The sequence below is a fragment of the Sciurus carolinensis genome, chromosome 5 (genome assembly GCF_902686445.1).
Source record: "Sciurus carolinensis chromosome 5, mSciCar1.2, whole genome shotgun sequence".
NCBI classification, from domain to species: Eukaryota; Metazoa; Chordata; class Mammalia; order Rodentia; family Sciuridae; genus Sciurus; species Sciurus carolinensis.
The window spans coordinates 57,182,596-57,326,774 of NC_062217.1; positions in this window are offsets into that span (position 1 = coordinate 57,182,596).

The window sequence follows — 144,179 nt, forward strand, 5'->3', positions numbered from 1 at the left end:
TATGAATGTAATAATATCAATTCACACAGAAAAGTGCACATTACAACACAAAATATTTACAGTACTAGAAATTATATAGTCAAATGCATTAAATTATTATGTTATATGCCAATTACAATGAAACTAATTTTCATTTTAATTTGACATAGGTGCAATATTTTGCTTTATCTTTTTTGTGTATGTAATTATCATATCTTGGCTATTATATTATTTGTACTTATTTTTATACAATAAAGTGTTTTATATTTTTATACGTATAAATTATCTAGGATATTTTTAAGATTGTGATTAAAATTCTAGACTAAAAAGTGCAGATATAAAAGAAGAATTGTTTTACTCAGCAAATTTTGCTTTCATGTAAAGGCTTATTGAATACTTAGTGAAGTAAAGACTAAGCTAAATAACTCACTGTCAGGTAACAGATGTTAAAAAAGATTAGGCACAGTAGCTGAATACACATGTACCAAAAACAGATGCATAAAACTCTTAATGAATCAACATTCATGTTCTTCTTGGTTAGATATTTAAATACCTCTTATCAAACTAGTATTAAATAGAAAGGGAAAAAATGAATCATTTGGGAAAGAAAAGAAAAAATTTTAATTCACAAAGAATAACTCATGCATTTTCTTTTCTAGAGTATAAATAACTAAATTATTCTGTTGACTCTTGTAACATGGTGGCTATTCCATGTGATGGGCCAAGGAACTCAATTTTCTAAAGCTAATAATATCATTGCTGCACTTAATCTCAAATTTAAATTCCCTATGTTTAGATTCCTTAACTCCTAACCTTTTACTGGGACCAAAAACCACGAAAGTTCAGTGCAGTCTGTTAATACCACTCTAATTGTATAGCACAAATTGATTTAATACATGTAAAAGAGTGAGATTTAAGAAATACTTGAGAATACATAGAACTTGGGATCACAGTGATTGGGATCTGAATGCTGTTTGAGATATTTAAGTTTTCTTGTAGATTCATGGCTTTGGTTTTCAATAAGAAACTGAACAAAGGGACAGAAAAATACCCTTTCTTGTATTTCTATCTTCTAAATCTTTCCAAATGTATTTAATTGACAACCAAATTCATTCTTAATACCCAAATAATGGGTTTAATATATACATGTTTAAAAATAAAAAAGTGTTAGGCTGGGGTTGTAGCTCAGTGATAGAGTGTTTGCCTAGCACGTGTGAGGCATTGGGTTGGATCCTCAGCACCACATAAAAATAAGTAAATAAAATAAAGATATTGTGTCCATTGACAACTAAAAAATATTTTTAAAATTATGGAAGTGTCAAGCATATTCTTAGGTACACAATTAGTAAACTGTCATCCATGTATATTACTTGGTTTTAGCAATAGTATAAATATTCTATTCATCTGGAAAAATAAAACACTAAAAATTCAGTGACTTAAATCAGCATTACTTTTTTTGCTCATGATTCAGCTATTTGAATTAGGGTCTCATGGGCTGTTTTTTCTGCTGGTCTTACCTAGAGTGACTCAGGTAAACGTAGTGATCTCTGGGCTAGACTGGAACTGGATTCAGTTAGGTAATTCATACAAAATGGTTTATGTCTATAGTTAACTTTAACGTTTTCTCTTCTTTTATCTCTTTATTTCCTGAATGTGTTAACTAGATCTAACATGGTTCAATTTAGTTTAAATATATTCAACAGGAAAATTTCAATAATGAAGATGTTTAATTCTGATTACTTCATACCAGGAGGCAAACAATGATTGATTATCCCACTTTTAAGTTAATAGACTTGATCAATCAATTCAAGTGTGAGTCTGATTTCTCTGCTGTAATTGTCTTCATCAAAATGGTGTTAAATAGAAATTTCCAATTGTCTTCAGGAGTGATTTCTTTGATAGGTTTCATTACTTCTGGAAACAAACACAAACACAAGGTATACATTACAGTAATTTATCCTAAAATAAATTCAAACACCCTATCTTTGGTTCAGAGTTTTACTATTACAGTTAGCTCAAACTAAGAGTAAATTTGCTAATATCCACTGCATTGCCTAACAGATATTAAAGTATATTTTGTAATTAATTGTTATACTTTATCTGAAAATTTAATGTTTAACTTAAATAAAGAACTATCTAGACCTAAAATAGAACAGAGTGAACATATTGCTATGACTTCTTTGATTTCTTACTGGTAGTCATTATCAACATATATGATGCTAGTTTGAATGGTTCTAAATGATTTTGCACCCCAATTCTTTCATGAGGTGTTTTTCTCTGATGTATTAACATGTTAGGGAAATTGGTTTTATTTTAATCAATTTAGTTTAAATACTCTTTGTTTTATATTCTAAATGGCACATTAGCGTATTGAAAGAATAAGACTATAATGATTCAAAAGGTAAACATCTGAATCTTCATCTGGAAGAATAAAAAACCTAGAATAGCTAAAGCAATCCTCAGTAGCAAGAGCAAAGCAGGGGGTATTGCAATACCAGATCTTCAACTCTACTACAAAGCAATAGTAACAAAAACGGCATGGTATTGGTACCAAAATAGACAGGTAGATCAATGGTACAGAATAGAGGACATGGACACAAACCCAAATAAATACAATTTTCTCATACTAGACAAAGGTTCCAACAATATGCAATGGAGAAAAGATAGCCTCTTCAACAAATGGTGCTGGGAAAACTGGAAAACCATATGCAATAGAATGAAATTAAACCCCTATCTCTCACCCTGCACAAAACTCAACTCAAAATGGATCAAGGACCTCGGAATCAGACCAGAGACCCTGCATCTTATAGAAGAAAAAGTAGGTCCAAATCTTCAACTTGTTGGCTCAGGATCAGATTTCCTTAACAGGACTCCCATAGCACAAGAAATAAAAGCAAGAATCAACAACTGGGATAGATTCAAACTTAAAAGCTTTCTCTCAGCAAAGGAAACTATCAGAAATGTGAAGAGAGAGCCTACAGAGTGGGAGAATATCTTTGCCAACCATACCTCAGATAGAGCGCTAATTTCCAGAATCTATAAAGAACTCAAAAAACTCTACACCAAGAATACAAATAATCCAATCAACAAATGGGCTATGGAAATGAACAGACACTTCACAGAAGAAGATGTACAAGTAATCAACAGATATATGAAAAAATGTTCAACATCCCTAGTAATAAGGGAAATGCAAATCAAAACTACCCTAAGATTTCATCTCACCCCAATTAGAATGGCGATTATCAAGAATACAAGCAACAATAGGTGTTGGCGAGGATGTGGTGAAAAAGGAACACTCATACATTGCTGGTGGGGTTGCAAATTAGTGCAGCCACTCTGGAAAGCAGTGTGGAGATTCCTCAGAAAGCTTGGAATGGAAACACCATTTGACCCAGCTATCCCACTCCTTGGCCTATACCCAAAGGACTTAAAATCAGCACACTACAGAGATACAGCCACATCAATGTTCATTGCTGCTGAATTCACCATAGCCAGATTGTGGAACCAACCTAGATGGCCTTCAGTTGATGAATGGATAAAGAAACTGTGGCATATTTATACAATGGAATATTACTCCGCAATGAAGAATGATAAAATTATGGCATTTGTAGGCAAATGGTCGAAATTGGAGAATATCATGCTAAGTGAGATAAGCCAATCTCAAAAAACTAAAGGACGAATGATCTCGCTGATAAGCGGATGAGGACATATAATGGGGGGTGGGAGGGGCTAGCATTAGGTTTAGGGTTAGGTTTAGAGTTAGGCTAAGGAGAGCGGTAAGAATGAAGGAAAGAAGGACTGTGTAGAGGGAAAAGAGGGGTGGGAGGGGTGGGGGGAGGGGAAAAATAAAATAAACATCATTACCCTTTGTAAACGTAAAAAAAAAAAAAATCTAGAAAATGTCTAACTCAGATCATTATAATTGAAGACAAAATAAAAGAACATATATGAAAGTACCTCCTTTATAGCCTAAAACTAAGTGTAAATTGAAATATTAACCTTCATTATTTTGGATCTATAATAAAGTGGGACAATAATGTACTTTATTTATGAGAACTATAACTTCTCTTATACAGAGTGTGTTGTTTTAAGAAGACTTGATTATTCCATGATTTAGAACACACAATTTATATTTATTTATGATTACATGAACACACATTTGTATAACATATACTCTATATATTCACATATGCATACATATGTGTATAATATAGAGTAGCTAATGCTGCTTTAATAATTCTCAACTCTAAAATCAGCAATCAAGTTAAAGATTAGTATATCCTTTTTCTTTATGATCTTTTTTACAGAAATACAATTCTAGACCCAGCCTTATGATTAAATTGAACACATTGTGTCCATTTTAATGGTTCTCAACAAAAGGATGGGTCATTGTTGCCATTCATAGTTATGCATTTTCTGTTTTTTTTATTCCAAGCCTCTGGGATTACACGCATGTGCCACCGTGACCAACTATATAATTTCACTTATATTTTCCCTTCTTATGCATTCTTTATAGATTGAAATGTTTAGAAGGAGGTTTTTTACAAGTTAAATAATTACTGTTTATTACATGGTATGTATATTATATATGTATGTCTTTATATTGTCCATATATTTATAATTCATTACATATAATATATAATCACTGTTTATTTTATGTATTTCAGCTTTATCTGAAAAAATTGAGGTTTTCTACTAGTAAAATTGGTATATTTATTTATGTTTAGAATGGTTAAGGAGGTATATAATCCTTTTGTAAGTTCATCAGTTACAGAACAGAATTTGGGCTGTTTGTGCTTTTAGATGCCTAAGAATGTATTAAGTGAAAATAAATGAAAGTGAGTTTTGATGAAATTAGGAAAAAAATAAAATGTGTGTGTTATGAGTATTTTTGGAATTGCTGCTTTACTATTGCATTGGTGTATTTATGAGCTAACTTCTTTAGTAAAATGGTTCCAAGTTGAAGTCTTATATGTACCCAATGTTCATCTGTATTTCACAATTTAATATGTTTTTCTGGAAAGTCTTCAGTTAATATTTTGTTTAAAATGGAAATGCCAAATTAAAATCTTAAATATAAATATCAAATATTTTTGTAGACATTGCAAAGATAAATTTGTGTTTGTAATCCACTCTGAATTGATGGAGAGTAAATTAAATATTATTGTAAAATTTATTAACTAGCAAAATAAATCTTTGTCTCTGAAGTACAATATGAATTCCTACTTATACAGGATAACTATGAGATCGAATGATCATAATGAAATGTTCATTGAATTTTTGTAACAGCTGGGGATAAATTTGAATTTTTAACTCCAAAAATCTATTTCTGTAAGAGATGACATACCACTTCCTGAGAGGTTGACAAACTGCTACCTATTCTTGCCACCCGGAGCACTGTGCTTGTGGAATAGACTGTGGCAGACAGGTCCCTGATTTCACAATTAATAGAAATTATAAAATTCAGAATGTTAGTTAAACCTTGTGGAGCATATCATTGAAATGAGAGCTAATGATTTGATTGACAACCAGGTAAAGTAATGAAGTTAATATTTCACTAAAAAATGCAAAGAACTGCCTTATAGCCTTGCCTGAATTATGGGTAGAGATAATTGCATGATATCAAATAACTTCTAAGAGACAATTTTTTTCAGATAAAATTCAAATACATAAAATATATGGCAATTATATATTATATGTAATGAATTATAAATATATATACAATATAATGACATAGGTGATACATACCATAGGTGATATACTTATATAGTATCATACCATGTAATGAACGAACGTTAACTACATGGTTCAATAAGTAATTTCACAGTTCAAATAAGTACTTTAGTACATATTTGAGTAATCACCAATCAAGTCTAGACATAAAATTATCCTATTTTTCCAGAAGGTCTTCTCTTGTCATTTTGAGATGTATCCTTTCCTTTTTCCCTATGTCCTGTACAACTTAGGTAAACAATGGTTGGTTTTATATAGTTGTGAAAATAAAGTTGTATTAATACATGTTATTTTGTGTTTAGATTCTTCTCAATAAATGACTTTTAAGTTCATTCATGCCATTTCAATTAGCTCTAATTTTTAATGGCTGAGCAGTATTCTATGGTGTGCATCTATGAGTTTGTATATTCATTTATCTGTTGTTTGATTACTAGGCTGACTCAGGTATTTACTATTATAAATAAAGCCATATAACAATATTTGTAAAAGTTTATTTTGCATTTTTGTCATTTTTTTCTACAGATATATGTTTTCATTTCCTTTGATGAGTACAAGAGTGATCAAATTTTTGGATCATATGAGAACTTTACATTTAATTTTTAAAAAGTGCCAATTATTTTCCAATATTGTATTAACTTTAAAGTTCTGTAAGCAATATATTTAAGGTCCATTGTTCAATTATCTAATGGCTATTTGCTATTTTGACTTTGAAAAATATTAATTTTATTCATATTAATAGGTATGTAACATCTCATTGAGCTTTAAATTTTCCATTGCTAGTGAAACTGACATTAAGTACTTTCATTGTAATTATTGACCTTCTAATCCTGTTTGAAATTTTTGAAAATATTACTACATTTGATTTGTTAATACTTTTGCTAATATTTGTTATTTGCTTAGTATTTGTTGTCTATGCTCATAAATAATATTATTCTTTTCTCATGTGATATCTGTCAGCTTTCGGTGTCAAGGTGATAATCTCTTCATTAAATGAGTTAAGACTCCCATTTATTTCCCAAAGACTTCATATGGTGTTAATGTAATTTTTCTCAAAAATGTTTGTAGACATCTCCACCAAGACTAGTAAATGAATGTTAAAATTTCTTTATATAAGAATATTTGATTTAATCTAATCATTAGCTATAGAGATATTCAAATTTTATCTTTCTTCTTCATTAAATTTTATTAAGTTGTGGTTTTATTAAGTTACTTATTTCATTTACGTACATTGGCAACACTCTTAGCACAATTTGGAACATAATATTTTCTTTTTGTTTTTCAACGTCTGTATGAGTTTTGGTGGTATTATCTTTCATTTCTCATATTGTTACTATATGGGTGTATGCACATGTGTGTGCTTCCATTTTTTATTTTGCTCATCTTTACACTATTGTTAGGTATTTTATTATTTTTTCCAAGAACTAAATTTTCAATTTTGAAAACTTCCTTTCTTTCTACTTATTTTGGTTTTAATTAGCTTTTCTTTCTCTTGTTTTTTAAGGTGGCCATTTGGAGTATAGATTTCATAGTTTTCATTTTTCTAGAAAAATGACATTATAATTTCCCCATTGATCACTAATTTAATAATTTCTTACTTACGTTTTGCCAGGGTACATGATGGGATAGGGTGTGATGGGGTCAATCTCTGCCCATAAACCACAAGAAAGGTAGAGTTTGGACTCTTGGTTCTGCCAAGTTAGAGAAAAGAGAGATATACCTTGACCAACTCACAGATTCTCCCTAACACAACCTAAATTTAAACAGTCATTGTCTATTCTCAACTCTGTAACTGTCACTTTTGGGTAAATTTTGTGTGGTGCCACTTTTCCAGTATATCGAGCATCCCTCCACCAAGAATCCACAGGAACTCATCTTACAGGCTTCTTGAACCTCCTCCCAGTTTTCATAGCTACCTGTGCTCTGGTTCCTATCCCAAAGATTACAGACACATTTCTGTTCTGTGCCTCTTTCGCTCAGTGTAATTCCCTTGTTCAGCTGGAATTCAGCACCCTTCATTCAATGACTTGAAATATGCCTGTTAGTGAGTTGGGGTAATATTGGGATTCATTTTTTGGACTTTTCACTCATATTAATCACAAATTCATACTGTTGCCTCAAAATAGTTGTATATTTTTCTGGGTATAGTTGTTTGCCATAAGGTAACTAACCCAATACGACTTACTCCATCATACCTGGAGGTAGATATTCCTTTGGATGGTTTCTAATTATGTAATTTAAAAGACTTTCAAAAAAATGTAAGCAAGTGGAATTAATTGATTAATTAGTAAAAATATTATCTCAATTATTAAGTAGATAATTAATTTCACTGCAATTTATGTCTTCTAATATCTAAATCTTACATCATTCTTCTGTATGAACAAATAAAATAACACATGAATGAATTTCTGAATCCTGTTTCACTATATAATATTATTGAGGAAAAATACTTTCAAGGGATAAAAATATTCATATACTTTAGAGATTCACTAGTAGGGAATGTTACAGCTTGTATGAATAGTGATTTTAATTTATACGTAGTAATTTGATTCACCTACCAAGGCACTAAAATCTTTAATAGAAGTTGCTCTGTCATTATTATTCATTATTCATAAAGTGATGTAAATGGAATTAGTGTCTTAGAAAGGTTAGAATACAGATAAATCCAAGCCCTAAAGAACTTATAATTCTAAAATCCTTTCAACAAGCTCCCCACCACCCTACCCCTGGGCATTTATTAGAAAAAGACAGTCTGTGATCACTATTCCATTTGGCATTAACAGTATAAAGTGTAAGTCCAACTAAATAAAAGTCATAATTCAAAATGTACTTTAAAATTTGAAAACAAAACTTATAATACTTTCATGTATCTACATTATCTTCTTATGTTAAAAGCATGTTATAAGTATTAACTCAATGATTTATGGTACAGTAGAGAGTAATATTTTATCTCATATTTATTGTTACGCTAGTTGTTTTAAATACGGCAACTAGAACAGAGAGTAGAAACAAAACATTCCTCTATTACCTGAACAACTGGACTGAAGTAAATAAGTTTTATTTTTGCCTTCATTTTATACCTTAATGAGGATCATTCTGAATGTGGTCACTGAGCACATGTCTATTGCAGTCCACAGTCTTTTTTAGTCAGCTATTTTGCTGCTCTGACCAAAAACTCTTACAAGAACAATTAGAAGAGGAAAAATTTATTTGAGGGGGCTCACATTTTCAGAGGTCTCAGTCCATAGATGGCCAACTCCACTCCCTGGGGCTCCAGGTGAGGTAAGACATCATGGCAGAAGGGTGTGGTAGAGGAAAGTGACTCAAGACATCACACCAGGAAGCAGAGACGAGAAAGAGATTAATCTCAGCTCATCAAATATATGCTCCAAAGGCATGCCCCCTAAGAAGCACCTCCTCCAGCCACACCCTACTGGCCTGGAGTGCCCCCTGTCAGGGGATCAATTCACTCACTCTATCAAGGGTCTCATAGCCCAATCAGTTCACCTCTAAACTTTCTTTGCATTGTCTTGCATATGAGCTTTTGGGGGACACCCAATGCCTAAACCATAACAGAGTCTATTGCTCCCTCAGTTATCACCATATTTCTAATTACTACTATCTTCAAAAGCACATGCGACAAATCAGAATAGATCTCAATTCCATATTTTCAGTAATAAAGAAGTATAAACCTATTTTCTTTGCAGGAAAGTGAATGGAACCAAAGAGCATCATGTTAATCAAAATAAACCAGACTCGAACAGACAAGAGGTTTATATTTTCTCTCATATGTGGAAGCTAGAGGGAAAAAAGGACCTCCTGAAAATAGAAGTTAGACTGTTAAGGTAAAGGAAGGAAGGGGATTGAGGAAGGGAGAAGTATAGGGCAAGTGGAGGTACTGGGAAGTAAAAATGTATCAAATTATGTTATGCACTTGTACAAATATGACACAATGCAATCCAATATTCTGTATAATTAATATGCACCAATTGAAATTTTTCAAAAATCTTAATAAGTATTGCAATCATTTCAGTAACTTTATTTAAAATTCTTCTTTCCAAGTAGGTTAGAATGTACAAATGTCTTATCTGTCAGTTAAGAATGTGGAAAATCCTTTGCTCAGTTTAATTCTATTCAATGGATGATCTGAGAAATCCTATTTAATACTTTATCTTTCGAGAATAATATATTTTCCCTTTAAAACTGTGTATGTGGACAGAAGTTTTTCTTATATCTACATGTGAAAAAAATCTTTCAGGAAAGTGCTAAGAATTTTTTAACAGTTACAGAAAGAGAACTTAGTTCGTTCTGTGGAGTTTGAGTTCCCTGGTCCAATGCCTGAAAGGAAGAAAAATCCTGCATCCCAATCAACAAAGGGAGAAAGTAGAACAGCTAGGAGTCATTAGAGGGGAATGAACAGGCACACAATGATTCTTGATTGTGAGAAGAATGAGCCACCCTTGTACTTAGGTGTTCCAGGATTTCATCCTCTTTACTCCATCCCTAGGAGGCATGTTTGGAGTTGAAGATGCTAGACTGACAATTGCTGAAGTTTAAATCTTATGCTTCTGTATTATATTCTGTAATTTGTGATTTCATGAAACATATAAAACCATCTTGATTTTATACTTCTTTTGGAATTTTCTTCCCATCCCACTAGTATGGAAAATCTGCCTCTAACTCAGACTAAACCTTCAACTATTCAGGAATAACCTCCCACCTGAAAGTGGAGAGTTGAGGTCAACTCTCTGCTGTTCGGGGGAGAGAAAAGGTTTATCTTTCTCTTTTCTTCCTAAGGTCTCCAACTTTTTCTGATCATGAAGTTGCAGAAATCCATAGTCCAAGAATAAGATATGGACCTAACAGGATGTTGGGATGGCAAGATCAGTTTCAGAATTTATTACACTTAGAATTTCCATTTCAGGCTTAGGGTAAAATTAGTTTAATAATTGTGTTTCAGTCTAGAAGATCTCTTATGCTATTGAGTTCTTCGATCACTAATGGATGGAGGTAAGTAGAAAATTTAGAGCATCCAAAACCCTGATTTCACTAAAATTCTTTATTACAAAAGGACTAACAAAAGGAGTAATTAACTTGCACATTAACAGTTAGTTTTTCAGATATGGACATTGTTCTTTTCCTATATTGCCTAAAAGAAATATAAAGTTGAATCTGCAGCCAGATAATAGTGTAAATTGTGAATCATTTACCAGGGTTTTAAGAAAGGTCTGTAATGGTATCTTACAACGGCAAAAATACTTAAAAGACTGCTTTATTAACTTTAATGTACTAAAGTGCATTATCAAAAATATAAAGGGTACCATATGTGACATAATGTTAATAATGTCATATTAAGTAAAATCACAAAACAATTCATGTAATGTGGTTTTTAAAGAAAACATTAAGTTCAAACTCATGTGGGATGCCTATGTTTCTAGGTCTTTTAATGTTTTCAAATATTGAATATCCTGGATTTTATAGATTTTTGAGTTCTAAATTTTCTTAATTTTTCCATTTTAAATATGTGTTTCATAATAGGTAGTGTCTTGGTTTACTGAGTCGAAGTGTTTATTTTTTAACTCAATGGTACATTTTAATAAAACTTATGTTCAATATCTAAGAGAAGGCTATTCTAAATCAGACTTTTTTCCATTTTTACCTGATAGAAAAACACAGTCTGATCACTTTTTCTTATTCTAATACATTTTTTTCTTATTTTGGCATGGCATGAGGGATTGAACCCAGGGATGCTTAACCAATGAACCACATCCCCAGTTCTTTTAATATATTTATTTTATTTTGAGACAGTCTTGCTAAGGTTGCTTAGGGCCTCACTAATTTGGTGACACTGACTTTGTAATTGCCATCCTCCTGCCTTGGTCTCCTGAGCTGCTGGGATTACAGGTGCACACCACCACACCTGGCCATCACGGTAATTTCTTGTCAGTTTCTCTTAGTTTCTTGTGATAGATATTTACTTCTAGGAATCTATGCTAAATGGTTCTCATACCTGAAGTGATTCCACACTCCCCCAGAGTACAAGTGTCAGAGTCTAGAGATATTTTTGATTGCCAAACAGGTATCCAAAATTATCAAGACTAACATGTCATTAGAACCAAGATTGAGAAATCATAGCAAGGAAATATTCTGTCCTAGGAAGCAAATTAGCTCCCATGAAATTATTCAGACACTGAGGCATGCATTTACTATTTCCAATAAAAATAAAATTAAATAAAAAATGCAAATCTCACAACTGTATATTAATAGTTGTGAGAACATACAGACTATAGAATAATTTCCAATGCAATACAGGATTTCATCTTTTCTTAATAGAATCACCCAGAAAGTGTTAAAAGTGCTAATACTTCATTTCTACCTACTAGAATTCTGAAGTAATTGGACTATGGGTGGTAGTTGTACTGGACAATTTTTTCACTTCTGTGTTTTTAAGGTCCCCTAGAGTTAAGAGAGCAAAGCCAAGAAGAGGAAAACATTCTCTGGTGTCTCTCTTTCAATAAGTAGGTGGAAAAATGTCTTTTTCCCTCCTTTCTTCATAGTTTTTTAACCAAAAGAATCAACTTATTTTGAAATATTTAATAGGATGATTATTGCTTTGGAATCCATGAGTTATTTTGTTTCTTCTTTTTTAAAATCACATTTTCTTCATTGATTTTCTAAAAACTTTCCTTTGGAAAAATGATTATACCAATTAGCTAGGGATAAAAACCTCCAGAAAAAAAAAATCCTGGGTAGTCGGTGTTATATATATTATAGTTTTGTTATGATTTGGATATGAGGTGTCCCCTGAAAAGCTCATGTATTAGACAATGTAACAATGTTAAGAGGTGAAATGACTAGATTATGAGAGATGTAACCTCATCAGTGAATTAATCCACTTAATAGATTAATAATTTGAATGGATTTGGAAACTGAAACAATAATCAGGTGGCATGCAGCTGAAAGGCCCTTGGGGATTATATTTGGTTCTTGGCTTCTCACACATTTTCTTTTTCTCTCCCTCCCTCTCTCTCCTTACTCCTGGCTGTCGTGAGCTGAGAAGTTTTCCTCTACCACATCCTTTCACTATGATGTTCCGCCTCACCTAGGACTTAATAGTTGACCAAGGGCAGAGACCTCTGCAATCTTTAACACGAAATAAATGTTTTCTCCTTTAAGTTGTTCTTGTCAAGTATTTTGGTCACAGAGATAAAAGGTAACACAAGCCCTCAATATCTGGGAGAAGGAAAATGTTATGAGAGGGGCTGGGGAGATAGCTCAGTCGGTAGAGTGCTTGCCTTGCAAGCACAAGGCCCTGGGTTCGATACCCAGCACCCAAAAAAAAAAAAAAAAAAATGTTATGAGATGTGATTTGGAGGAATAAAAGCACTTGTGTAGCAATAGGTAGAAGAGGACAGATAAATGAAGGAACAGTCAAAAGACAAAGAGTAGAACGAGTTGTCACCTGCTACAGAAAAGAATACAGGAGATGATTTTAAGATGGAAGGAGATTATAAATTGTTTAAATGCCAAAAAGAAATCTAAAATGAAGACAAAATAAGATGGTTATGACATTAGTATATAGGAAGTTATCCATGACTTTTAAGATAATAATTCCATAAAGAGATGAATAAAACTGAAATAACAAGAGGAATGAGTCAATAAGTGGAGGATCTGGGTACACATTATAGTTCTCATGTGCTGAACAATAGCATAAGATAAAAAAAAAATGAAAGGAAAGTGGTTTGAGGTGGTAACTGTATATAGAAAAAGGTATATATTTGCTTGATTTAAAAAATTTAATGCTTTTTGAACACTTTTTTAGAATAATGGAGACATCATAATTATGAGAAAAAGAAGGCAGGGGCTAGTAAAAAACTAAAAAATATGAAAGAAACTTAAAGGGGTAAGAAGGATGGGAGGGAAAGGGAAAGTGCTAGGGACAGAAATGAAGTAAATTATATTCTATACCAGTATAAGTTGGTCAAAATGAACCCTAATAATATAACTCTACTGCACTAATTAAAAAAAAAAAAGAATTGATATATTAAGTTGCTATTGCATATTAATGCCTTGGTGATCACCTAGCTTTGGCTAAAAGTAAAGTCAACTATATTGAAGGACAAAAATAATAAAGATGCTCTTTGAAATGTTGTAATAGAAGTAACATAATTTACTAAGTGTGAACAATCTGGGTATCTTTTGGTGGAATTAGGTTTAATTTGACATGCATTAAATATCAACCAAAATCTATACAGAGTACTAATACTCAAGATACAATATAATGCATAGTGTATGCTCAAAATATCACATAATCTAGAGCAAGATGTCAAGAAATTTCTTTCTTTTTAAGGTAGGATTTTGGTCTGTTAACTGTTATAATGATTGTGGGTAAAATCATCTACTGCACTTCCAAAGTAAAATAGAAGGGTTGAGCTCTGAGTCAATAAATACTAAAAAAAAAAAAAAAAAATTGGCAGTAAATTTAAAGTGACTCAGATTTAATTCTGTTCATTTAAAATTCTTTTCTCAGAATTACTGTAGTTACTGTTTTCTTATATTTAGGGATCAAGAAGCTAAACTAATTTGGAAAAACAGCCTAGATGTTTACCTTGCTGCATTTTAACTTACCAAGTGCCTACATTATAAAAACTACAAACCAAATGATAAATCAAATTGAGTTTATCTCATTGGAAGCAATGACAAGTACAGTTCTGGAAGGTTTCTGCTGTGTGAAGGAAAGGCTTTCTTCCCTGGAATGGCAATTGAGATTTACAAAAATGCATAATAAACTCAAAGTACTTTTATCAGAAAGTCAAATAATTTAGGATAGAATTGATCATGATATTTTCCTTTTGTTTCTCCTTTCTCTGTCATCTCAATATAGTTACCATTTTCTTGTTTGACTATGGGAAATAATATTAATCTCTTGACCAAGATAAAACTTAACATTTCTGGTGATATTTTATGTGTCTATACAATAGAACTAGAGAAGGCAATTAATATTACAAAAATTAAGATCTCCACAATATGTAAAAATATACAAAGTGGGCAAATCTACCATGTTATTGCTTGAGTTTAATACCTAATTGACTTATATGTTGTTTTGTTTTTGTTTTTTAAAACTTTTTTAGAACAATCACTATTTAAGAATGTATGTATTCTCTGGAGATAAAAAACAATGTATGCTACTGAAAACAACCTCTTCATGGCTAATACAAGATAAACAGGAGACTAAAAGCAGATCTTTCTTTTCCTGTAGATATCATTGATGAGAAAGCAGTGACACTCAGAAAGCACAGAAATGTTAGTGAATAGAATTTGAACATTTTCTTTCTTCATTGTTGGTTGCACTTGCTCAATAATTTACATAGATAACTTGATGTTTAAATTTTTTCATAAAAATATATAGGATATAATATAGATAGTGTTGATTAAAAACAAATTTTGTAGTGTTCAAGAAAGGAGTATTACAAATACCCTATATGTGTACAAATATTAGGGTATGAATACCCTAATATCTGTAATTAATACTTATAAAAATCAATAATAGCAATAATAATGTAGACAGCAATAAAAAGGGGGCTTGTTTTACTAGTAATGTGAAGCTAAATTGTGCAGAACAATTTTGGGGGTTATTGAGAAGTAATTGTCGATAATCTTGATCATTATATGCTTTTGAAATTAGTTTTTGAAATTGTCATACAATTTGACTTAGTTTCCTAATTGACGAATTAACCATTAACACCCTCAATACTTCAACAAAACTGCTGAATCTCCTCTTATTTGGACTATCAATGGAGAAAAATAAGTACATTCCATTGTAGAGTAATATAATCAATTAAACGTGAATATAGTTTTTATGTTTTACTTGTGACTGACTTATGAAGAAGATGGTTGATGATATCACGCAATTTGAATTAGATATCACCATGAGTAACGCGTTCTCAGATGTAGATATCCTACTGCCTCTAATTGAAGGCAGTTCTAAGTATAGGTAGAGTAGATAATTATAGAGGTTTTGAACTCTGAAGGAAAGTAATTGTTTTGGGGGGTAGTTAGTCATTGTCAACCTGGAACATTTTTTAATCATTTGTAAAGCTGTGGTTCATTACTATCCAATAATCAGAGCAGTTTATCTTCAATATTCTACGAACTTCTTCTTAACTGTATTATTTATTACTCATAGTGTATTGTATGATTTTAATAATTTTCTTTCACAACTATTAAAGATTTATAATGTCTTTTTATATATTCAATGATAACAAATCATTCCTCAATGACTTTTTAATGAATTTGTGACAAATTCTCAGTATCTTACAATTTTTACTATATTTCAAATTGAGTAAACTGAATTTGAAAGAGTGAGAGAGAAAGAGAGGGAAGAAATTGCCTTCAGGAAGAATCTTTAATGATATTCAGTAAAACAACACTTTCATGATCTGCATTACTATTTTTTAATGATGTACAAAATGCAAAGTGTACTAATACTTATTTTGGATTTTCTAAAATTTTCATATACACCCAAATATCAAGTTAGATTGAAAATCAAAAAATAAATCATCATGATAGAATTGAGAATTTAGTTGAATACTTATTAACCATGCCTATCATATTATTGACAGATTTGAAGTCCAAGTACAAAATAGAGATTATCATAAAATCAATAATTCTGTATTTTCTGTGCAATACAACCAATATTTCTCCATGACTTGGGATTATAACAAAGCAAGACACAGTAGATAACTGGGAAGATAAATTAGGAAGGATTGGAAAAAAATTTGAAAGCAGAGAGAACATTGAAGTGCCAGATTTGGATCAAAATTATGAGAGTTTGGTGTGAAAAACAGAAGGCTACTACAAACTGAGTACTAAATTTTTATTTGGTACTATGGGATTTTGTAGGTGCTCACAAAAAAGGGATCCAACTCAGAGCTTTAGAAATGCTACTGAGTTTGTTGGCATCATATTATTCCACTGAGAAGACAAGGACATGAACTCTTCCCTCTAATATAACATCCTCCTTGCTTGCTGTAAACTTGCTGGGTATAAATATACCTCACTTATATGTTATTCCAGTCAAACAAAATGCAAAAATTTTCAACTGCCAGTCTCAGATGAATTGTGTCACCCCTGGGGCATCCTTCCCTACAGCTGAACCTTCATTTTCTTAGTCTGTTTAAAAGTAAATCAAATTATATTTATCCTTATTTTAAGACATAAATTTACCATTTTATACACATTGAGTTACATGATATAGAAGTCGTTAATTTTCTGTACTAAAATCTAAATGAAGTTAAGTGAGAAGAAACTCAATTAGTAAAAAATTGTAAGTCACTATGGAGGGTTGACTTTTAAAAAAAATCACGTTTATTCAATTTTAATTATTATAAGTCACATACTGTAAATTTTACCTTTTGGGGGCTTTTCTTTGATGCATTTTAAAAAACACACATTCTTGAGTATTCATCATGGCAAACTAAATACCATTTATTCCCACCAGCTTTCACAGTTTCCTAATAAACTTGACAGTTGCCCAACAGTTCTTTACTCCCTGTTGAAGTCTCTATTTTCCCATTTTCTTTCACGTACGTTTATATGTCTTATTATGAAGTTTGCAGAATTCTTCACAATTTCTTTATATTTTTAAACATTTAATATTTAGATGTCTATTATTATTGGTTATATACACATATTTCTTTTAAGTATACATATTTTGTTAAATATGTTTGTATGTGTATGCTTTATATATTTTTTTCTTCATTCATAATTTGTTTTCATAATTTTGGCAATGTCTTTCAATAGAGAAAATATAATTCCATCCAATGTTTTGTGTTTTTTTTTGTCCTAAGCTATCTTTGTCTAACCCCAAATCATAAAGTATATCTTCTGTTTTCTTGTAGAAATTCATAACTTTAAGGTTTTTATACTTAGCCTATGATCAGGTTAATTTTTTATGTGGTAAAAATGTCATATTTATTTTCTTCTTTTCCTTCTTCCTTTTTTTTTCAGTTTTGTACATAGGATTCTGATATAATGTATCGTTTGTTAAAAATATTGTTCTTTCTAAATTCAGTTGCTTCAACATGTTTACAAAAAAAATCAGTTGGCTATATGTATGTCTACTTCAAAAATCTCTATTTTCTTCCATTGAATAATATGTCTATCATTGTAAGAATAACACTATATTTAACACTGCAGAATAATAGTCTCCCAATTTTTTTCTCTTTTCAAAATTGTTTAGGGGCTTCTACTTGATTTAGCACATTCATTCTGTAATTAACTCATCAATACCTACAAAAAATCCTTCAGGGAATTTGACTGCCAATATTCTGCAGCACACCAGTACTGTTAGCGAAGGAGAATTTCTTTGGTTTGATGTACTGCCCACATTCTGTACATCCAGCAGCAAAAGAGAATTGAGGAAAATAGCACGTGAGTGAATGTGAACTTTCCTTGATGAGATTCCAGAATTGTTACAGTATTCCAGTACCCCACAATTGGCATTTTGATGTACAGAAATATCACTTCATTTCTTTATAGCTTTTTTCCTGAAAGTCTGTTCCTTTATCTCACACTAAGCTACAGGTGATGTAGCCATGGATTTCTGTCTTCCCTTGACTGAGACTGTCTTCCAGGATTGCTGCTATATTGCCCTTCTCTCTCTGATGCGATAGACATAAGGTTAGATTTAGTTGTTCAGTCAGCTTTATCTCATCTTTCTACATTATAATTGGAAACAAAACTGAGCCTACTTTTATTATTTTTTTGAGGGATTCTATCTGTTAAATTGTAACATTAAGCTTTTTTCAAAAATTATTTTAGAAACAAGTTTGTTGGTGAGAAAGAGTTGGGTATCAACATTGAAAACCTGCTAATTGTACATTCAAAAGTAATACTGTCATTGAATGTTACTATTTTCATAAGAGTCTCATCTAGTGAAGTGATATAATTAACAATACAAGTATGAGAAGGAGATCAATATATTAGGAAGCAGCAATGAGGAGTCAATTTTAGAGGGACTGTATTTACACATTTCTACCAGACATAAACATTCCATTTAATCCTTCCTTTTCCTTTTTTCTTCCCTTTCTCCTTCTTGATTCCTTCTTATTTCTTTCATTCCTTCCTCTTCCCTCCCCTCCTCCCTCACTCTTTCCTTCCATCCTTTCTTTCATCTTTTCTTCCTTCTTATATTCATTAGCCTTTTCTTCTTTTCCATAAGTCTCCTTTTCATCTTGTTTTCTTCCCATTTTTTAAAACCATTTCTGAAAAATCCATGTTTCAAGCACTCTCTTAAAGGGTACATATACAAAGATGTTGGTAATGTTTTCAGTTTCAACTCATAGGTTAAAGAATTAAAACAATTAATATAACAAATTTAAGAACAGATATGAAGGAAATGTTTAGAAACAGCATATTACAGAATAACTATGGAGTTGGATGCAGACTGACAAAAGTTTGTATCTTGAAGGAATTTCAGGATGTGGTACATGTGATAATGGACAGTCAAATTTAGGAAGTCATCAACAAAGATCTCAAAGAATAAAACATGAGTTGTGTGGTTACCAGAGTGCTTAACTAGAAATTCTTGATAATTCTCACTAAAACATTCCAGAAGATATACGAAAATACAGGAATTGACTAGAATTCATTAGCCAAAAAAATCTAAGATGTATATAAGGCTATGGACTCTGAAAAAAATATACGAATTCTGTTTCTCTTTATAAACAGTAATGTCAAAATCAGGCAAAATGCAGCAGAATGTTTCCATAACCTTAAGGTGCTCTTCATGTGAGAATTAAGAATAAACAATTTTTCTTGAAGTACAGAAATGGTTTCACAGCATGTAATGATTAAATTTGAATTATCAACTTGATTGGCTTAAGAGGCTTCTGGGTGTGTCAATGAGGACATGTCTAGGAATGATTGAAATGTGGAATAGTGAACTGAAGTGGAAACCCTCCCTAAGCATGGGCAACACTGCCCAATAGGTTGGTGGCTTGGATGGAATAAAAGTTGGAAGAACAAGGAAACAGATGCAGATGTAAACCCGACTCTTCTTGAATGGGTTCTTGATTAGTATTTCGATTGTCTGAGGATATCAGACTCTCGCCTCTTCACTCTTCCAAAGTGGACTCTACCAGTGATTCTCCAAGTGGTTTCTAGAAGCCCTTGTCTCACACTAATGTAGCACTATGGATCCCTCTTGTTTTATGGCTTCCTCCTCTTGAACTGCGCAGTTACTGGTTCTTCCAGCTCTCCAGTTTCAGATAACCATTGTGAACTATTCAGCTTCTGGTTGTGTAAGCCAATCTAAAATCCAATTTTAATAATCATACTTCCTGTTGATTCTGTTCCTCTAGAGAACCCTAATACACAATAGTTCCCTCTTAAAAATTGCTAAATATGTATTTATTTATTAATAATCAGATATTGTAACTTTAATTGTTCATAAGATTTGGAATGAATTTGAGGACAAATATATTTTCTAAAGCAATAAACATTTTATTACTACTTTTCTTGAAATAAATTGTTATTGATTAAATGCATGTATATTTCAATTTATTTAAAAAATAGTGCAAATACTATTATTTTAAAAATAGAGTAAATAAACTTGCCTAGAACTAGTAATATAGTTTATTTAGTATCAAATTCATCATTTATTAATCCAAAATTATTTAACAAAATAGGTCATATAAACAGTTTATTCCAAAGTCTTCATGATATCAAATGCATATCATTCTATCAATTTGATTTTTGCATTTTTTAAAGAAATGAAATAATTACTTAAGATCCTTCAACTTGTTAATGTCAAACATAACTTTAGGAATAGTAATACAAGGACTGCAAATATAAGCTTAATGTGCTGCAAATATTCAAAGGTAAATAAGCAAGGAAATTTGAGCCAGACGAGTCTAGGATGAGGTAAGTTTAAATGTAATAGCTGAGAATCTATGTTGTTTTTGAATACCCCATTATAATCAAATGTACTCATAGTTTGTTCTTCGATAGATATCTATGCTAGGTTAATTATGTAAGAATATTTTAAATAAGAAAGACATACAAATTAAAATAAAAATCACTTTAATTTGTATAAAGTATTAATCTGACTCTCATTATAAGCATGTAACCTTTAGTTCCCCATAAACATCAAATATTCTTGGTGTGTAGACTCATATATGAAAAGCCATGCCTCTTTGTTTATTTAATTCATAGTTTAAATTTTCAATTTAATTTTGTACACAATGAACACAGATGGTTCCAAATTTGGTTGACTGCTTCTAAGTTATTTTTATGTGAATATAATTTTTTTAAATGGTATCCATCACAGTAGTGAATAATTTAGAAGTGAATGTTGTAGACATGTACATACTTATGCCTATGTATGCACCTCTATGTAGCTATCATGGTTCTATTCATCTGGATAGAGCCTCACTCATGATAATAGTAGTTTGGTGATATTTTAAAAATCAGTGAGCAATTCCATATTATATTTTGTTATTCTTTAAAGTTTTAATATCAGTGAGGATGAACATCTTGGAAAATATCTTCAACATTAACTATGAGTCATGCTGCAATGAGGAACAGGGACGTATGCTTGTACCAGGAGGATTCCAAATTGGAATTGGAACAGTGCCCCAGCATTGATACTAGCTGTGATCGTCTATGTTATGTTATGTAGGCTATTTGCAATTGTTTCCTTAAGAAGAAAAGGTGGATTTTTATACTAGGTTGTTTTTGGAATACACTATGGGTGATTGAGCTAGGTCTTCTTTCTTCTAGTCAAAAATACTTTAATGTCATTACAAATACAAGGAAAATTACTTCAGGTTTGGCTGGCTATATCACTTGGCAGTATTGTTTTCAAATATGAATTTTTCAAGCAGTAATAAGATTTATGTACATAACTATATGCATGCTTACTTCCAATTATTTAGAAAAATTATACATAATAAGAGAAAAATCTGTATTTATGCAGAGTATATATATTCAGTTTTATTGGACTACTGAAAATTATTTCAAAATGAAGAAAGTATATCAATGTATCTTTTTAGATAAAACATTGATCATGTCTATGATTTAAAATATTTAGGACATCACTTCTGCTTAGTAAAGCAGATTGTAAAATTGTGTCTTGAACATAAAATATTATAATTTAATTTTTAAACTTTATCACATATTTACATTGAAAGAACTTGTTAATTTTGAAGATGAAAATAATGCAATGGCAATGCTGTGAAAGCACAACTTTCACTGCATTCATCTCTAAGGAAAAAAAAGTGAAGCCCATAATTGTTGTTAATGTAACACATGTACTAACATTGTATTTTTGCTCTTAGTTTCTAAGCTATAATAAAGATAAATAGGCAGCTGACACAGCTTTGAACATCCCATTCCAAATGTCTGGCTTGTAAAAAATTAATCATTCTGTCTAATACTTACCAATGAAAGTAATTCAAGGACAGCTCACTTTGTACTCGCACTTCATCATTTCAAAAAGCTTGCAGCCAAAGGATAGTTTTTAATTGTTTATGTGATATATGACTTGATTGTCTCCTTTTCACTTCACCTAGGAAGAACAGAGTAAATTAATAATAAACTCAAGCACCACTGCAAATAAGTTGCTACAGAATTCAAGTAATTTATACCATGGTGATGATGCTTGGACATTAGACGAACAAATAGGGAATATAAATTTTCTTCTATATCTTAAATCAGAATGTAATTTTCTCAGATTTTAGTTAAAACAAATATCTTCGAACTATGGAGGTTAGCAGGAATACATTTGTGCATTAACATTGATGGGAAAATAGCAGATGAAATTTGAATGACTTTTTGGACTGCGTTCTTCAGCTTTGTCACACATTTATATGGAGCAGCAGGTACTGAATTGCTACAAGGAGGCAATAATGAAAAGTAATGCAGACAGAAATAGCTTGCCTCCAGCTAGACTAATGGCAAGGTCAGATTGCATCAATTAAATCAGAAAGTCTTCAAGATAAAGTTCACTAACACACTCAGGGATATTATTTTTCCCCAAATAAATGTCTGCTTTTATAAGTGGATAGATTTCACTGTAGCTTAATAAAGCCTTCAAAGTAAGATGAAGGACAGTAAAAAAAAGAACAGATATCGCATTTATGTATATTTAATTACATAAATTATATGTATCATAATTATATAATATATAAAATAGTATTTGCAGGAATTTTAAATGCAGGATAGTTCAAACTTAAGTTTTATAAATATATCATTACATTCATTAATACAGTGACATACATTATAATACTTGGTTTTATTTTTAACTCAAAAACACACATTAACTTGAGTACTGTAGCCCAGCTATCTAAAAAAATTTTTTTGCTTATTTGATATTAATTTGAAATGACATTAATATTTTTGGACATACCATAAAAATGTAAAGAATAGAATAGGCACCAGGAGTATGTTTACATTAAAAATATTTTGCAATAAATGCTATATTTTTATTTCATTACTATTTTCTTAAATGATTAAAAACAATATGCCATTTTTTAAAATATAGAACATAAGATGGTTTCTAACAAATATTTTTTATTAATGAACTTTTACTAATTGTCAAATATCTGGAAAGCTTTGTGGTAAGCAATACAAGAGAAAATAAAAAAACAGTGAGGATAACCTACTATGGCAGTTTATAAATTAGTGACCAAAAGAGAAAAGCACACAAATAGCTCTTCTACAAACTAGAGTGGAAGACTAAAGGTGAAAGAATTGATTTCAGTCAAATCATATTGGAACAGACAAATCAAATTAAATAGCATTTTCTAAGCATTTGGAAACTAAAATATGAATCCTGTTGCATCATTATCATACTGCAGTTTAGAGAGAGAACCTATGAAATCTTCCACGTACAACAATAGAAAAATAGTTACTGAGAATTTTAAACATTAAAAATTAGTTTATCTTTATAAAATGGAACTGAAGTTATAGAGATGTGTAGCGATCTAAAAAATATATTAGAAAACTACAGATAATACATTTGGTCATTAAAAAGCTTTAATTCTCATTTTTTATTTCTTCATGACTTTCTGTGCTTATATATATGTGTTTATATGGATTTTGAATATTAATCATTTTTAACCTGAGAAGTTTTTACTTTCTTAGACATGGGAGTTTTAAGAGTTTTCAAAAATTAGTATTATCTTCAACAATGAAATTGCTAAAGTACATCAGTTTTGCTTTCAATTATCTTCAAGTCAATTAAAAAATATAGTCATGAGCTGCATAGCAATGTTTCAGTAAGTAAAAAACCATGTTATGATGATGGTGGTGTTATAAGATTATAATAGAGGTGAACAAGTGCTATTGCATACAATGTTTGTGTTGTAAACTGTTACTACATAAGAATCAAAACAATAAAAAAGTTTAGAAAGTAGAAATATTACAGTAAGCAGAGATTAATTTAACATTGAAGGAAGAAAAAATGTTATAGATTTAGCATAGTCTAAGCACACAGTGTTTATAATCTACTGAAGTATATGGTGATGTCATTGGCCTCCATACTAACATTAATTTACTAACTGACTTGCCCAAAGCAACTTCTGGCCCTGCCAGCTCCATTTATGACAAGTGCTCTATTCAGGTATTCCATTTCTATCTTTTATGTTTAGATATATAAAATCACTGTGTTACAAATGCCTACAGTATTCAGTAGAGTACCGTGTTGTACAAATGTGTAACCTATGAGCAGTAGCCTTTGACATACAGCTTAGCGGTGTAAGGGATATACTGTTTAGTTTATGTAAATACATGCTATGATATTCACACAATGAAATTGCCTAACAATTCACTTCTCAGAATCTAGCTCTGAGTAGAAGTGATACATGACTATATAATATTTTTAGATTGAATTTATTTGAAATATATAATAATTTGGAAATGGCAATACTTATGATAAACTTGCATTATCAGTAGATTTGGTAAGGGTTACATAGCTTCCATTAAGTCATATCTGCATATATGTATATATGTATGTATGCACAAATACACATATGTGCATATACATCATATAATATATAGACAAAAACATACACAATTACTTATTTACTTATAATTTATATTCTTTCTGTTTTATTCTCTTTTTACATCTTATTACTGCTACTTCCATATATTTTTCTCTATGCAATTTTCTTTAGAGAAGTAACTTCCCTTTACATTTTCACAACTTCAAAAGTAATTATATAAAATTTTCTGGACAATTCCCTTAATTCTATTAATGACAAATATTCTCTCAGTTTAACCTGAGTCTCACATTTCACATTCTAGCAATGCTTTGAAGTTATTGCTATGAATTCCTGGAATAACTTTATTCCTGTTCCATTTAGTCAGAGTTAATGTTACTCTGTTCCCAGCTTGGCTGTTATCTCCTCTGCAGGTTATTGCTTGAGTTCCCATGGTGTTAGATATGCACCTGTAGTCCACCAGCACATATCACTCACTAGTTAACTCCCTCTGCTTGCATAACTCTCCTGGACCACAGGCTGAGGGAGAGAAGAGCAGAACAGAAGATTCTTTGCCCTATCCTGCATTTTAGCTTCAGGCTTACCATAGTGCTAGAAAGTTGGTAGGTGTTAATTATTTATTAAAAAACTGAAGATATTAGTATATTAATAATATGCACTGTTTTTAATTCTGTGCTTTTTATGTAGACTCTTTTACCAATGCTTCTTTTATGATATACTTCTTCTTCTTGAATCACGCTAATATTAATTTAAAATAGATTCTCATTCTCATATGCTTATATTACTCTATTTAATTTTCTATTGTTCCCTTTATCAAGATTGCTTTTTGCAATATATTATACACACACACACACACACACACACACACACACACATATATATATACACATTCCTATATGTATATATATAGTTTCTTGTGAACACTAAATGTTTGTGCCATTTAAAGACTTGGCTTTGTCTCTCAGTGAAGTACGAAACTAATAATCAGTTAATCAGTAATCATCTCCTTAATTTTAAGCTACATTTAAACTTCAGAATTGTAGGCCATAGCATGGCTTAAGTGTGTTAGTAAAGAGTACTATCCAGATAAATTTTAATAATCCAGGTGAAATATTATGCTTTGATAGACACAATATAAACCTAATTCTCAGTGAGAACTGATGTTATGGGGCACAACTTAAAAACAGACTGATCACCACTGAGAAGTCCAAATTTGAGAATCTTTATTAAGCCGGCCGGCTGACTGTCTCACACAATGCCCCAAAAAAATGGCTATTGGGAGTACAGCCCCAACCACAGGTTTGTAAGGGTTCTTATACCAAAAATCACATTAATCATAAGTGTCTGTTGCTATGATTTGAAATTACACATTAACATCATGAGATCATCGACAGAGGGGGAAGTGGGTCAAAATGATCCTTACCTAGGTACAAACTAAAGAGTGGTTACTAACATCCACACAATCACTGTTCACATGGTACATTGTTTAGGAGCAATAGGAATCAAAAGAGAGCAAATCTTTACTACATAGGAGTTGCCATTGTATATTATTGAACATGTCACACCAAGTAACTGATGATGGGCACAGAGGCGGGGTGTTCCGATGGGAGAAGCTTATTTCCTACATAACATGGAGTCCCAGAGCAAATGGAGTCTGTTCAGTCATTTCCCTTAGAGTCTGGTCTATAACATTCTCATGGAGCCAGATCTGTCAGCCCTCACACTGAGAAAGTCTTAAGAAATGGTTATATTTTTCACATACTTAAAAAGTATCTCTAGCCATAGAACTGAGAAGCAAAATAATAATAAGTCTGTATTATTGTTTGGGAAATAACTAACTAATAAATAGCCCATAATTTAATTTACTCTTTTTATTAATAGAAAATTGGTTTTACATAGAGTCATCATCTTTAAAAATTCCAGTTTTCTCTTGAATATAATGGTGATTAATGCTAATATCACTACTCTTTTGGGAAAGAAAAATTAAAATCACTATGTCACTGGACATTGATGGAATTGCAAGAAAATAAATTAATGCATAACCAGATCAAGTACCAGTGAGGATCCAGAACAACTGGAACTATATTACTTAGAAAACAGTGAGATGGTTTCTTTAAATTTGAATATATACTTATTACATGACCCACCAATATAACTTATAAGTGTTTCCTAAGTGAAATAAATTTTATGCTCACATAAAAATGTACATGGATTTTATATGGTTTTATTCATAATTACCAGAAAATGGAATAACACAATGCCCTTTAGCTGGTGAATGGTAAACAATAGGAAATGAAATCATTAGACCATAAGTAACACTAATAAGAAAATAACTACCAATACAAGCTTGGGTAAGCCTCAAGTGTAGTATGTTGATTGAAAGAATTTGAAAACAAAGGTTTTGTACAGTATCATGCCATTTATTTGAAAATTTCCCCAAAGTCAAAGTAAGAAAGAGACACCAGATCAGTAATTATCATGAGCTGGGGATGAGGGAATTGTTGATCATAGGAGGGCACAAGGAAACTATGTGCTGTAATGGGAATGCCTTATGTTTTGACTTTGGTGGTCGTCACATGACTGAATGCATTCATCAAAACTCATAGAACTATGCATTACAGAAGGAAAATGTTTTAGAATGTGAAATACACCTTAACAAATATGACTTGAAAACCCTAATCAAGTCTGAGGCTGAACTTTTCACACTCTTCTAATTTTTTAATCCACACATTAAATCATAAGAACTCAGTTCTGATTTTTGCTTAAGGGACATTATCCCAGTGGATGGAATATGTTGATGATAATGCACTAATCATTATCTACATGGCATATGATTGAAAAAAACCGTTATATAGTACTGAAGTAATCAAACTTCAATTAAGAACCTTATGACTTTAATCTTCTAAAATTTGAAATACTCTACCAAATATGTTTCCTATTTTTTATTATGTCTTAAATATTAAGGAGAAACATAATGTACAGTCACAATTACATAAGAATTCTCTTAAACTTTGGGTAACTATTTCAGGATATAATTAATGAAGACATTTTACCTTTCTGAAATTTCTTCATCTTAGAGAAATGTTATGAGACTACTGTCCCTATTGACAAAAAATGTTTTCTTTACTGTAGTTCTAAAATCACTGGTTGAGTATACTATCTGCTAGTACTCCTTTAGAATAAGGGTTCTCTTTTCTGTGTCTTTCTTAAGGTCCTCTTCCATAAACCCTCAATGCCTTTATACTTTACATGGGTCAAATTCAAGACTACTAAGATTAGAATTTTTGACGTAGAAACTATTTCTGTTGTTGCACAGAACACACGTTTATGTTTACTTGATATTTTTTATGTATTTAAAGCACAGATATGATGCTCTTTTATTTTGAATAATGTTAAGTATACAAAGACTATTTTTATCCTATTCTGTGGTCTTCAAAATCATTGCCCTTGAGTTGGCAGCATCTTTGAATATCAACTCATGTGAAACATGGTGCTTATTAAAGATTTCATATTATTTATTATTTCTCTCTAAATTGAAACTTTTCAAAATTATATTGTAGGATATTTTATTTCACTGTGTTTTGAATCCTAGTTTTTTGTCACTGATTTTGCATTTCTTCCTTTTCTATATTTACATAAAAAATTTGGAGATGATACATGTAGTTTGATCTTTAGTCTCTAAAGCAGCTTCAAATAGATGATTTTTTAATATAGTTGAATTAATGTACTAGTCCTATTTTGGCATCATATACACTATTTTGTTTAAAGAATTATTTTACTAGAATTCAAGAATCGATATCCAAAAAGACTCAGAATAAAGTCAGAGTATCTGTCTCTACTTCTGAAATAATTAATTTCATCATCTTGATCCTAAAGTCTAAGATTGCAATTTTATTTCTCTTCAAATATTGGACATTCAAGTCTGTAATTTTACTTCACTAAACTGTATCTTAGACAACTAATAAAACAAAAATTGGGGAAAGCATTTCAGTAATCATGAATTTTTATTAATTAACATTTATGATTATTTTATCTTATTTTCTTTCAAAAACACCACGTTAAGATAATATTTTCAGTATAGAAAATAAAATAACTGCCACTATGTCTTATAAAACATTTCATAGATCTGCATTAGGTTATAATTCAGTCAGATATTATTCAAATACTTGATGAATTTTAGATAATGCCTCTGGCATCAATGCTGCATTTAAAACTAATGTTCAGAAAAGAGTATTTGTAGGAAGTGGTTTGTGCTAGATAGAAAGATACAGTATTACATGCATTATTTTCTGAGATAATTACTAAGGTTTTTTTTTTTTTTTCTTTCTGGGAATTTATAGCCATATAATTTATCGAAAAAAATAAAATAATGGAAAAGATAACAAGTGTTGTACACTATGTTGTTGTATGCAAATGGAATATTCAGTTTCACAAAAATTGTTTTCATTATTTAATATGTTAATCAAATTTAGTATTCTAGAAAAATAAGTTGATATTTTATCTGCTCTTTAAAGATGGAAGTAACTATGTCCACAATAATTTTCAAAGTCTGTGAAAAATTTCATGAAAGAGTCCTATGCTTAGCCTTCATAAACCAAGAAGGGTCATTCTTATTTAACAGAAATATCAGCATTTTATAAATTGCAATTTAACAAGAAAATGTTGTTCACTCTGTTGACATATCAGCCATAAATAATATTAATTCATAGAAATTAAGTTAGTTAATATAAAAATATTAATAGGCCTCTCTTGTTCTTAATTATATTTGTAGTCTTAAATGTATAGAAGCTGCAGAGAACTTGAAATATTGAATATTTCTAAATTTTAAAACATACAACTAAGTAAATTTAATTTTTGAGCATGCAATTATCATTACTAATAATTCAAATGTTATAAAGAATAAATCTACCTTCCTTAAAATTACCTTAGTTTTGAGAAAACATTCTTAAAATTTGTGTTTTGTCTCTGGATATTTTACTAAGTTTTTCTATTATGTAGTATTATGGTGAAATTGTGTGATGTTGACAAGTTAAAGTAAAGGGAAAAAATGAAATACTCTTCTATATAAATGACATACTTTTGTGGCACACAATTTTCATTAAAAAATCAGTCACAATTTAAATAAAATGTAAGATAAGTAAGTGGAAGAAAATTCAAGGTGTCATATGTGTTTTGAAAACAGATGAATAATGATAAATGGCTAATAATAACAGGGAGAGATGATCTGAGAACATTTTTCTACAGTCTCCCAAGTTATAATTTTTGTTTTATTTGTGTTGCTCAGTTCTCTATATCACATTAAGTGTACATCATTTATCTTTAGAAAATATTAATGGTTTCCTAGGAGAATAAATTTCCAGCTTTCAATCATTTTCATGATGTCCTTGACCATATCAAGTAGTCATTGATGCCAAGAGGTGTAGCTGAACTCATACTGGGAATTTGAAATGAACTGAATGTTGAATTTAAATAGAAATAGCAATACTTGTTAACGTATTTGAAAAAAAAAACAATAACGATCCCCCCAACACAGCCTCAAGAGAATGTTTGCAATTCTATCCGAACTTGTTTTTCAATTTGTCTGAGAATAAATTGATATTAATATTTGTCTTTTAAAAGGAAAGGGACCCAAAGCTTAGCTTTTCATCTCACTGTCTCTTTGTGCAGTTTATGCTTCTAGGATATTCTGTATTGCTTTTAAATATAATAATTATATTGCTTCTGGCTTGCAAAAGTAATATGGTAAAGATGGTAGGTTGCATATTTGTAGTCCTAAACACTCATTGTGTGTGAATATTTTTATTTCTAATGTAGAACTTCAGTGCTTTTTAAATACTAATCAAAATATTTTCTGTGATATGTGGTAAATGTTTTATAACTCCAGATATTTAATCTTTCTAATATAATATTACTTTCTTTTTATCTGCAGAATTGCATCTTTTTCTTTTAAATGTGTCTTAAATTCATTTAAATTCACAAAATATTCCCATGATACTGGAACTGTATGCAAGATATGTTAGCAACTTACATTCTAAATAGGTAGGTTAAGCAGGTTAATTGGGTTTTCACTTTGCCAATTACATTCCTGCTTATTTTAATGAATATTGTTAAAGTATATTGATATTATATTAGCATCAGCTATATACTTTTCTCTCATTCAGGTACAATTTATAATGTTTGCCCTTTACTTTGGAGAAGCCATTCTTTCAAGAAAAATTATATTTTACAACTATGAATGCCTTTTTTCTTCACTCTTCTTTTAAAAATATGTATTTCAGATCTAATTAAATATCTAAGTACGTTGGGTCTTCTGTTTAAACACAACATTCATGTTCCTACCCCACTGATATATTCCCCATAATTTCCACAGTTTATTCATCCATTTTATTTTACTAACCTTGAGGAAATTCAAGATAGTGAATATGGGACCAATTTCAGAAGTCATCACTTAAAACAAAAACCAAATCAAAGACATTGATTTAAGTAGGTCTTTGTGTCTATGCTTTATATTCAGTATAAAGCAATTTTATTTATACTATTGATAAATTGTTCTATAGCATATGCAAACTGTTAACATAAAACAACTAATAGATGTATATTGGTTTTCATTTTCAGAAATATTTTTTTTTAGAAGTATTGGTAAAATATTGTATTTTAGAAAGTGAAAAATTCCTAGTGTATTGGCATGTAAGAATTAATTCCTTCAAGTAGGAATTGAGCTCCCACTCTTGCTAGGCACTATTCTAGGCTCAGGGGATACACTACTGAACACAACAAAGACACTCCCTCTCAAAGAGGCTAAACCAGGAATGTGGAGGGTGTTTTTACAAACAGATATTAATCAACCAAATAAACATTAAACTAGGTAGTTTTTCAGTTGCAGATGGTGATGAACTGTTTAAACCTAGGTGAACTATGAAATTTCTGAATAGTAAAATCAGTTTTATATAGGGAAATTCTGAAATCATTAGCTTTTTTTTAAAGCAGGTATCTTTATAAATGTAAAAGAACATAATTCTGATGTAAATATTTTTTTTTTTTTTTTTTTTTTCAGAGTGAAAGGAACTGTAATTTGGAACTGATTGTTCTGACCGCATGTGGTTTTGAGAAATGCACTTTGGCCAAAGTGAGGGTGGCCATGGCTCTTTGTGCTCATTCTTTTTTTTTTTTTTTTTCTTTTTTTACATTTACATAGGGTAATGATGTTTATTTTATTTTTCCCCTCCCCCCACCCCTCCCACCCCTCCCACCCCTCTTTTCCCTCTACACAGTCCTTCTTTCCTTCATTCTTACCGCTCTCCTTAGCCTAACTCTAAACCTAACCCTAAACCTAATGCTAGCCCCTCCCACCCCCCATTATATGTCCTCATCCGCTTATCAGCGAGATCATTCGACCTTTAGTTTTTTGAGATTGGCTTATCTCACTTAGCATGATATTCTCCAATTTCGACCATTTGCCTACAAATGCCATAATTTTATCATTCTTCATTGCGGAGTAATATTCCATTGTATAAATATGCCACAGTTTCTTTATCCATTCATCAACTGAAGGGCATCTAGGTTGGTTCCACAATCTGGCTATGGTGAATTGAGCAGCAATGAACATTGATGTGGCTGTATCTCTGTAGTATGCTGATTTTAAGTCCTTTGGGTATAGGCCAAGGAGTGGGATAGCTGGGTCAAATGGTGTTTCCATCCCAAGCTTTCTGAGGAATCTCCACACTGCTTTCCAGAGTGGCTGCACTAATTTGCAACCCCACCAGCAATGTATGAGTGTTCCTTTTTCACCACATCCTCGCCAACACCTATTGTTGCTTGTATTCTTGATAATCGCCATTCTAATTGGGGTGAAATGAAATCTTAGGGTAGTTTTGATTTGCATTTCCCTTATTACTAGGGATGTTGAACATTTTTTCATATATCTGGTGATTACTTGTACATCTTCTTCTGTGAAGTGTCTGTTCATTTCCATAGCCCATTTGTTGATTGGATTATTTGTATTCTTCGTGTAGAGTTTTTTGAGTTCTTTATAGATTCTGGAAATTAGCGCTCTATCTGAGGTATGGTTGGCAAAGATATTCTCCCACTCTGTAGGCTCTCTCTTCACATTTCTGATAGTTTCCTTTGCTGAGAGAAAGCTTTTTAGTTTGAATCTATCCCAGTTGTTGATTCTTGCTTTTATTTCTTGTGCTATGGGAGTCCTGTTAAGGAAATCTGATCCTGAGCCAACAAGTTGAAGATTTGGACCTACTTTTTCTTCTATAAGATGCATGGTCTCTGGTCTGATTCCGAGGTCCTTGATCCATTTTGAGTTGAGTTTTGTGCAGGGTGAGAGATAGGGGTTTAATTTCATTCTATTGCATATGGTTTTCCAGTTTTCCCAGCACCATTTGTTGAAGAGGCTATCTTTTCTCCATTGCATATTGTTGGAACCTTTGTCTAGTATGAGAAAATTGTATTTATTTGGGTTTGTGTCCATGTCCTCTATTCTGTACCATTGATCTACCTGTCTATTTTGGTACCAATACCATGCCGTTTTTGTTACTATCGCTTTGTAGTAGAGTTGAAGATCTGGTATTGCAATACCCCCTGCTTTGCTCTTGCTACTGAGGATTGCTTTAGCTATTCTAGGTTTTTTATTCTTCCAGATGAATTTCATAATTGCTTGCTCTATTTCTGCAAGGTACATCATTGGGATTTTAATTGGAATTGCATTGAATCTGTATAGCACTTTAGGTAGTATAGCCATTTTGACGATATAAATTCTGCCTATCCAGGAACATGGGAGATCTTTCCATCTTCTAAGGTTTTCTTTAATTTCTTTCTTTAGTGTTCTGTAGTTCTCATTGTAAAGGTCTTTCACCTCTTTTGTGAGATTGATTCCCAAGTATTTTATTTTTTTCGATGCTATTGTGAATGGGGTAGTTTTCCTAATTTCTCTTTCTGAAGATTCATCACTTATGTATAAAAATGCATTGGATTTATGAGCACTGATCTTGTAACCTGCTACTTTACTGAATTCACTTATGAGTTCTAAAAGTTTTCTGGTGGAATTTCCAGGTTCCTCTAAATATATAATCATGTCATCAGCGAAAAGGGATAGTTTGAGTTCTTCTTTTCCTATTCGTATCCCTTTAATTTTTTTGGTTTGTCTGATTGCTCTGGCTAGAGTCTCAAGGACGATGTTGAATAGAAGTGGTGAAAGAGGGCATCCCTGCCTTGTTCCAGTGTTTAGGGGGAATGCTTTCAGTTTTTCACCATTTAGAATGATATTAGCCATGGGCTTAGTGTCGATGGCCTTTATAATGTTTAGGAATGTTCCCACTACCCCAATTTTTTCTAGTGTTTTGAGCATGAAGGGATGCTGTATTTTATCAAATGCTTTTTCTGCATCTATTGAAATAATCATGTGATTCTTAACTTTAAGTCTGTTGATATGGTGAATGACATTTATTGATTTCCGAATGTTGAACCAACCTTGCATCCCTGGGATAAAACCCAGTTGATCGTGGTGCACTATCTTTTTAATATATATTTGTATGCGATTTGCTAAAATTTTATTGAGAATTTTTGCATCGATATTCATTAAGGATATTGGTCTGAAATTTTCTTTCCTCGATGTGTCTCTGTCTGGTTTAGGTATCAGGGTGATATTGGCTTCATACAACAAGTTTGGTAGGGTTCCCTCCTCTTCTATTTCATGGAATAGTTTGAGAAGTATTGGAATGAGCTCTTCTTTAAAGGTTTTGTAGAACTCGACTGAGAACCCATCTGGTCCTGGACTTTTCTTTGTTGGTAGGCTTTTGATGACCTCTTCTATTTCATTGCTTGAAATTGGTTTATTTAAGTTGTGTATGTCCTCCTCGTTCAGTTTAGGTAGTTCATATGTCTCTAGAAATTTGTTGATGTCTTCGAGGTTTTCTGTTTTGTTGGAGTATAGATTTTCGAAATAGCTTCTAATTATGTTTTGTATTTCACTCGTGTCTGTTGTGATGTTTCCTTGTTCATTCCGAATTTTAGTAATTTGAGTTTTCTCCCTCTTTCTCTTTGTTAGTGTGGCTAAGGGTTTATCAATTTTATTTATTTTTTCAAAGAACCAACTATTTATTTTGTTAATTTTTCCAATTGTTTCTTTTGTTTCGATTTCGTTGATTTCGGCTCTGATTTTAACTATTTCCTGTCTTCTACTACTTTTGGTATTGGTCTGCTCTTCTTTTTCTAGTGCTTTGAGCTGTAGTGTTAAGTCGTTTATTTGTTGATTTCTACTTCTTTTTTTGAATGCACCCCATGAAATAAATCTTCCTCTAAGTACTGCTTTCATAGTGTCCCAGAGATTTTGATATGATGTGTCTTTGTTCTCGTTTACTTCTAAGAATTTTTTTATTTCCCTCCTGATGTCTTCTGTTATCCATTCATCATATAATAGTGTATTCTTTAGTCTCCAGGTATTGGAGAAGTTTCTGTTTTTTATTCTGTCATTTATTTCTAATTTCAATCCATTATGATCTGATAGAGTACAAGGTAGTATCTCTATCTTCTTGTATTTGCTAACAGTAGCTTTGTGGCATAAAATATGGTCTATTTTAGAGAAGAATCCATGTGCTGCTGAGAAGAAAGTGTATTTGTTCTTTGTTGGATGGTATATTCTATATATGTCCGTTAAGTCTAAATTGCTGATTGTGTTGTTGAGATCTATAGTTTCTTTATTCAATTTTTGTTTGGAGGATCTGTCCCGTGATGAGAGACGTGTGTTAAAATCATGTAGTATTGTTGTGTTGTTGTCTATTTTATTTCTTGAATTGAGAAGGATTTGTTTGACTTACATGAATGAGCCAATGTTTGAGGCATAGATATTTATGATTGTTATGTCTTGCTGATTTATGCTTCCCTTAAGCAGTATGAAATGTCCTTCTTTATCCCTTCTGACTAGTTTTGACTTGAAGTCCACATTATCTGAAATGAGGATGGATACTCCAGCTTTTTTGCTGTGTCCGTGTGCATGGTATGTTTTTCCCCATCCTTTCACCTTTAGCCTATGGGTGTCTCTTTCTATGAGGTGAGTCTCTTGCAGGCAGCATATTGTTGGATTTTTCTTTTTAATCCAATCTGCCAGTCTGTGTCTTTTGATTGATGAATTCAGGCCATTAACATTCAGGGTTATTATTGTGATATGATTTGTATTCCCAGTCAATTGACTCATATTTGTTTTTGACATGATTTGGTTTCTCCTTTATTTGGCTATTCCTTTAGGCTAGCGCCTCCTGTTGCTTATTTGCATCATTGTTTTTCATCTCTTCCTCATGGAATATTTTGCTGAGAATGTTCTGTAATGCTGGCTTTCTTTTTGTAAATTCCTTTAGCTTTTGTTTATCATGGAAGGATCTTATTTCATCGTCAAATTTGAAGGTAAGTTTTGCTGGGTATAAGATTCTTGGTTGGCATCCGTTTTCTTTCAGGGCTTGGTAAATGTTGTTCCAGGCCCTTCTAGCTTTTAGTGTCTGGATTGAAAAATCTGCTGATATTCTTATTGGCTTCCCTCTGAATGTAATTTGATTCTTTTCTCTCGCGGCCTTTAAAATTCTGTCTTTATTTTGTATGTTAGGTATTTTCATAATAATGTGCCTTGGTGTGGGTCTGTTGTAATTTTGTATGTTTGGAGTCCTATAAACCTCTTGTACTTGGTTTTCCATTTCATTCTTCAGATTTGGGAAATTTTCTGTTATTATTTCATTGAATAGATTGTTCATTCCTTTGGTTTGTTTCTCTAAGCCTTCCTCAATCCCAATAATTCTTAAATTTGGCCTTTTCATGATATCCCATAATTCTTGTAGATTCTGTTCATGATTTCTTACCATCTTTTCTGTTTGGCCAACTTTGCTTTCAAGATTAAATAATTTGTCTTCAATGTCTGAGGTTCTGTTTTCCAGGTGTTCTATCCTATTGGTTATGCTTTCTATGGAGTTGTTAACTTGGTTTATTGTTTCCTTCATTTCAAGTATTTCAGTTTGTTTTTTGTTCAGTATCTCTAACTCTTTATTGAAATGATCTCTTGCTTCCCGTATTTGGTCTTTTAACTGTTGATTGGTGCGATCATTTAATGCCTGCATTTGCTCTTTCATCTCCTCCTTCAATGCCTGCATTTGCTCTTTCATCTCCTCATTAGCTTCCCTGATCGTTTTAATTACGTACATTCTGAACTCCCTTTCTGACATTTCTTCTGCTGTGCTGTCATTGGGTTTTATTGATGTAGTATCTAGGTTTGTTTGGGACATTTTCTTCCCTTGTTTTCTCATATTGGTCAGTTGTCAGTGGGACCCTGAGATATTGCAGTTTTCCGCTATTGGCTTATAGTGTTCCGGTTGATTTCCAGTGTATCACCTCCCAGCCTTCAATAGCCTGATGTCTTGGAGGAATCTGATAAAGCAGCTCATCTGAAGAAAACTGCCCCTAGCCCCCTACTGGTTCCACGGTTTGGAACTGGCTCTGTGCGGAAATGCTCTCACTGTGGGCCTGCGCCGTGCAGCTGGCCGTGTGGGAGGAGCCCACTGTCGGAGTGTGGAAGGCTACCTTGGGAAGGCTACCACTGTCGGAGTGTGGAAGGCTACCTGCCCGGCTCCAATAAGCCACCTCTATCTGGGCCTGCCACCCGGGCCGAGCTTTACCCAGTGGGCAGACTCACCCGTGGCTCTATTTTAGTCCGAGTCTCTCAATGCCTCCCCTTCTTAACTCCAGGGTTCTGGAGCGACTGGGGGTGCAGTCTCCCTCTAGGCCGCCATCTTGGATCGCCCCGTGAAGAGAGCCTGCAGCCGGAGTGGGCAGAGCCGCCTGAAGAGGTCTCTGGCTGCCCTGCCCTAATCCCAGAGGCTGTTTGCGGATCGCGGCTCTCCGCTGCGCTGCAGGGGCTCCGGGACTCGGAGCTTGTTCTGGTCAGAAAGGCTCTCACTAGCGGGCCAGCTCCGTTCCGAGAAACTGGAGAAGCTGGCTGTGTGGGCGGGGCCCACCGCCGGAGGGCGCAGGGCTGCCTGTGGATGACTCTAGCTGCCCTGCCCGGCTCCGATAAGCCACCTCTATCTGGGCCTGCCACCCGGACCGAGCTTTACCCAGTGGGCAGACTCACCCATGGCTCTATTTCAGTCCGAGTCTCTCAATGCCTCCCCTTCTTAACTCCAGGGTTCTGGAGCGACTGGGGGTGCAGTCTCCCTCTAGGCCGCCATCTTGGATCGCCCTGTCCATTTTCAGAAATATTTTATTAAAATGTATAAGATACCTGCTTATTCTGCTCACTTTCCTCCAGATCCCTCATTTCTACCCTACTGTTCATTCATTGGTCACCCAAAGTTTTTAATTAAATTTTAGCTCAATTAGTTAATTGCTATTATTTATGATGTTTAAAAAAGGTGTCAATTACACACACAACCCCCAAACATTATAATGCTGAATTAGAGTTTTACAATAACCAAGTAAATATAAAGATGACACACTACAGTTGTTTAAAAATTATACTCTCAATAACTAGGGACATAGGGTTCAAATCCTGACTCCATTTTTTGAACTTGTTGGATGATTTTAAACAAATTACTTGAGTTTCCTCTGTCATAATTTGCCCTTCTTAGCATCATAGCAATACTTTGTGCCCATGGGATACTATTTCAATTGAATGGTTGCTTTTTTGGGGGGGAGAGGTACCAGGGATTGAACAATAGCTCTATTTCATACTTTATTTAGAGACAGAGACTGAGGCTGGCTTTGAATTCATGATCCTCCTGCCTTAGTGCCCCAAGTTGCTGGAATTCTAGGTGTGCACCACCTCATGTGGAAATGATTGCTTTCAATGAGTTACCACAACTTAAGCTGCCAGGAGATCCAGCATTAAGTGCTAAGTAAGTGTTAACTTCCATTTATTATAAAATTTTAGTGTAAGTACAGATATCTAATATGTGTGATATGCTAGTTTTTTGTCTCTGTGACCAAAATACCTGGCAGAAATAATTTAGAGGAGAAAATATTTATTTTAGCTCATGGTTTTGAAGATTTCAGTTCATGTTCATCTGTCTTCATTTCTTTGTGCCTGAGATGAGGCAAAACATCATAGCAGATTGGCATGGTGGAGGAAAACAGCTCAGTTTATGGCAGCTAGAAAGCAGAAGATAGAGATAATAAGATAAACTTTACCAGAGGAATCCCCAATGACCTACTTCTGCCAACTAGGTCCCACCTCCCAGTAGTCCTTTGATCCCACAATGGAGTAATCCACTGATGAGGTCATGGTACTCACTTCCCAAAAGTCCCACCTAGAAACACATGAGACTTTTGGGGACACTTGAAATCAAAATCATAAAGTTCTGCCTCTGTCCCCAAAACATCATACCCACCTCACAGTTAAAATTTCATTGAGTCCATTTCTAATATTTCTCCAAAATCTTAAAATATTCAGCATTGCTCAGCAGTACAATTCAATGTCCATCTGAGACGCAAGGCAAAAATTTAACTGTGAACTCCTGTCAAAATATAATAGTAAGTTCCATGCTTCCATTGAATAATGGTACAAAATAAACATTCACATTCCAAAAGGGAGGAATGGGGGAATAGAAAGAAGGGATATTACCAAAAATAAAATGGAAAATTGGTTATCCATTGCAGTTTCAGTTTCACTCTCTTAGCTTCACATATTACATTCTTGGAGGTTTCCTGCAGGGATTCTGATTCTTACACATTGCCTGTCCTCTCTGGCTTTCCTTTGAAATGTCTGTGGAAGCATCTGTGACCCCCAGACTCTAGCACTTTTATTTATGCAAAAAAAATCACTATGTGGACAATGCCAAGATCTGCCAACAACTTCAGCAGTAACTGAGCCCCTTTGACCATGACTACAACAGCTTCTAAATTCCTGGGTGACTGAGCATGGCAAAATAAATTCTGGGGATGCAACTGCTTCTGTGAAAGCAGTTTGTTTCAGGTTGTTACTGTAACCAAAATCACTAACTAGGACAACTTAGAGGAGGAAAAGTGTATTTGGGCTCATTACTTTAGAAGTTCAGTCTATGATCAGCTGACTCCATTGCTGTGAGCCCAAGGTCAGACAGAACATCATGACAGAAATAGCACTTCATGTAAACATGAGTTTACATGTTTACACCTTTCACTCTTCCATGGATGTGACCTTCCTGTTCCTTACTGTGTTCAAGACACTCATACCCATTGTCTGTGCAAATAAGTTGGTTTCTCTTTACTGGTGATTATCTCTTCAGCAACCACACTTTTACGCCCCTAATTTTATTTATTTGTTTTTTTTAACCACATTGCAAGTTTTTCAAATCTTTCAGCTCCAATTTTTGTTTCTGAATAACAGAGTAAACCTAACTAGAATCTGCCAGTAATATGTCACTAGCTGAGTGTTGAGTTATCTTGAACTTTCCTCTACTAAATTAATTATTCCAGACTCACAGAAATTCTTAGGACATGAATGAAACATAACAAGTTCTTTGCCATAATATAACACAAATGACCTGTGGCTCAATTACAAATAACCTCATTTTCATCTGACACCTCAGGAACATAATAGTTAATGTCTGCATTCCTTTTGGCATTGTTATACTTTGAATGTGCATCCCCAAAACTCCAGTGCTAATATTCAGAGGTGAAATTACTATTTATGGAGAGTAGTAACCTAATCAGTGGATTGATCTATTTGATGGATTTGATGGATTAATAGTTTGAAAGAACTACTTTTTTATGTGGTAATGAGGCAGGTGGAATGTAGTTGGAAGAAGTAGGTCTCTGAAGAGGATGTACCCTTGTGACATACAACTTTTTCTCCTGTCTCTTCTCATTTCTCTATTCCTCCTCCTCTTCCTCCTAATCATCATCATCATCATCCTCCTCCTCCTTCTTCTTCTTCTTCTTCTTCTTCTTCTCTCTCTTCTCTCTCTCTCTCTCTCTCTCTCTCTCTCTCTCTCTCTCTCTCTCTCTCTCTCCCCCTTCCTCCCTCCCTCCCTCCTTCCTGAGTAACATAAGAGGAGCAGTTTTCCTTCAGAAATGCTATTCTGCTATGATGTTCTGTCTGACCTTGGGCTCACAGCAATGTATTCACCTGATCATAGACTGAACTTCTAAAGCAATGAGCCCAAATAAACTCTTCCTTCTCTAAGTTTTCCTGGTTAGTTATTTTGGTTACAGTAACAAAAGCCCAACATAGTCATGCTGGTCTGAGATCCCAGCAGAATCACTCACTAAGCCACAATTACAACATCATAAGACTTCTCTACTTACGTTTCTAAACTTTTCCAAATTCCTCCTGCAAACCAAGTTCCAAGGGCTTTCAAAACAAAACCAAATTGTCAGCTATACTCCTAGCAATAATCTCACTTCTTGGAATAATTTTGTGTTAGTCTACTTTTTATTGCTGTGACCAAAATGTAACTGGAGAAGAGGTATCTCTGAAGAAACATCAAAGAGTTCCTGGAGAGAAGTGGGGGACTTGGCTCAGGACCAGCATTTTACCTGGTTTATGTGATGGAAAATAATTTCAGCATGTTCCAGTCAGAGTCATGGACATAGGTTTATTTAATAAATTAGATACATATTCATGGGAGAATATGGGTAATCTCAAGACTGAGTTGCCTTTTGGAGTGAATCATGGGGACCATCTCAAGAGTGGGACATGGTTTGGGTCTTCCAAGCTTTCTTTATTAAAAAAAATTGATGGGGGGGGGGTGAATGTGGAAATGTATGTGAGGATGTAAGGATGATATCAGTATGGTGATCTTAAGAAGGTTTATGGGGTTCTCATAATTCTCCAGATTCTAGGTTGATGTGGGCTTCATTAACTGACCAGAATATAGCACTGGAAGGTACCCTAAGTTATACCTCTTTCAAACTATGATATCTCTCTTTACTTAATCTATTTATTAAGAGGTTAGTTAATAGTACACAGGCAGATTTACAGATTTTTCAAGAATTTTGGGAGACTGCCTTAGAGAGTAACAATCTGAGGCCTAGAAACGTATTCAAAACTTTTAATATAATATTATTTCCTTGTAATTCCTTTACTTCTCCTTTCTATGTATTTCTTATTTATTCTATCCTACTTTGAAAATACCTGACAAAAATGACTCAGAGGGAGAAACATTTTTAAGGCTCAATTTCAGAGTTTTCAGTTTGTGTTTAGCTGTGTCCATTTGGGGCTGAGGTTTTAATGTTCTGAGTCAGAATATCATAGAAGAAGGCCATAGGGGAGTAAATCTGCTCAGCTCATGACATTTCAGAAGCAGAGTGAGAGTGTATGAGAAAGAATAAAGAGTTGGAGAGAAGATAAATCTTTCCAGGGCATGGCCTCAGTGGACTACATCCTCTAACTAGTTCCTACTTTCTTGTAGTCCAAATGATCATTAATCAATTAATTCATTATGATGTCTGAACCTTTGTGTTAGTCATCTTTTCATAACTTTCACCAAAATACCTGACAAAAACAACTTAGCAAAGGAAAAGTTTGTTTGGGCTCATGGCTTCAGAGTCTCAGTTCATGTTTAAGCAACTCTGTAGTTCTGGGACTGAGAGAAAGAAGGTGGGGAGAGAAAGTGTGCCAAGAGCAAAATATAAACCTCTAAGTCACGCCCCCAGTGCCCAGTTACTTACTTCTACCAGCCACATCTTACCTGCCTGTAGTTATCACCCAGTATAGTAGTCCTTTCAAATTATTAATTCATAAAGTGTATTAACCTGCTGATCAAGTTACAGCTCTCATTATTTAATCATGAGTTTTCAGAGGACACTTTGTATCTAAACCTTAACATTCCTCCTCTATCCCCAAAAACTCATATCTCTTTCACAATGCAAAATAAATTTAGTTTATTTTCAAAAGTTCTCATTGTACTTATAGTTCTAGAATTGTCCTAAAACTCAAGTCTAAAAATCTCTGTTACTCAAGGCAAACTCTTGGTTGTGAGTCAGTATAAAAAGCAAAAGCAAATTAAATGCATCCAATATATAAAGGCAAAGAGTAAACATTTCCATTATGAATGTGAGAAATTAGGGCACAGAAAGAAAGGTCAGGGCCAAAATAAGACAGAAACTCAGTTGTGTAAGCAAGTCTGTACCTCCACATCCAGTAACTGGAGCAAATGGTAGTAAGATAAAGACTTCAAAGAGCTTTTGAAGTCCCTCTCCTTTTGCCTTGCCAGTGGCAGCCCATATGGACTGTCAATTAAACTCTCTCTGTCCGCAGCCAGCAGTGTTCCTCAGGAGACAATGGTGTTACTGTCATCTCTTAACCTTGGAGGTCTCCAATGCAATTTCAATTTCCTTCTTACAACTTCACACATTGACCACTCAGGAAATGCCTATAGGGATTCTGATCCTCTTACACTTTTCCTGATCTCACAGGTCTTCTTTGAAATCTTGATGGAAGCCTTGATGACAACTTAACTCCAGTATCCTGCATTCCTATAGAATAAAACACCATATAAACTATGCCATGGACTGCTGCCAGCTCAAGCAATAGCCAGGCCTCTTTAGAACAGCAGTAGCCTTTGAAGGCCTGCACAGATAATCACAGTGAAATAAATCCTGGGGAAGCTGCTTACTAGGAAGCTCAGTGTATCAAGGTTTTTCTCAAATGAATTTTGATTTTTACACCCTTAAGTTTACAATGTGTGTGTTCTTACAAATTGTTGAGATTCCCTGAAGACATCTTTCCTAGTGTCTTTGTAAAAAGTACTTAGAGTCTCTTTAGTGGCTATAATAGCTTCAAAAATCACACTTTTCTTGGCAGGTTTACATGTTCTTTTTTGACCAAATGTCAAGATTTTAAATTCTTCATCCGCTGCTTTCTACTCTTCTTTCTCACAGTACCCATGCCATCACCTGATTTCTGTGTTGTTTTGAAATTTTCTCTGCCAGATTACTTAGTCCTTCACTTTTAAATTCAGCCTCATGGAAAATCGTAGAATATAAAACTTGTACAAAAGTTTTCTGCCAGAATATGACATGAATGGAATCTGTCCAGTTCTGAACACAGTACCCATTCCCCTCTGAAACCTCATGAGAACAGATTTTATGTCTACTTTTTGGTTTTCTGAACTCCCACCAGAATGGTGCATTAATCTCTGCTTACAACATTCTAAGGTTTCTCTAGCTTGCATTACCAGACATTTCTAATTTCCTCCGAAAATCTGTTCCAATGGGTTCTGAACCACATTGTCAGTTCAGTCACAGCACTGATGATACTTGTTTTTGTCAATTTAGGAGTGAGTCACTTTTTTTGTTACTGAAAACAATACCTGATAAGAACAACTTAGCAGGGGAAAAGTTTATTTTGGTTCATGGTTTCAGAGTCTTAGTCTTTGGCTGGCAGACTCTCTAGCTCTAAACCAGATGTGAGGCAGAACATTATGGCAGAAGTGTGTGGCAAAAGAAAGATGCTTAGTTCATGAGATATAGAAGAACAGAGAGGGAAAATTGCCACGAATAAAATAGAAACCCCAGAGGTATTTCCCCAGTGACCTATTTCCATCAGTCACACCCTACCTTCCTATAATTATCACCCACTATAGTAAGCCTTTCTAATTATTAATTCTTTTAATAGAGTTTACTTCTCTTGTAATCTAATTATGAGTTTTCAGAAGACCCTCATATCCAATCTGCAACAACCCTTGTGATGGAGTCACTTCCCCCAAACCTCACCTCAAACATATGAAACTTTGTGGGACATTCCAGATTCAAATTATAACATACAGTATTAGATAATTTGTTATTTGGTGGACCAACAATCTTATTTTAATTTAAAACTTTGGTCTTTGTATAGTAGCACATTCATATGATAATAATTCAGTGGTACATTTTCTTCTTCGAAATATAAATTATAGGATCTCCCTTTTGGAACTCTATTTCTTCCACATAGGATATGTTATTACCTTGTTCCCATATTTCTCCAGTAATGCTCATCTGAACAAAGTCTTTATGGACTTCCTTTATACTAGAAACAGATGGTATTTTTAGGTTAATATCTTTATTGAATATTATGTAGTATATAACACTGATGGCCTTCCTCATTTTAAAAGTAACTTTCTCTTTCAGGTTATTTTTGCTCAATCATTCATGATTTTTCTCATGTTTTATTTTTTCTCATCCTGTAAATTATACCTTAGGTATTAGGCTGGTGGACTTTGTCCTATTGCCTACAGCTCAGGTTCATTTGTTAATCTAAAAACCCAAATACTACAATGTTTATTTAGGTATCACACACAAAATTAGTCAAAAATTTTATATAGTCCTTTACCAGATTTTTCTCCTGTATTATCCACCACAATATTTCATACCATCATTTACTCAATTCCTGACCTCATAGCTATGGAAAATATTTTTGATTTTCCTCTTCCTTCTTGAAACCAGATAGGAAATCATTTTCCTTTGTAATACAGTGTTATGTCATCTATTTTTTTTTCTTTTATTATATTAGGTGACTATACATTCTTTCCAGAATTAATGTGGCTTTTAAATTTGCCTCACAGTCTCTAATATTGCCCTTCACATGACACATTCTTACACATTACTGCAAGATTTATATTTCCAAGTTTCAATTTTTTTTCTCTGTTTTAGGCTATTTTACTAGACTTATATTGATTTCAGAATTCAATCAAAATGACTTAGGTAACTTAGAAGACTTTTTGTCTCTTCTCTAAGTTGACCCTTAGCTTTTATCTCATTGATAAATTTGGTCTGTCATAATTGTGGAAAAATACATATTTTGGGGTTAATTATTCCCATTTAAGTCTGCAATTGAATTCAAAGTAAATGTTTTCTCTCATACCTATTTTCCATCTTGTCCTTACTTTAAAATTTAATTTTTTTTTTTACTTCTCTCTTAAACTATCACTTTCTCTACATGCATCTGACACAGATGCACGTTTTTAACATTGGGGCACACTGGAACTAGTCACATCTATGATCTTTTATTTAGTCAGGAGCAATCATAGACAACCAAAAGTGTATAGTTCTAAAAATATACTTACCTAAATAATTATAAGTGATTCTTCAGGTTTTTTTTATTTTACATTATGTGTTACTTAATCTTGGACATCGACTGACTGCATAGAGAGATGCCTAGAAATATGGTCAACACATTCTGGGAGCATCTAGGATTGTGCTTCCAGAAAATTGCCATGTGGGTCAGTGAACTGACCAGAGAAAACTTTCCCTGAATGTTGGCAGCACTATCCAATAGTCCAGGGGTCCCAGTGGAACAAAAAGCAAAGAAGGATGAAGGACACTGGTGTCCTCAAACTCTATTCTTATGTGGTTGCATTTATTTTATTCTGTCACTGCCTGCAGACACCAGACTCCAGATTCCTCAGTCTTAGAAAGCAGACTTGTACCAGCGACTCTCCACAGAAATCCCAGGTCTTCAACCTCATAATGAGATGTATCCTTGATCTCTCTTGTTCTGATCCTTTCAGTTTCTTAGAGCAGTTTTGGTTTCTCAAGCTCTCCAGCCTACAGCCAGCTGTTGTGAGACTACCCAGACCCTTATTTTGTAAGCCAATCTAATAAATCCCCTCTTGGAATTTTATATACATTATATTGTTTTGTTTCTATAGAGTACCCTAATACACATTGCTTAATGCCCTGTGGTAAATAATGCTAGGATTTCTAGCAAACATTAGTCTGCAGGTCTATGTTATTATACACACCAATGCGATTCTTTAAAAGATGGCACATCAGCACTTGGTAATGACAGCTTGAATTGAATGAGTAATTTCCAGAGGAGGTACTTTTCATAAAAATGTACTGAAATGTATCCCATATGTCATCAGCAGATGCATTTTGTTGATTTATTTCACTACAGTCACATTTAATAGAGTATAAGAGTATTTTTCAAACATCAGTTAATTGGAATTTCATATTATAAAAATTCAATTTCTTGAAAAGTTTCCTGTTTATAAATTTCCCTAAGGTGTTGAGTAAATAATAAAACAATATAAATAATCATCAATGTACCTTTACATCTACTGTATTCAGAAAGTATATCAAAGAGTTATGTGCTTGTTCCTTTTAAAATTAATAAACTCTCATCTAACTTTTTCATTTTATTATGATCTTTGTAACTCCCATAAATATCACTTTACATAAATATTTTTCCTAGTAAAAATGAATTATGTGCCTCAGTAGATAAATCACCATAATAATAAGTGATTTTCAATAATTTTGATTTTTAATTGGAGTAAGAATTATAGGCAATTATAGAAAATGCTAGCCTGAATTCATTATGGATTAATTCGCTTAGCAGAAACTGTATTTAAAAAGTCTATTTTGATCACCAACAAAATTCTTTTGATACCTATACCTTATGTTCCTCAATGATTTTGGAGAATTTTTCAATTTGTATTTAATTTGACTATGTATACATAGATTACATTGCAGAATCAAAGTTGTTATTCATTGACATGATTATAGAACAAAGAATGAAAAGAAAGGAAGGAAGGGAGAAAGAATGGAAGAAAGGAAGGAAGGAAGGAAGGAAGACAAGAAGGATGGATGGAAGGACAAACTGAAACAAATAACATACATCAAGAGGCAAGGACAATTAGACACCCAATCTCAGAAAGAAATATCTTTGGATAAGAATGCCATAGAATTAGCCCAGTGCTTTGGCACACACATGTAATCCCATTGGTTTGGGAGAATGAGATAGGAGGATTGCAAGCTCAAAGTCAGCCTCAGCAAAAGTGAGGAGGCATTGAGCAACTCAGTGAGACCCTGTCTCTAAATAAAATACAAAATTGAGGTGGCTGAGTGGCCAGGTGCCCCCAAGTTCAATCTTGGGTACCCAACCCCCAAAAAAAGAATGCCATAGAATTAGAATTCTAGCTACTTACACATGAATATTTATGTCTATTTTCATACTTCTCAAATGACTCAGTATTTTTGGAAATCATTAGCTAATATAAAATTAAAAATGCTCTTCAGAAGCAAATTTAATGTTTAACATCACATAATTGATGATATGAACTCCTGGTAATTCTAATAGTTTACCCCTTTTTAAAAAGAATATATAGTTGCTTTTCATATATTTTTACATATTAGCTCTGCCATTTCACTAGAATATGCTTTTATAGACTTATTTTATTTGTTAGCAAAATATATTCAGAGGAATATAAAATCTGTTTTGATATGTAGAGGATGTTAAATAAAACAATAAGGTAAATCAAACTTTATGAAGAGCCATTGACTAAGCAAAAGGAAAAACAACAGTAAAAAACAAGTCATTACTTATCCTGTCAAAAATGAGAGACTTTTCCTTTCTCTTGGATTAGCGTATTTTAGGTATATTTTATTATAACATTTATATACTTCACAATGGTCAAAACAGGACGATAAACATCATAGGCTTTTGTTGCTTGTAGCTTTCTTCCTCATTGTCAATGGGGATACTTGAAACTTTGGCCTTTAAAATAAGCCCAGTAGATATGAAAAGTCCTTCTCAAGGTGTTCTCTTGTCTTTGTAAGTAACATACTATTGTTTGGAAATTTCTAAGTCCTCAAATTTTTTTCTTCTATGAGGCTAAAATTATGATGTTACCATCAATTTAGGCATGTTTGTATCTTACATGTTGATCTTGTTTTTATTAAGTACTTTATTTACCTTACAAATTAGATTTTCTCCCTATATCTCACTGTTCCTATTCCCATTATTTTATACCTAAAGTCTTCAACCCAATATTATAAAAGATAAATGTTGTTATAAGCTCCAAAACACTGAAAATCAATTATAATGATTTAACTGTTACTATTAGACTGAACTGTCCTCTGAGTAAAAACAAATGAAGACTTTTTTAAATGCTACATTTTTTCAATAATTGATATTCAGAGGTTGCTAGCTGTGTGTCAGTAGCTCTACAGCAAGTAGTTTATAAGATAAATATAATATACACATCTTTAGTTCTTGCATTTTCAAGTTGTGATTAACAAAACAGTCAACCCAACTTAACATGGAACAGGTATATGAAGCATAACAGCCGCAACAGTATTTGTACTGTTGTAAAATCATTACACTGAGCATCGTAAATTTGGGATGATGATATACAGATAGACACGTACGTACACAGATACACAGAGATAGATAATAAGCACACACATAATTATAGTTTGCAGATGAATATTCATGATCTTAGTGATGTGAAAGATGATTGATGCTACTTTATCTAAATAGAGTGTGCCTGGAGCCAGCCCCAGCGACTCGTGGGTTCCCCAAAGGATGGGTGGAGTCAGTGCAGAGGAATGACCCAAACCCCCGGAGCAACTTGAAGCAAGTGCTGCTCAGATTTATTTTAGCTCCTTTTTTATAGTATTAAGTAAAGCAGGATTAAACAAGATACAAGTTATAGAGAAACTACCACAAAATTTGTCATTAACCACACTTTCCAGCAGGTGTCTAACACATAGCGGGTGCATTAAGGTCAACTTTCTATATTTACTTAAAGTTACTCACATAAGCATATTACAGTGAAAGATATTTTCCTCTTTTCATCCTACTGACCTATATTTACCCTTTGGTGTCAGATCTATAGTTAGCATAATGACTCTATTTTATTTTAAGCTAAATTTATGGAACCACTAAGGAAAGCATGCACTTAGTCTTTAGTTCATATTATTATGTTTTTGATTTAACCTTAAAGGTCTACTCTATTACCTAAACAAGCTTAGTTAAGACTAAGTTAGGTTATTTATTGCCAAACAATCAGTGTACCTAATTTTGTCTTATTATTTTTTATGTCATTGATTTATCCTCTACCTATTACAATATACGTGTGAAACCTAAGCCAGCATAAACTACTCATAACCAGTTAACATGTAATGAGGGCATTTGATATTAAGATAATATTTTTCTAGTTGTTTGCATAAGCTTTTTCTTTGTTCTTTAGTCCTACATTTCCAAACCTTTGAAGGAGGGACAAAATATTGGACATGTGCCCATTTACCATTAATATTAATTATTTATTCATCATTTTCATTGTACACTGCTGCATAGGGAAGAGGTGGATCTGTGGGAGGTGGGTCCTTATATTTATTTGCTTGTTTCCCTGTAGGTGAATAACATAAATGTTCCCCAATCTTGTAAGCTAAGTAGGGTGGTCCTAGTACTGTGGGGACAATAAGTCTCCTGTTCCATTTGTTAGGCTATTTACTGATAAAGCATTAACTGGGGCAGGTGTGGTTAGCATAGGAGCAAGCAATTTCTGTAACTGTAGTTTTCTGAAGAACTCCTCTCTGTACTTTCAAACTTATGTGTGATATTGGTACATTTTTTTAAAGCATTCCTCATCCTCCCCCAAGCTCCGCAGACTTGTTAAGGTTAAATTCTTATCACAACGATCCAGGGAATATGATTTGCAGTTGCATAGTTATAGGTATGATAATTACAAGAAAACACCCAATTCCTAGGAGAGATGACAGTGGCAATTTCCTGGAATGGTATCCTTGCCAAGCCCTTCCCCATGCTCGGACCTTGTCAAGCAGCATGGCAGAAATGGTCCCCGTCAAGAGTGCTTGTCAGATGTAGTTAAAATTAAAAGGAGATTTGCAGTAGCAGAGTCGGGAAAGCATGATCTATATCAGCAGGAGTTTTGTAGTTTTAAAACATTAGTCATAGTTAAGGGACAATGTGAGGAAAATCAGGTAATAGATTACATGTTGCAACATAAAATAATATCTTTATAGATTGATACAATCTGTGTTTAAATAAAAGTGTAATAAATCCATAAAAATGTCATTCAATAAATATTATTGAATGTACCAAGTACAGCAAACTATAGGTCAAGTGTCATTATAAGAACTTGGGGATGACGTAGTTAGCAAAACCTCAAGGCCTGTGGACAGAGAGAGACAACTCTGTATTGTGGAGAGACAGAGAATTAACTAAAATATACTTAGATTATATTGGGTGGTGCCAGGGGTGGAAGACAGATTACTTACAGAGGTTCATCAGATCAGATCACTGTTATAAGGGGAATTTGAGCAATAACATATAAATGTGAAGTAACAAACATGCAGATAACTCTCAGGAATAGAAAGACAAAGCTTTGATTCAAGAACATGGTTTTTAGTCTTTTAAGGACAGATAGGAAATCATTAATATTTCATCTTAATGGTGCTGAGAAGGTGGAAAGCATTCAAGAGCTCAAGCTCTGTGGACTTGTTCATTTAGTGCCTTGTAGCAGAAGAATTTTGATTTCAATTCTGAGATACAAAGATGTTTTTGGTTTTAAGCACAGAAGTGCCCTGATTCTATGATTTTTTGAGAATAGTCTATCATGGGTACAGCTTTGACTTAAGTATATCTCTAAGGAAAGCATTGCAGTAAACTACATGAGAGATAAGTCTGCTTGAATTTGAGAGGAGGGACATAGCTAGTGAGACATGATCAGATTCTGGATATGCTTTGAACCGAAGGTACAGTTTTGCTAATGAATTGAGTGTATGTGAGCATACATGAGCACACATTTTAGAAAAGTTCAAGAAAATATAGAAGATGAAGTGATGATTTAGAGATCATCACATATGAATAATTGAAGACTGCATTGGATAAGTAACATTTATAGAGTTCAGAACCTAGAAACACTCTGTAGACATTTATGTTAGCAATCCTGCTAGATTCTAAGAGTGCATGGAAAATTATTACTAAACTCCTAGGTACTTTGTCTTTACATCCATTTACATAACTGTGAATTAATTGGATCAGAGCAGAAAAAAAGCATTACACTGGACTAGAGTGAATACTTATGTATGCTACTTAATTATCTGATACCCTGGTTACCTAGTCTCTTGCTTCAGTTTTATTATTAGAAATTGGACAGACATTAATATATGACTCACGCAGGCTATCAGAAATTTAAATAACATATATATATATATACAAATATATAAAATAAAATGAAATCTAGTTAAAAGAGGCATTCCATTTTTTTCAGTTGTTAAAATAACAAGAAAAATATAAAAATCTGGGTATGGTAGATGACTATCATAGGCATTAAAAGATTCCTTTCTGCTAAGGAAGAGGAGGCTTAACTGAAGCAAATGAAGTTGAAATTTGCCTGAAATTATAAGAAAAAAAATTAAACTTGTACTGAAAGAAAAGCACAAGTCTTGGTGCAATAAAAACATTATGTCATTTCCTTGTCTCTCCATTACTAGTGCAGCTAGCTACTTCAGATTTTCTCATTCTCACTCAAAAGTCAAAAGATAAATTAATCTGAGAGGTTAAATTAATATTTTAATAGGAAATTGATATTAAGATTTTAGAGAAAAATTTTAACTGTGGATTTTTGAAGAAAATCTTCAAATTTATTGCCTACTACAATATAACTTAAATAGTGAAAATGTAATATTTCTGATTTACATGAATGTTAGGTGTCAATAACTAGAGATCATTTTTTATAAATTGGTACAATGCTACTTAATATGTCAATTCAGGCATAAGCATGTGTCAGGTTTAAGTAGGTACTATAGGTGCCTAGAAAAATAGTTTCCAACAAAAATGCAAACAAAGAATTTCCCTAGGAAACAAGTATTGGTTATTGAATGTTTATACTTTACTGACATCATAAAATCTACTTGTACAGCAAGAATGAGAGATAGTCATTATGATATCCACTTAGAAAAATGAAATTGACTGAAAGATATTAACTTGTCCCAGGACATGTACTTTGTAGTTCCTTGCCACAAACTGAAATCATTTATTTTTCAGATTTTTTAGTTTAATAAGTTTATATTTATTTATATGAATAAATACAAATACATATATACATAAACATATTACTTATTAAAACACACACACATAAGTATGTAGATATTCTACAATTTTATAGGAAACATCAGCCTGCAGTAAATGCAACTTTACTGTAATTAAAAAGTGACTTATATTTATACTTATATAAATATAAAGGAAATGAATTATGCAATTATGTAGTTATGATGTAATTCTTATGAATTATGTAATTATTATATTTTACATAATATATATTGTATATATACATATTCATTCTTGATCTCATTACCTTTGAAAAAATCTGAATATGCTCATTTAAAATACTTTCACAATAGCCTAACCCTCTGTGTCCATTTTTATCTCAGTGACGCAAGCCACAGAAGCCATGATCCTTCCTAAGGATCTGTGCTTATGTTTTCTATCACTTTTGACACATTGACTAACTTAATGGCCCTATTCTTCACACTTCCCAGAATCCACATCCTTGATATAACCCATGTGACTTGCTTTGGCTAGAGGCATGTACACATAAGAGACAATGACCCTACTACTCCTACAGCTTGAGAGATTGTCTATTTCTAATTGTCTTCTTGTCCTTTGCCATTGTTATGAGAATAACATGTCTCAACAAATTTTTTGGTACATCCCAGAGTGATATGTGAAGCAAAGAAGTCTCAGTCAGCTCACTGAACTGCAGGGGAAAGCTAAGTCAGCCTGGTTATTACAGCTTGATGCAGATTCACCCAAACAAGCCACACAAACCCTACCCAACATGCAGATGCTGAGCGATACTTATTGTTATAGTCACTATGGTTGAGTTAGGGAACAGTGTTTTTATAATAGCTAACATGTAAAGTCATATATGTTGTTATTCTTTGGTCCTTTCTCCTTTTCTTTTCATCTGTAAAGCAAAAATTTGGCTTCCAATTACAGTTGAGTCATTGCAATTTTAAGGGAAGTCATGGAGACCTTACTGATAAAGTTTACACTTATACTGCATATACATTTTAATTACCTCCCTCAGACTTCTTTCAAGAATTTAGTCAGACTTTTACACGCACTCAAGAGAAAACTCTGAGATAAATTATACACAATATTCTTCCTTCTTTTTCTGACCTCAGCTTTTGTTGTCATATGTCAATTTTTTTAGATTTAACTTGTATCTGAAAGTAAGTTCTACATATTTCTCCAGTTTTGAGGATTTGCATTTTTGTCACTAGAAGTTAAAGTTTTTAATTCTGAGTGAAATGCAAGGGAGGTATTGTTCTTTCCAGGTAGTTTCTCACAATCTTTTTTGGAGGACCTTCCAGTTTCAACCATAATCATAACCCTTAATTTGAGATCCCAGCTACTTAAGATTTCTAATCTATATAAAACCTTGCTTTCCAAAATTAAAAATGATGAATAACGGCATTTACAATTATATAGGGAAAATTAGTGAAAGTCTTGTCACTGGATTTTGCATAGACAAAAACCACAGGGATAATAAAAACTAGTAGTAGCCGGTACAATGGTGCACGCCTGTAATCCCAGTGGTTTGGGAGGCTGAGGCAGGAGGATTTCAAGCTCAAAACCAGCCTCAGCAACTGAGAGGCACTAAGCAACTCAGTGAGACTCTGTCTCTAAATAAAATACAAAATAAGGCTGGGGATGTGGCTCAGAGTTCAATTCTCTGGTATCTTGCCCACAAAAAAAAAAACCAAAAAAACAAACAAACAAAAAAAATAGTAGTAGTAAAGGTTTGGAAGTAAATGATATTTCTAACATGTCTGCTTGAAATAAACTTCTTGTAAAAGGAAGAAAATGGATTTCCTAAACAAATGATAGAAAGAGGGAAAATGAGAAATGGAAATCACACAAGTCTTAAAGGATATGGCAGAAATTAGAAGAAATTTTCCTGTGCATGTGAAACTGCACAGCATACATACCTTGCAGGAACATTTACGTAGGTGAATTCATAAGCCTTGGAAAGGCTATGCATGTGTTAATATGTTAAATCAAGCATATGATACTTTGTGTTTTAAATGGTAATGGTTTATTGGGACTATAAAGGTAATGATTTATAGATTTTAGTAAGAAATTACAAGTGACACTTTCTTGGTAAAAGTGTATGGAAGTTGTATTGTAAATGCTACAATAAAATAAATTTATATTCAAACTGTATCTACCTCCGCCTTCTTTGTACTCCAGATATTTGAGAATAAGTTAGATATCACGTTCTTCAAAAAACCCTGACAATTGGGAGAGAAAAAGGTGAAAACAAAAGTAACCTCTCAGTCCCCTTGATACTTTTCCAAAAAGATCTCACTATAAAAATAAAAGCAGAACTTACTCCTATAAAAATACTTTTCAAGCTACCTTTAACTGACTGCCTCATAAGTGCAGTAGTTATTATGCACTGAGCACTTTCCTGATAGTGGAAGAATGCTTCACATTTCACACATAGTTTATTTCACTGCAGCACCATAATGTAGGTCCTGTGTAATAGGAGTTAAAAAATTAGGTCTGAGAACACTTAAATAACTTGCCTAAAGTCCCACAGCTAGTACAAGACAGAATAGCTACTTGAATCTATATCTTACAGCCTTCAGATTTCATGCTCTTAGCCATTTAAATGTGTCCAAGATACAAATATACATGGAACTACTTTCAGTGGTTTGGTAGATGAATTCACAGTAGGTGTAATAAATCAATGTAACTGTTACTAAAAATCTCCCAGAGAAAGAAGAAGTGATCAAAAATGATGATGCCTGTTAAATAGACACTTAATACTATTTCTTTGCTGATATCTTAGTCCATCACCAAACAGTAGGTAAGTGCACCTATTAAATATTTATTATTAATTTAAATATTCATCTATTATGTGCTTAAGATTTACTTGTCAAATAAGTAATTGAAAAATTGAAACTATTCTAGCTATGAAAATATAATTCAGAACTATCCCCTAGCAGATCTTAGAACTCAGTAAACTATATCCTCAATGAGTCAAATTTGGTATCGCCTATTTTTATGATAAATAGAACACAGCCACACTAATTCCTTTATATGTTATCTATAGCTGATTTGTGCTCCAGTGGCAGAGATAGGTAGTCAAAACACATATTTAAAGGTCACAATGACTAAAATATTTACTACTTTGTACTTTTTAAGACAAGTTTATCTTTCACAATATCTTTCAAAAGTAAAACTTTTTCCAGTTATTATGAGGTAGTAAGTTAAGGAAATCTTTGATCTCAGTGGATTTCTTTTCTATTATATCTATAATTCATGCTATTACAACATAATCTACCAGCTCCCACTTTTGTGGCAAGCTTACTTTTTACATATTAGCTAATCGTGATTACATTAGCTAATTATATATTACACTATATATATATATAAGCTATATATGTATACACATATACATATATTGACGAAGGATCACTTCTTTTTAAAAAAATTCCTAAGTACTATTTCATTTTTGTTGTTTTCTACTTTTTTTTCTATACATGAAATTATTCTTAATGAGCAACATTAAAATATCAAGCATCCTTTCATTTATTCATTTATCTGAATATCATGCACTAAGCAATATTATACTATAGATGTGTCATATCCATCTTATATATTTATCTACCATCTCACTATATCTCCAAGAAAACTATTAAGGACTCAGATGACCTTACACTAGTGGTTGACCAAATTGTTTTTAGGAGAAATTGAAAATTTTTCCATTGTTAAATGCTTTTCACTTATGGTTGAAGATACTATTTTAGAAACATAAATATCTCAGTGTTCTACAGGAAGTAAAAAGGGGCAGATAAGAAGGAATCTCTTCTAATTCTTTCATTGGGCTCATTTAATCTTCCTGAACAAATAGTAAACAAATTCATTACCTCATTTCATGAATAAATAATCTTGAAATAGGAACAAGAAATTTTGAGAGATCTTTAACACATGTGCACTTTTTCTCCTTCACGTGAAGCTGTATCAATGACAGAACTTTTTGAAAATCCATGTAATCCTTTAACATGCATGTAAATATACACATTTTTGGTGCAACTAAATTTAAGAAAATTTTCTTTAGAGATAAAGAAAATACTCCTCATATAGTATGTAATTATGAGTGTATTTCACAAAAAATATACAATAAACTGATTTCCCTTAATTATATCGTAATATATGTATGTATCATATATATAATTGATCATATATATGTGTATGTGTGTGTATATGTGTATGTGTGTGTGTGTGTGTGGTGTGTGTGTGTGTGTGTGTGTGTGTGTATATATATATATATATATATATACCTATTTCTAAATCTCTATGCTACTTGAAAGAATCAAGTCTGGTCTGTCTTGGTTTATGTTCTGAGTATAAACATATTTAAATCCAAGCTCCCAAAAATATTTTGCCAGTTTTTTGATGGTCCATCATCTCCCAAAACTTCTAGAAGTCTAAATGCCTGGAATATGTGTATCATCTCCATGATGTAAGCTAAGATGCTGTATCTTTTACCACCTACCAGTAAACTAGAGACATTCTGGTTCAACAATGTTCATTGAATTTAGGGGCAATATACTGTTTTTTTCATGTGTGCTAGTATGGATTAATTATCAAGTGAGTCTAACGTTAGTGAGATTTGAGTAGGAGAGAAAACAAGAAACTCTCTGAAGGAAGTCAAGTGTGTAGTGCAAACTGCTCTTCCTCCTTGGTCTTCTGTTATAATAACACTTGAAGTGTCTGTGACAAATCAAGCTTCTGAAAAAGTACATACAATAAGATAATTGTAGTGTAGTTTCTTAAATTTTTGGAGAAAAATCTTTGCTGCTTTCTGCAACAACTATTCTTTTGTAAACAGTTCCTGGTTTTTCACTAGATCCTCGTAGACAGGAATAACTAAAAATGTCCTATTATTTGAACATGAGGCCCACGTGGATTCACTTGTCAGAGTGAACACAGGGTACAAAGATACTTGAGTTCCATGTGAATGCTTACATAAGGATATCTGAGAAAAGTCTTTAAACAAGCATTGGACAAAGTGACATGTTCATGGGATGGCAGACATCGAAGTTGATTAAATGGACAATAGTGGCAAGTCATGAGTGTACAATGAATTAACAATTTGGACTTTCCTTCACCAAGGCCTTATTTGTGATAAGTGCCAAGTTGGTCAACAGTAAGGGGCAATGCTGAACTCCTTAAATATACTTTTCTCCAGGGTAATTGTAGGGAGCAGGTATTTATTGCCCTCATTGGAATAATAATGCAATCTAGAGATAAGTTGATCCTCTCTACTTGTAATGCTTTTGTCAGAACTATCACGAATGGACTTCGGAGCACTGTATTTATTGCCATGACACTCAATGTCAGTTTAGATTAAGGAACTCATGCTGAAGCAAATGAATTGCATAAACAGGATCACGCCAATTGTAGTCACTCATTTTACTTATATTCTATCACTAAAAAGCAGGGATCCTAACAGATTGGTAGCCTGAATTACTCAAATTCAGTTATGTTTAAATTGTTCATGACTGATTGAAGAAAGTTCAATCTAAAGTGAATATCCTGAATTGCAAGTCAATACACACTGTGTTTCTTGTAGTCAAACAGGCAACCAAAGCAAAGGCGAACACGCCTTCTCTTAACTATTATAGCCAATAACATACTGAGAAAATGTTTGTTTTCTATTCCTCCACTTTAGGCACAATGTGAAGGTTTTAGTTCCCAATAGGGAATATTTCCACCTATAGAATAGATTATAATTTCATTTAATTGGAAGTTAAATTGCCACCTGTTCATTTTTTGTTCCTTGTGTCTTTGAGTCAAAAGGTTAAAAAAATCTTTGTGTTTGTTTTCATATTTTGGATATTTGATCCAAAGTACACAGTGGATGTTAATTAGTTTCCTGCCACATAGTAGGGGTAGAGAGGACCAATTTGGAAATTAGGAGTGTTCTCTGACTCTTTTTAATACATTCACATTCAAGAGCATAGGATAATGGAATATCAAAACAATGCACAGTAATTCAAGGACATATAGAATACTGACCATTAGGAAATGAAGGTTTGGAATATCCTACTCATGAACCATGAATACTTGCAGATCTGGTCAATAACAAGGAACAAAACGAGTAGCAGAAGTAGAAAATTATAGCTGTAACTGGGCCATACAATGTGACAAAATTTAGAACCATGGTAACAGCACATCTCTCTTTAATTTCTGGTTTTGTGTGTAGTTAAATCCATGTTTATATAGTAACTTGTTTTCCTCTTTATTTATTTTCCCTTTACTCAATAAGCATTTTGTTAGAGGGCTGCTTTACAATTTAATGTTCACTAAGAGAAATTCAGATAGGACTATGAACAAAATGAGAAATGAATAACAATCCAGAAATTAATAGAGGAATTTATGACAACTGCTTCCTATCAATGAAATTTGATGAGTATTGAGCAATTGTTTATTATCGATTTGGTGTGAGAGTAAAAGCACTTTTTATTGTACAAAGGTTGGACTAGTAAATCACAACATGGGCCACATTCACACTTTAGCCTCGGTCATAGCATATATAAACTAATTATTTATTTTTTAACTTTGAAGAGGTTTCAATAAACAGACTAGCAAAGAGTAATGAACACAAACGGAGAATATGCAAGAGGGTATTTGCATCCAACAGGACCTAAATATTTACTGTCAGATCCTTTACAGAAAAATATTTATTATATCATAATAAACATTATAATATTTATAATATATATTTATATCATTAATATAAAGGATTGTTGTACATCTTATTAGTGCAAGAATTGATTTTTTCTTGTTGTTGTCATAAGGACATTAAAATATATGTAAAAGTGTGCACAGTGGTCCTTAGTAACCAAAGGAGTTATCTTTGTCTCTCATCATAAAACCACCCCTCTAAACACTGGTTTGTGATGCTAGAGTTGAAACACTGCAGTCCACATTTCTGCTGAGATATCTGTTGTCTTTTAAAATTCAACCAATGGTACGTGTTAGAGGGAAACTGGAAGGCTGAAGGAGGAATGATTTATTTTTTTCATATCTTTCTTATTCATATTTATCCATGTCCTGCTTCTGTGAACATCACCATGGTACATCTTCCTTCTGACAGAGGCAGTATGTTCTAATAACAATGCTTGAAAACACTTTTTAACTTTTTCCCTAATAAGTAATGAAGGAACTCATTTTGCCTTTGAGGCAAAATTAGCCCCAGCAGGTCCTCAGGAGTCCAGACATTACAGTGTGCTCTTTGAATTCAAAGGTAAAATCTCCAGCTACAAACCATTGGGATGTCTGTCTGCTTGTACTCCTAGTCAGGGGAGGAGTAGAAGCTTCCTTCAGTTGATATCTGTATGCATAGTGGGTTCCTTCCTTTAGATATCTTCAGAATCTAAGAACCCCATGTTTTAGTCAGTTTTTTTGCTGCTGTGAGTAAAGGACCCTGCAAGAACAATTGTAGAGTAGGAAAAGTTTATTTGAGGGCTATGGGTTTCAGAGAGCTTAGTTCAGAGAAGACCAACTCCATTCCTTGGGGCTCAAGGTGAGGTAGGACATCATGGTGGTGCTGTATTACAGAGGGAAGCAGCTCATATGATGATCAAGAAGCAGAGAGATTCCATTCTTCAGATACAAAATATACACTCCAGAGCTACACCCCACCTGCCTCCACTTACCACTCAGTTAACCCCATTAATTCATTGACTATGTTAAGGCTATGACCAAATCAATTCTCCTCCAAACTTTCTTGCATTGTCGCACACATGAGTTTTGGGGAACACCACATCTAAACCATATTTCCCATATATTAAAATTTCTTTATTAGTAATTTTTGTGGATTCTGTCTCCTAAATGGAGAGTGAATTAGGCTGAAATTCACTCCAGATGGAATGATGTCCACTTAAATTTCTTTCTGAATTATTTCACATAAAAGTTGCCTTTTGGGACTGGGGAGATAACTCAGTTGGTAGAGTGCTCGCCTCGCACGCACTAAGGCTGTGAGTTCAATCCCCAGCACCGCAAAAATAAATAAATAAATAAATTAAATAAAATAAAAAGTTGCCTTTTCACGTTTACTATAGTTATTGTTAAACAATTGTCCCAAAGACAGATGTTTTACACATTTATAAAATTGAAATGTTTTTCCCTTGGATTGGTTTTAATAAATTGTTTCTATAAGTGAAATAAATAATTTAAAGAAAATTTTATAAATTGTGCAATCAAAAAGAAAAGACAAATTATTAAATAATTTTGGAAAGCAATAAAATTATTTATTCCTTATGGAAATATTAATGTCATAAACATATCTACAAATGTTATTCATCTTATGAGAAAGCTTATCTCATCAATAGTTCCACTTAAAGAATTTAAAACAGGTGGGTATCATAAAACCTCTGCAGTAATTATTGATAAATAAAAGTTAAAATGGCAGCAAAATTTTACCAAAAATGAGGTAAATTTCTTTCCTGAACTTTAGAGATTCCCTGATTGAAGGAAGACCACCATACCTACTGGAACTAAATATGTTAGAGGGTAAGAGTGTCCTAGAATCTAAACATAACTTGCAAGGTTTGAGAAATTTGGGAGTGAGCAGTTTTGCTTCTTAACATGGACATTCCCATTCCCATGGGACTATAAATTTACAATCACCCTTATTTCCATCAGGGTAAAAGTCCAAACCTATCTACATTTTGGTTTGGTATACCTGAGCCTGTTTTCAGATTTACAGATCTATTTTGATAAAAGTCCAAACCTATCTACATTTTGGTTTGGTATACCTGAGCCTGTTTTCAGATTTACAGATCTTTTTTGCACACAAAGATAAAAATATTTTTGTTTTAGTTTATGATTTCCCTTCATGATTTTTTGGTTTGCATTTTTAAGTACAATGGATTTTTAAATGGAGAACTTGCAATATGTGTGTGTGTGTGTGTGTGTGTGCGCACAAATAGAGAAGTTTTCCTTACTGTATAATCTGGATATTATCATTATGTCATTAATTTTAGCCTTATTGGACTGAGTATTTATTTTCATTAATGAATTATTTGTTATCCATAATCAGTTTGTTTATTAGTATAGTTATGATAGAATCCTATTGAATTGCATATGTATTTTTGATAGAATTTTCACAAAAGGAAATGTTTTTTTTCTCACAATATTTTTTTCAGAATATTGAAATAAAATTAGCATGGGTTCTTTTCATCTTGAACTATGATATTATTTTATTGTACTAAAAATTCAACATGATTGAATTTTTATAACTGCTATAAATATGTAACAAGAAAAACATGATAGAAACCAGAATAAAACAAGCAAACCACAAGTAAACAGCTATTCATGTGTGAAAGACACTTCCTAAAGCTATTGCTTAGAATTTTGTACACTGCACTTTCATAATCACAAGAACTATCAAATCCTAAACAATTTTTCATAGCATAAAAGGAAGCAAGCATTTGCTATCTGAATAGGGGATTTGTTTATGTGTTCTCATTTCAAATAGTTTTGCTAATTACTTTTTAAGAAGATGCAAATAATTATCATATCAGGTAGTACATATATCAATTTTGAATGTGTTCAATCACTTATACGTTTTTTCAGTAAACAATCTACTTCCAAAATAAAACATGAACATTAGAGGAAAATATAGTTATGTGTTTTAAAATTTCTGTAAAATTTTGAATAACAGACAAAAGAATTTTGAGCATGTTACATAAAGTATATGTATCATTTTGGTGTAAATATTTGTGAATTCCACACCAAATCTTGAGAATAATGGGCTTGATTAGCAGTTATTTGTCTTTAATTATTTTTTGGCACTTAGAAATAATTTTGATAACAATAAAATATACCCTCACTAAAAATGGAATAGTACATTCTGTATAAAAGATAATCCATCATTCTGTTTGCCACTGAAATATTAGTTTCTAATAAAAACTTAAATTTATATGCATTCACATGTGATATAGCCTATCAACTGCTTAATATCATATTCTGATTCATCCACCTCATCTACCCAAACATGACTTTTTTGGAGAATTATAGTTGTGAACACCTATATTAGTAACTTCTTTCACGTCTGAAATAAAATATATCTAAATTGTGAAGAAAGAGCAAACTAGTGGCACGAATTGATGGTGGATGGTGAAAGACACTTCTCACTATTGGAGTGGATGCATACAGAAGAACAGGGAGGAGGCAAGAACGACTCAATTGGTAGTTCTTGGAAAAGTTGATGATTGTAGGACTGGTAAGGGAAAAATACATGATGTGCATAGAGTATCTCAAAGTGACAAAAAGCAATTGTCCACCCACAAATTTATGTGTGTGCATGTGTGTGTGTGTGTGTGTGTGTGTGTGTATGTATATATCTCCGAGTTTTAAATGTCATAGCATTATAGAATATAGCTGAAAGAGTATCATATTTCCAAAGATGGGTCAATCTGAGTATAAAATAAAGTAGTATTTGGTTGTAACCCCCAAAATGAAATAAATATCTGTGATTCTAGACTTTTATAAATAAATGAGAGGGCAAATGAAAAATATGGGGAAAATCTCAGAATTCCAAAAAAAATTATGTAGATTCTCTGATATCAAGAAAGTGAAACATAATTGCTCTATCCTTTAGTGTGAGCCGAACATAATGCCCACTGGTGAAGGATAGAGTTGAAAAGGTAAGGAAAAGGTACTTTATAGTGGAGAAACCTGACAAACACAACTTCAGCTAAGTGATCAGTGTCAACACTGACAATAATAAATCATATTGATAGGGCACTTGCTGTGGTGTGCTGAAATGTTACTGTGCCTGCATTGTCTTCCACTCACAAACTCATAACCTGACTCTAATGATGAGAAAGAAAGAAAAATACACACACATCAGAAAAATCTCAAGGGAGTGACAATGTTCCTGAGGAGCATTCTGCAACTTGTCAAGGTCATCAAAAACAAGGGAAGTACAACAAACTGTTACAGACAGGTAGAGCCTAAGAAGTGAGGTCTATATGAAATGAAAGTGTAAAGTAGCATCCTAGGTAAGATTCTGAAAATGGATGTTAGGTAAGAACTAAGGAATTTTAAATAAGTCACAAATTTTAGTTTAAAATAAAGCACAGATTTCAACTTATCATAATGTATTAATATTGGTTCAGTAATTATATGAAATATATTGTACTATTCTAAAACATTAATAGAGGAAATGGAACATAGAGACATGGAAGATTTCTGTACTATTTTTCAATTTTTCTGTGGCTCTAAGACAGTTTTACAAAAAAAGAAATAAAGAACAGTTCTGAGAAATTCCTGGATGATGTTGCCCTAATGGAGTAAACAACTTCTTAAAAATATTCTATTTTCCCTTATGTTGAACAGATATAACACCTTTCTTTTGGGTGGTAACGATCCTATAGAAATAACTTTTAAGTGTCAAATGATTTAAAATATTATTTAAACTGATATAAGGGATTCAATTAATCAATTTTCTAAGGCCAAACTACATTGATTTATTTTTCTCATCCAGGCAAGGCACTACATCTTTATGAACATTAAATTTCTCATGGGTAAAATTAAGATATTAATTGCTTTACCCTTAGGTGGTTGTGAAATCTAATGATACAATGGATATTAAAAGACTAGAAAATTACAATGTGTTATACAATCTGTATATATAATTTCTCCCTTCAGATTCTTAACACTGATATATTAGACTTACTATTTATTACTATGGTGGATATTACTAAATGTTTCTTTATGAATCTACTAAAATAATTTAATATTTACTTAATGCAGAAAGCCTAATTATCATAATATCCATAATATATTATGTTAATAAAGAAACTTCATTTAAAAAGTATTGGTTTTTAGCATACTATTCTTACTTTCACTCTTAGTTTCCTATTAATTGCTTGTCTTCCAAAATTCTAAATAAAATAAATCTTTAAGAATGGATTTTATTACCTGCCTCCCTCTTTGTTCATTTTATCCATGTTTGTGGATTTATAAAATTGATTTTTCTATGATGCCTTCTATATGGGGTTCTGTTCATGCAATTCTTTATGTACCATCACTGTTTGAGTACTTACAGGGCATCTTAACTTAAGATGTTCAAAATAAAGTTCTTATTTCTCTTTCTTCCCTTTCTTCACCTATGTATTCTCATTTCAATAAGTAAAATAAAATTACCCACTAATTCCATCTTAATTCTAAGTCTTATTCTTAATTCTTCTCTTTCCTTTAAAACCCATATCCAAATATCAGCAAGTCCTATTAGCTTTGCCTTTACAAATAACTCCAACTTTATCACTCTTTACCAGCACCTCTCTTAACATGATTTTATAAACCTGTCTTCATACATCATCTGCATTCTTCTTGCTTACTTTATTTTCTAGACTCTATTCACTTACAGTTAATATAATCAGAGAATCTCATTCCTTATTCAAAACTGTCAATGTTTTCTCAAAACACAAAAAAATCATTAAGTGATGGAATCCTACTGATTTTTAATTTTTTTATTTGATTCTCCCTTATAACCATTTTTTTCCAAATACACTGACTGTTGCTGAATTAGGAAAGTGCCAGTCTCACTTTTGCCTCAGAGCCTTTACCTTTATAGGCACCTATGCTCTTCGGGGGAGTTGTCTTGTTAAAAATATGCCATGGCTCTTTTTTTTTAATTTTAACTAAGTATACCCTGTCCATATATCCTCACTTTTCTTCTTTTCTTTTTAAAATTTTTAAAAATTTTACAGACTGCATTTTCATTCATTGTACAAAAATGGGGTACATCATTTCATTTCTATGGTTGTGCACAATATAGATTCATACCTTTCCTGTAATCACACATGTACCTAGGGTAATGATATCTGTCTCATTCCACCAAAAGCAACTCTAAGATTTCTTACTCCAATTAGAATGGCTATTATCAAGAACACAAGCAATAATAGATGTTGATGTGGATGTGGGGGAAAAGGTTTTTACATTGCTGGTGGAGTTGCAAATTGGTGCAGCCACTCTGAAAAGCAGTATGGAGAATCTTCAGAAAACTTGGAATAGACCCACCTTTTGACCCAGGTATCCCACTCCTTGGTCTATCCCAAAGGAATTAAAATTAGCATACTACAGTAACACATCCACATCAATGCTTATAACAGCTCAATTCACAATAGCTAGATTATGGAACCAACCTAGATGCCCTTCAACAGATGAATGGATAAAGAAACTGTGGTATATATACACAATGGAATACTTTTTTCTTATCTGTTATGAGAATAAACAGTACTAATTCATATGTTAGGTTGGAATCTACATAAATTTTGCACATAAGATGATGATACAGAGAAGTACAAACAGTCCAAGATAATTGACAGTACCTCTTAGTGTCACATGATCATATAACTTATCGAAATAGTGAACAGTTTTTAAATGTTTATACAAAACTACACAGAAGTTGGTTGATAATTTGAGCAAATTATAATTATTTTAATTTGTTTTATTTTATTTATTCTGGTCTGGTAAAAACATAAAATAAGATCTATTTTCAACTATTATCTTAAGGTACGATTAGATTATTTTTTACTATAGGTACATGTTTATAACAGATCTATGGGCATATGAATCTTATTTAACTGAACTTTTATGTCCTTTGAACAGTAAATGCCCATTTTCTCTTCCCTCCTGTCCCTGGTAACTGTTGTTCTACTCTGATTCTATGAATTTGATTATTTCAGATACCTCATGTTTGTAGAATCATGCTGTATTTGTCTTTCTGTGATTTGCTTAGTTCACTTAGCATAATTTTCTCAAAGTTCTTCCATCTTGTCACATTTCTTTGGGATTTCCTTCTTTGTTAATTCTAAGTGGTATCCCATTGTATATATTTACATTTTCTTTATCTGTTCATCTGTAGATGGGATTTGAGTTTTTTTCATACCTTGATTATTATGAATTTTGCTATAATGAACATGGTGATACACATATCTCACTGATACAGTGATTTTATTTTTCTTGGGTCCACATCCAGAAGATGCCTTGCAAAATAATGTTAGCTGAAATTGTAAAAATGTTTTGAGGAACTTCTACAGTATTTTCCATAGTGACAGTATCACTTTGTATTTGTATTAACAGGGTGAAAGTTTCCCATTTCTCCACACCCTCAACACTGTTGTGTTTGCTTTTCTTTTTTTTAAAAAATTTTGTACCAGAGATTGAACTCAGGGGCACTTAAAACACTGAGCCACATCCCCAGCACATCTCCCCTACCCTTTTTTAAATCAGAGTCTTGCTAAGTTGCCTATGGCCTTACTAAATATTTGAGGCTGGCTTTGAACTTGCGATCCTCCTGTCTCAGTCTCCTGAGCCACTGGGATTACAGGCATGCACCACCATGCCCGGCTCCATTTTTGATGATAGTCATTCTAAAATGTGTTAAGTAATATCTTATTGAGGTTTTGATTTGCATTTAAATAATAAATAATGACACTGGCTGTTTTTCAAACACCTATTTGCCATTTGTATGTTTTATTTTGGATAAAGGTCTATTAGAAGCTTGAACACATTTTTCACTGAGTTATCAATTTTTATTTCTGCTAGTGTATGGCAGAAAGTTTTCATACATTGGAGATAGATATTTTATCAGATACATTGTATGCTAATTTTTTTCCTATTCCATAACTTGCCTTTTCATTTTGTTGTTTCCTTAGTTTTGCAGATGTTTTTAAGTTTGATAAAGTTCTACTTGCTCAATTTTTATTTCATTACCTGTGTTTTCAGCATCATATCCATGAAATCATTACCAAGAACAATGTGACAAAATTTTTCCCCAATGTTTTCATTTAGAAGAAAAAGTCTGGGGCCTCCCATTGAATGGACTTTTGTGTCTTCTAAATTTTTTTCTTACAAAATTTGTTGTACACAAAATCCCCATTCTCCACAAGTGTACAACTTACTAAGTTTTCCTGTGTACAATAAGGAAATCTTCATTGCCATTGAAATATAAAATATTTCCATCACCTGAAAATATCCTTCACAGGCTTTGCAGTTCATCTGTCCTCTTGATCTAACTTCCAGGCAAACAGAATTATAGACCAATTTGAATTCTATTGAATACACAAAAATTTCACATATGCTATATCATGATTGGCTGTTTTAATTCATCATACTAAGTTTTAGATTTATACATATTGTTATGCATATCAATAATAAATTTTTATGTTTTTTTAAGTAACTGATTATATGGACTTATATTGATAGTCCTTTTGCCTACTGAAGGATATTGGGGTCATTTTTTGTTTTTAACTTTGGAACAAAAACTGCTATAAATATTTTAATGCAAATTCTTGTGTAAGGATATATGCTTACCCTTCCTTTTTGCATATCAAAACTGGTAAAATTTCAGAACTGCCAAATCCTTTTACAGAGCAGTGCCATTTATATTCTTGTTAGTTCTGTATGAGAGTTTCAGTTGCTTTACTTCCTTGCCTACCTTAAATAATGTTAGTTTTTTAATCTTAGTATAATTGCTAAAGTTGAATTAAACCTGTAATTAATGAGTATGTACTGATAATTTATCATTAATTTTATCTGCATTTCTGACATATAATCATGTTGGAACTGTATTTTTTTGTTTTGCCGTTTCACCAAACCTTTTCAAAATGTCCAATGCTATTTTATTGTGCTACTTGTATTCTCATAATAGGGTTGTAAAATTTTTAATATATTAAACTATCTAGTCTTGACTAGATATAGGCATTGTTAATATGTCCCCTACTGCCAGTTTTTATTTGGGGGATAAATTATTTAAAAATAATTTTTTTTTAACTTTTACAAAGTGATAATTTGATCCTAATCTAAAGAATCTCTTTTCCTGCCTATGGGTCACAAACATTTCAGGGTTGCTTCTGCAAGTTTTATAATTTTCGATGAAATATTTGGTTTATTATCCATTTCAATTTATTTCACTTATAATGTGATATAAATAACTCTATATCTTTCTACCCCACAGAGTAATATAGTTTTTTCAGAACATTTTGCTTGAAGGTTTTTCTTCTCCCATTATCTCTCTTTAGCACTATTGTTGAAAATCAGTTAATTTTAAATGTGCAGTGCTGTTTCTGGATACTTTATCATGTTTCTTTCATCTAAATGTCAATAATTGCACATTTATCACACTATCTTAATTATGCTATAATTATAGTAAACCTAAAAATTATGTAAGTTAACTCCTCATTTGCCAGATGAATTTCATGTTCTTTTAGAATTTCATGTTCTTTGCCATAGCTCCTTGTCATGATGGGCATGGAGTTAGATGCATGTACTTTCTCAATTTTATTATTCCAGATATTTATTTAATATTGGAGTAGTTTCATTTAGTACCATTAATGAAGACTGCAGATAAAAACCACTTCTATTTCTTTGTGCAAGCCTGTGCCCACTATTGGTTAATTTCAATAGTATAGTCTTAGGTAGTACAGAGCTGCCCACATCAAAATCTTTATATATAGCTTACAGTCTCTTTAAAATCATAGCTGTATTAATAACAGTTCTCTAGAGGAACAGAATCAATAGGAAGTACAATTACAAAAAGGGAATTTATTGGATTGGCTTACAGGACCAGCAACTGGATAGTCTACAATGGCTGTCTGCAGGTTGGAGAGCTGGAGGAACCAGTAGTTGTGCAGTCCAGAATCTGAAGCCTCAGAACAAAAGGATTACTGGTGCTACCCCAGTCCAAGACCTAAGACTTCTGGAAACTCCCTGGTGAATCACTAGAAGTCTGCTTTGGAAGAGTGAAGGAGTAAGAGTCTGATGTTCTCGGGTGATCTGAACAGCAATCAAGAACCTTTTCAAGGAGAATCAAGCTTGCATCTGCTGCTGCTTCCTTGTTCTTTCAACTTTTATTCCATCCAAGCTACCATCCTATTGGACAGTGCTGAACATGCTTAGGGAACATCTCCACTTCATTTCACTATCCCACATGCCAATTATTCTTAGACACACTGTCATTGACACACCCAGAATCCTCTTCTTCTTCTTCAGCATCTCTTAATCCAATCAAGTTGACAGTTCAAATTAACCATTACAATAGTTCAGTTAATCTTGGGGTCGTACATTCTACCTCCAACTTAGGCAAAAGTCATTGCCTAAGTTTAACCCATTTCGGAGGTTGTTCAGTTTTGTGGGCAATTAGTAGTTTGTCATTACTATGTCACATCTCCTCTGGAATTGTCCTTTAGTAATGCAGTCCCATCACTAAACTAAACTTTTTTATCAGATAGTGAATGTAATAAGCAAGGGTTTAGTAATCTATGGTTTTGGGGCCCAGTCCTACCCACTCCAATTTTTTTTTTAATAATGCTTTATAGGACTCCAGTCATGCTTATTTATTTGTGATTTTTTTTAATGGAAACTTGCATGTTAAAATGGCAGAGTTGAATTATTGCAATAGGCATCATTTAACTGACAAAGTATAAAATATTTTTGTCAGAATATTCATGGGGAAAATTTTTATTCTTGATTGACATTAGGAAGTGTCCTTTCTATGTTGAAGAAATGATACAGTTTGTAGCTAGTGAAAACCTCAAACATGAAGCTAGACATATGATATTATTCCATTTTATAATAGAACTTTCTGGAGCATAGTCCTTTGTGAGAGATCTTACTTCAGAGAGCTCCCTTGTGAAATATAAATATCTGACCAAATAATCTGTTTTCAGTAGGACTCCATAAAAAATCCATCAGTTTATTAAGAACAAGAAGAGAAGAAATTTAAATACCAAAACATAAAGAATGATCAGGAGGAAATGCTAATTACCTGACTTCATCAGTGCACACTATTCATGTGTTGAAATATCATACCTATCCTATTAATGTATATAATTATTACATGTTAAAGAAAAATTAAAAAATAAAAAAAGTATGATTAGTTGCAGACAGATGTAGCTTCATAATATATGAAGGGACGGAAAGGCAAAGGCCTTCCTCATAGTTCCTTAGAGGTTTCCTACTGGGTACTACCACTCAATATTTGTACCCTGCCCAGGAAAATGCAGTGGGGATATTCATAATTATCAAACATTAGTTACATTTTAAAACTTTTTAAAAATTAACTGGTAAAATCATATCCATTTACAATGTAAAACATAATTTCTTGACGTGTATACAAATTACAGAATAATGAAATCTAGCTAATTAGCAAATGCATTACCTCACATACCAGTTTTACTGGGAATATTTAGTATACTCTGTCTTTGCATTTTTCAAGAATATACTATATCATCATTAACTAACAGTCTAACTGGTATCTTGAATTTATTCCTCCTTTCTAATTATAACAATGTATCCTAGTTCAGTATTCTTCCACCCCATTCCCCCTAACTTGTCATAAAACAAGCTTTTTTTTGTTTTTTTTAATGCAATAGCAGTTTAGAGAGTGCAAAATGTTGAGTAACAACATTCAACAAAGAATATCTTGGGTTTGTGAATTTAAAGCATTAATAACAATGTTCCCAAATAGAGCTAAAAATTGATAAAAGAAGAAAATGCCCATTAACACTTAAAAGTAATGCTTTCTCAATTTGGGTGTATTGTCTTAGATAATAATGCTAATTAGGTGATTAAAATCCAGAATCCTACAAATTTTATCAGTTTTGTTTTCTAATTTCCAAGGAATATTAGTAAAGCATCTTTGTTAAATGCTATATTTGTCAAGTGTGGTCTTTATATTAATGTTGTTCATTTGCCCTTATGATTTAGAGTTATGGTTTTTAAAGAACATAAAATTGATGTTTAATTCTGATAAAACTAATAGTAATAAAAATCTTTTCAATTCTGGTAAGCTTTCTGTCAAACATTTCACTTATATGTGTTAACCAATTTATTTTGTCTAAATTTCAGATGCATCCTTAAATTATATATGCTCTGTGATAAATAATAAAATTCATTTAAACATTTCTCTGTTAAAGGGAGCACAGTGTTAAGCTCTTTCAGTGGAAGACTCTTTGGGGACATTATAGAAGTAAGAGGTTTTCTGCATTTTCCAGGGAGGGATAAAGGTGAACACTGTGGGAGTAAGAATATACAGTGAAACTGGACCATAAATCCTCTGCAACCCTGCATCCTAGCATCAGGCTAGCAATTACCTTTCTTCTGCCCACTTGACCAGGACACCAGAAGCAGCAGGAAGCAAGATACTTTCAGCAAATCCATACCTGTGTGGAACTTGAGAAGGTGTCCTGTTGTTTGCTCAACAACTTCAGACAAGGTCTAGCCTGGCTACAACAGCAAAATTCTCTCCTATTCAGGCATAATACCACAACTTCCCTGAAGGATAAACCCCTTCTACTGTGGTTTAGATATACTTTGGGTGTCTTCTAAAAGCTCATGTGCTAAAAGTTGTTCCCTATTTTGAAGTATTAAGAGGGCAGAAAAGTGGTCCCTTTGGAAATTGATTAGCTTTAGATAAGAGCATTAGGTTGAGTCCCATGACTAAATTCTGGTGGCTTTGTAAGAAGACCCAACCCAGACACAACCACACACATACTCTGTCTTTAAACATGTGGCACAAATTAAAGGCTGTGTCAGTGTTGCTAAAAGCTCATTCCCTGTCCCGATGCCAATCCAATAATGATGACATGGTTTTGAGAAAAGGGAAAAAGGTTTATTGCTTTGCTAGCAAAGGAGAAACACAGGAGACTCCTGTCCCAGAGTCTGCGATTCTGCCCATAAGCAGGAACAGGGTTTTTTTAAATAGGTGTCTTAAGGCTACATTCCAACTGTTCTCTGTTGGAGTTGTAATTCACATGTTAATTTGGGAGACAGTCATATCTGAGATCTTCTGATACCATCTCCAGTGTCTGGATGGGTGTGTACTGAAGGACCCATAACTCAGCCTAGGATGGGGAAGAGTCTTAATCCTGTTTACCCTGATATTAGGGTGGGGAAGAGATTTAGGGAGGAGCAGGGAGAGAGGAAGAGAAAGAAACAGGTCTATTTTAAAAATCAGTTACAGTGACAGAGCAGCAAGGGCTATATTCAAAGCATACAGTGGACCACTGTTACATCAGCACAGAGCCATTGCCACAAGAGACCCTAAAACCTTGTATCTCCAGAAACATGAGTCGAAATAAATATTTTTTCTTTAAAATGTAGCCTCAGATACTTTGTTATAGCAGTGAAAATGGACTAATCGTATGCCTCCAAGTTTGTCATATTGAGTAGTCTCCCTTGGCCTTTACATAGTTCCCCACATCTTATAGTTATTTTTCTCCTGGTTTGTAAATATTCATATTAAGCACTCTTTAACTTAGTATTCTTTATTTCTCTAGATTTAACTCAAACTACTACAGGATTTTTATCAGCAGTAGTTCCAGGAGAAAAAAAAAAAAAACAAAATAAGAGGTTTAGGCATAGGTTTGGTCTTGCCTTTGGACTTGACTAAAATGCTGAGTTCTTTGCTGATTAGAAATGGGACCCTAGTAAACTATGGTTGTGGTGTCATAATTAGACAGGCTATCACCTGTGGTTGCTTTTGATAAAGTACTAATTGAAGCTTAAACCTTGGGAACACAAGGGACTGCCGAATTTAACCATTATAGAAGTTATTATGGTTGATCAATGGGTACTAAATTAGGGTTACATAGGAGAAAGAAGTTCTAGTGCAGGTTGCATTATTTGAGTGCATTTGACTATTAAAGAGAAGAAATAAGAAGTTCAGGTCTTTAACCCTCCCCTCAGGTTTAAGTCTGAGAACCAGACAGCTTTCATTATAGCCCTAAATGAGTCTCACATTTCTTGTACAAAGTCTGATACTGTGAACAGTAAAAGCACTATTTAAAGGTAAGAGTTACTGAATTATAATGATGATTAAATTGGCAATTTTCCTGAGTTTTGCATGGAAGTTAGGGCAATAGCTGGGGAATAAAAGAACTTTGAAAACTAAATGAGAATATGTGACTGAATTCAGATGAAACTGGTAATCTTTAACCCTCAAGTAATTTTGAGAGTTTTTACTACTAGCAAAAAAAATTTTTTATTACTACTAAAAGTAGCTTATCCTTCAGTGTCCAAAATAACTCATCTTCCTCAACTCGAAAGTCTTGTGATACTCTCAATTATAATGTATGCCATGAAAAAGGATTATCTTTCTCAAGGCTCTTTCCCATTTCCTGGAGACTATAACTAGGTCAAGTATTAATGTGCTTCAAAGTCAGTTATACACAGAAAAATACTTAACTTACCCACAAAAAATTTTCTGAACACTGGGAATATATACCACCAAATTCTTGGGAAAGTTTGGTAATGAAATCTAAGGGTGTACAACAGGAGGATGAAATATAACATTAGATCAAACAAATTCATTGACATGCATGTCTCTTGGACCATTTTGTGCTGTTAAGTACTACAGACCTGGTAGATTATGCACAGCAGACATTCATTAGGTTCATAGAAATGAGAAGTCTCACATCAGGATGCTGCTTCTGGTGAGGATCTTCTTGATATGTCATAGTTTTCAGTGGACTAAGAAAGCATGCACAAAACAGGGAGAAAAATAGGTAAACTAATTCTTTTAGTAATAACCCACATCTGCTGTCAGTAACCCATCGAATGATAGCAAACGTAATCATAACCAAATATATATTGGAATTCTCTCTTTTGCTGATACTGTAATTTGATGCCATTGGACTGCCGGGGTCCAGCCCTAGCAGGAGTCCATGTGTTCCACACAGGTAACGGGGTGCAGGGAGACAGCATTGGCGATGGATGGAGAATGAAAGACACAGACTCTAGTTTTGGTGCAATCACTTCCACTTTATTCTTGGGAAGGCTAGGTTTCTATACATTTTTCTTCAGGCTATAATGGCAGTCTTGTGGTTAATGAAATTAAAGAAGTTTCCAAAACATAGGCAGAAATTGTTCTTAATAAGGAACCTAAAAATTATGAGAAAACAGTAACCTTACAGATTATCCTTACCTAATCACAATTATTTTAAGAATATCTAACTATGTCAATGAGCTAATACAATGTTTATTTCCTTAATATCTAAACTCTATGTGACCTAAGACTATTCTTATTACTCTCGCGGTTAAAGCAATAGACAAGTAATCTCATGTGACCATCTCTACTAGGTCCATCTGGTTAATATCTAAATTGCTGAGTTAAGGGCTACAGGAGGGCAGCGGTCACAGTGGTTCTCGTGGTCAAGTTTTTTTACTGAATAAATGACGTTGTCTTATGTAGCTCTTTTTTCCAGAACAGGGCATTGTGCACCAACGTTTATTATAGGGGTGACCTATTCTTTGTAGGAAGGAAGGAATGTTGTGAAACCTTATTCTTTTACCCCACCACCATCATTAGCATTTAACCAGCCTGCTGGAGACAAAGGCAGATCTATATCTATTTTCTCCAGAGGCTTTCAGGGACTCATTGCACGGTTGCAAAATTATTTTTAACTTTGTTAGTGGTAAAGACCCATTATCTTTCAGATTGTAGGTAATATTTTCTGGAATTTTTGTTGTATTCCCCTCATCCCCTTAAGCAATCCATTCAGACTGAAATGAGTAATATATTATAAGGAAAACACAGAAGAAAAAACACCATGCTCCGGAGCAAAACATCCGGCAATTCCCTTTAGGATGAGCCTTTGCAAACATCCTCCAGAGGATCTTGGTCAAGCACTGGATGGAATTCCGGATGCCCCCGCATTGGACTTTAGAAAATACAGAAAATAAAGGAAATAATATCACTGTATGGAACTGACTAAATATTAAATATGAAGATGATGACAATTTTCTCTAATTTGTAAAATCTATTCAATAAGCATATAAAAGGATGTTGTGTTTAGAAATCTAAAACAATGTGTAAATAGTTATATTATGAAAAGAAAATCTAACATCCTTCATAAGTCCATGAAACAAGATCTAAAAAAAGTTGTTGCACACATGTTCTGATTTTGGAGAACATCTAATAATGCAACAAAATGTCAATTTCCTCTATTTCTAGCATATTTATCTCTCTTTTTGCTATATATGATCTGTTAATCTTCATGTAGGATTTGAAATATAATTACTTTTTTAAAAAGTTAAACAGATACTACTTAGTTTCCAAGAATATCATTTAAAATTATTGTGGAATTTTCTTTTATAATATTAATATAAAATGAATCAAAATTAATATATAGTCATCTTAGTTAAAGACAAAGCAATAAAATAGAACTCAAAAAGATGACCTGATGCACTTGTGAATTTATTATGAAAATTTTAATGTTTGGATTTGGTTACAAAAGTATTTAAAATGGAGTTCTGTATGAAATGATTAGCACATGAAATAATGTATTTATAACTTAATTTCAGGACCAACATTATATATCAGAATAAATTTCAGTTAACTAAACCTGAAAAAAAAACACCAATAGTAGACATTTATTAGGAAATTCTTTAAGCAATCTAGAGGTTTAGATGTTCTTTTTAAATGGGAAAATGGACAGGGCGATCCAAGATGGCAGACTAGAGGGTAACTGCATCTCCAGTTGCTCCAGAACCCAGGAGTTAAGAAGGGGAGGCATTGAGAGACTCGGACTAAAATAGAACCACGGGTGAGACTGCCCACTGGGTAAAGCTCAGCCCGGGTGGCAGGCCCAGATAGAGGTGGCTTATCGGAGCAGGGCAGGGCAGTTAGAGTCTTCCACAGGCAGCCCTGCGCACTCCAGTGGTGGGCCCCTCCCACACAGCCAGCTTCTCCAGGTTCTCGGAGCGGGCCCCCTAATGAGAGCCTTTCTGATCAGAACAAGCTCCAAGTCCCGGAGCCAGTGCGGCTTGCTCCGACCCACAAGCAGCTTCAGGGACCAGGACAGGGCAGCCAGAGACTTCCACAAGCAGCCCGGTCCCTGGCGGAGGGAGGTGCCTTTCAAGGCTAGCTTCTCGGAGCAGACCACCCAGTGAGAGCTTTTCTACATAGAGCCAGCCACAAGTCCCTGAGCCAAGGGACAGCTTCGATCCGCAAACATCCTCTGGAATCAGAGCAGGGCAGCCAGAGACTTCTCCAGGCGACTCTGCCCACTCCGGCCGCCAGCTCTTTCCACGGGGTGATCCAAGATGGCGAACTAGAGGGTGACTGCATCTCCAGTCGCTCCAGAACCCAAGACTCAAGAAGGGGAGGCATTGAGAGACTTGGACAAAAAAAGAGTCACAGGGGGAGTCTCCCCCACTGGGCGAAACTTGGCCTGGGCGGCAGGCACAGATAGGGGTGACTTATCAGAGCAGGGCAGGGCAGCTAGAGTCTTCCCCAGGTAGCCTTCCACACTCCGGCGGTGGGCTCCTCACACACGGCCAGCCGCGCAGTGCAGGCTCCCAGTGAGAGCCTTTCCGCACAGAGCCAGCTCCAAGCCCTGGAACCAGTAGGGGGCTAGGGGCAGCTTTCTTTGGAAGCACTGCATTATCAAGTTCCTCCAAGACTTCAGGCTACTGAAGGCTGGGAGGTGATACACTGGAAATCTACCAGGACACTATAAGCCAATAGAGGAAATCTTCAATATTTCAGGGTCCCACTGACAGCTGACCAATATGAGAAAACAATGGAAGAAAATGTCCCAAACAAACCTAGACACTACATCAATAAAACCCAACGACAGCACAGCAGAAGAAATATCAGAAAGGGAGTTCAGAATGTACATAATTAAAACAATCAGGGAAGCAAATGTGGAGATGAAAGAGCAACTGCAGGCATTGAAGGAAGAGATGAAAGAGCAAATGCAGGCATTAAATGATCGCACCAATCAACAGTTAAAAGACCGAATACGGGAAGCAAGAGATCATTTCAATAAAGAGTTAGAGATACTGAAAAAAAAACAAACTGAAATACTTGAAATGAAGGAAACAATAAACCAAGTTAAAAACTCCATAGAAAGCATAACCAATAGGATAGAACACCTGAAAGACAGAACCTCAGACATTGAAGACAAATTATTTAATCTTGAAAGCAAAGTTGGCCAAACAGAAAAGATGGTAAGAAATCATGAACAGAATCTACAAGAATTATGGGATATCATGAAAAGGCCAAATTTAAGAATTATTGGGATTGAGGAAGGCTTAGAGAAACAAACCAAAGGAATGAACAATCTATTCAATGAAACAATATCAGAAAATTTCCCAAATCTGAAGAATGAAATGGAAAACCAAGTACAAGAGGCTTATAGGACTCCAAATATACAAAATAACAACAGACCCACACCAAGGCACATTATTATGAAAATACTGACATACAAAATAAAGACAGAATTTTAAAGGCCGCGAGAAAAAGAATCAAATTACATTCAGGGGGAAACCAATAAGAATATCAGCAGATTTTTCAATCCAGACCCTAAAAGCTAGAAGGGCCTGGAACAACATTTACCAAGCCCTGAAAGAAAATGGATGCCAATCAAGAATCTTATACCCAGCAAAACTTACCTTCAAATTTGACGATGAAATAAGATCCTTCCATGATAAACAAAAGCTAAAGGAATTTACAAAAAGAAATCCAGCATTACAGAACATTCTCAGCAAAATATTCCATGAGGAAGAGATGAAAAACAACGATGCAAATCAGCAACAGGAGGCGCTAGCCTAAAGGAATAGTCTAATAAAGGAGAAACGCAGTCATGTCAAAAAACAAATCTGAGTCAAATGACTGGGAATACAAATCATATCACAATAATAACCCTGAATGTTAATGGCCTGAACTCATCAATGAAAAGACATAGACTGGCAGATTGGATTAAAAAGAAAAATCCAAAAATATGCTGCCTGCAAGATACTCATCTCATAGAAAGAGACACCCATAGACTAAAGGTGAAAGGATGGGGAAAAACATACCATGCACACGGACACAGCAAAAAAGCTGGAGTATCCATCCTCATTTCAGATAATGTGGACTTCAAGTCAAAACTAGTCAGAAGGGATAAAGAAGGACATTACATGCTGCTTAAGGGAAGCATAAATCAGCAAGGCATAACAATCATAAATATCTATGCCCCGAACATTGGCTCATCCACGTACGTCAAACAAATCCTTCTCAATTCCAGAAATCACATAGACCACAACACAATAATACTAGGCAATTTTAACACACCTCTCTCACCACTGGATAGATCTTCCAAACAAAAATTGAATAAAGAAACCATAGATCTCAATAACACAATCAACAATTTAGACTTAACGGACATATATAGAATATACCATCCAACAAAGAACGAATACACTTTCTTCTCAGCAGCACATGGATCCTTCTCTAAAATAGACCATATTTTATGCCACAAAGCTACTGTTAGCAAATACAAGAAGATAGAGATACTACCTTGTACTCTATCAGATCTTAATGGATTGAAATTAGAATTAAATGACAGAATAAAAAACAGAAACTTCTCCAATACCTGGAGATTAAATAATAGGCTCTTATATGATGAATGGATAACAGAAGACATCAGGAGGGAAATAAAAAAATTCTTAGAAGTAAACAAGAACAAAGACACATCATATCAAAATCTCTGGGACACTATGAAAGCGGTACTTAGAGGAAGATTTATTTCATGGGGCACATTCAACAAAAGAAGTAGAAATCAACAAATAAACGACTTAACACTACAGCTCAAAGCACTAGAAAAAGAAGAGCAGACCAATACCAAAAGTAGTAGAAGACAGGAAATAGTTAAAATCAGAGCCGAAATCAACGAAATTGAAACAAAAGAAACAATTGGAAAAATTAACAAAATAAAGAGTTGGTTCTTTGAAAAAATAAACAAAATTGATAAACTCTTAGCCACACTAACAAAGAGAAAGAGGGAGAAAACTCAAATTACTAAAATTTGGAATGAACTAGGAAACATCACAACAGACACGAGTGAAATACAAAACATAATTAGAAGCTATTTTGAAAATCTATACTCCAACAAAACAGAAAACCTTGAAGACATCAACAAGTTTCTAGAAACATATGAATTACCTCAACTGAACGAGGAGGACATACACAACTTAAATAAACCAATTTCAAGCAATGAAATAGAAGAGGTCATCAAAAGCCTACCAACAAAGAAAAGTCCAGGACCAGATGGGTTCTCAGTCGAGTTCTACAAAACCTTTAAAGAAGAGCTCATTCCAATACTCCTCAAAGTATTCCATGAAATAGAAGAGGAGGGAACCCTCCCAAACTCGTTCTATGAAGCCAATATCACCCTGATACCTAAACCAGACAGAGACACATCGAGGAAAGAAAATTTCAGACCAATATCCTTAATGAACATCGACACAAAAAATTCTCAACAAAATTTTAGCAAATCGCATACAAATATATATTAAAAAGATAGTGCACCACGATCAAGTGGGTTTTATCCCAGGGATGCAAGGTTGGTTCAACATTCAGAAATCAACAAATGTCATTCACCATATCAACAGACTTAAAGTTAAGAATCACATGATTATTTCAATAGATGCAGAAAAAGCATTCAATAAAATACAGCATCCCTTCGTGCTCAAAACACTAGAAAAAATTGGGGTAGTGGGAACATTCCTTAACATTATAAAGGCCATCGACACTAAGCCCATGGCCAATATCATTTTAAATGGTGAAAAACTAGAAGCGTTCCCCTAAAAAATGGAACAAGGCAGGGATGCCCTCTTTCACCACTTCTATTCAACATCGTCCTTGAGACTATAACCAGAGCAATTCTAGACAAACCAAAGAAATTAAAGGGATACGAATAGGAAAAGAAGAACTCAAACTATCCCTGTTCGCTGATGACATGATTATATATTTAGAGGAACCAGGAAATTCCACCAGAAAACTTTTAGAACTCATAAGTGAATTCAGTAAAGTAGCAGGATATAAGATCAATGCTCATAAATCCAATGCATTTTTATACATAAGAGATGAATCTTCAGAAAGAGAAATTAGGAAAACTATCCCATTCACAATAGCATCGAAAAAAATAAAATACTTGGGAATCAATCTCACAAAAGAGGTGAAAGACCTCTACAATGAGAACTACAGAACACTAAAGAAAGAAATTAAAGAAAACCTTAGTAGATGGAAAGATCTCCCATGTTCCTGGATAGGCAGAATTAATATTGTCAAAATGGCCATACTACCAAAAGTGCTATACAGATTCAATGCAATTCCAATTAAAATCCCAATGATGTACCTTGCAGAAATAGAGCAAGCAATTATGAAATTCATCTGGAAGAATAAAAAACCTAGAATAGCTAAAGCAATCCTCAGTAGCATGAGCGAAGCAGGGGGTATTGCAATACCAGATCTTCAACTCTACTACAAAGCAATAGTAACAAGAACGGCATGGTATTGGTACCAAAATAGACAGGTAGATCAATGGTACAGAATAGAGGACATGGACACAAACCCAAATAAATACAATTTTCTCATACTAGACAAAGGGTCCAAAAATATGCAATGGAGAAAAGATAGCCTCTTCAACAAATGGTGCTGGGAAAACTGGAAAACCATATGCAACAGAATGAAATTAAACCCCTATCTCTCTCCCTGCACAAAACTCAAATCAAAATGGATCAAGGACCTCATAATCAGAAGAGAGATCCTTCATCTTATAGAAGAAAATGTAGGTCCAAATCTTCAACTTGTTGGCTTAGGATCAGACTTCCTTAACAGGACTCCCATAGCACAAGAAATAAAAGCAAGAATCAATAACTGGGATAGATTCAAACTAAAAAGCTTTCTCTCAGCAAAGGAAACTATCAGCATGTGAAGAGAGAGACTACAGAGTGGGAGGATATCTTTGCCACTCATACTTCAGATAGAGCGCTAATTTCCAGAATCTATAAAGAACTCAAAAAACTCTACACGAAGAATACAAATAATCCAATCAACAAATGGGCTAAGGAAATGAACAGACACTTCACAGAAGATGTACAAGCAATCAACAGATATATGAAAAAATGTTCAACATCTCTAGTAATAAGGGAAATGCAAATCAAAACTACCCTAAGATTTCATCTCACCCCAATTAGAATAGCGATTATCAAGAATACAAGCAACAATAGGTGTTGGCGAGGATGTGGTGAAAAAGGAACACTCATACATTGCTGATGGGGTTGCAAATTAGTGCAGCCACTCTGGAAAGCAGTATGGAGATTCCTCAGAAAGCTTGGAATGGAACCACCATTTGACCCAGCTATCCCACTCCTTGGCCTATACCCAAAGGACTTAAAATCAGCATACTACAGAGATACAGCCACATCAATGTTCACGGCTGCTCAATTCACCATAGCCAGATTGTGGAACCAACCTAGATGCCCTTCAGTTGATGAATCGACAAAGAAATCGTGGCAGATATATACAATGGAATATTACTCCGCCATGAAGAATGATAAAATTATGGCATTTGCAGGCAAATGGATGAAATTGGAGAATATCATGCTAAGTGAGATAAGCCAATCTCAAAAAACTAAAGGACAAATGATCTTGGTGATAAGCGGATGAGGGCATATAATGGGGGGTGGCAGGGGTTAACATTAGGGTTAGGGTTAGGTTTAGGGTTAGGGATAAGGAGTGTGATAAGAATGAAGGAAAGAAGGGAAGGACTGTATAGAGGGAAAAATGGTGGGAGGGGTGGGGAGGGAAGGGAAAAAAATAATGAATCAAACATCATTGCCCTATGTAAACATATGATTACAGAAATGGTATGCCTTGACTCCATGTACAAATAGAAAAACAACATGTATCCCATTTGTATACAATAATAATAAAAATAAATAAATTTAAAAAAACAAAATAAAAAAATAAATGGGAAAATGAATTTAAAAATTTACATGAGAAATGTAGTAATATATTTTTGAGTTAAACTTATGTAGAAAAATGTAGCACTGTCAATCAATAAAATTAGGCATATTCTCAGAGACAATTGTAGTGTAAAAATTTGTGAAAATAAAAACATTTGAAATTGAAAAATGTCTAATTGTTATGTACAAAAAGAATATATGAAAAGTCTATTAACAGAATAACAATGCTAATCCCCTGAGAAACAAAAAATGTGAAAATAAGCAACAAATAGGTAATTTTATTCTTATTGTGAAAAAATTGAAAAACTAATACTGCTTATTGACAGTCATTTTATTTGAGAAATTGACCTACTCATTCATCTTAATAAAGTGAATTTCTATATCATAATTATTTGCCATGATCACAATAAGTACTGAAGCAAAAATTGAAGAAGTGAAAGACATATAATTTAGTTCATCAGTCTCACTCTTTGGAAACCAAAATGTTTAAATAAAAAAAAATTATTAAATAGAAATAAAGTGAACACAAATCAGTTAAGGAAAGGCTATATTGGCTATATTGTAGCTTCTTTGTAGTGTGAAAACAATGATTAAAGAGTAAGCCTATAAGGAGATTTCAAGAAATTACTCTGCTGTGTTGCTATATTAGGAAATCACTTTTCAGAGCAATATTTCCAAATTATATGGCCTTTCTACAGCTGTGACCAATAAAACATATCTGCAATTATATAAGGAAAGAGAACTCTATGGACAGATACCTAACGTACAAGAATAAAGAAAGAAAAACAATATATTTTTGTTTTGAAATTGAATAATTAAAATATAGACATTAATTTGGTAACTAGGATGTGCTAGAGGTATAAAACTTGTGTATATATATATATACATATATATATACAAAAAAGACATTTACTAAATAGGTATAATGAATATAATTTGTGCCACCTTTTTTGATATTGTTTTAATGGATTTACATATTGTTTTATTAACTTACCAAGAATGTTAGATTTCTTTTTTTAATTCTGAATAGTTATTAAAGATTCTTAAATGTTTTCAGTCTCATATACACATTAACTAATTTTTAATATTGCAGCCTCAAATGATAATATATCAAGTATATTATATATGCATGTATTTGATATTTACTAGAATTCGAAGGAATAATGGAATTTACAATAAACGAGACCTGGAAGAACTCCAACTTTTTTTAAACCTTTGTCTTTACAGAGACTAGGAAAAAGATTAGTAATTGCTTTTACCAAGAGACAGAAAATATTCAAGAGTCTCTCATTTGCAATTCTTTCTTAAATTATTTTCTTCTTAACAAGTGTTTCCTTTTTATTGTAATTATTAAAATTAATGAATTTTATTTATAAACTTTTCCAATGATATCTTTATTGATAAAAACATAATTTTTGTTTGCTCTTCTATTTGGTGATATTGGAGATTGATCCCTGTAGCACTTCACCACTGTGCTCTATTTGCAGTCCTTCTTATTTTTTTATTTCGAGACAAAGTCTCAGTGAGTTCCCAATAATGGCATTGACTTATGAGCCTCATGCCTCAGCCTGCAGAGTTACTGGAAATATAGGCCCAAGACACTCCACTCCACTGTGGTATAATTTTTGAATGGTTTTACTTTTTATCTTCACAAGAACTTTGTGTTATGAGTATACAATTAAATTCAAATTTTTCTTATGCATATTTTCTTACCATGAACTTCAGTTACATTTTTCAAAACATGGCATTATAAATTAAATTGCTTTTACAATATATCTCCCTAATTTTGTTTTGTACTTTATATCCTTGATAATTTTTATTTTATTACCACTAATTTATAAAGAGTAAAATCTCATTCTGAAATATATGATTACATTTTTGGGAAAAAAAACTCTGTATTTTATATATTTTCAAAATAGAATCTAACATTTATGTATAAAATTATTTATTTATTTTAAACTAATAACAAAAGTGTACATATTTAAAGAATCATGTGATGTTCTAATTCATGTATACAGTCTATAATATTCAAATCAGATTAAACAAATCTATCTTTTCAAAATTTATTTATTTATTTTTTAATCTTCATCCCTCCCTCCCGATCTATTTCCTTCAGCTTCTGGTAACCACCATTTTATTCTCTCAACTTTACAAGATCAACTGTTTTAGATTCCTCAAATGAGTTAGATAACATGGTACCTGTATTTCTGGACCTGGCATATTTCATTGATTGTACTGACCTTCATCTCAATCCGTGTCTAAAATGACAAGATTTTGTCCTTTTTTTTTATCACTGAAGAGTATTCATCTGAAAAGGTCACTCATACTAGAAACTGAATTCCTACAGGCCATTTAACTATACTTGGTTTAACATATCCATCAATCTATCAAGAAATACTTATTGAGCACACGCCATATGGCAAACACTATGAAGTTGGAGATATAAGGCTGAACAAGTTGTGGCCTCTGTTCCCAAGTAGTTCTTGATATGGTTTGAACAAGAGAACACTAGTTATTGATGCAATTTGGGAGACAAATAAGAGGATGTGAAAATAGAAAATTAAGAGAAGATGATTTAGAGGTAAGCAATAGATCTAAGGGTTTGTTTAATGTGAGAAATTTTCATGGTTGAGATAGACAAGAACCTACATAAAAACATATTTTTTTCCATATAGATAAAAGTGAGGTTGCCAAATAAATACTACAATATTTGAAAACTTGAAGATATTCAGTGCTTATAATATAATGTAGAGGAAGGTATAAAAAATAGCAAAATGAGAAAAACAGTCTCTATTTTAAACAAAATAGAGCACTTAATTCTACACTATTATTCAGTATAATTTTGCTGTTTTTGTTTTTCAGTACTGGGGATCAAAGCCAGGAGAAACCAGAGTCTCAGAGGAAACTCAATTCTCTACTTTGGTTGATGGGTGGGCCTGAGCAAGCTGCAGATCTCTGCAGCTGAGAAAGCCAGTTTAGCTGAGAAAGCTAATCACAGTGGGTCATGCCTACCAGTCTCAGCTCCAAGAGTCACAGCCAGGAAATCTGATTCTTCTCCACGACCATAGAGTGGCATTTTGCAGTTTTCAGTGTTGCAGCTCTAAATGGGTGCTATGCCCTCCAGTGTTGCAACAGAACTGAGCATCTCACTGCCACCTTTTTTTTGGGTTCTTGTCCTTGCAAATCTGAAGAAAGAAATCCACAGGAAAATGGAAGGGAAGAGTGAAAAGAGCAGGATTTTTGAAGTGTGAGGAATAAAAACAGAACTCTCACATGGGCAAGACAGGACCCTACAGGGGTTGCCACCTGAATGTGCTAGTCTAGGGATTTATATAGCATGCTATTGGTCCATAATTCACGGTAATGAGGGTTTGGAAAACTACCAATACTGTTGGACCAAGTTTATACTAATATGGATTTGCAAAAGCACCAACACTATTGGTTAGCCCTTGAGTCTGAACTTCCATTCAGTTCTGCCCTACTTCTGTTTTCTCTCAGTTTGCAGTTGGTTGAAGACTGGGAGGTTGAGGTTGTTGTCTTATGGATGCTGGGGAGTTTGGGGTGCCATGTAGAATAAGCATCTGTACCAGGCCAGGTCCCACTGACCTAGCGTAGCAGGTGGGTGGACCCTACCTTTCCTTGATCCTGGCTAACTGTGCCTCGGGCCCACACCTGCATGGTGGGCTCCACGTGGCTGCAGCATGGGCTTGTAGCTTGTACTCCAGCCCACCTGGGGCCTCCACTCCATGAAAACGGCTTGACTATACTAGGAACACTTTACCCTTGAGCTATATCCCTAGCCCTTTTCTTTCTTGTTTCTTTCTTTTTTCTTTTTCTTTTTCTTTTTTATTATTTTTTTAAATTTTGAGGCAGTCTTGCCAAATTTTCCAGACTGTTCTTGAACTGGTGATCCTTCTGCATCAGGCTTTGGAGTCAATGCTATTACAGGCAAGTGTCACTGTACCCAGTAATTGTATGTTTAATTAACTGAACATGCATAATTACAATAATGTCCAAACTCACATACATGAAAACACCAACATGCACACACACACACACACACACACACACACACACATATGTATATCATTTCAAACAATAATATATGTACAAATATATTGGGCAGATGTCAATCAAAACTTCAGAAAATATTTTCAAAAGTCAGCATAATGTTAATAGCATTCTTATTAAGAAAAATATCAAAGAGAATGATTGTTATGGTTTAGTTATGAACTTTTCCTCAAAAGCTCGGTGTGCGATTATGCAAGAAAGTTTAAAGGTGATATGATTGTTATGAGAACATTTAGCGAATCAGTGTATTAATTCCCTGATAGAGATTAACTGGATGGTAACTGAAGTTAGGTAAGATGGTGGGTGAAGAAGTTGGGGGCATGCCTTTTGGGTTTATATTTCATCCTGCTGAGGAGAACGCTCCCCGGTTCCTTCCTTATGCCATGTCCCTACTGCTTTTCTCTGCTATACTTTTCTGCCATGATGTTCTACCTCATTTCAGACCCCAAGGAATGAAGTTGGTTCTTTATAGACTGAAACTTTTAAAAAGGTGAGTCCCCAAATAAACTTTACCTTCTCTAAAATTTATTTGTCAAGTCTTTCGGTTATAGTAGTGAAAAAACTAACTAACACAATGATCTCTAACAAGATTATTATTGATTGATATTATTTGTTGAATTTTGTGTTAGGTAAGTAGTCTCACCATTTTTATACTATAAAAAGTGGAAATAACAAAAAATGGAAAATTATACCTGAATTGTTGAGGATAAAAGTTAAAGATATAATGCCTATTTATTTTTACTACTGTTAGTTTTCTCCCCACATATCTTGGTACAGAAATTGTTTAAAAAGTAAAATAGGCTACTATCCATCAATACTATGATACTTTCAGTTTCTTAGACTTTGTGTTCTATTCTAGGATTACAGTTCTAGGACAGGTTTAACTTAGGGGGCTATAAGTTTTGTCATATGCAATAGAAATAAAGCACAATATGGTCAGGATATGTCTGCCTCTAGTAAAGGTGGACTAAGAGAAAAAAGTTTACCTGCTTACCAAAACAAAAAAGAAAACAAAAAACACTTACCATAAACTACTTAAAGCAAGAATTTTCAAACCTTAAAGATAAAATAATAGCACTTATGAGTGACCCATGGAAAAAAATGCACATATGTATTGAACACTACAGTTGCCTTAGCTTACAGTCTGAAGAACTTTACTGACTTCGAAACAGAAAGGGGTACTCAAGCAGGAACTGGAGTTTCCATAAATTATGAAGTGCAATGGGGCAACTGGAGAGGTGAGGCCACTAGCATATTGGGCAGATCAGAGTGCCAGGGAGAGGAAATCCACATGGAAACAGAGCTCTGAGTTTTAGAAGTCCCCTTCCCTTATTCTGTTATTCAACTGAATATATATTAGCCTGCATAAATTCAAAAAGTACCTAATATGCTCCCCACAGGTTTTATAGAGCTAGAGAATTGTTCATGCCTGTGGCTTTTGTCAAAGACAGTATTTTCCCTATTCTGACCTAGTAGGTCTGGTTGGTTTTACATCTCTGGTGTTGGGAATTACTTGGAAGTTCTCACCTTAAAATTAGCAAAGAAACTAATTTGCTTGAAGACTTGCATCAAAAACATGAATTATTAGACCTTGTAAAGACTTCCTAAACTTATGTTTATTTAAATTTTATAAGTGGATATAGATTGTTAAATTGAAATGTTTAAGAACTACACATTGTTGAGAAGTTAGTAGTTTCCTATGTGTGTATTTTTGAGATGGAATATAATTAAAATTTTTTATTCACGTATTTATAGAATTGAGATAAGCATTCTAATCCTAGAAATGTAATAATTATATTTTAAATGACACCTTTGTTAATGCCTAGAATTAAAAAAGAAATGAACAATTATTTGGACCTGAATGCTAAGCTAAGTTTTATTGCTTATAGACTATCCACTGGGAGTCTGCAACAGTACTCATTAGGGTGAGGCTAATCAGCAATGCACCAGGGAAACAGCCAAAGTACTGACTAAGGAGATGATATGGAAATAACCATAACAATTAAAGAAACTCAACAAATAAGAAGGATATAAGAAATTGTTTAATACACTAATGATTCCAGTCATAAAATAGCATAATGTGAGTTATTTCAAATGTATATGTTGTAAAACTGTTTTGTAATATGATAAATCAATTAAAACTGAGAGAAGAAATGTTGAGAATTGGAAAGGGAATACTTGAACTGCTTATAAAACTTGAATATAAACATATAGAGGAGTTCATCTTATTAAACCAAATTGTTATGTTAGAAGCTAACATTTTTATGTCTAATGCCAATGAAGTGGAGCCTTCATGTGTCACCTATTATGTTAGTCAATTTTGTATCACTGTGACCGAAGTACCTGAGGAGAACAACTTAGAGAAGGGAAAGCTTATTTTAGCTCATGGTTTCACATGGTTCCAGAGATTTAGTCTATGGTTGGCTTATTCCATTATTCTGGGTCTAAGATGAGGCAGAATGTCATGGGGGAAGAGTGTGGCAGAGAGGTGCTACTAGAGCAAGAAGGAGAAGAGACTGCAGGGAATATGAACCCTTCCAGGGCACACCCCTAGTCATCCACCTTCTCCAACCATACCTCACTGCCTGCAGTATCTCCCAGTCAGTCCATTCAAACTAGGAGCAACTGATGAGGTTACAACTCCTACAATCCAATAATTTTACCTCAGAACATTCCTGCATTAACACAGAAAGTTTTGGGGGACATCTTATATCAAAACCATAACCCCTATCAATCAAGTTTTTAGAGCGATAACTATATTTGGAGTAGGTCTCTTTACAATGGTCTCACAGGAAATTCACTAAGATATACTAGAAAAGATCTATAGTTTTAATGAACTGTTGATCTTAGGACAAAAGTAAAACTCCAATATCTTTTTGCTGCATCTTTTAAATGTATTCATTCAACTGGGAGTGGTGGTGCACGGCTGTAATCCCAGCAATTTAGGAGATTGAAGCAGGAGGATTGTGAATTCAAAGTCAACCTCAGAAACTTAGTGAGGACCTAAGCAACTCAGTGAGACCCTGTCTTAAAATTGAAAATAAAAAGGGTTGGGATATGGCTTAATGGTTAAGCACCCTGTGTTCAATCCCTGGTAACAACAACAACAAAAAAGCAATAATTCAAATAAACGTATGACCTTAAACCAAAGCTTCTAGAACTTGATATCAGGAAAAGAGAATTTTTTCAGATATATGTATCCTAATACTGTTAACAAAATCTTTAAGGAAATTGTCATTTACAAAATTATGATTATTAAAAGAAATCATTAGCACATATGCTAATACATATTTTGTGGATGTCCAGGGATATAATTATGTCCCCTTCTTAATCAAGTGTTTTGATTGCTGAAACCTTAACTCCATGATACATCCTGTACAGTTACTGTGGTTAACACACAGGCCAGCAGATGTCTGGCTTCATGAGCTAATAAACCAACATACAAAACAACAATAGATGAAAATTAGGAACAACAGATAATTTTATGTCTCATAATCTAAACAAATTTAATGAGTCTGATTATTCACCATCATGAACTCAACTATTTTTCAGTTTCCATTTAATTTTGTTCATTAAATTTGTTCTGCCATTGATATTTTTAAATCTCTAATCTTTCATGTAACAATGCAGAAAAAACAATGGAATTTGCTCTATGACCATATTGTTTTAGTTGTATTCCCCCCAAATTCATATGCTATATTTCTGGTCCCAAATACCTCTGAGTGTGACTGCATTTGAAGGTAGGGTCTTTAAAGAAATGAACTCATTAGTATGGGCCTTTATTTAATACCACTGATTTTGTTATAAGGAGAGAACATTAGAACACAGATCCACCCAAAGGGAATGGAGCAAGGAAGTTTAGAGTTTTCATGGATACAAATCATTTAGAAATATGGAGCAACATAGTCTTCCAGGAGAATAGAACACATAAGTGAAGGGAATGAGTTAAAAGATCAGACATGATTCTGAAAAAAATGAATACTGACATATTTTAGGAAATTTATATTATAAAATGAAGTGAAAAGTCATCAATAGATTAACAATGTTATACAAGAAGGATTCAGCTATAACTTTTGAATTGATTTTAGAAAGAAATCTTACATATAATTACCACCTGTCTATGGTTGATATACAGAAATACTGTCAACTTGGAAATTTTAAATTTCAGAATATATTTTTTTCATAATTCTGGAGGCTAGTAACTCCAAATTCAAGGCATCAGCAGATTTGCTGTCTATTGAGGGACTGTTTCTCATAGATGGTGGTTTCTGACTGTCCTCCCATGGTGGAAGGGCTAAGCTGTCTCTTTATTAGCTGTAATGAAAGGGGAGCCTTCTGGACCTAATTACTTCCCAACAATCCTACTTTCTTATACTCTGATGTTGATAATTTGGTTTCCACTGATGAATTTTGTGTGAACGTTAACATTGATAACATAGCATCATTTATTGATAATTTATTTTAGAACCAAAAAATCAAAGAAAAGTGACTTTATCAAATTTAAATAATAGTAAGTGGTATAATTAAGTCTCAGTATCTACGGATATGCAGAATAACATCCTTTCAAGGCAGTACCTACAAATTATGGTAATGTTTGAAAAAATACCTTTCTGACAAAAGAATTTTGAATTCCATTAGGATGATTGTTATAATATATCTTTAAAATTGTGGGTTTAAGTGGACTCAAAGGTGTATGATGTTATTTTTAGAGAATGTTATCTAATAAAAAAACAGAATTGAATATCTGCTAAAAGTAATTTCAGTAAATCTTTAAAACTAAAATGAATTTTCCACTAAAGTAGGATTAGATGGAAGTTAGTAAAGTTTTAATTAAATGTGAAATTATATGATAGAGGTGTGCAGAAATCAATTTTTTAAAATTGTGCTCCGTATTTAATTTCCAAAGCTCTTCATGATTGACAAATGACCTAAAAATCTTCTTGAGATGCTATCTACTAGTTTTTTAACTTACAGTAAATATTTTGATAAAATGCAGACAGGTTCATTCCCTCTATGCATTGCAATTTCCACTGAAATGCATTTCAGTTGAAGAAATTGAAACAATGCAAAGGAAAAAAATTGAAAACGACCTAGAAATTGTATCAGTTCTATATTTTTTATGAATAAGATTTTTAAAGTATTTAAAGAAAATTGTTTAAAAATGTAGTGATTTAATCTTTAATCTAATTGACTTTATTAAAATGAACCACAAATACAACTGTACTCAGAGGCTTCAGAGGTCACATCAAATCCAAATGAGTAAATACTAGCCGCTAGAAATGGCTTTCCATGTTCATCAATGCATTCAGATTTTTGTGAAAGCTTCTTTAGCATATAAATGAATTATGCTTGGGGCTAAGATCATTCTACACACATACCTGATATGAAATGTTGGGATTGATAAAATTTATTTTGTTTCTAAAAAGTGAAATAGAATAGCAATAATATCAAAACCATTTAGGGCTGGGGGAAATTTGTGGTACAATAAACAAACAAACAAATAATGTCTGCAGTGGTCGCTTTGAAATAAACAGGATGAAGGGATATTTAAATATTGAGTTAGCCTAATGGGAACTAGGAAACATGAAAATTTTTCCAAGAAGTAAGAATTAAGAAATCTGTGGGACTAGGAAAATCTCTGGTGTGTGAAGAATGCCAAGGAACTGGTAGGGTTCAGCTGAGCCTGTTAGTTCTCTGCTTAGTTAACAAAAAAGGGAAATAAATGAGACGCCTTTGCCATGTGATACTGTCAAGTACAATGGAAGAACATGTATTCTGTATTCTAGTGTTTTAGAAAAATCAATTTTGTTTAATAAATTTTTAGTTTTAATATAGCAACCCCAAGTAAAATAAGATTAAACAATTTTGGAGTAAATATTTTTTCAGATTACATATCCAAATTTGTGATTTATGTTTTAAAGATACTTGAATTTTTATACCATTATTTCTCTTTTTAAGCTCTTTGTGACTTCACTGCTTGGAAATGGCATTTCTTTGACTCCATCTCTCATTTGGAAGCAGCAACTAGTCCCGACACTTTTTAACACAAAGATATGCAAATTCCATTTAATACCATTGTTCATGTTCATTTCATTTCATGCTAATATCTTGTTCAGAAGATTGAGGGAGATGTTTCTTGACTCCTTTTTTTTTTTCTTCCCTCCACTTTGGCATTTCTTCCCAATCTTTAGTCTTTCCATTCTCTTTCTTTCATTTGGTGTTAAAAACGAAGTATTCTTTTTGCTAATAAAATACATATACACATATCTGAAAAATTAATATTGAAAAAGAAATAAAACAATGAATATAAAACATTCAAGAAACAAAACATTATCAGGATCCCTGATATCCTTAGCAGACCAGTTTCCAGTCAGTAATCCACATGGAATATTAATTTTTATGTGTAAAATTGAAATCAACTAATATGTTTCTACATCACTTTTAATTCCTTGGAACAAAATTAAACTGTGAATACATAACGGAAAATATAGTGCTTATGTGCAGACAAGTTGTTCATTTATAATCATAGTATAATAAATTACCACATAAAATAGTATTTATTTGCTTTGACAATGTCTCATTGCTTGAAATATTACAACTATGAGTCTCTGAAATGCAATAGTTCCCTGTTTTGTGGAAGAAACCATATTTTAGTTTTGTTTTGGGTATCTGTTTATTTAAACCACTCTAATTCAGTTTGATTTAATCATCAAAAATTCAATATATTGATACTGTTAATAATTACGTTTATTTGATCTTTACCTTCATTTCAATCTCACATAGAAAACGATTTGAATGACTGATGTCAATTTCTCATCAATATAGTCTTATGATGCTGTCTTTTTGGGTTTTAATTTATCCTAAATATTGTACTACAATAATTATTTTTCTTAATTATTTTAATGAATGTAAAACTACATGTTTTCTGTTGAGTCAATTCAATAGTCTTTACAAATACCCAAACTGAAATAAAATAGTTAACAAAGAAAATATGCTTGATACTGTAGTGCTATAATATAATATAAGTTGTGATGCCTCTCACTTTGCTTTTCTCACTAAGGATTACTTTGGTTATTCTGGGCCTCTTATTTTTCCAAATAAATTTCATGACTGCTTTTTATAATTCTGTGAAGACTGTCTTTAGAAATATTTTGATGGGAGTTGCATTGAATCTGTATAGTACTTTTGGTGGTATGTCGATTTTGACAATATCAATTCAGTATTCAAGAACATGGAAGGTCTTTTCATCTTTAAGTGTCTTCCTCAATTACTTCCTCAAGTGTTCTGTAATTTTCACTGTAGAAATCCTTCACTTCTTTTGTTAACTGATTCCCAAGTTGTTGTTGTTGTTGTTATTTATTTATTTATTTATTTATTTATTTTAGTCTATTGTGAGTGGGATGGTTTTCCTGACTTCTCCTTCAGCTGATTTATCATTGGAGTATAGGAATCCAATTGATTTATGAGTGTTAATTTTGTTTCCTACTACTTGACTGAATTTATTCATGAGTTCTAGAAGTTTTTTGATGGAGTTTTCTGGGTCTTTTAAAATGGAATTATGTCATTGTCAGCGTTTCTTTTCCTAATCATATCCTTTTAGTTTCTTTCTTTTGCCTAATTTCTCTGGATAGAGTTTCTAGGACTATGTTGAATAGATGTGGAACTTCCCTGTCTTGTTCCTGGTTTTAGAGGAAATGTTTTCAGTTTTTTTTTTTTTTTTTTTTTTTTCTGTTTAGGATAATGTTGGTCTTGGTTTTGTCACATATAGTTTTTAAAATGTCAAGGTATGTTCCTTATATCCTTATTTTTTCTAGTGTTTAAAAACGAATGGATGCCTTATTTCATCAAATGCTTTTTTTTAATGTATTGAGATAGTCATGATTCTTACCTTTATGTCTATACATGTGATGAATTACATTTATTAATTTCTGTATGTTGAACCAAAGTTGCATCCCTGAGATGAAATCCACTTGATAAGAGTGCACTGTCTTTTTAATGAGTTTTTATATGTGCTTTGCCAGTAGTTTATTAAGAATTTTTGTAACTATGTTCATCAAGAATATTGGCCTGAAATTTTCTTTCCTTCATGTGTCTTTACATGTGATGGAAAAATCAGAAAAACAATATGGAGTAGAATGAAATTTAACTCCTCTCTCTACCTACATAAAACTCAATTCAAAGTGGATCAAAGAACTAGGAGTGAGACCAGAAAACCTGCACACACTAGAAGAAAATGCAGCTCCAACACTTCAACATATTGGCTCAGGAACTGACTTCCTTAACAAGACCCCCAGAGCACAAGAAGTAAAATTTTTAAAAATCAATAAATGGGATGGTATCAAACTAAAAAGCTTCTTTACAGAAAAAAAACAAAACAACAGCAAAAAACAAGAGTGTAAAGGGAAGAGCCTACATAATGGGAGAAAAGCTTTGCCACCTGCACCTTAGGTAGGGCATTAACTTCCAGGATATACAAAGAACTCAAAAAACTTATCAAAAAACCCCAATAACCTAATCAATAAATGGGCATAGGAACTGAATAGCAGTTCACAGAAGAAGAAATTTGAATGCTCAACAAATGTCTGAAAAAATATTCAACTTCTCTGTTAATTAAAGAAATACAAATTAAACCAACACAGCTTCCATCTCACTCCAATCGGGATGGCAATTATCAAGAATAAGTAACAATAATTGTTGGTGAGGATGTGGGGAAAAGGGTACACTCATACATTGCCTGTAGGGTGCAACCATTCTGGAAAGCAGTATGTAGATAACTCAAAAACTAGGAATGAAACCATTTGATACAGCTAACCCACTCCTTAGTATATATACGAAGAATTTAAAATCAGTCTACTATAGTGATGCAGCCACATCAATGTTTTTAGCAGTACAATTCACAACAGCTAAGCTAAGAAGCCAACCTATGCACCCTTCAAAAAATAAACAGATAAAGAGAATGTGGTTTATATACAAAATGGAATATTAACCATTAAGAAGAACGACTTTATGAAATTTGTCAGTTAATGGATGGATCTGGAGACTATTATGTTAATTGAAATAAGTCAATCACCAAAAAAAGGTCAAATATATTTCCTGATATGTGGAATCTAACCTGCATGGAGGAGTGGAAGAATAGAAGTTCAGTAGATTAGACAAAGAGGAATGGAGGGAAGTGAGGGGCAATAGGAAAAGGAAAGATAATGGAATGAAACTGACATAATTTTTCTATTTACATATGTGAAAACACCACAGTGAATCCCAGCACAATGTAGAGCCGCAAGAATTGGATCTTAAATCAAATAAAATATATTCTATGCTTGTATAATTATAAGAAAATGGATTCTACCATCATGTATAACTAAAAAGAACCAATAAAAAATACTTGATATTTTAGTTAACTATAAAAGTGTAATATTCTATTATACAAATAGAGTTTCACACTAGTTGAATTTTCCAAATTTGATTTTTTAAAATTTATTTTTATTGTAATGATTAACACATATTAATTGTATGAATTAATGGGATTCACTGTTACATTTCCATACATGCCAACACAGGGATTTAAAGAATGAGTATGTTCCATAAGATGAAGTTTTAGAATGGTGTAGGTGTCCTTGTCTCTGACAAGGGAGATTAAAATCACAGTATCTCTCCTGAGTGCAAATGGTATTGAGCAGTTCAATTTAGATTCAGTGAGTGAAAAAAGGGGAAAGAAAAAATTATAAATAATTTTCTAAGATGTGCATCAGTAAAACAAGATTCCTTTGTGTGCAAATTTGCTTAATTGTATTAATGAATGTATGAAATGATCCATAAACAAGTCAATCATATGTGATGCAGAAGACATGAAACACTATTTCCATATTCAGACTCCCTTTGTAAAAACAGATGTTTAATTCATAGTAATTAATTTATAGTAATTGCATGACATTAATAGGAAAATACTATATTTGTTAACCTGAAGTATATAATTACAATGACTTGCAATTTGATTCTCTAACAAACCAAGAGTCATTGTAGCTTATCTCCAGTTTCTTTTATACAAAATTTAAAAATTAAAGAAAATTAATACCAAACTAAATTTCCTACAATAAAAAAATAAACATTATTTAAAAAACATAATGCCTCATAAAACTCAGAGGTTTATTTATTCAATATGTTTCTATTTACATGTGTCATTTTAAAAAGTAGTTTTAATCAAGTAAATTAGTTGATTTAGTGTTACACCAAGCTATTGAGAAAGTGAATATTGTCACTGATTGTATTTTATTAAGTCAAGTTACTTATTAAAAAAAAAAAAATCATAGGGATTTAGCTCAGTGGCAGGGCACTTGCCTCATATGATAGAGGCCTGGTTTTCATCCCCAGTAAAACACATGCACAAACACACAAATTAATTAATTAAAACATTATAGATATGGATTAGTATTATAAGTGTATTTTTTTTACCACCTTTAAGAAAATAAACAATGGTGGTTTTCATATATTTAAGCAACAAAATATCACCATAATACATAAAATCAATTCATTAATTATTTCATACATTCAATACATGGTTAAATATTTATGGGGTAGAATAACCATGTGGAAAGTTTCAAATGACTTGACTGGTCAAATTTTAATACTCCATCAACATCATTTTCATTTACTAATACATCTTAAACATAGAAGAGTGCACAAAGCAATAATCATAACATTTTAAAAGCAACTCTAACAAAAAAGACCATGAAGGAAGATATCCACAAAACAAAATAGAAAGGAAACAAAGCAAAACTATCAGTACCAGGAATGATAAAAGCAGTGATATTGCATTTGTGAAACAAAATCAGGGTACTATAATAAAAGCAGATGCTCACAGAACAAAAGGAAATTTTGAAAATTATATGTGTGTGTGTATATATAAATATATATATAATAATTATATATATCATCTATCTGAACTAAGTACAGTGATATCTTCATAGAAGGAGATAGTGTTAATAAGTACTAACTTTCATGAAAAGAAATGAGATTTAACAGTGAAAACCAGAAATAACTTCAGTATATCATGTGTATATTTACAATATATATTTTACACTGAGAGAGCTATGTAATTTCACAGTTCAAAACAACATGCTTACACTCTCATTACTCATTTTCTTGTTTTTTCTATATGTATATTACTCAAATGCATAATGAGCTTGCTGCTGTTTTTTGGTAATAAATACATTTTGTAGGTTATTGGATTTAATTCTTCAAATCATATTCATGTTAAATTTAACATATATTAAAATGAATATGAAAAACAGGTTACCTAAGACCTAGTACTCTTGTGGCAAAAGACATTTCCATCCCCTATGCATTTCTTGACTATTCTAACAAACCATTGAAAATGAAGGCATTTGCAGATGTGCAATGTTTCCAGAGTTTTTAAAAAGGAAATTTTTATTGTACCACATGCTCTTTACATATTCAGATGTGTCGTATTGACTAATATCGGAAAGAGGAGTTAGCATATGTAAAAAAATGATAATTTCATTCAAACTGTAGCACTGCATGCTAGTTATAGCTACTTTAGACTTTGATCATTATTTTAGTATTTTTTCATTCTTCATTTTATAAAACATTCTTGATGTGTATACACTTCTCTGGGAAATAGAACACATATTCAGAAATAATCATGGTGCTATTTTGAAGACTAAAAATTGTTATCATAATTGAAGAAAAAGTTTATTAAAATACAAAGCTGGGTACCTGAATATTTTGTTAGGTAGTGTATTTTTATTTTATTGGATAATAGATTTTATTGTGGCATATTTATAAATGTATAAAGTACACTTTGGTCATATCATGCCTCCTTTACCCTCCCTGTCCCCCCTTCCCTCCTTCTCTTCTAATTGTTGTTTTTTTCCCCCCATAGAGTTCACATATAAATGAAAACATGGAATACTTGTTGTTTAGAGTCTGGTTTGTTGTGCTTAACATTATGGTATAGTTCTCTCCATATACATACCACATTTTCTTTTACTTTTTTTTTTTTTTCCTGCCAATACTGGGATTGAATTCAGAAGTGCTCTTCCACAGAGCTACCGTCAGTTTTTTGGTTGCTGTTGTTTAATTTTTAAAACTTGAGATGTGGTCTCTAAGTTTTCGAGACTGATCTTGAACTTGCTATCCTCCTACCTCAGGCTCCTGAGTTGCTGGGTTTCCAGGCACTTACCATCATGCATGGCTAGACCTTTCATATTTGTCCATTGACAGGCAACTAGGCTGATTCCTTAACTCAAATATTGTAAACTTTGCCAAGACAAACACTAGTGGATAGGTGTCTCTATAGTATGCTGAGCTCTTCTTAGATGCTAGTCCTCTATGCAGCTCCCAGATTAGCTAAGTTCGGACTGCCTTTCTGTTCTGTAGCTATTCCTGTACCAAATTTGTTCATTTTTTTCTCTTTATGTTACTCCTCTGTGGTCCTCTGGTGTTGCAATAGACTCAGCACTGATGCACGCTCCCTTGCACTCTGTTAGAAAGACCAGAAACTCTACGTCTCTTTTCAAGTCTCCGATTGTTCAATTTTGAGCATCGGTGCATTTCTTAAGTCATCACCTGGCTGAGTATTTATTCTTCAGCTGCTTCAGTTCCAAGTCACAGAGAAGTCAGAAAGTGCTTCTTGACACTATTATGTAATCTTGGCTCCTGCACGTTCTCTGAAATATGTTTTAGGACTGAATAAAACACATCTGAATAATTATTCAAGCAATAAATTAATAAAGGCATTATTTTCAAGTTTTAGAATTGCTGAAGTACTTAAATATTTACTATTAGAAATCTATTTCTTTATAGTTGCTCTTAAAGTAAAAAATTATCACAATTATACAACTGGCATTTTAAAATTTCTTTTTGTTTAAGAAATAATAACAAGAAACCAGTTGTTCTCATAAAGGTCCCTACAGATATTTTCTGTACAAATGATGCAATTTATACTCTTACTAAAACCAAATTGAGGTAACTTGAGTGAGGTCTTCTCTGTGCATGTTTTATGGGCACGTTTCCAAAGAAGTCTATACGAAATCATCAGAACCAAGCTGCCTCTCTTAGCATAACTTTTATACAAAAGTCACCATAGAAATCATTCCTCAATCCTGCAGATTTTTTTCATGCTTAAGATTTATGCTTTACATACAATAGAGAAAATATTTCATAAGCAATTTCTACTAATGAAGTTAAAATTATTTAATATAGTTTATTTTGTGGGAGAAAAATAGATATACCATAGCATGTTCTGTTGATAAAAGTGGGTATTCGATTTTCTAGAAAAAAGAAAGGACTTACTCGTATTCAATAAGAGAGACCTAATACACAAACAACAACAGAAAACAAATTTTATATTTTGCTGGAGTCTGAAAGAATATTTAAATCTTGTTCTAGAGGAGGTAGTCATGTATGTCAGAATTTACCAATGTTTCCTTTTGTGATTATTTAAAATAATTTGTGAAAATTCACTATGGAATATACTAATACAAGGCAATTCTAGAAAATATTTTCAGCAGCACTGTCTGTTCACATGTATTATACCTTCAAAACTGGGGTAGAGAGGAGTATCTGTGTGTGTTTTCTTTGAATACTCAAACATCAAATTATCAGGTATGGTATCACAAATTTATGCTAAACATACTTACTTCTTATTTTTTTAATTCAATATCCATTTCTTTTATTCTATGCAATAATTTTTCAGATACTGGTGTGTGCGTGCATTTGTGTGTGTGTGTGTGTGTGTGTGTGTTTATTTAAAGAATATTGATAAAGGCATCTCAGACCCAAATATAAAAATGAAAATGTTGTCATACCTCAGCTAGTGCTGTCTCTTTAGGTACTATCTGACACACTGCACTTCTACACTTACGTATTTTGTGCCAGTACCTGGTGGTATGTATCCCTAATTGTCATTCACAGTGCTTTATAATGGGCTCCACATTTTTTGGATTGTTTTATACACCAAACATATATATTGACCCATTTTATTTTCACACTTCGAATATATAAACGTGAAAGAGACACACACCTACTCCAAAGGGACTTCCATTGTACTAACCTTTGTTGGTAGTACTCTTTTTTAGGCAAAGAACTATTTTTCTCTTGTCTTGTCAAATGTATACATTTCCTACAAAATACAGCCACTTCTCTAACATTTAATAGGCGTAAGCCATACGTGCCGTCACATGGCCAACAGTTTAACTAGTGGGAGGGTTTTTTTCACTATACACACTAGTTTTCACCATAGAGATGTTAAACAGAAGAAGAGTGTTAAGGATGGGTTTTTTGTAACTTTCTATTTTTGAGTGCACATTTATATAACTTGTTTTTCCCTAAAGCTAAGTACTTATTTTGTTTTGCATGTATCTGGATGCCAAACAATTTGCAAAAACCAATTAGTTGCAAGTTTTAATATATTGGCGGATTTAGAGTCACTAACCCATTTTAGTGTCTCAGATTCACAATTTCTAAGTCAAGGGTAAAAATAATCACACACTGAGTGATATTTAATGGATACTAAAAGTACCATTTGAACAGAGAATTAATAGTATAACCTTTAAGCTCAGGCTCTTCTAGGTATAATATATAGCCTTGTGAGAAATAGTTTGTAATTAATTGTGTAATTTCAACTTTATTCTTTTTATCAATAGCCCTGTTCTCTTTTCAGAATCAGTTCTATAATTACCAAATAAGTTGAACAGTTAGCTATTACAAGTAACTCCAGAAAACTGATTTTATACCACTGATTTTCTACGTTGTCTTTCTCATTCCCAAGAGAAAAGAGAAGAATTTATTTTCACCATCAGAATATCTTGTCATTATTCTTTCAGAATATGAGGTTAGGCATTAGGGATGAATAGATCATGAGTCATTGTATTGCTTGCTCATTAATTTGGAAATGACATTCTATGAAATAATACTGCATTTTAAAAACATATGAGTTCAAATTGACTCTAATTAAATGAGTTCTGTTTCATAAAAGAATGAATGAAAAGTTCACATTTGTGTAAAAAAAAAATCCATTATTAGACAGATAAAGATTTTCTTTGGTTATAATAAAAATCCCAAGTAATACATTAATAGGTTATAATTTTCAACTGTACTTACTTATAGTTTTAAACCAGTTAAAACATTTGCAGCAAAAATACAGTTGTGGGGAATGCCTCAAAATAATGTAGAAAACAAATAAAACAGAAAATTCAAAGTGTAAATAAGAGTTTTTAATGAATGGAACCAAATTTAACATATATCATTATGCACAATGATGTTACTGTTAGTCAACATCATAATCCAAAACTAATTACTGTTTATTGCTTATTCATATCATGTTTTATATTTATATACCAAAATTGTGTTGGTTATAAAGTTAAATGTTTATCTAAATCCAAAGCCTATTATCAGTTTGGGGTTCAGGAGCATACAAATTTAAAAAATGTAAAATTTCACCAGATAAATCACTGAATATTATGAACATTACAAACTCTGTAAATATTATTTCAAATATCAATATTTCTTCTCAGATCCCATTTGTATAATTATCAAATCAGTTGAACAGTTAACTATTACAAGTAACTCCAGAAAATTGATTTTATACCACTTATTTGCTACATTGTCTTTCTCATTCCCCAAGAGAAAGGAGTAGAATTTATTTTCTCCATCAGAATATCTTCTTGTTATTCTTTCAGAATAGTCAGAGGCTTTTATTTTCTCCAGTTCCAGATTTATGTTCCATTGTGGGGTTTTTGTTGATTTGTTCTTTTTAGTTATACATGACAGTAGCATGTATTTTGACATATCATACATACATGTAGTACCAATTCCCATTCTTATGGTTGTACATGATGTGGAGTACACTGGTCTGGTATTCATTTATGAACATGGGAAAGTTATGCAATATTCATGCTACTGTGTTTCCAACTCCCCCATCCAATCTGGTGAACCTCCACTCCTCCCTCACCCTGCCTGTTTTAATTTTATTTCTGCATATCAGAAAGAACATTCATCCTTTGATTTTGGGGATTGTCTAATTTCACTAATTTTATACCACTGATTTGCTACATTGTCTCCAGTTCCAAGCATTTAGCAGAAAATGACACAATGTCATTCTTCTTTTTGACTGAGTAATATTCCATTGTGTATATGTACCATGTTTTCTTTATTCATTCACCCATGGTAGGGCACCTAGGTTGGTTCCATAGCTATTGTGAATTGAGCTACTATGAACATTGATGTAGCCGCATCACTAGAGTATGCTGACTTTAAGTTCTTTGTGTATATGTACCTTTTCCCCTACATCCTTGCCAACATTTACTGTTACTTTTATTCTTGACAATTGCCATTCTGACTGGAGTGAGATGAAGTCTCAGTGTAGTTTTAATTTGCGTTTCTTTAATTGCCAAAGGCATTGAACATTTTTTCATATATTTGTTGATTGTATATCTTCTTCTATGAAGTGCATGTGCAGCTCCTTTGCCCATTTATAGATTGGGTTATTTGTTTTTTTAGTGTTAAGCTTTTTGAGCTCTTTGTATATCCTGAAGATTAATGCTCTGAGGGGCAGGTGGCAAAGATGTTCTCCCAGTCTGTAGGCTCTCTATTCACACTCTTTTGATTATTTCCTTTGCTGTGAACAAGCTTTTTAATTTGATACAATTCCATTTCTGATTCTTTTTATTTTAGAGGTGTACTGTGGATTGAACTCGGGCACTCAACCACTAAGCGACACCACCACATGCCCAGTACTATTCTGAATTTTATTTAGAGACAGGGTCTCACTGAGTTGCTTCATGCCTCTGATTTGCTGAGACTGGTTTTGAAATCTCAATCCTCCTACCTCAGCCTACTGATCTGCTGGAATTAAAGTTATGGCACTTCTGGCTCCAATTGTTTTTTTTTTTTTTTTCATATTTTAAAGTTTTTTTTAATGTGTTCCAATGAAATGTCTTCCAGAAGAGCTTTGGGAGAGCTTCATTTACATTTTTCTTTTTTTAAAATTTATTTGTATTGTAAACAAATGGGATACATCTTGTTTCTTTGTTTGTACATGAAGTAGAGGCATACCATTTGTGTAATCATACATTTACCTAGGGTAATAGTTTTTGATTCATTCTGTTAATTTTTTCCTTCCCCCCACTCCTCCCAACCCTCTTTTCCCTCTATACAGTCCCTTCTTCCTTCATTCATGCCCCCTCCCACTCCCCATTATGTGTCATCATTCGCATATCAGTGAGATCATTCGTCTTTTGGTTTTTTGAGATTGGCTTATCTCACTTACCATGATATTCTCCAATTTCACCCATTTGCCTGCAAATGCCATAATTTTATTATTCTTTATGGCTAAGTAACATTCCATTGTATATGTATACCACAGTTTCTTTATCCATTCATCAATTGAAGGGCATCTAGGTTGGTTCCACAATCTGGTTATTGTGAATTGAGCAGTTATGAACATAGCTGTGACTGTATCTCTGTAGTAAGCTGATTTTAAATCCTTCGGGTATAGGCCAAGGAGTAGAATAGCTGGGTCAAATGGTGGTTCCTTACCAAGTTTTCTAAGGAATCTCCACAATGCTTTCCAGAGTGGCTGCACTAATTTGCAGCCCCACCAGCAATGTGTTAGTGTACCTTTCTCCCCACATCCTTGCCAACACCTATTGTTGCTAGTATTCTTGATAATCACCATTCTAATTGGGGTGAGATGGAATCGTAGGGTAGTTTTGATTTGCATTTCTCTTATTACTAGAGATGTTGAACATTTTTTCATATATCTGTTGATTGCTTGTAGATCTGCTTCTGTGAAGTGTCTGTTCATTTCCTTAGCCCATTTGTTGATTGGGTTATTTGTATTCTTGGTGTAGAGTTGTTTGAGTTCTTTATATACTCTGGAAATTAGTGCTCTATCTGAAGTATGAGTGGCAAAGATTTCTCCCACTCTGTAGGCTCTCTCTTCACATTGCTGATAGTTTCCTTTGCTGAGAGAAAGCTATTTAGTTTGAATCTATCCCAGTTGTTGATTCTTGCTTTTATTTCTTGTGCTATGGGAGTCCTGTTAAGGAAGTCTGATCCTAGGACGACGTGTTGAAGATTAGGACCTACATTTTCTTCTATAAGATGAAGGGTCTCTGTTCTGATTATGAGGTCCTTGATCCATTTTGAGTTGAGTTTTGTGCAGAGTGAGAGATAGGGGTTTAGTTTCATTCTGTTGCATATGGATTTCCAGTTTTCCCAGCACCATTTGTTGAAGAGGCTATCTTTTCTCCATTGCATATTTTTGGCCCCTTTGTCTAGTATGAGAAAATTGTATTTATTTGGGTTTGTGTCCATGTCCTCTATTCTGTACCATTGATCTGCCTATTTTGGTGCCAGTACCATGCTGTTTTTGTTACTATTGCTTTGTAGTATATAGTTGAAGTTCTGGTATTGCGATACCCCCCTGCTTCACTCTTCCTGCTAAGGATTGCTTTAGCTATTCTGGGTTTCTTATTCTTCCAGATGAATTTCATGATTTTTTGCTCTATTTATGTAAGGTACATCATTGGGATTTTAATTGGAATTGCATTGAATCTGTAGAGCACTTTTGGTAGTATGGCCATTTCGACAATATTAATTCTGCCTATCCAAGAACATGGGAGATCTTTCCATCTTCTAAGGTTTTCTTTAATTTCTTTCTTCAGTGTTCTGTAGTTCTCATTGTACAGGTCTTTCACCTCTTTTATTAGATTGATTCCCAAGTATTTTTTTTTTTTGAGGCTATTGTGAAAGGAGTAGTTTTCCTTATTTCTCTTTCTGAAGATTCATCCCTTATGTATAAAAACGCATTAGATTTATGAGCATTGATCTTATATCCTGCTACTTTACTGAATTCACTTGTGAGTTCTAAAAATTTTCTGGTGGAATTTTCCAGTTCCTCTAAATATATAATCATGTCATCAGCAAATAGGGATAGTTTGAGTTCTTCTTTTCCAATTCGTATCATTTTAATTTCCTTGGTCTGTCTTATTGCTCTGGCTAGAGTTTCAAGGACAATGTTGAATAGAAGTGGTGAAAGAGGGCATCCCTGCCTTGTTTCAGTTTTTAGGGGGAATGCTTTCAGTTTTTCATCATTTAGAATGACAGTAGCCATGGGCTTAGCGTAGATGGCCTTTACAATGTTAAGGAATGTTCCCACTATCCCTATTTTTTCTAGTGTTTTGAGCATGAAGCGGTGCTGTATTTTATCAAATGCTTTTTCTGCATCTATTGAAATAATCATGTGATTCTTGACTTTAAGTCTGTTGATATGGTGAATTGCATTTATTGATTTCTGATTGTTGAACCAACCTTGCATCCCTGGGATAAAACCCACTTGATCGTGGTGTACTATCTTTTTAATATATTTTTGTATATGATTTGCTAAGATTTTGTTGAGAATTTTTGCATCAATGTTCATTAAGGATATTGGTCTGAAATTTTCTTTCCTCGATGTGTCTATGTCTGGTTTCAGTATCAGGGTGATATTGGCTTCCTAGAATGAGTTTGGGAGGGTTCCCTCCTCTTCTATTTCATGGAATCCTTTGAGGAGTATTGGAACCTGGACTTTTCTTTGTTGGTAGGCTTTTGATGATTCTTCTATTTCATTTCTTGAAATTGATCTATTAAAATTGTGTATGTCCTCCTGGTTCAGTTTAGATAATTCATATGTCTCTAGAAACCTGTTGATGTCTTAGAGATTTTCTATTTCGTTGGAGTATACATTTTCAAAATAGCTTCTAAAAGTAGTAGAAGACAGGAAATAGTTAAAATCAGAGCTGAAATCAACGAAATTGAAACAAAAGAAACAATACAAAAAATTGACAAAATAAATAGTTGGTTCTTTGAAAAAGTAAACAAAATTGATAAACCCTTCACCTTACTAACAAAAAGAAGAAGAGAGAAAACTCAAATTACTAAAATTCGGAATGAACAAGGAAATATCACAACAGACACTTGTGAAATACAAAACATAATCAGATGCTATTTTGAAAATCTGGCTCCATTTTTGATTCTTGATTTTCTTCTTCTGTTTTAGGAGTCTTTTTGAGGAATATGGTTCCTAAGGTGACATGATGGATATTTGTACCTACTTTTTCTTCTAGTAAGAACAGAATCTCTGGTCTAATGTCTAGGTCCTTGATCCACTTATGGTTGAGTTTTGTGCAGGGTGAGAGATAGGGATATAATTTCATTTTATTACATGTAGACTTTTTCAGTTTTCCCAGCACCACTTCTTGAAGGAGCTGTCTTTTCTCCAATGTAACCTTTGTCTAGTATGGGATAACAGTATTTATGTGGGTTTGTCTCTGTGTCTTTTATTCTGTACCATTGATCTTCATATCTGTTTAGGTGCCAATACCATGCTGTTTTTTTTGGCTATGATTCTGTAGTATAATTTAAGGTTTGGTATTATGATACTTCCTGCTTCACTTTTCTTGCTAAGGATTGCTTTAGCTATTCTGGACCTCTTATTTTCCCAAATGAATTTCATGACTGCTTTTTCTATTTCTACAAAGAATATCATTGGAATTTTAATAGGAATTGCATTAAATCTTTATAGCATTTTTGATAGTATGGTCTTTTTGACAAAATTAATTCTGCCTATTCAAGAACGTGGGAGATATTTCCATCTTCTAAGGTCTTCTTCAGTTTCTTTTTTTAGTGCTTTGTAGTTTTCATTGTAGAAGTCTTTCTCTTCTTTTGTTATATTGATTCCCAAATATTTTATTTTCTTTGAGGACATTGTAATGAATAGTTTTCCTAATTTCTCTTTCAGTTGATTCATCACTGATGTATAGAAATATAATTGATTTATGGGTGTTAATTTTATATCCTGCTACTTTGCTGATTTCATTTATGAATTATAGAAGTTTTCTTGTCGAATTTTTTGGATCTTCTAAACATACAATCATGTTATCAGAAAATAGTGATGGTTTGAGTTCTCTTTTCCTATTCATGTCCCTTTAATTTCTTTCTTCTAATAGCCTCTGACTAGAGTTTCCAGGACTATGTTGGATAGAAATGGTGAGAGAGGGCATCCCTTTTTTGTTCCAGTTTTTAAGAATGCTTTCAATTTTCTCATTTAGAGTGATGTTGGCCTTGGGTTTAGCATAGATAGCTTTTACAATGTGGAGGTATGTTCCTAGTATCCTTAATTTTTCCAGTTTTCTAGTTGGACATGAGGGGAAACTATTTTTTCAAATGTTTTTTCTTCATCTAGTGAGATAATCATGTGATTTTGGTATTTAAGTCTATCGATGTGATGAATTACATTTATGTTGAACCAACCATGCATCCCTGGGATGAACCACACATGATCATGGTGCACTATCTTTTAAAATATGTTTTTGTATGTGGTTTGACAGTATTTTATTGAGAATTTTTGCATCTATGTTCATTAGAGATATTGTTCTGAAGTTTTCTGTTCTTGATATATCTTTGGTTTTGGTATCAGGGTGACACTAGCTTCATAGAGTTTAGAAGGGTCCCCTCCTTTTCTATTTCATGGAATAATTTGAGGAATATTGGTGTTAGTTCTCCTTTGAAGATCTGGTAGAACTCAGCTGAGAATTCGTCTGGTCCTGGGCTTTTCTTTCTTGGTGGGCTTTTGCTGATGCCTTTAATTTCATTGATAGAAATACATTTTGATTTTCTATGTCCTCCTGATTCAATGTGGGTAGGTTTTTTTCTCGAGAAATTAAATTTTTTTTCTTTTTTATTAGTGTATAAATTTCCAAAATAGGTTCTGATTATCATCTGTGTTTCAGTAGTGTCCATCAAGGTAGTTCCTTGTTCATCGTGAATTTTAGTAATTGAGTTTTCTCTCTCTCTTTCTCTTTGTTAGTTTGACTAAATCTTAATAAATTTTAATGATTTTTTTTTCAAAGAAACAACTTTTGTTTTGTTGTTGGATTGTTTCTTTTGTTTCAAATTCATGGATTTTGGCTCTGATTTTATAACTTTCTTTTACTGCTTTTGGTGTTGATTTGTACTTCTTTATCTAGGGCTTTGAGATGTAATATTGGGTTATTTATTTGTTGACTTTCTGTTTTTTTAATGAATAAGCTCAATACAATGAACTTTTCTCTTAGCTCTGCCTTCATAGTGTCCCAGAGATTTTGATATATTGTATCACTATTCTCACTTAGCTCTAAGTATTTTTTTTTAATTTCATCCCTCACATCTTCTGCTAATCATTCAGTAGCATATTATTTAATCTCCAGGTGTTACAGTAACTTCTATTTTTGTCTTTGATTTCCGATTTCAATCTATTATGATCTGGTAGGATACAAGGTATTATCTTATTATCCTTGTATTTGCTAAGAGTTGCTTTGTGGCCTAAGATATGGTTTATTTTAGAGAAGGATTCATGTGCTGCTGAGAAGAAAGTGTAATCAGTCCTTGATAGATATTCTATACATGTCTGTTAAATCTAAATTATTAATTGTAGTTTCTAGTTCTTTAGTTTTTTTTTTTTTTTTTTTTTGGGTTATTTATTTATTTTGTTTGAGGATCTATCCAGTGGTAAGATAGCTGTATTTAAGTCACCCAGTATTATTGTGCTGTGGTCTATTTGATTCTTGAAATTGAGAAGGGTTTGTTTGATGTACATAATTGCTCCATTGTTTGAGGCATTCATATTTACAGTTGTTATGACTTGTTGATGTATAATTTCCTTAAGCAGTATGAAATGTACATCTTTGTCTCTTCTGATTGGCTTTGGCTTTAGGGCTGGGGAGATAGCTCAGTTGGTAGAGTGCTTGCCTTGCAAGCACAAGGCCCTGGGTTCGATCCCCAGCACCGCAAAACAAACAAACAAACAAACAAAAAACGAAAACTTTGGCTTGAAGTCCACTTTGTCTAATATAAGATTAGAAACACCTGCTTATTTTAGCAATCCATGTGTATCATATATTTTATCCCATCCTTTTACCTTCAACCTGTGGATGTCTTTGCCTATGAGATGAGTCTCTTGGAGATAGCATATTGTTGGGTCTTGTTTTTTAATAAAAATTTCCAGTCTATCTTTTGATTGGTAAATTTAGGCCATTTACCTTCAATGTTTTTATTGAGGTATGATTTTTATTCTCTGTCATTTTGAATTATGTCTGGTTTCTAACTTGAATTAGCTTCTCTTTGATTATTCTTCTAGCATAGTTCCTCCCTTTGCTGGATTTCACTTATATTTTTCATTTCTTCTTCATAAAATATTTTATTAAGTATGCTCTGTAGTGCAGACTTTATAGTAGTGAATTCTTTTAATATTTGCTTATCATGGTAGAATTTCATCTTATCACCATTTGTGAAGTTTAATTTCATAGGGTATAGTATTCTTGGTTAGCATTCATTTTCTTTCAGAGCTTGCTATGTATTACTCCAAGACCTCCTAGCTTTGAGCATTTGAGTCAGATCATTTGAGAACTGGATGGGTTTCCCTTTTAATATGATGTTATTTTTCTGTGGCAGCCTTTAAAATTCTACCCATTTTATATGTCTTAAGCATTTTCATAATACTGTACCTTGGTGTCGGTCTGTTGTAATTTTGTATATTTAGGGTATGCCTCAAGTACTGGATTTTCCATTTCAGTCTTAAGGTTGGGGAAATTTTTTGATATATTTCATTGAAAAAGTAATGAATTCCTTTGGTTTGAATATCTGAACCTTCATCAATCCCAATAAATCATAAACTTGTCCTTTTCACATTACCCATTATTTCTTGTAAGTTCTGTGCATGGTCTCTTAACATTTTTTCTCCATGGTCTACTTTATTTTCAAGATTCTATATTTTGTCCTTAATGCCTGAAACTCTGTCTTCCAAATTATGTAGTCTGTTGGTGATGCCTTCAATTGAATTTTTACTTTGGTTTATTGATTTCTTCATTTTGAGTATTTCTGCTTGTGTTTTTTTTTTTTTTTTTTCTTCAGCATTTCTATCTCTTTACTGAAGTAATCTTTCACTTTTTGTATTTTTCTCTGATTTCACTCCTTATACCATCCTTTACTTCGCAGATCAGTTTATGTAAATTCTAAACTCCTTCTTGAACATTTATTCCACTGCGTTGATGGGTTCTGTTATTGCAGTATCTTGGTTTATTTGGAGTAATTTGTTTCCTTGCTTTTTCTTATTGTTTTTGTGTCTACCCATCTACCAGTATGGATCTGAAGCAGTAGAGTTTCTATTCTGTGGACTTATGCAAGAATGTTAAGAGATAAAATGATTATTATGAGAGACTTCACTAATCAATGGATTATCTGTGTAATAACGATTGGCAGGTAGGATGTGACTGGAAGAATTAATTCATTGGAGGTGTGACTTTGTGGTTTACATTTTGTCCCTGGTGATAAGAGTTCTCTCTCACTCTCTACTTCCATTTGCCATGTTTGGGCTGTTCTCTTCCACCACACCCTCCCACCATGTTGTTCTGTCTTATGTCTGGCCTAGTGCAATGGAGTCAACTTTCTGTAGACAAAGATATCTGAAATGTGAGCCCTAAACAAGTTTTTTCTCCTTTATGTTGTTCTTTGTTGGTCTTTTGGTCACAGCAATAAAAAGCTGATTAAAACAGCAGTTGCAAATTGCGTTGCTATAAACATTGTTATCCATATGTGATTTTTGTATATTGATTTTAGATCTTCTGGAAAAATATCAAGAAATGGGATAGCTGGGTTATATGGTGGTTCCATTCTTAGTCTTTAAAAGAATCCTATACTGCCTTCCAAAATGATCTTACTAATTTATAGTCCCACCAAGAATGTCTAAGTGCATCATTGCCGATATTTATTGCTGTTTGTAATTTTGATGGCTGCAATCTACCTTGAGCAAGATAAAATCTCAGTATAATTTTTGATTTACATTTCTCTGATTGCTAAAGATGTTCAACATTTTTTTTCATTTATTTGTTGACCATTTGTATTTCTTCATTTGAGAAATGTCTGTTTAGTTTTTTTGGCCACTTTTCGTGGAATTTTATAAATCAAAATATTCTGAAACAAATCACATCTGTACTTCCAATCCTAACCCCAAATGAGATTGACCATTCTGTGAAAAAAAAATCAAGTTGTAGTATTGTGATGCTTTCTGTTTCACTCTTCTTGCTAAGGATTGCTTTGATTATTCTCGCCTCTTTTTCTTCCAAATGAATTTCATGATAATTTTTTCTAGTTCTATGAAGAATGTCATTGGGATTTTAATAGAAATTCCATTAAATCTATATTGCACTTTTTGTATTATGACCATTTTGACAGTGTTAATTCTGCTTATCTAAGAAAATGAGAGATATTTCCATCCTCTAAAGTCTTTTCCAATATTTTCCTTTAGTGTTCTGTAGTTTTAATTGTAGAAGTTATTCACCTCTTTTGTTAGATTGTTTCCCAAAATTTTTGAGGCTATTGCAAATGGGGTAGTTTTACTAATTTCTCTTTCAGTTGATTCATCACTGATGTATAAGAACACATTTGATTTATTGGTGTTGGTGTTGATTTTATATCCTGCTAATTTGTTGAATTCATTTGTGAATTCTGGAAGTTTTTTTGTGCAATTCTTTGAATTTTTTTAAAATATAGAATCAGCAAATAGCAATAGTTCTTCCTTTCCTATTCATATCCCTTTAATTTCTTTCTATTAATTGCTTTGGTTAGAGTTTCCAGAACTAGGTTGAATAGAAATGGTGAAAAAGAACATCCTTATCTTGTTCTCATTATTAGTGGAATGGTTTAAATTTTTCTCCATTAAAAATGATGTAGTCTTGGGGTTTAGGACATATAGTTTTTACAGTGTTGAGATACGTTTCTAGTATCCCTAGTTTTTCTAGTGTTTTGAACATGAAGGGATGTTGTACTTTTGTCAAATGCTTTTTCTGCATCTATTGAGATGATCATATGATTCTTGTCTTTAAGTCTATTCATGTGATGAATTACATTTATTGATTCCCTATGTTGAACCAAACTTGCATCCCTGGGATGAAACCCACATGATCGTCATGCACTATCTTTTTAATATGATTTTGTATGTGAATTTCCAATATTTTATTAAGAATTTTTGCATCTATATTCATTAGGGATATTGGCCTGAAGTTTTCTTTCCTTCATGTGTCTTTGTCTGATTTTGATATCAAGGTGATATTAGTCTCAGAATGAGTTTAAAGGGTTCCCTCTTTTCCTATTTCATGGAATAATTTGAAGAGTGTTTTTTCGTTTTTTTGTTTTTTTGTTTTTTTTTTTTTGTTTTTTTTTGTGCTTTGCCTTTGCCTTTGCCTCCTTTGCCACGATCCAACATGGCGAAATGACTGTTGAAGTGTGTTTAAGAAAAAGTGCATGGCATTGGTATATATACACAATGGAATATTACTCAAATGTAAAGAATAAATATTACTCAACTATAAAGAATATCATGCCAAGTGAAATAAACCAATGCCAAAGATGCAAAGACCAAATTTTTCTCTGATAAGCAGTTACTAATTCACAATAAGGGGGTGGGGAGGCTAAGGATGAATAGAAGTACTCTGGATTAGACAGAGGGGAGTGAAGGAGAGGGAGGGGTATGGGGTTAGAAAGGATAATAAAATGAACAGCACATTATGACCCTATGTGCCTATATGATACAAAACCAGGTTAACCCTATATCACATACAATCAAAAGAATGAGAACTTATACTGCATTTATGTATGATGGGATCAAGATGCAGTCTAGTGTTATATGTAACTAATTAGTACAAATAAGAATATTAAGAGGGGGTTTTCAAGATGGCGCACTAGAGGGCAGCTGCATTTCATGTTGCTCCAGGATGCAGGATTCAAAAGAGGAGATAGTGAGAGAATTGGGACCAACTCAAAGCTGCTGGGTGAGTCTCTTCCATTGGGGAGGCATCCTGGATGGGGTGGTAGTCCCGGAACGCAGGGAACTTTGTGAACTTTGTGAAGTGGAGTTGCCCGGCGAGACGCCCCTCCCCCCACTGGAACGGTAAACACGGACAACTGGGAACATCGTAGAGGTGGCTGCTCAGCACAGCGCTTGGACTCAGAGCAACCACTGGAGCTCCGGGCGGGTGCCTGAGGAGGAGCTGCGTGGTGAGCTGTTTGGACTCAGAGCGACGACCGCTTCTGAACACAGGGGGCCTGCCCGGAGGAAGAGGAGGAACGTGTGGGTCGCTTGGTCTAGGAGTGACTGCATCAGAGCTACAGGCAGTTGCCAAAGGAGGAGGTGAGTGGTGAGTTGTTTGGACTCAAAGCGACTGCTCCTGAACATCGGTGGCCTGCCTGGAGGAGGAGCGCGGTGGGTCGCTTGGTCTCTGAGTGACCGCTCCTAAACATCCGGGGGGCTATCCCGAAGAGGAGGAGGAACAGGGCGGGTCACTTGGACTCGGAGTGACTGCCTAGGGCTACGGGCGGTTGGTGGGAGGAGGAGACGCGAAGTGAGTTGCTTGGACTCCTAGTGACTGCGTCGGAACACCGGGTGGCTGTCCAGAGGAAGAAGTGTGTGGCAGGTCTCTGGGTCTCGGAGCTATTGTACGGGGCTCCAAGTGGTGGCTCAGAGGAGGGGCCGCATAGCCAGGCGATTAGGTGCAGAGCAGGGTCCCAGGACATAGGCGGCTTCTTGCTGGAAGAGTCGCACAGAGACACCTGGGGCGGAGCGAAGTTTCCAGGACTGCAGGCATATTCTCTGAGGAGAGGCAGCCTAAGGAGACTCGTCTGTGAAGGGTGAGGCTCCCAGGCCCAGGAGGTAGGTCCGGGCCCTTGGGAACATTGCAGAGAAAGGCAGCCCAGCCCAGGTGGTAGTTGTAGATTGAGGGGAACCTCTAGGAGGGGAACTGACCAGCGAGACCTCCCCACCAGGTGAGTCTTCCCTGCCGGGTGAGGTTTTCCCACAAGGACGGTAAAACCAGAGTCACAGGCTCAAACAGGCCTTGCCTCAGCCTGCAGCCTAGATCCCCTTTGGATGACCATTGGTCAACAAGTGGAGGCACCTCTGCCCACTAGCAGGGAATATACCCCACATGAGGGTCACCACACCTAGAGAGGCAGCGTCCTTGTGGAGCACCGCATTATCAACTTTTTCCAAGACTTCAGGCTATTGAAGGATAAGAGGGGATATACGAGCAATCTTCAGGGACATTATAAGTCAATAGAGGAAATCTGCAGTATCTTAATGACCACTGATTCCTGAACAATATGAGAAAACAAGGGAAGAAAATGCCCCAAACAAATCTAGATGTTACATCAATAAAATCCAACGACAGCATGGCAGAAGAAATGACAGAAAGGGAGTTCAGGATGTACATAATTAAAATGATAAGAGAAGCAAACGATGAGATGAAAGAGCAAATGCAGGCACTGAATGATGAGATGAAAGAGCAAATGCAGGCATTGAATGATCACACCAATCGACACTTAAAAGAGCAAATACAGGAAGCAAAAGATCATTTCAATAAAGAGTTAGAGATATTGAAAAAAAACCAAACAGAAATCCTTGAAATGAAGGAAACAATAAACCAAATTAAGAACTCCATAGAAAGCATAACCAATAGGATAGAACACGTGGAAGACAGAACCTCAGATATTGAAGACAAAATATTTAACCTTGAAAACAAAGTTGAACAAACAGAGAAGATGGTAAGAAATCATGAACAGAATCTCCAAGAACAATGGGATATCATGAAAAGGCCAAATTTGAGAATTATTGGGATTGAGGAAGGCTTAGAGAAACAAACCAAAGGAATGAACAATCTTTTCAATGAAATAATATCAGAAAATTTTCCAAATCTGAAGAATGAAATGGAAAATCAAGTTCAAGAGGCTTATAGGACTCCAAATACACAAAATTACAACAGACCCACACCAAGGCACATTATAATGAAAATACCTAACATACAAAATAAAGACAGAATTTTAAAGGCTGTGAGAGAAAAGAACCAAATTACATTCAGGGGGAAACCAATACGGATATCAGCAGATTTTTCAATCGAGACCCTAAAAGCTAGAAGGGCCTGGAACAACATTTTTCTAGCTCTGAAAGAAAATGGATGCCAACCAAGATCTTTTACCCAGCAAAACTTACCTTCAAATTTGACGATGAAATAAGATCCTTCCATGATAAACAAAAGCTAAAGGAATTTACAAAAAGAAAGTCAGCATTACAGAACATTCTCAGCAAAATATTCCATGTGGAAGAGATAAAAAACAAAGAAGTAAATCAGCAAAGGGAGGAATTATCCTAAAGGAACTGTCAAATAAAGGAGGAACCAAGTTGTGTCAAAAAAATATATAAATAAATAAAATTTTAAAAATGAACCAAATGACCGGGAATACAAATCATATCTCAATAATAACCCTGAATGTTAATGGCCTGAATTCATCAATCAAAAGACATAGACTGGCAGATTGGATTAAAAAGAAAGATCCAACAATATGTTGCCTGCAAGAGACTCACCTCATAGAAAGAGATACCCATAGACTAAAGGTGAAAGGATGGGGAAAAACATACAATGCACATGGACTCAGCAAAAAAGCTGGAGTATCCATCCTCATTTCAGATAATGTGGACTTCAAGCCAAAGTTAGACAGAAGGGATAAAGAAGGACATTTCATACTGCTTAAGGGAAGCATAAATCAACAAGATATAACAATCATAAACATCTATGCACCAAACAGTGGTTCATCCATGTATGTCAAAGAAATCCTTCTCAATTTTACAAACCAAATATACCATAACACAATAATACTAGGTGATTTTAACACGTCTCTCTCACCACTGGACAGATCTTCCAAACAAAAATTGAACAAAGAAACCATAGATCTCAACAACACAATCAATAATTTAGACTTAACAGACATTTATAGAATATACCATCCAACCAAGAGCGAATACACTTTCTTCTCAGCAGCACATGGATCCTTCTCTAAAATAGACCATATATTATGCCACAAAACTAATTTTAGCAAATACAAGAAGATAGAGACACTATCTTGAATTCTATCAGATCATAATGGATTGAAGTTAGAAATAAATGAAAGAGTAAAAAACAGAAATTACTCCAACACCTGGAGATTAAACAATATGCTATTATATGATGAATGGATAACAGAAGATATTAGGAAGGAAATTAAAAAATTCTTAGAGGTAAATGAGAACAAAGAAATATCATATCAAAATCTCTGGGACACTATGAAAGCAGTACTTAGAGGAAAATTTATTTCATGGAGCACATTTAATAAAAGAAGTAAAACTCAACAAATAAACAACCTTACATTACAGCTCAAAGCCCTAGAAAAATAAGAACAGACCAACACCAAAAGTACTAGAAGACAGGAAATAGTTAAACTCAGAGCTGAAATCTACGAAAATGACACAAAAGAAACAATACAAAAAATTGACAAAATAAATAGTTGGTTCTTCGAAAAAATAAACAAAATTGATAAACCATTAGCGACACTAACAAAGAGAAGATGAGAGAAAACCCAAATCACTAAAATTCAGAATGAACAAGGAAATATCACAACAGACACGACTGAAATACAAAACATAATTAGAAGCTATTTTGAAAATCTATATTCCAACAAATCAGAAAATCTTGAAGACATCAACAGGTTTCTAGAGACATATGAATAGCCTAAACTGAACGAGGAGGACATACACAATTTAAATAGACCAATTTCAAGTAATGAAATAGAAGAAGTCATCAAAAGCCTACCAACAAAGAAAAGTCCAGGAACAGATGGGTTCTCAGCCGAGTTCTACAAAACCTTTAAAGAAGAGCTCATTCCAATACTTCTCAAACTATTCCATGAAATAGAAGAGGAGGGAACCCTCCCGAACTCATTCTAGGAAGCCAATATCACCCTGATACCTAAACCAGGCAGAGACACATCGAGGAAAGAAAATTTCAGACCAATATCCTTAATGAACATCGATGCAAAAATTCTCAACAAAATTTTAGCAAATCTCATCCAAAAACATATTAAAAAGATAGTGCACCATGATCAAGTGGGTTTCATCCCAGGGATGCAAGGTTGGTTCAACATTTGGAAATCGATAAATGTAATTCACCATATCAATAGACTTAAAGTCAAGAATCACATGATTATTTCAATAGATGCAGAAAAAGCATTTGATAAAATACAGCACCGCTTCATGCTCAAAACACTAGAAAAAATAGGGATAGTGGGAACATTCCTTAACATTATAAAGGCCATCTATGCTAAGCCCATGGCTAATATCATTCTAAATGGTGAAAAACTGAAAGCATTCCCTCTAAACACTGGAACAAGGCAGGGATGCCCTCTTTCACCACTTCTTTTCAGTATCGTCCTTGAAACTCTAGCCAGAGCAATTAGAGAGACCAAAGAAATTAAAGGGATACGAATAGGAAAAGAAGAACTCAAACTATCCCTATTTGCTGATGATATGATTATATACTTAGAGGAACCAGGAAATTCCACCAGAAAACTTTTAGATCTCATAAGTGAATTCAGTAAAGTAGCAGGATATAAGATCAATGCTCATAAATCTAATGCATTTTTATACATAAGTGATGAATCTTCAGAAAGAGAAATTAGGAAATCTACCCCATTCACAATAGCATCGAAAAAAATAAAATATTTGGGAATCAATCTCACAAAAGAGGTGAAAGACCTCTACAATGAGAACTACAGAACACTAAAGAAAGAAATTCAAGAAAACCTTAGAAGATGGAAAGATCTCCCATGTTCTTGGATAGGCAGAATTAATATTGTCAAAATGGCCATACTACCAAAAGTGCTATACAGATTCAATGCAATTCCAATTAAAATCCCAATGATGTACCTTGCAGAAATAGAGCAAGAAATTATGAAATTCATCTGGAAGAATAAAAAACCCAGAATAGCTAAAGCAATCCTCAGTAGAAAGAGTGAAGCAGGGAGTATTGCAATACCAGATCTTCAACTCTACTACAAAGCAATAGTAACAAAAACCACATGGTATTGGTACCAAAATAGAAAGGTGGATCAATGGTACAGAAGAGAGGACACAGACAGAAACCCAAATAAATACAATTTTCTCATACTAAACAAAGGGGCCAAAAATATGCAATGGAGAAAAGATAGCCTCTTCAACAAATGGTGCTGGGAGAATTGGAAATCCATATGCATCAGAATGAAACTAAACCCGTATCAGTCACCATGCATGAAACTAAACTCAAAATGGATTAAGGACCTCAGAATCAGACCAGAGACCTTGCATCTTATAGAAGAAAAAGTAGGTCTAGAGCTTCAACATGTCGGCTTAGGATCAGACTTCCTCAACAAGACTCCCATAGCACAAGAAATAAAAGCAAGAATCAATAACTGGGATAGATTCAAACTAAAAAACTTTCTCTCAGCAAATGAAACTATCAGCAATGCAAAGAAAGAGCCTACAGAGTGGGAGAAAATCTTTGCCAATCACACTTCAGATAGAGCACTAATTTCCAGAGTATATAAAGAACTCAAAAAACTACACCAAGAATGCAAATAATCCAATCGACAAAGGGGCTAAGGAAATGAATAGACACTTCACAGAAGAAGATCTACAAGCAATCAACAAACATATGGAAAAAAGTTCAACATCTCTAGTAATAAGAGAAATGCAAATCAAAACTACCCTAAGATTCCATCTCGCCCCAATTAGAATGGTGATTATCAAGAATACAAGCAACAACAGGTGTTGGCGAGGATGTGGGGAGAAAGGTACACTCCTACATTGTTGGTGAGGCTGCAAATTAGTGCAGTCACTCTGGAAAGCATTGTGGAGACTCCTTAGAAAACTTGGAATGGAACCACCATTTGACCCAGCTATTCTACTCTATACCCAAAGGACCTAAAATCAGCATATTACAGAGATACAGCCACATCAATGTTCATAGCTGCTCAGTTCACAATAGCCAGACTGTGGAACCAACCTAGATGTCCTTCAATTGATGAATGGATAAGGAAAATGTGGTATATATATACAATGGAATATTACTCAGCCATAAAGAATGATAAATTTATGGCATTTGCAGGCAAATGGATGAAATTGGAGAATATCATGCTAAGTGAGATAAGGCAATCTCAAAAAACCAAAGGACAAATGATATTGCTAATAAGTGGATGATGACACATAATGGGGAGTGGGAGGGGTTAGTGTTAGGGTTAGAGATAGAGTTAGGGTGGGGGACAAGAATGGAGGAAGGAAGGACTGCATAGAGGGAAAAGGGGTGGGAGGGGTGGGGGGAAGGGAAAAATAACAGAATGAATCAAACAACATAACCCTATGTAAATTTATGATAACACAAATGGTATGCCTTTACACCATGTACAGAGAAACAACATGTATCCCATTTGTTTACAATTTAAAAAAAAAGAATATTAAGAAACTTAAAGTAACAAAAGTAGAGTTTTTACATTGAACTGAGAATTGCTTCACATCAGCGATTAAAAGCAGAATATAATCAGATACTATATTTAAAGTGGTAAAAGAAAAAATCAATTTAAGATTCTCAGGGGCTGAGGAGATAGCTCAGCTTGTTCCTTGCAAGCACAAGGCCCTGAGTTCAATCCCCAGTACTGCAAAAAGAAAAAAAAAAAAAAAGATTCTCAGCAACTAAGTTATTACTCAGTGGTGAAATGACCTGTAATATGACTTCAGTTTAGTGTCCATACATACAAGAGGTATTAAAGATATTTAGCAAGAAGGTAGTTAAAGTGGTAAACCTGGAGGGAAGGCATAGAACTCAAGAAACAACAAAAAAATGTTGACACATTCTTTAGTCCTTGATTGCTTTAAAAATCAATTTTCAAGAAAATAGAAGAGTAACCAGTAAACTAGAGGAAAGGAGTAAGGGAGGGAGAATAGGAGGGACAGGTCAGCACAGGGGATTTAAACAAACCAAAAGATGCATGAGCATATATGACTTCACAATAAACCCCATTATTTTGTAAAATTACAATGTATCAATTTAAAAAATGCAAAAATACCATAAATAAACTTTGAAATATAAAAACACCACCAACAACCAAACAAGCAGACAATATTAAAAGAATAATTTTCAACACTTTCCCCTATATTTAGAAAGAAATATTTACTTTCACTTTTCTTATTTCAAGAAAAATAAATAGGTGAAACTTCCAAGTTTCTTTATGGCCTTTTTAGCTCTATCCATATTATTCCTCCTCAGAGGTACATGACCCAGTCTTAGAAAGATTCTTCACTGATTCAAATTATGGTACCAATCTTCTTCCCTTTAGTTCACCTTGTCTTGATACAGGTAGGCTGCTTCCTACTCTAAAACCAATATTGCCCTATTGACAGTGTTGGAAGCTACTTCCTTCTATTATTAATTTTCTTATTACATCACCATCCCATTTTGATCCTTCAGCATTACACTTCTCTGGACTTTCTAATTCAAGAATAAATTCAGATAGTGTAAATTTTGCTGCTTTCTTCATTCTAACAAAGAATTGAAGTTCTAGGAGATTAGTCTGGTAGTGAGGCACATGATTAATATTTCCAACCTTGATGATTTAACTGCAATGTATCTCTTTGTATAGGCAAGGTCATGATTATCAAGCCAATATAATGGCAACTACTATCTTATCTCCTTATCAGTGTTGAGTGATCTGTTTTCACAGAAGTTTTTACTCATCTAATATTGGCAACAGCAATCATTTCTAAGAAGCAAGAGAAGCTAGAATACTTGCAGGGAATTTTGAAAAAAGATACTAATTGAAAGCTGATTATATTTCATAAGTATAACATGAAATTTCTATGCAGCATTTATTTCTTAAGTTTCTTAATTCTGGTAAGATGGTGGGATTGATGTAATACATATTTCTAGGTTCAAACAAGTATTTTTTATGGTAACACGTTTGGGGTACTTATTAACTTCTTATATTTGGATATATTGCTTTTAATATAATATCTTGAACTATAAATTAGGCATAGTGATAATAGTATACACTGTAAGAAAACTGACTGTCAGGGGCGGGCTCTGAGGGCCCTAGAGCCGCACCCTGGCCTGATTTCTAAGATGGCACCTGGGAGCTTGCCAGACACGTCTGCACTCTTAAACAAGTTTCAGGAAGTAACTGTGATTGGCTGCTGTGTGTGAGGCGATCTATGTAAATGCCTAGTGACTGATCCTTGATAGGCTAATATCTCAGACTGACTCTGATTGGCTTATGCTTGCTATATAACCCAGACACTTCCTCTAATAAAGGTCTTTGGTCTTTTTTTTCCTGTGAAAAAGAAGCGTACACGTTGTCATTGTCCCCGCAGGCGGTGGGCGATGATAACTGACAAGATTCTTCTTTATCTTGCATATTCATTTGTTTTTATCTCTTTTTACATTTTTTAAATATTTTTATTCTAATTCGTTGCACATGACAGTAGGATGCCTTTATACATTTTGATAGATCATACATAAATGGAGTATAATCTCTCATTTTTCTGATTTTACATATTGTAGGATCACATCAGTCATGCAATCATATATATATACATGAGGTAATAATATCTATTTCACTCTACTATCATTCTGACCCCCAAACCTGTTCTCCTCCCTTCACTCCCTTCTACCTATTATAAAAATTTTCTCCTAATTTTTTAAAATAGTATTTTTAATTTGTTATATGACATTTAACAATTGAATATACTGTTCTCACTTTACTTAAACTATAATTATTAATGAAGTTACACGGCAATATTATAACAAAAGATTTTTCATTGTACTCTTCAAATTGCACTTATCCACAGGCTTCTACACTTTTTAAAATCTTTTATTCATTAAATAACTTTGCTACATTTGAGAAATTTAGGTGCTTTTTATAGGATTTTTTGACATAAATGCTATTTCAGCAATAATGGAGAATATTTTAAACATTTTTTGATTACCTACAAAATGTTCTTTAAATCTTTATTACATTAATTGGAATATATAATCACTTCAATTAAGCTTTAAATTCTACAAGGAATTTGGAATTTTTGGATTTACTGATGAAGATCAAATAACTACTAAATAGAATTGGGATCTAAATAAACTCTTTCTTCTACCAAAACTCTATTATTAACTGTAATTTTGAAATAATTCTCCTTATATCATACTTATTCAAACATTAGGGAGAATGAATAAATTGGTATTTTTTAAAATTTCACTTCTTTAATTTTAATTTTTCTAAATTAGTTATATATGACAGCAGAATGTATTTTGATTCATTGTTCTTGAATGGAGCACAGTTATTCATTTCTCTGTTTGTACATGATGTACAGTCCTTATCATTTGTGTGATCATACAAGTACTTAGGTTAATGATGGCAATCTCATTTCACCATCTTTCCCAACCCCAGCCCCCTTCCCTTCCTTCACTCCCCTCTGCCCAATCCAAAGTTCCTCCATTCATTCTTCCCCTGATTATGGATCAGCATCCACATATCAGAGAAAACATTTGACCCTGGTTTTTGGAATTGGCTTATTTCACGTAGCATGATATTTTCAAATACATGAAAAAAATGTTCAACATCTTTAATAATTAGAGAAATACAAATTAAAGCTACTCTAAGATATTATTTCACTCCAATCAGAATGGCAGTGATCAAGAATGCAAGCAACAGTAAGCGTTGGTGAGGATGTAGGGGAGAAGGTACACTCATACACTACTGGTGGGACTGCAAATTAATACAACCACTCTGGAAAACAGTATGGCAATTCCTTGGAAAACTTGTAATGGAACCACCATTTGACCCAGCTATCCCACTCCTCAGTCTATACCCAAAAACCTTAAAATCTGCATATTACAGTGATTCAGTCACATCAATGTTTACAGCAACTCAATTCACAATTGCTAAGTAAAGGAACCAACCTAGATGCCCCTCAATAGATGAATAGATCAAGAAACTGGCATATATGGAATATTACTCAGCCTTAAAGGAGAATAAATAAACAGGTCTTTATTATTGGTAAAATAAGGCAATAGAGAAAATGGTTTATAGTAATATTTTTAAAATGCTTTAATTCTTTCCATATTTATTTAATAAGCTGTTTTTGATTGCTTACATATGAAATTCACTTTTCAGCTGGGAATGTGCAGCTGTTTATCAAAGGGTGCAAAGTTTCAATTAGGGATAAGAATTTCTAGAGACCTATTGTCAGAATGTTGACTATAGTTAAGAATGAGATTATTAATGTTATAGTTAATGATTGTGTAATTGATAACTGCCAAGAGAGTAAATTTTAAGTGTTCTCACCACACAAAACTGAATATGTGATACGTGAGAGTTGCCAATTAGCTTGAAGTAATCATTCTTAAAGGTATACACATATCTATACATTACATTATACTTCATTAATATATTTACTACAAAAATTAAGATGAGGAACAAATGCATGTGACTAGAAGATATTCAAGACATAACCTTCATCTTTAAAATCTTACAACTTTGTATTAATGTATATAACCATAACAACAAAGATGTTTATAAGGAAAGATTAAGTATGTGACATGAAAGTGTTTGCCTCATGTTTCTGAACTGAATAATTATTACGATTCAGAACATTTTAAAGGTCCATTCAATTTATGTGGTAATTGTAACAAATCACACCATGATATAGAGCAGAAATAAAATATTCAGGATTATCCATCAGTAACTATTAATAGAGGAAATATATGAACTTTCCTTGAGAAGTATTATATGAGTCTTGTCCTGGGATTCTTATCTCTTGGATTAGTTGAACCTACCAACAACTGATGAAATGATTTCATAGGGAAAATTCCTATAAAAGAGAAACCAAGATGAAAGACTTGAGTGATCTACAAAAAAAAAAAAAAAAAAAAAAGATTGGATATATGAAGCAGATATTTCTGTTTATTTTAAACATTTTTGAAAGGAAATTATGAAAACAGTTAAACAATAATTAATCTCCTGCCAAATACTTTCATTTGCAAATAGAGGCACAGTGTATTTGATAAAAAGACTAATCAAAAATCCACTATTGATATATTTCTAGCCAAACTATGGAACTAGTGGTGTCCATCAACAGATGAATGGATAAAGAAAATGTAGGATATACACAGTAAAGTTTTATTCAATCCCAAAAAATTGAAATTTTCACTTATAGGAAAATAGTTGAAACTTGAGAATATTATGGTAAGCGAAATAGGCCAAATTTAGAAGGTCAAGTCTTAAGTTTTTGCTCATACATGGAAGCTAGAAAGAATAAAGGAAAAGAAAGGTGTGTGTGTGTGTTTGGGGGATCATGAAAATCAAAAGATCAGTAGAATAGAGCAAAGGGACTAACGGGTAGGATGAGGGAAGATGGGGGTAAGTACTGTGGTATAATATTGGCTAAATTATATTCTTATATTGTGTGCATGTACAGAATTGTAACAACAAATCCCACCAATATTTATAGCTATAATAAGCCAATAAAAATGTGGAAATAAATAAATATTAAAAATATACTATTCATATATTTCAAATAAGTGTTTACTTTTAATGTGATTTTAAAAGTACTTATAGAGATCAAAGATATGATTATTTTTACATAAGAAAAATACAAATGAAAATGTTTAATAAAAATTCAAAACTCATCTTTTATATGTTTAGAATACTTACAATGGAAAGAATGTGATCAATCAGTTATCACGAGTTTGCATGTAATATTAACTTTAAAAAAATCTGTAAATTCATATTTATTATATTGCTTCCTAACTAAATGTATCTATGTATTATTTTGAATGAAGGAAACATTTAATTTCTATAAAGGAGATTTTAGTCCACCAATATATTAAAACTTGAAATCACCATTTATTTGAAATTCAAGATTTCTACTTTTAATTTGTTTTGAAAAAGTAACTTGTGTTGATATTTGAGAAGACATTCAAGAATGTATGTGCATTTGTGTGTATTAAGGAGAGAATTAAAATGGTATAATTAATTTATCAATTACAATCTCACCAAACTTTTTGAAATTTGAGAGTATATATAACAATTTCTATTGATCTAATTTATCATTTATATCATAAAGCTTTTTGAAAAATAGATTTATGTAAGTAATATAAATGAATAATTCTTAGCAAGGTATGTAATGTAATTGGAAATGCAACTGGAAACCACATAACTTCATCATATTTTTTACCACCAGACATTCTTCAACTGTCAGTTATTTTTCATATGGAAAAAGATTATCTGAATTGTCATAATAATATTTACCTCAGGATTCTGCTCCAATTTTGGAACATAGTGTATTTTATAATGTAAAGTGATAAAATTGGCAAAGGTTTGAACACAAATCTAAGTACCTTGCAATTCATGTTCTTGGAATGTAGGGAGGATTTATTTATTTCCAAGTTACAATAAAATTAGTGACGATTCATTTTAAAGCATTATCAGGGACTCTTGGAACATAATGTGGCCAACATTCTAGGTTATTGTAGAATCTACACGTTCTTCTCTGTTTTAATTCAGATCTTTCACACTTCCTCTAAACCAAAGTGTCACATTCCATCTGCTTTATTTATTGCTTGCTGAACATTGGTTCAGAAATAAGGGTACCACTGTGTTAATGGGAACTCAAAGTGAAGGATTTATTCAGTCTTGGGTCAAAACTTTTAATAGTAACTTAACAACAACAAAAATAAGAATAATGAATGATATGGTAAATAATGAGTTTTCTCATGGGGCTATAGATACTGTTTTTGTTTGCTTATTTGTTTACTTAAGCAAAGATGAACAGTGTTTTAAGAAATAAAATAGGAAAACTCTGTGATGAAATACTGACTTGGCATTTTCCCCTTAATGTTCCATTCAATTCTCCAATGAGTCTTTCTAGATTGAAACCACACTTATTTTAATAACTACATTTTATATTTTCTCTTATGACCATTTGTGTTTCAATTAAATAAACCCAATATTTCTCACCAGTTTCCCCAAATGCATGCATTTTACCACCAAATAGTTTTACTGACTTAGAAGTTATAAGAAGATCTAATGTTCTAGCTATAAAAGTAGAACAATCATTTGTGCCTCTAGGTTGCTTGAGGCAGATGTCATTTAGAATGACTTAAAAGGAATAATGACCTTCTGGGACCTTGACATTAATCGTACTGCCTGAATGAAATATGCCTCTTTGGAAAACCCTAAATTTGTCTAATATTAGAAAGCAACCTTCTTGTAAGGAAGTAAGAGCACAGATCCCCAAATGACTTGACCTCCTCACTTTTGTGCAAAGGTAAAATGCAAAACAGTAGCAGATAAAAAGCTACCTTTGTTGTTTATAAAATACCTTGAAGACTGAAAAGCACTTCTTCCTCAGCCCCCAAGGAATTTTAAAAATGAGAAAGAGGTTAGCTGAAATATCCACTAACTTGTGAGAAGAGTTCATGAAAAATAATGAGTTAAAATGATATATTAAAAACATGGTTAAATTATACTAAAAGACTTGTTTCTCCATTGCAAAACTCAAAGATTTTTAAAAATATATTGCTTTTACCTTGTTGAAAATGTTGAATGGAAATTCCCACAATCCTTAGTATTGTACGACTGTGCTTTACATATTTCCTCTGATATTTTTGCTTTTATGGAATGTTGATAGTAAAAATATTCTCCCATTTCATGTGAAGTAGATGAGATTTATTTTTAAGAGTTTAAAAATTGTTCAATATTCTCATGATAGAAACCATTCTAGTCAAATTTCCCATATCACCAATCTAAACTATAATATTCCTTCAATCTGGAATATTTTTCCATCTGATATCTTCCAAATTAATTGTCACCTAATTTTAATCTTTTGACTAAGAACAATTTGATTCATCATTCCAGACCAAAATAATATTTTTCCTGAAAGCTTGTCTAAAATTTTGCATATAGCATTTTCCAAATACTGTTTTATTTATATAATTTATGTCACTGACTAAAATATAAGACCCTTGGGAAAACATTTTATTACTGTTTGCATTATCTACATGATCTAGCAGGAAAAAATGAAACCGTCTATAGGAAATAATATTTTCAGCTCTCATTCTTTCCACATATTGTATATCATTAAGAAAGATAATTAATTTATTGGCATTTCTCCTGTCTTGTTAATAAATTGGTAACATTAATGCCTATCTCAAAGTGCATCTTTAATGAATAAGTTACACAATATACCTGACACACAAAAGTCAGTCTTTATACATTTAGTCCTTCCTCGTTTAGGATGTTCCTTTCATATTTATCAAAAGAATAAATGATAAAAATCATTTTAAAAGTTCTACATATCAGTGATTTTTGAGAGGTGCTATGGCTTGGATATGGTCTGGGTGTCTCCTTGGGGCTCAGTGTGAATAAAGTCTTGGTCTCCAAGGTTGTACTTTTAGGAATTGGTGAAGCTTTGGTAAGTGCTGCATAGTGGGAGTTCCTTCAGTCATTAAAGGTGTGAGGTAGATCCTCTATGACCCCTAGAGTTCTCCCAAGAGGATCATTATAAAAGGAGCAAACCTGGCCTTGTTTTCCTTCTTTTTCTTTGTTCCTCCTGAAGATATGGCTGTTGTTCTTAGATTACCTTCTGCTATGGTATAGTACCACTTCTGTTCTCACCAGAGGTCAAACCAATGGCCTACCACCACCTGATCTTGCAATTCAAACCTTCACAACAGTTAGCTAAATAAACCTTTCCCCTTATCAGTTAGCTGCCTCAGGTATTTCATTGTAGTAATGCAAAACTGCCAAATACAATAGGACAAGGAGGTTGTTTTGAGGAAAGTTGTATGGAATTTCAAGGATTCATCAAATATTTAAAAAAGTAAGGTGGTTTTTAGTGTAAATTGGAGATTACAGTATGAGGAGGGAAGTTGCTTTCCAACTTCTCTCTAGTAATTTAAAAATATCTTGTATTACTGAAATGTAAATAAAATTGAGATAATTTCAAAATGAATTACACATTAATATTTTCTGAAATTTAGCTTATTACTTTATTAAAATTTTAATACTCTATCCCATAAATAAGTCAAATATTACATATCAAAAATAATTTTAAAAATTTCAAAAGATAGTTTAGAAATAATTTTAAAATCTCTCTCTTCTCATAACTAATGGGATTTGTTAATCAAAATTTATTTTACTTGCATATTGAATATATAGTGTTTAATTAGAACTCATCCATTACAGTTAATTTTGGGGAAATCTCAATTTTAAGGAAACAGAATAAAATGCTCCAGTTTATTCTTTCTTGCCAGAGGACCCAAATAGAATGTCTACTATCTAAAAACTTTCCACTGTCTTCCCTGGATCTTTTCCTTTCCATGAAGTTTCCTTGATTTTGAGAAATATATTACTTCAATGAACTCTTTTCCTTAAATTAATTTTATTCCTTAACTTAATAAGTTAATTTCATATAAAGAACCTAAAATAACTATAATTTTGTGATTGATAACCAATTGTAGAAAGGAATAACCATTTGTATTCTTATTTTCACCAAACTTTAGAAAATAATAGCTACTTGTATTCTTGATTCCACCAGATATTTCCTGACTTGTTTAATGAATAGGTTCAATTCTATTTAAAAAGAGAAAATCTAGGTTTCTCACAAAAATTATCATTGTATATTTTGTACTTCTGTCTGTATTGAAAAATGTGTTTACAGCATAGTTTTAAATGTACTTACTGCCTTTGCTAAAATACCTTGCATCCAGTTTTCAACTCAGCAGGTGTTGATAATTCTAAAACAATTAATCCAAAATTGTCAGATTCCAAGTGAAACTTCAATTGATCAGTTGCATTATAGTTTTTGCATCACTATGACCAAAATATCTGACAAGAACTACTTAGAGGAAGATAAGCTTATTTGGAGCTCATTTCAGATGTCTTAGTCCATAGATGGTTAACTCAATTGCTCTGGGCCCAAGATGAGGAAGCACATCATGGGGAAAGTGCCATGAGCTTCTCAGTCCATGGCAGGGCCATGAACCAGATATGGTGGGAGTAAGGATAGGAACAGGGTAGATGCACCCTATGAGAGCATGCTCCCAGTGATCTACCTCCTCTAGCCACGCCACATCTGCTCACAGTTACCACCCAGTGAGTCTGTTCAAACTAGGGTGGACTGATTACATTACAGCTCTCATAATCTAATCATTTTACCTCTGAATAGCATTAACAGGAACTTTTTTGTGGACACCTTGTATCCAAATCATAACAAGTTGTGATAAATATCATTAATGGGGTCTATGCCTATGCAAAACTGCCTGCTATTTCAGACAGAATCATAATTACTACAGTAATTGCAGTACCTCATGGGGAGAGCTCCCATTTTAATTGGATTATTTCAAGTAGTATATGTTTTGTCTACTGCATATCTAAATAAATGATATCTCAAGAAAGAGTCCCATTGCTATAAAAATTTGCATGACATATAAATGATAAATATTATAAATTCATGGATCCATTATCCATGAAATTTTAGAATTATATTTATGCTATAAACATGTTCAAATTTTTTGAGTAAAATTAAATAAGCCTGATTTCAAACTAAATTGAATTTAAATATAATTTGAAATAATTTTTGTTAGAAAAGTAGCTCTTATTATTGGGTCATCATATACATCTTTACACATTTACACAGATTTATCTTTTTATACTATATATTAACATTTTTAAAAAATGTTTTTAGTTGTCAATGGATCTTTATTTTATTTATTTATTTATGTGTGGTGCTGAGAATCAAACCAAGTGCCTCACACATGCCAGGCAAATGCTCTACCACTGAACCACAACCCTAGCAGCTATATATTAACATTTATGGCAATACTGCCACTAGCAAATTGAGTATACCAACTGTATTTGGTATCTGTCTAAGCAAATTTTATTAACATATCTAAACTCAGTTACTACTTTCTATTTTCAATGGACAAGATACAATAATGCTTTGTTTTAACCTTTTTATGAGATAGTCTTTAAAATACTTTCTAATTAATCATATTCACTAAGGCATTACATAAATGTTAGTTTGATCTGGAAACTTACTCATATATAGTTTGAAGATTTTAGTGACATAAAAAGTTCAATTTATTTATAACAACTTGAGTTTGTCAATTAGCTAAGAGATTTAAATTGTATCTATAACACTATATATGTTCTGATGCATAAATTGTTATGATATTTAGACTGACTTAGTCAAGAAAAAATGTGCAGAGCGAAGCTTTAGGTTGTTTGAAGTTATCTTGTTGATGTTATTAAAGATTTCCAATTCTCTTATTTAGACAGTTTCAAGTCCAACCCAGGAGATTACCTTGTCTATCTCATTAATAAATGAGTTAATAATAATAATGAGTTCAGTTTCTTAATAGTATGAACTACTAATCTCAAATATAAATGTTTTCTTTCTCCCTGTCCCCTCTGCACAAATACTAATCTTAAAATATCTCCTAAATAAAAATTTAAAAATCATTTCTTTCTCAAAGGTGTGATGAAGTGTTTGCCTTGGAGGCCAAAAGCAGTCTGAAAAGTCATTTGATTAAGGCAATGTTTAAAAACAAATGAAAATTGAACAGGTTTAGCCTTCAGAAAGAGTAAGTAACTACCCAGTGGTAGCAACCCTTATTATTTTATTATACCTAGACTGGTAGTATATTTGTATAACCTTCAGGCATCTGATTTTTGATGCTTTATTTAAAGTTAGTTCAGGGTCAGGTGATACACTGTATCAAATGTGTTCCACCTCTCTCTCCTCTTGCATTTATGATCTTCTTTGATTATTATTTGTCAGACACTCTACTTAGAGTCAGAAATTTTTCTGCTTCTCCTTCTTTCTCATTATTCTTCTTTTCTTCCTTCTCCCTTCCTTACCTTAAGCAACTATTTTCCAAATTCTGGTTTAGACACTTTGAACTATAACAATGAAAGGGCCCTTAATTTTATCGAATGAATTACAGTGAAACTGGTTTTGAGTTTTCTGGGTTCAGTTGAGCCTCCTGACATTGAAAGCTATGAAAATAACTTGAAATATTTATAGCAAAGAAAGAAAATCATCAAATTTGACTTAAACTCTTAAAAATTCTTTTAATTTTACTATCAAAGAAATGCAAATTATTTGAATATAAAAATTTTGCAGTTCTTTATTAAATAAATGCATTTCTCTGAAAGAAAATAACTTTTCATAAATTATTATTTTTATTAAATTCATTTTAACTGATAATATAAAAACAAAGTTTGTACATGCACATAATGTTTTGATACATGTGTACATTGCATAACATTTATATTTGCTTAATCATATATACCTCTTGTCTCTAACATTATCATTTATTTATAGTGAAAACTTTCAAAATTCTTTCTTCTAGTTTTTTGAAATATTTAGTATATTATTGTCAACTATACTCATCCTGCTGTGCAGTAGTACACCAGAGTTTCTTTCTCCTTGGTGTAGTATAGTATCCAATGATCAAACTGTTTCCATTCCTTTCTCCCCTGTACTCTCCCTGGCCTATCATACCTACAATTGCACACTAACCTTCTATGAGATCAACATCTTTCCCTATATATGAATATCATGATATTTTTCTTTCCATAAGTAACTTATTTCACTTAATATAATGATCTCTGTTTCATTCACTTTGTTGCAAATGACAGAATTTAATTCATTTTTTATACCAGAATAGTATTCCATTGTGTACATGTACCACATTTTCTTTAAAAAACAATTTTTTTTTATTTTTTACAATTTACTAATCACTATTAGTCATGATTGGGTTATTTGGTCCTATCCAATTGTTTTGTTCTAGTAGATATTTTGTTCTCACCACATCACATAAAATATATTCATAATATATTGCCAGATTTTACAATTTAGATGTTATGGAAGAGAAAAATTAAATCAGACTTTTGTTATTTATGTAATGCTTAACATCAGAATCACCAATTCTCTTGATTCCCAGTTTGATATCATTTACTATTGTCCATTTGCCTCATAATCAAATATAGTATTACAAAATTTCTCAATTATTTTAAATGGTTTTTGAATGACTGAAATATTTTTTTGTTGTTGTTAGGTAAGATTAAACTGAATTAACAATGCAGAAAGATTCTATTGACATCACTGAAATGTGGGGATTTTTTGTATGAAAACCATAGCTTACTAAAGACACACACCCTCATGCACAATTCTATTGGTAGAACAAACTAATCATTTTTACAAAATATACAAATTACTACCAAAATTATGTACAACTTCATTTTTTTCAATATTGAAAATGTGTGTTTAAAATTTACTGTCAGTGTACACTGTTCAATCTGAAGTTTTTTAAGCTACCTCAGATTTTATTTGGCATCAGGGATTTTTCCATCATTGGAACATCGTAGCCAAATTAGGAAGGCGATGTTCATAAAAAGGAAATATAGTGAGAATCATCATCTACTGTAGTTAATAGTAAACAGGTGTATCTTCTTGAAGATACAAAAGAAAACAAATTCAGAAACATTTATTCATACTTTGTCCTCTCATACATGTATTAGCAATGTCATGTCCCGACTCACAGTTTATAAAATCAGTGATCGCAAGAATGACCTGAGAGATAAGTAAAATGAATTCATGAAAAGAATGAGGGAAAATAAAATAGTTTAAAAGCATACAAACTATTGAAACATCTGTTGTTTATGTTTTTCCTAAATATATCACCAAGGATTCTATCTTTCCTATGTACTGCCAAGAACATAGTTTGGGCAATCACCATCTCAGCCTGGGTAGCAACAAAGTCTACAGAATCATTTTCTATATATCTATTTGAAATCTTCTATCATGTATTTTTAATTAGTTTTAATATGAATGCACATGAAACGTAATGTAAAACTTAATATTTTATAAAACAGATGGCATTAAAATGACCTTCTAAATCAGGAAATAGAGCATTTGGTCTAGATGACCCAAACGATACCACTCCCTATGAAATCCTCTTATTATTGTCCTTGCATTTCATGATAATCATTTTCTGTACATCTTTTTTTTTTTCCTAGCTATGTTAATTTTCATGGACAATATAATTTGTTTTCGCCTCTCATAATAAGTAAAATAATGGTCTTCCAAAGATGTACATGCCTGCCTTAATCCCTAGAATCTGTAAATATATCATTTGGCAGAGCAAAATGACTTTGCAAATTGAATTTTAAATTAAGAATGTGGAGATGGAAAGATTATTCAGGATTATCCAGATGTGTCCAATTTAATCAAACGAGTTCTTAAAATTAGAGGGAAATATGAGTATGGAAAGATATCGCACGGAGAGATTCAAAGTTTGGCATTGAAAATGGGGGAAAGAGACCAAGAGCCAATGAAGGTCCATCAATCCTTGATAGTTGAACAAGGCAATAAAAATATCTCCCGAGTGCCTCAGAATATTAATAATCCTTACCAATACCTTAAGTAAAATCAAGTGAAACCACTTGTCAGACTTCAAAACTTAACAAGAGCAAAATAGTGATGTTGTAGTTATTATGAACATTAAATTATGGCACTTGTTATAACAGCTATAGAAACTAGCATACATTTAGTTTATAGAGATGAATCAAACTAATTTTACTTAAACTTGGTATTTTCTGATCAATATTAAAGTATCTGAAATTTATTGATGTCAATTTTGCAGTAGTAATTTGTTCATTATCATTGTTACTATGCAAAATATTACATTTATAAAATTCATGACAATCACTATCTATTATATACTAAGCATAATAAAAATTTGGTGGCTTGCTATTTGAGTCAAACACTCAAGAATTTTAATAAATGTTCTTGTATATTTATTCAAATGGACTTCTTTAGAAGAGGTTGAGAGTCATAGATATGTGTACCTTAAGATTCATTTAAAATTTTAGCTTGTTTCCTAATATTGTTGTATCATATCCTTCAACTACAGCATAAAAGAGATTTTGGTTTGCATTTATATTTATTTAACTTCAACTAATTGGATGAATACATGATTCAATAGTGTTTTAGTTTTAATTTGCTTTTTCATGACCATCAATATAATTGATTAGTCATTTGTACTTTAACTATTAGAAGTGATCTTTCCAATTTTGTTATTTGTGTTGTTGTTTTTTTTTTCATATTTGAATATTTGTTTTCTCAGTGTCTTTTGAATCCTAGACCTAGGTGGTTATATGTATTAGATACATTTTCTTCTCATTAGTATTTTTATTAATTTTCCAGTGTTCCCACTGAGGGCAAATTATCAACTTTTTGTAGTCAGTTTATGACCAATTGTCCTGGCAATGATTATTGAAAAGAATAGTGTGTCCATATGGTTCTGACAGGAAATATCCCTTATAATCCAATGACTATAAAATTAACTAAGAGTTTTCTAGATGGTACTCCAGTGTCTCCAGAGTTATTTGTTTCTGTTGAGAAATCAGCCATTAATCACATGTTCTTCCCTATGTGCAATATTTTTTTCCTCCCTGGCTCATTTTTAGATTGTCTTTCTCTTCAACTTTCATCATTTTGACTATGATGTGCCCAGATGCCATTTTTATTGTGCTTAGATTGGAGACACTTGGATTTCAACATTAATATTTTCTTCCAAATTTGACAAGTTTTCAGTCACTATTTCTTCAAAAGTTTGGCTTCTTTTCCTCTTTCTCTTCCTGGGACTACAATTACAGATATGTTGAATATTTGGAAAGCTATCTCAGTATACTTTTACTTGTTGTTCTTCTCTCTGACAATTAGATTGATTTATTTTCATGTTCCTGATTATGTCTTCTGTTATTGTCAGCTTTCCACTGAGCACGAATAGTGATGCTTTTTTTTAAAATTTATTGCATATTTTAGTTTGGAAATTTAGTTTTTATCCTTTCCATTTCCTGTTGGGATCCCTTCTCTGCTCATTAAGAACATTTTTCTTTAACTTTTAGACATAATTTTCTCCAGTTCTTTGTATAGCTTACTAGCTTCTGTGAAGTCCTTTTTTGCTCCACATAAAATTTGGTATCTCTCTGAGTTGGTTTCATTCAGCATTTTTCATTTTTTCTCTTTATTGTAAGATTTTACCTTCCTGTGTCTTTATATGCATTGTTTCATTGAAAACTAAAAAATTATAAATAATATATCATGATAATAAAATATAAATAATATATTTTATTCATTGTAAATAATATATTATAAAATAATATATTTCTAGTGGGCAGTAATCTTGCCTATATTTAAAATGCTAGCTTTATCTTCCATGTACTGGGCAGCAGCTGATATATCTGCTCAATCCTTCTTCCTTCCAGATTCTACTTATTTACAAACTTGTCCAAGTTCAATAAGACAGATCATGAACACAAGAAGTTATTTGAATTGGGTTTCTTACTAACAGGTATGTAATAAAGGACTGCAGGAACCCAAGATTAATTATAGGCCAGTCCCCTAAGGCTCAGAAATGATGCCAGTAGTGAGTCTTATCTGCATTTGTCCCTCTTTCACTATAGCTGAGGGACCCTGTAAAACATTGTAACCTGATTTAAAAGAATCACTGGAATGAAGCATGGAAGGACCCCATGTTTCTTGGAAGGTATTGGGACAAAGTCCAGGCTCTTCTAGCCAGTTCTTCTGTCTCAAGATGCTGAATTCCCTGCATATTGTACATTCAACCTTGAGAACTACAAGTGAGAATGTGGAGAGACCTGGATGATTCCAAGGTCACCTGGGAATTGTCATAAAGTACTCACTCATTTTTTAATTTGTCTTGCATCCTAATCTAGTCAAAGATATACTCAAATTTTGAGGCAAAATCTTCTGCCATTCTTTTGTTTCTGGGGATTTCTAATCATTTCCACCTACTTTGTAGGTCTTGGTTTCTGAATACTCTGAATCTCCAAGTCATTAGCTTCATTTTTTAATTATATTTGTTTGTTTGTTTTTTTCTATCCAAAATGCATATTGTTGGGGAATAGAACCAATTAGGAAAACAGAAAATATATGGAACTCTTCTGCATCTGGTATGATTTAACTTTGATAAGGAGAGATCATCTTTGTCTCTGTGTTAATTTTAATGAGATCTCTAACACATTTGTGTTGTTTATGGCCATTTGAAGATTGAAGCACTTTGTACTTAGAATAGACTACACCTTTTCAATGACTGTTTCACCTTCAGGATATTTCTTCATAAATTATTTAATCTTGAACTCATTATTCTACCATCTTGAGCTGATAAGGCTGCATTTTTTTTAGCCTGATTTTTTTTTTGTTTTGAAGCCAAGTAGACTGGAGAAAACTTTAGGAATAAAAACCATAAACAGGCATTCTTGACACTTACTGTAGTAACTTTTCAGAAGTTAACTCTAATCTGATCTGCTTTTTTTGATTATTTTCTCCTTCTTTTACATAGTGTTACATTGCAGTGAATGAAATAATCCAAAATAATTGGTCTTGAGAAGTTAAATTATATTTGAGATAGAAATTGAATAAAGCACTAATATAATAGATAATTAAATTACATGTGTTTTAGCGCATATTCTATTACTGGGGGAAATAATTTCAGCAAGAGAAGATTTGGGATATGGAAGATGCAAGGGTTTTCATTTTAAATATTTTAGTCATATTAGGGTTAATTGGGAAGTTGACATTTGACTAAAGAGTTAAGAAACTTCGAGGAATTAACAGCATGGAGTTGAGGAGCAAAGAATGTCGACAAAAGGACAGATCAATACAAAATTCATGCCTGGGAAGTTTGGAGAAAAATAAAGAAGGTAATTGTGATTGGAAAAAAAAATGAGAACATTCAAAGGAGTAATAATGATATCATTAAGGTAAAGCACCAAATACAATAGAGCTTCAATATGCATTGAAAGTACATCAGCTTTACTGTGGATGAAATGGGAACAAATATTTATTGTGAAGAATAGACTGTGGGAGTCAATAATATAAGCAAGGTGAACATTTAGGAGATCATGGCAATATTGGGAGTAACAAATTTTGATAGTGGCAGTAAAGATATACAGGCAGTCATTCTGAATATGCATTTAAAATGGTATAGTGTGATGGCTGATTGAAAAGTTTGCATATATATTTTAATTTTAATTTATTCTTTTGTGTGTACATGTTATAAAAGTTCTGACAAAGAGACAGGGAAGGCAAATGGGAAGAGGGAGATACAGATCAACATTTAGATGTTGTTTTCTATAGAAAACTCTATTAATACCCTTCTATCCTTGTCCAGAGTGGCAAATAAATCATTGCTTTGAGGTCCATAGCCTTGGACCTGCCATTTCTGGGAATCTCTCAGTGCAATGGTGCTGAAAGACATGCCCATTTACAAGTGACCACTGTCAGTGGGGCAGATTCCATGTCTGGCATGAAATTTATGAGTTCCATAGCTTTGAATTCAGATGCCTACCACTCTGGGGTGAAAGAAATATGGGCACACTCAATAACCTTGATGCACCAGGTGTCTGGAGTAAGAGAAGATATCTCAAAAATAGATAAGCTCCAATTGGCTATTCCTGCTTGACTTTGGTTTTTGTTTACTTTGAAGAACTCTTTCACACAATAAATCCCTTTGATGGTATTGTCTATGAAATAAAAGGTGGTGGGATTTTTCTCTTTGTTAGGGATCAGACCCACCCAGGCCCCTGCTTTTAAACTATCTTCATGTCTTTGTTTTCATTTCTCTTAATATTGCCTTAGACTTTTATTTTTTCAGCCAGCTCACAACCTCTGTACAGTTAACAGCTCCTCACTGTACAGGACATAGCAAGATATCCTATCAAGACTTAAGATTCTGACATAATAGTTCTTACCATATTCTATTCTAGTTACTTTTTAATTTACACAAAGACTGTGTGCTTCTGGTATATATTTAAAGGTACATAGACATTAAAAAATGAATTTTTAGTTAAATGATTAGTTGAATAAATGACTGATTGAATAATCTGATTAAATAATCCCCAAAATTTTATACCAAGCAAGAAAGTAATGTTTATTGAAAATTAATTTGAAAATAATGACTTAAAATTCTCTTCATGGCTCAAATGATATGTTGGATTTTGAAAAGAATCAAATGAGGAAAGAATGAAGTCCTTGCATTTATATGTGCATATATACAAGGGTCATAATTAGGATACAATAATCAGACAGCACCATGGAAAATCATAACTATAAATGACACTAGTGGGAATCCAGATGAATGTTAGTAAAAAGGAAATGAGTCATTTCAAAGTTTCCTGATTAAAAGTTACAATAATTCAACTGAATTTTGTTAAAAGTTTTGTGATGTGATTTCCCATTACAAAGTTAGAACATATAACATGGAACAATAGCATGAAAATATGGAAAAGAAACTATGCTTTTATGGTTAGACTGCAGGCTTAGCCAGGCTCAATTACTAGCTTTGCTACTTTTTAACAGTGTCACCAAAGACATTTTAAAACTGTTGTGCATCAGTACCCTTTTCCTTAAAATGGGGATAAAAGTATTAACTTTTAGATTTACTTTTAGATTAAGTGGGTGAAACACTTAGAAAAACAAATATTAATCTTTCTGTGTGAATGAGTATGTGTGTGTGTGTGTGGGTGTGTGTGTGTGTGGTATGCCATTGATTCAAAATAACTAATAGGGCACATGGACTTAAAGAATCTTCATTTTTTTTTTCTTTTAATTAAGCGAGGTGTAAATAAATGAGACTTATAAAGGTTGCACATTTATATTTTGCTATATCAATGTGATACCAAATATGTAAAAATAAATGAGGGCTCAGAATACTTGTTAATAAGGAGGTACCTGGTTTGACTATGAGGTGAACCCTTTAAGCTCCTACATTAATACATGAATATTCAAAAGTGAAGTGATTAGATTTAGAAACCTGTAACTTAATTGGTCCATCCTCGTTTAAATGGAATGATTGGGTGTGACTGTAGGCAGGTGGGGGATGACTGGAGGAGGTGGGTTACTGGGGGTGTGGCCTGGAAGGATTCATCTTCTGAGTCCCACTCACCTCTCTCTGCTTCCTGGCTGTCATGAGGTGAGCAGCTTCCTTAGATCACACCCTTCTGTAATTATGTTCTGCCTCACCTTAGGCCCAGAGCAATGGATTCAGGTAACCATTTACTTAACTTCTCAAACCATGAGCCAAAATAAATTTTCCATCCTCTAAATTGTTTTTGTTGTATATTTTAGTCACAATGATACAAACCTGACAATCACAGGAGTGTAGGTGGTTAGAAAATTTGTAGTTCAGCCTTTTAAAAATTTTTCTTTTGAGACTATAAGTAAAAATGCAATCATCCTTCTTACTAAGTGGTAAATTGCTATATAGACAATTTGAATTTCATTGTGGTGCCATGTTTGATTTACCACAGAAAAATAAAGTTCTTGAGCAATTAGGCCTGAAATTTTCTTTATCATATTATTTCACCTTTTGCTCTTAAACTTTTCACACCAAATATCTGCTCCTTTGAAGTTTAAGGGCTATCTTTCAACATTTAAAAGGCAGAGGCTCTCCTGAGGGATTCACTGGTAAAACCCATTAGTGAATTTGCTGATATTAAACTTGCATGATACTATAAATCTTTTATAAAATGTCTTTGGAAAATGTGTGCATGTGTTTGTGGGTATGAGAGAGTTGTGGAAGAAGGAGAGATTATATAGGAATGGTACACTGCATTAAAAAAATAAGATCACAAAAAGCTATATTCTCAGAGGCCTTATTATGCCATCATGTGAATGGACATCCATACCATAGGATTATAAGAACTGAATAGAAACATTAATATTTACTCTTAGCTGTAAGAGTCACAGTAGGTTCAAAAATAAAGGGAGACAGAAGCACACAATTTAAAATAATAGCTGTTTCTAAATTCCATATGTTTACAAGGGACTTCTCTATGAACGTAATTTTTTTATTATGTAAAAAAGTAAAAATTCAGTTTTTGTTTGGGAAATATATCATTCATTTTCTTATTTTCACTTCCTTCCTTTCCAAATATTGTACTTAAATATCCTGGAAATAATTTAACAAATACAAAGGGTAAAATGACTCTGAAGATAAAAAGAAGAGAACAGATTTGTTCACAACGTAAGGAACAAGGCAGTATTTCCTGAGTTTTCTTTTTATCTTTGTACATCCTGAACTGGGTGTCAGAGACCTGTAACTTGGAAGAACCAATAGGTACAGACAAATAATAGGGAAAACCTGTTGTCTGGCTAAAGTACCAGGGAAATGACAGCCTAATAAAGATATAGGGAAATGATCTATACCCCACTATGTATGTCTGTCTTCTGAAGCAAAATGACAGGGAGTGGATATCTAGCTCACTTGAGAGCAGCCATCTTGATATATATTAGTGGAAGTAAACACATACCCTGTACCTTGTTCACCTGTCCAGCTCTTATTTCGAGTGTCTGACCCAATATACAAAAGCTCTGGTTTTTGTCAGAGATACACAGGCAACTGGTTCTAAAAACAAAGTTGTAATTTTCACTGCAGTACACAAAAACAGATGAGAACCTAAACTGAAAACCTGAGTAGATTGTCTCCTGATGAAAGAAATTTGATTAACATTAAAAATGAACAAACATGACATCGAAAATGGCAAGGAAACAATAAAAAAGAACTCATCATACCAAGAGCCATACCAAAAACTAGTGAAGTGACTATTTGAATGAGGAAGGATGGTAAATAAATACCAATAAAAGTAATCAGATGGGAAAATTATGACATGGATTTTAAGCACCCATCACAAAAATACTTTAATAACCATTTGCAAATTTTCTTGGAATAAATAATGTAATGAAATCTTGTTAAAGAAATAGAAATGATAACAAGAATGAAATAGATGTTATATAACTGGAAAATAATTGAAATAAAAAAGAAATTATTAGAGAAGCTCAACATTAGTGTGGAGATGATGATTAATATTAAAGCCAGTGAAAAGGTAGATCAATCATGTTTTACTCAATGTTAACAAGGAGAAAATAGACTTTAAAAAATTCTCAGATTCTACGTTACATGTTGAACTATAACAAAAGATGTAATATCCATATCAGTTGGGTCCCAGAAGGACAACAAATATTTGAAGAAATAATATCTGAAAACTCCCAAGTCTGTCAACACATAACTTATAGATTTAGACTTGTGAAGACTGAAGTAAAAGATATATTTTAAAAAGAGATAGTATTTATAGATGAATACCAATTTAAATGATACCAGGTTTTACATAACATCTTAGAAGCAGATATTAAAATACTTTCAAGTAATAAAGGAATTATCAAGAGTAAATAATTTATCTAGTGAAACTATCCTTTAGAAATGAAAGGAAAAGTAAGGACATTATCACAAGATAATTAAGAAAATACTTCACCATCTGACTTACCCTAACGAAAGGGCAAGAGACTTTTCCAGACAAAAATAGAATGATAATGGAAGAAGAATGGGCACTTCAGATAAAAATAAGAAAAATGTAATGGGTAAAAATGAAGCTTAAATCAAATTTAATGCTTTAAATCAAATTTAATGAGTTGCTTAAATCAAATTTAATGCTTAGAAGAAACATCATAATATCATTATTATGATGCCCAATTTATTTAGATAAAATATTTGAGAGCACTGTAATTTTTTTACATGGGAGGTTAAATGAATCTAATTGAGTAAGGGTTTAATGCATCACTCAAAATTGTAAAACACTAATATCAATAGGCAGTGATAAATACATACAAAGAAAATCTGGAGAAAGCACAAGAAACCAATTCCAAATGACATAATGAAACCATAAATAATTTAAGATGGAGTTATAAAACTGATTTGATTTCCCCCAGAAAGACAAGGAAATGGAAACAGAAAAGTAAAATCCAAAATTTATAATTATTCATTAATTATAGAATTATATATTAGTGTACAAGCTGTTACAGTTTGAATATGAGATATCCCCCCAAAAGCTCACAGGTTATCCAAAGTAGCAATGTTCGAGGTGAAATGATTAAATTATGAAAACTGTAACCTAATCCATGTAAATTAATCCATCTGACTCTGATAGTTTGAAAGGCTTACTTGGTGGTAATAGTAGGTAGGTGGGTGACTAGGGGAAATAAGTGACCCAGAGAGTGCCCTTGAGTGTAATATTTTGTTCCTGGCTCATTATTGTTCTTCCTCTGCCTTTGGCTGCCATGATCTGAACAACTTTCCTCTGCCACACCCTCCTGCCATGTTGTTCTGACTCAGCCCAGGTCCAGAGTGATCAAGTCAGCTGAAAAGGACTGGACCTCTGAAATCATGAACCCAAAATAAACTTTTCCTCCTCTGTGTTTTAGTCATAGTGACAAAAAGCTGCCTAGCACACAAGCCCTCACCCATCAATAATTACTTTAAATGTAAATAATCGAAATAAACTTATTGAAATTAATTAAAATGATTGAGTAGATTAAAAATTAAACCAAAAAAATGATCCAATAGCACACTTTTAAAACTCACTTTAAACATAAAAGGATTTGAAATTGAAAGAATGGAAAAACATATTTCTTGAAAATATGTATTTACAGAACAAGGGTGACTAAATTAATATTAGATAAAATAGACTTCATAGTTTACTAGACAAAGAGAAACAAAATGTAATGATAAACAAGTTTCAATCTGGCAAGAAGTCATATTCATCCTCAGTGTGTATGCAACAAACAGCACACTTTAAAACAATATTTAAAAATCAATTCAGAGGTGCTAGGGAGATAGCTCAATCGGTAGAGTGCTTGCCTTTAAGCACAAGGTCCTATGTTCGATCCCCAGCACCCAAAAAAAAAAAAAAAAAAAAAAAAATCAATTCAGTTGAGAGTAGAAATATGCAAAACCATAATTGTATGTAAGAACTTTAACATTCTTCTCTTAATAAATAAGAGCACTATTTGACAGAAAGTCAACAAAATCATAAAAGAACTGAACACCACCAACCAACTGTATCTAATTGACATTTTTTAATACTCCACCCCAAAACAGTAATACATATTTCAAGTGTACTTAGACTATTCACTGTAAATAGACTATAATCTGCATTGAGACATCTAACAATAAATTTAAAATTATAAAGACAATGGAAACAAACTTGAAAGCAATAACAGACTATAGGAATATTCTCAACCACAGACATTACGTAAATTAAAAAGATGCTTTGAAATAACCCACAATTCAAAGAAGAAGTCTCAAATGCAGTTAAAATACATGGAACTGAATAACAAACACGCAAAAATGCAATTAAATGTGATGAAATTAAAGCAGTGCTAACAGGGAAATTTATAACTAGTTGCTTACATTAGAAAACTGGAAAGGTGTGAAATTAGCATTCTAAATTCTCACCTTAAGAAACTAGAAGAATCAAAGCAAAACAAAGTAAGCAGAGGAAGGGCATAATAAAGATAAGATCAGAAAACAGTGAAATTTTTTATTAGAAGTTGAAAAAAATCAATGCAATGAAATTTTGTTTATAGAGTCCCCAACTTACAATGATTTGACTTTATGAATTTTTAACTTTATGAGGATGTGAAAGAAATAGACAGTCAGTAGAAATTAAAATTTTGGATCTGTTCTTTTCCTAGACTAGTGATAAGTAAAACAATACTCTGGCAATCCTGGTCAGGAGCAGTAAGCTGCAGTGCGCAGTAGGCACACAATTGTGAGGGTAACCAACTAATACTCTAAAATGTGCTGTGTTGCTAAGCTAATATTCAAAATGTTAGGTATATTAGATGCATTTATACTTTAGATTACTTTTTACTTAAAATAGGTTTATCTGGTCATAATTCTAACATAAGTTGAGGAGTATTTGTACTGGAAAAACATCAATAATCAATCAAATAAAAGTCTCTTTCAAAATTGACAAAATTACAAAAAAGCATATCCATTACTGTCACCGCCCACGGCAACAATTGC